Source organism: Triturus cristatus, chromosome 4_2 (genome assembly GCF_964204655.1).
Source record: "Triturus cristatus chromosome 4_2, aTriCri1.1, whole genome shotgun sequence".
NCBI classification, from domain to species: Eukaryota; Metazoa; Chordata; class Amphibia; order Caudata; family Salamandridae; genus Triturus; species Triturus cristatus.
Window position 1 is genome coordinate 164050178 of NC_140586.1, and position 144179 is coordinate 164194356.

Below are 144179 nucleotides of genomic sequence, written 5' to 3' on the forward strand. Positions count from 1 at the left end.
GGAGTCAGACGACGCAAATATTGCAGTACTACACCCCGCTTGATACGGTCCCCCAACCCATTGACGTTCCATGACATAAGCCTCAACCCGTCCCCCCCCATCCCCCCCAATAGATCAAGGGTCCCCCAGCCTGCAGCACAGTTCCCAAATGTGGACAAAAATCAGTACCTCGCCCTGTAAACAAAAAACACACAGCAAAACAAACCCTCCTCCCCCCCAACCCCACCCCAGGACCAACTCCCCCCACCCTGCACCCCTGCGGGCCAAAAAACCCCCCCAACTTGCAGTGTGCCTGTCGCCCCACTAACCCCATTCTACGAAAAGAACCCCGAGGAGGTAAGGGACCCGTCCCCGCCCGCCCCCCTCACTGGTCCCGGTAAAACACAATATGCAAATGAAATAAGACCCGATTGTACTGTGCAAAAAGGCAAAATCAAGGACCAAAAGTCATTCTAAAGGGGACCCATCACCTGCGGTGCCCGCAGAGGGTCCGGGACGGCCACCTCCGTCCGGCAGAGAGTCCAGCCAGTCACTTGCAGCCACAGGAGAGTCAAAAAAGGCTGTCCGATCCCCATGTTCCACTCGGAGTTTTGCAGGGTAGAGCATCGAATACTTTAGGCCCAGCTCACGGAGACGACGCTTCACCCCTTGGAATCCCATCCGTTGTTTCTGGACCAGTTGCGTGAAGTCCGGGTAAAAATTGATGGTCGAGTTCTCATGGCGAACCGGGCCGTGGGTCCGTGAGGCCTGAAGAATAGCGTCGCGGTCCCTGTAGTAGAACAGTTTGGCCACGATAGGCCTCGGGGGGGCCCCCGGCCGTGGCCGACCGCCCGGAACTCGATGGGCCCGCTCCACGGCAAAGAACTTACTTAGGCCAGCCGAGGACAACTGTTTCAGGATAAGTTCCTCGACCACGAGGTCAACCGGGCGGCCGTCAGAGGACTCCGGTACACCTATGACGCGGATGTTGTTGCGTCGGGCCCGTCCCTCGAAGTCCTCAAGCCGCCGGGCCATATGGTCGTTAATCACCCTAATGTCTCCAAGCGCGGCCCGCAGATCCGACACATCCGCACCGAGGGTGGAGGTCCGTGCGTCGAGAGCCTGGACCTTCTCGTTAGTTTTGGAGAGGTCGGCCCGGATCAGGGTGACATCGATCGCGACAGTGTCAATCTTACGGGCCAGGGCCTCATATTGCGTCGCGATGGTTTCCCTGATGCCATCAATGGCGCCCATAATGTCCTGCAAGGATAGTTCCGTAGTGGCGGTCGCGCCTCCTTCCGCAGTATCCGAGGGGAGGCCAGCAGCGCCAGAGGGCCCCCTGCCCTGGGTGTAGCGGTCCATGTTATTGCTCTGGACTGCCCCCCCGCGGAGGGAAGCCTTGGTCTTGCGGCCCTCGGGACCCCCTTTGCCCCCCATGTGAACACGGTCACCCGAGGGGACCTCCAATCAAGAGGTGTAAGGCACCAGCAAGAAGACCACAAAGTGTCGGTATAGGGGGTCCGAGGCGATAGGCGCTCTAGTGGCAGATGAAAGAAAACCTCATGCAGAGGCCCAGGAAGCACCTCTCCACCCCGAGCGCACCTCCCTGCCGGTCTCCTGAAGTGCAAAACCGAAACCGAAAGTGGTGGATCGGCAGCTGGCACCGCGCTGAAGCCGCTGTTGTTCAATTGCAGCCCGGTCCCTCGGGTCACCTTCACCCCGGTCACCTCCGTCGGGTGGGTCCCAAAAGTTCCGACGACGACAACTCAGGATTTCCAGGTCCGATTTGAGTTTTGAAAAGAGATATACGCTCAGCTGGTCTTTATCTCCCAGATTCCATAAGCCAAGTCAGGATATTCTCAGGATAAATTCCGAGGAGCAGAGAGGGTCCGGGGAGCCCTGTGCTCACGCGACCATCTTGGATGCGCGCTAGGCTCCTCCTCTCTTCCAAGCTATTCTTGGTCCTTTACTTGCCCATATAAAAGAACTTAAGTCTCCTTGTAGATTCTTGAGCCAAAGCGTTTTAAAAGGTAGAGGTATTGCATCAAATAGAAAAGTAAGCTTTGGGAGAATTACCATTTTGATCAAGTTACATCTTCCGAAGATTGTTAATTGAAGGTGGGACCAAGATTTTAAAAGTTTAACAATTTCCTTCCGAACTTTGTCAAAATTAAGCTTTGCTATCTTATCAATGTCTTGTGGTATCATTACTCCCAAATATCTTATCTCGTCCTTCCCATGTGTCTCCTCTATATTCCAGGTCATAACTTCGGATTTTTCTTCATTAACCTCATAACCTGAGGCCTTCCCAAAATCCGTTGTTAAGGCCATTAAACGCGGCCAGGTTTCCCTAATGTTTGAAGAGAGGATCACTACATCATCTGCATAAAGCCCCAGTTTTTTCTCCCAACCAGCACACCTAAAAGGCTGAATTTCTAGATCATCTCTGATCTTCCTTGCCAGAGGCTCTATATATAAGTTGAAAAGCAAGGGCGATAGAGGGCACCCCTGCCTCGTTCCTCTTGAGATCTTTACTGGTTGAGACAAGGAGCCATTAATTAGAATTCGAGCCTGAGGAGCTTGATATAGACCAGCCAAAGCGTTGCTAAAATGTATACCTAAGTTCAGGGATGTAGTCACTTCCATCAGATATATCCAATTTACCCTGTCGAAAGCTTTGGTAGCATCTAAGGCCACCAGGGCTAAAGGCAGATTGTACGTAGATGCTAGGTCGATCGTGGCAATGAGTGAGAACTCAAGTCTTTCAAAAACCTCCCCCGAGTAAAGCCTTTTTGATCATCATGAGTTAAATCCACCATCAGCCCGTTTAACCTATCCGCCAGAATCTTCGTATATATCTTATAGTCACTGTTCAATAGGGAGATGGGACGATACGAGTCACATTCTTTTGAACATTTTCCGGGTTTCAATATTAGGGCTATCGTGGCTTCCATCCAGGAGGCTGGCATGACCTTATGTTCAATGTACAGATCATTAAACATTTTAGTTAAGATGGGAGCTAAGGTATCCGCCAAGATTTTATACACCTCTTGTGGGATGCCATCTGGCCCTGGAGCCTTCCCCTTCTTTAAATGTGCCATTATATTCCCCACTTCCTGAACTTTTATTTTACCATTTAGAAGATCCGCTTTTTCCCTTGGCAAGGAATTATCCATACCTGATCTTACCCATTTACTAAGGGTATCTTTAGATGGCTTAAGGTCTTCCTGATATACTTTATTGAAGTGATTATGGAAAGCTTGCTTAATCCCTTCACTGTCCTCAACTAGCCTGCCAGTTTGTACACAAATGATTCCCTCAACCCTATTTCTCAGTTGTTCTTTCTTTGCTTTCCAAGCTAGGAGTTTCCCACACCCTTCACTATATTCAAAATGTGCCATTTGACTAGCTTCCCATCTCTTTCTTACCCTTTCTTGAATTATCATGGACACATTAGCCTTCTGTTGTAGCAGTTCTTGGAGCATACTAATTCTCATCTGCTCGTCTATGCCAGGGTTTCTTAATTCTTTTTCTAAAGAACGGATCTTTTTCTCCTGCGTTGTTACTTCTTTATAATAATTTCTCCTTTTCTCAGCCCCCAAGGCCCCTAGCCTCCCCCTCAAAAACGCCTTATAAGCATCCCAAGTAATACCAGGGGCCGCTGATCCCCAGTTGATCTCAAAAAACTCTTCTGTTTCTTTTTTTAAAGTTTGTATCACCTCCTCCTCCAGTAAAATTGTGCGGTCTAAGGTCCATCTAGATTGAACCATAACCTCCCTGATCTCTAGTGTGAGCATTACTGCTGAGTGGTCTGACAAATGGGCACCTATATGCTCAATCTGCTGTACCTCATCTTTGATCTTACAATCCACCAAAAAGAAATCTATTCTGGACTGGTGTCTATACTTTTTGTTAAAGAAAGTGAAGTCCTTTTTCTCACCCGCTTTCCATCTCCAAATATCAAGCAAACCTAGATGTTCCATAATTTGTTTGATTAATCTAAACATATTAGGGTTGGTCAAAGCTTTACTACATATAGACCTATCTAATATTTTGTTCAACACTACATTAAAGTCGCCAGCCAGAATAATTGGATCAGATGAGTCTAGAAGCCTCTCCCAAAGATCTTGCAAGGGTATCACATCATCATGGTTTGGCCCATGATATCCTGCTATTGTATATAGTCTAGTTAAGATCTTAACTCTAGCAACTACCCATCTGCCTGCTTTATCCGATAAGAAGGAGTCTAAACTGAGTTGAGCCCCTTGCTTCAAAAGAATCACCACCCCTTTGGTCACTGCTGTTTGTGCTGTACATGCAAACTGTGCCACCCATTTCACAGTCTTAAACAACTCCACTGCCTCTTTCTCGGTTAGGTGCGTTTCCTGAAGTATAATAATATGGGCTGGAGAATCTTTCAGATACTGAAGTATTCTCGTCCTCCTACTTCTTACCCGTAGACCATTTACATTCCAGGACATTATTTTTATGTTACCAGCTTTCTTACTACCCATCTTCTAGTGCAATCCAATATTCCAATTTTATGAAACATTTAAAAGAGGTTGTAAAGGACTTATTTTTTTGAATTTTTTCCCCCTGCCCCCCACCCTGTGTATTCCCCTCCCATAGAGAACCCCCACCCCATATCCACAACGACCAGTTGGTCATCTGGATTTTCCCCCAGAGCGTGTATTACCCAAATTTGAAAAAGAGTATTTTCCATGTCATAGGAAGACCCTTATGAAGAGAGAGAAGGAGGAAGCTCCAGATTCTTATAGTGCTTTTTTTATTTATTTATATTTTTTTTTCTTTACCTCCCTCATTGTTTTACAGCTCCACCCTTGAGAAAAAAAGCTGTTACCTTCCCTTCCTTTCCTACTCTCCCTCTCTTTTCATCTTTTCATCACCATTCTTTCCCTTATGACTAGTGTATATATTTACTGGCCTAACCATGGAAAAAAAAACGTTTTTTAAAATTTTTATTTTTATTTTCTAGACACTTGAAAGTCATTTAAGAACTCGTCTACTTTTTCAGCAGAGTGGAAGATAAGCATTTTATTATTGATCATCACTTTTAAATAAGCAGGGAATCTTAACTGAACCACCGCTCCCAGACGTCTCAATTGATCCATCCTTTTACCTAACTCCCATTGTCTGTTTGAGGTAGCAGCTGAAACATCCGAACGGAATTCATACTTTTCTCCGTTTACTTCTACTGATTTCACGCTCAGTGCTTTAGAAAGTATTTTCTCCTTTAGGGAGAATGTTAAAAAGTTGATCAAAATTTTCCTAGGTTTTGTCCTATTTGTGTTTAACCTGAACGGGTCTCTATGTACACGCTGGATATCCTTACTTATTTCGTCTTCAGACTCATCCAGCTGTAGTTCTTTCTTGAGCAAGCGTACTACAAAGGTTTTTATATCCTCCCCCTCTCTACCTTCAGGAACCTTTAGAAGTTTTATGTTATTTTTCCTCTGAAAGTTTTCCAACCTCTCAACCCTCTCCAAGTACTCACCCTCAGAGGATTTTAACTTCATAATCTCAGTTGCATTTAAGCCTACTTGCTCCCTCATCTCCTTTACTTCCCCCTCCAACTGGGTCGTTCTGCTGCTGAGATCGTCTATCTTTTTTTCCAAGTTATCGCAAGCTTGTCTTATCTCTTTCTGGTTCTCTTCTGACGTCTTGAATCTAGATCTCATCTCCGCTGTGAGGGCTTTTAACAGCCCACTCAGCGTCGACTCCTCACTTAATGTCCCTCCTGACGCTCCTAGGGCTTCTAGGTCCTGAACCTGATCTTTGGGAGTTAATGGTTGCTGTATCTTATTTTGAGGCACAAGGGACTTCTGGGCGCTCATAGTTGTATCCTCCTCAAGAGGAGACTCTGCCAGGATTTGGTATCTGTTAGGGGAGATATTTTCACTCCAGTCGCTGATCTCTATAGGCAATTTATTATTTTCTGAGCTCTTCTTCTTTCCTACTGTCTTTTCACCTCTATCTCCCTTCTCTCCCTCCATTCTGCTCTCTGCTAGAAAAACTGTTTGAGGTATAGTTTTAAAAAAAGCCTTTAAGGAGGGAGCAACCCTTAAATCCTGCCTAGATTTTCCCTTTTGGGTGGTAATCTTCCTTTCTTTTATATTTTTCTTCGTTTTATTTTTGCCCTCCTCCCTCTCCACTTTTTCACCTCCCGGTGTTGATTTTTCTTCGTCTCCCTTACCCCCTCTCTCCCTCTTAATCTTTCTTAAGAGATATCGTGGCTGTGAATGTAAGCATATGGGCGGGATAGGAGGAGATATCTCACGTAGATTACTTAATACAGGGCTAAAATTACATGAAATCCCACTTTCACAAAGTGCCTCTTGCAGCTGGCCTTTATACACATCAGCCAACTCACCCGAATTACCGTCGATTGTATCCAAAACCGCCTCGGCATTCTTTGCATTCTTTGCAGCACCTCTCCCCGGCAGACCCTCCAGCCCACTGGCTCCGTGACCCCCCTTCCCCCGGAAGGAGATTCTAGCTGCCGCTCCTATTCCCCTCCGGAGCTCCAGGGCCGCCCTCCTCCACGGCCGCTCCGCTGCCTTCACTGCCCCTTCCACCCCGATATCGAAGCGCCAAACACCGGGACTTAGGAGACCTCGCTGCACAAACGAGACCCGGTGAGAGTTTGGAAAAAAAACGGAGAAAAGTACGAGATATCTTTTAACTAAATCCAAAGGATTAGAGCCAGAAGATGGTATATATGGGTCTCTGCATCGCTCTGCTTGCTATTTTAACCTACTACGACATGGGAAACATAGCTATCCTCGTTACGCTCCGGCGGCTCCTCCGCGACCTGCTAAGCGCTGGCCGCCATGTTCTCCCGTGTGGGGATTTCTATTGGCGTGTGGATTCGTGAAGCACCGCAATGGATTCCCAAAGGGTTCGAGCTTCTAGATATATAAATTTGTTTATCATTTAATATAAAAAAAAATACTGAACGAATTTACACCAAATAACAACAAGCATTGGCATAGCCAATAGGTCTCGCCTTTGGGACCTTATAAGTGTTTAGCCAGAGCTATTAACTTTGCCAATCAGCACTATATAATCTCATGAGATACTTCTTGCCAGGCTCGACCTAAAAATGGGATAACCAGGACATGTGCCACTCTTTGATTCTGTCACTCAAAAAACCCTTGCCGAAAGTGATGTATTTTGACTTGTTTGCAGCAGAATTACAGCACCGACAGTATTGACTTAGCCAGAAAAGGGGTTGTTGTTTATTTATTCCAATTAAAATTAATATTCCATACAATATACATGTGTATCATCTGTACAACACAAGTAAGGACCTGTTGCACCATGGAAAACTATGCTGGGTAGAGACAGATCATTCAGTCCTAGTTTTATTACCTTTCCATACTCATAAGCATATTGGGTTATTATACAAGATGCAGTTGAACATTGCAAACTGGATTGTATGAGATGCTCACAATCCAACATAAAACAACTTCAGTTTGCCACACAGTCATGACTCTTCGCCGAGATCACAAGACTGCAATTTGTATTTGACGTCTATAGGATGGTATGACATGTCCCTGAAACTTGCTATTTTGTTAATGCATATTTATGTGCACAGACGCACAATTCGTTTTTTGAATTATGGTGGCGTTTCCTGTAGATGTAATGCAATATAGTATACCCTTGGACAAAATGAAATAGAAATTGTGTTGCAGCAAAATGTGAAGTTTTTGGCCACAAATTAATAAATAAACATAATTCCCTAGCTCCCCAAGAAATAACCAGAAGGGGGCACCCGGATTTGAACCAGGGACCTTTAAATCTGCAATCCAAAGCCTTTCCACTAAACTATAGCCCCTGTTTATGAAGGTTTTTCCCTCTAGTGGTCATGACTGTTCATGCAGCAGTATTCTGTGCAGAGCTGATAAAGGATATATTCTCCTATGGCAAGCCCAGACAGTAGCCTGACATCAGTGTGTTGTTGACGCAAAGCCAAACTGCAACAAATCAACAAACTAGGAAGGAGAGTTGGTTGCGCCAAGGGTTCTACCTGGATAGCGGAAGTTGTGTGGTTTTGTAGTTGCGGTTGGTTTAAATTCCGCGAATATGTATTTTTTTGCATAAATGCCGGTCTCACTGTTTTTCATTCATAAATTCCTATCCTTCAATGTGAGTTAATGGGGTAATTAAGTTTGTAAGTTTTTTTGTAAATACCCGGCATTTTATTTATAAGTTGGAAGATTCGGCTGCAAGCCTTCCTTTTAGCAACATAGCGCCCGCTTCACAGCCACTGTGCTTCATGAAACATGAAGCATGGTAAGTCGGTGGCTGTGCTGATAAAAGGCACGTGTCCGCACATGCACCCACAGAAGTGCCCATTGCACTGGAACCAGTTAAAATTCAGCCTCTGATCAATATCCTGGCAAATATCTGCCTTGTAAAAAGGCAGATAGTATATTCCTGTTAAAGCCCTGTTTTGAAGTCGGAGGGAGCAGCGTGCACCTTTCTGTTAGCAACACGGCGCTAGCTTCACACCCGCTGCGCTTCATGAAACTTCACAAAATGCAGCAACACATGATAGAGCGCAATGTAAAGCCACTATGTCCGAACAGCATGAAAAGGTCACACTACATACAAGCGAAAACAAGAGGTCTGCACTTTTCAAACACTTGTGCTTGAGGCGGCATCCACCATGCGGGAGCGAGCAGCGGCGCGCAGGGGCCATCTCTTTTTAATTAACGTGGCCGCGCCGTTGCTCGCTCCCGCAAGGTGGATGCCGCCTCAAGCACGAGTGCTTGAAAAGTGCAGACCGATTCCTAAAGGCCCTCTCATAGTGCAGCGCATGCGTGCTGCCTAGGCAAGACCTAAAAAGGGCTCTTTCAAGACCACAAGCTACCTTTCTGCCAAATTTGGTGTAATTCTGTCCAGCGATTCGAGCTGTAGTCGTGCCTAAAATCTCTATGGGAATTAACATGGGAAACACTTTTTTTTTTACTCCACCTTTTTCTCAACCCTCACTTGATGACTCACCTTGAAACTTCCCATGCACAATAAGACACAACAGCGCAATTTTTGGGGAATTTGTCTTGAAGATTAATCAAACAGCTGTAAAGTTATAGGCAAGTCATAAAACACTTTTCCTATGGATACTAGGACCTAAGTATAACTACCCACTGGCGACCGCCAGTATGTAATATACACACGAACATATATAGATATATATGTATGTGTGAATATAAATCCAAAGATGCGGCACTCAGGGAAGAGATTTTTCAAAAGTGAATTTATTTGCCAAACAGCTCCACCAACGCGTTTCAGCCAACAAGGCCTTGGTCACGGTCAGTGAGTCCTTTCTCTATTGCACCTTATATACATCCACTAGATCGTAATGTTGCATTGTGGGTGATGTAGTGCATTTAAAAACCAAAAGTGTGTATAGATCCAGAAGGGTACTCCAATTCGACTGTTAAATAACAGGAAAAGAGAATTTCAACTGAGTTACGGTCTAGTACCAGACATTTCATATAAGTTTGAATTATAGTGCTGGTAGAAAAACGATAAGTGACATTACTATCATGATATCTGACAGTGTAGATTACATGCTCAAGTAATTGTATAGTACAATTATTATATAAGTGGCATAATTAATGTAAAATGCAAAGGTTTCAAAGTCCTATGTTTTCTAGGGCGGAAGTAGAAAAAGGAGGAACACAAACAAGAAGAGAAAGCAAGTTAGTTGAGAGAGTAGAGGTCCCAATCAGGTTCATCGGAGATCAACAACTTCATCATGCAACGGGACTTTATTCCAGGTGTACATAAAGTTCTTCGTCATTATTCATGCCTCGCGGGTTCTTCGTTTTGAGTTTAATTATGTAGCGTGATTCAAGTTGGCGAAGTTTCCTGATTCTATTGCCACCTCGCTCATTCACTGGGATGGTGTCAATCCCATAGTAACACATTGATCTCCAGTCCCCCTTCTGGCAGAGTATCATGTGTTTAGCAGTTGCGTAGGCGATGTCTTTATTTTTCACTGCTCGAATGTGTTCAAGAATACGCTTTTTTAGTGGGCAGATGGTGCTCCCCACATATTGCTGTCCACAGGTGCATTCAATGACGTAGATCACGAATTTGGTGTTGCAAGTTATTCTTGTCCTTATTGTTACAATGTTTCCGTTAGGCTCTGTAATAGTTCTTGTGTTTTTGCCAATCTTGCATGCCTTGCACGAATTGCATTTAGTAAACCCATTTTGTTTTTCCGTTAGCCAAGTTGTTTCTTCTTTTTGTACAAAATGGCTTTTGACAAGCATATCCCTGAGAGATTTGGTTTTCCTGTATGTAACAGTTGGTTTGGTGCCAACTAGTTTTCCTATGTCTGGATCTTTCATGATTAGGTGCCAATGTTTTCTGATTTTGCCCATGATGGTGCTGCTTTCTTTACTGTAGGTAGTTACAAATCTCGGTATTTGTTTTTCATCTTCAGGTATTGGTGTCATTTTGGGTATTAGGGTCTCTGCTCGGCTCTTTTTGTCAATTCTTTTTTTGTTTTTCTTGAGAGTGGGTTCTGAGTAACCTCTTTCTCTGAACCTTTCCATGGATTCGTGAATTTTGTCTTCGGCATCTTCTGGTTTAGAGCAGTTCCGTTTTAATCGCATAAATTCCCCATAGGGAATACTGTCCAGAAGGGGCTTGGGGTGGAAGCTGGTTCCGTGCAGGATACTGTTTGTTGCTGTTTCCTTTCTGTATAATGTAGAGTGAATCTGATCGTTCTCAATGTAGATCAGAGTGTCCAGGAAAGGGATTTCGGACCTGCTCATACTGTATGTAAAGGATAGGCCGATTTCATTGTTGTTCAGTTTCTCAAAATACTTTTTGAAATCTTCATCTGTGCCATTCCAAATTAAAAACAGATCGTCGATGTAACGAACCCATAAAACAGTCTTTTCTAGTTCTTCCTGGTTGTCAAGATTCCACGCAATAGTTTTCTCCCACCATCCCATGGTGATATTGGCGTAGTTTACAGAGAAGGAAATGCCCATGGCTGTTCCGCACATTTGTTTGAACAGTTCCTTATTGAAACAAAAAATGTTGTTCGTAAGACACATTTCGATCATGCTGAGAAGCATTTGAGTGTGTTTTTTTTCCGTGATTTTCCTTTGTCTCAAAAAGTAATTGCATGCTTCCAGACCCACCTCATGTCGTATAGATGTGTATAATGAAACCGCATCTATGGTGATTAGCAGAAACTGATTGTTCCAGGATATCCCATTCAAGACACGCAGGAAGTCTCCGGTGTCCCTAATGTAGGAGCTCATGCTGCGGGCTATTGGAGCAAGGAAGTGGTCCACATATTCTGATACGTTCTCAAACATAGAGTCACATGAGGACACGATCGGTCTGCCCGGTGGATGGTGTAGGGTTTTGTGGATTTTAGGCAGAAAGTATATAGTAGGAATAGTAGGGAATTCGTTCGTCATGAATTTCAATTCCTCTGCGCTAATTAGGTTTTCGTTGTGCCATTTGGTTAGTTTTTCATTAAGGTTCTTAATCATTGTGTTCATTGGATTAGTAGTAATCCTGTTGTAATTTGAGGTATTGTTCAATTGTCTGTATGCTTCGTTCAGGTAATCTTCAGTGTTTAGAAGTACTGTATTGCCGCCTTTATCCGCCGGTTTTATTATCAGATTTTTATTTTGCATCAGGTTTTTGATTGCTTCTCGTTCTTTTTTGCTCATGTTCTCTCTGTTTGCAACATTTCTGGTAGTTGTAATTTTATCCAGTTCTTCAATTACTGCCTCGCTAAATTGGTCGAAGCGATTTCCAGGTGGTAAGACAGGGCAATACTTTGATTTCTTCTTAAGTCCGCTGTCTGGTCTTTTGTCTGTTTCTATTGCCAGGTGTTCAAGAAGTTGTTCCTCAGTCATCTCATCATCATTTAGGTCAAATAAGAGATCAAAGATATTTTTTAAATCAGTTGCTTGGTCAATACTTAGCATGGGTTCCTGGTTTGGAGGAGATTCATCATTAGATATCTGTACGTTCATCATCTCTTTGGAGGCTTTGTTTGCGTGGATTTTAGCAAGTTTCAGTTTACGAATATATTTATACAGATCTATCCTCACTTGAGTATGGTCAAAATGACTTTCTGGGCAGAAAGATAATCCTTTGTTTAGTGCGGATTCTTCTTCAGGTGTGAGTACATGTTTAGAAAGGTTAATGATCAGGTTGACATTGTGTGTTTTTATTTTCGGTTCCGAAGCGAATATTGTCTTTTTCCGCTTGGCGCGTCTGGTTTTTCTAGTACTTGTGAGGGGTGTTCTCCCCTTCCTCGTCCGCGGTTTTGGTTTCTTCCGCGGCCTCTTCCTCGTGTCAAGGTCTGATCTACATGCATCAGCCGCATTTCCTCTAAAAAATTCGTTTTTGGGCCAGGTGTTACCAACACCTGGCCCAAAAACGAATTTTTTAGAGGAAATGCGGCTGATGCATGTAGATCAGACCTTGACACGAGGAAGAGGCCGCGGAAGAAACCAAAACCGCGGACGAGGAAGGGGAGAACACCCCTCACAAGTACTAGAAAAACCAGACGCGCCAAGCGGAAAAAGACAATATTCGCTTCGGAACCGAAAATAAAAACACACAATGTCAACCTGATCATTAACCTTTCTAAACATGTACTCACACCTGAAGAAGAATCCGCACTAAACAAAGGATTATCTTTCTGCCCAGAAAGTCATTTTGACCATACTCAAGTGAGGATAGATCTGTATAAATATATTCGTAAACTGAAACTTGCTAAAATCCACGCAAACAAAGCCTCCAAAGAGATGATGAACGTACAGATATCTAATGATGAATCTCCTCCAAACCAGGAACCCATGCTAAGTATTGACCAAGCAACTGATTTAAAAAATATCTTTGATCTCTTATTTGACCTAAATGATGATGAGATGACTGAGGAACAACTTCTTGAACACCTGGCAATAGAAACAGACAAAAGACCAGACAGCGGACTTAAGAAGAAATCAAAGTATTGCCCTGTCTTACCACCTGGAAATCGCTTCGACCAATTTAGCGAGGCAGTAATTGAAGAACTGGATAAAATTACAACTACCAGAAATGTTGCAAACAGAGAGAACATGAGCAAAAAAGAACGAGAAGCAATCAAAAACCTGATGCAAAATAAAAATCTGATAATAAAACCGGCGGATAAAGGCGGCAATACAGTACTTCTAAACACTGAAGATTACCTGAACGAAGCATACAGACAATTGAACAATACCTCAAATTACAACAGGATTACTACTAATCCAATGAACACAATGATTAAGAACCTTAATGAAAAACTAACCAAATGGCACAACGAAAACCTAATTAGCGCAGAGGAATTGAAATTCATGACGAACGAATTCCCTACTATTCCTACTATATACTTTCTGCCTAAAATCCACAAAACCCTACACCATCCACCGGGCAGACCGATCGTGTCCTCATGTGACTCTATGTTTGAGAACGTATCAGAATATGTGGACCACTTCCTTGCTCCAATAGCCCGCAGCATGAGCTCCTACATTAGGGACACCGGAGACTTCCTGCGTGTCTTGAATGGGATATCCTGGAACAATCAGTTTCTGCTAATCACCATAGATGCGGTTTCATTATACACATCTATACGACATGAGGTGGGTCTGGAAGCATGCAATTACTTTTTGAGACAAAGGAAAATCACGGAAAAAAAACACACTCAAATGCTTCTCAGCATGATCGAAATGTGTCTTACGAACAACATTTTTTGTTTCAATAAGGAACTGTTCAAACAAATGTGCGGAACAGCCATGGGCATTTCCTTCTCTGTAAACTACGCCAATATCACCATGGGATGGTGGGAGAAAACTATTGCGTGGAATCTTGACAACCAGGAAGAACTAGAAAAGACTGTTTTATGGGTTCGTTACATCGACGATCTGTTTTTAATTTGGAATGGCACAGATGAAGATTTCAAAAAGTATTTTGAGAAACTGAACAACAATGAAATCGGCCTATCCTTTACATACAGTATGAGCAGGTCCGAAATCCCTTTCCTGGACACTCTGATCTACATTGAGAACGATCAGATTCACTCTACATTATACAGAAAGGAAACAGCAACAAACAGTATCCTGCACGGAACCAGCTTCCACCCCAAGCCCCTTCTGGACAGTATTCCCTATGGGGAATTTATGCGATTAAAACGGAACTGCTCTAAACCAGAAGATGCCGAAGACAAAATTCACGAATCCATGGAAAGGTTCAGAGAAAGAGGTTACTCAGAACCCACTCTCAAGAAAAACAAAAAAAGAATTGACAAAAAGAGCCGAGCAGAGACCCTAATACCCAAAATGACACCAATACCTGAAGATGAAAAACAAATACCGAGATTTGTAACTACCTACAGTAAAGAAAGCAGCACCATCATGGGCAAAATCAGAAAACATTGGCACCTAATCATGAAAGATCCAGACATAGGAAAACTAGTTGGCACCAAACCAACTGTTACATACAGGAAAACCAAATCTCTCAGGGATATGCTTGTCAAAAGCCATTTTGTACAAAAAGAAGAAACAACTTGGCTAACGGAAAAACAAAATGGGTTTACTAAATGCAATTCGTGCAAGGCATGCAAGATTGGCAAAAACACAAGAACTATTACAGAGCCTAACGGAAACATTGTAACAATAAGGACAAGAATAACTTGCAACACCAAATTCGTGATCTACGTCATTGAATGCACCTGTGGACAGCAATATGTGGGGAGCACCATCTGCCCACTAAAAAAGCGTATTCTTGAACACATTCGAGCAGTGAAAAATAAAGACATCGCCTACGCAACTGCTAAACACATGATACTCTGCCAGAAGGGGGACTGGAGATCAATGTGTTACTATGGGATTGACACCATCCCAGTGAATGAGCGAGGTGGCAATAGAATCAGGAAACTTCGCCAACTTGAATCACGCTACATAATTAAACTCAAAACGAAGAACCCGCGAGGCATGAATAATGACGAAGAACTTTATGTACACCTGGAATAAAGTCCCGTTGCATGATGAAGTTGTTGATCTCCGATGAACCTGATTGGGACCTCTACTCTCTCAACTAACTTGCTTTCTCTTCTTGTTTGTGTTCCTCCTTTTTCTACTTCCGCCCTAGAAAACATAGGACTTTGAAACCTTTGCATTTTACATTAATTATGCCACTTATATAATAATTGTACTATACAATTACTTGAGCATGTAATCTACACTGTCAGATATCATGATAGTAATGTCACTTATCGTTTTTCTACCAGCACTATAATTCAAACTTATATGAAATGTCTGGTACTAGACCGTAACTCAGTTGAAATTCTCTTTTCCTGTTATTTAACAGTCGAATTGGAGTACCCTTCTGGATCTATACACACTTTTGGTTTTTAAATGCACTACATCACCCACAATGCAACATTACGATCTAGTGGATGTATATAAGGTGCAATAGAGAAAGGACTCACTGACCGTGACCAAGGCCTTGTTGGCTGAAACGCGTTGGTGGAGCTGTTTGGCAAATAAATTCACTTTTGAAAAATCTCTTCCCTGAGTGCCGCATCTTTGGATTTACGTTTGAATTTTGGGGCCTGGATCCGGCCCGTATGCAGAGCACCCGCTGCCAGTGTGCCCCGGAATTTTGGGTCCCTTTGTTTTGGCGTATGTGTGAATATATATACATATATGTATATATGCGTGGTAAAGGCAAATGCATGGTAAAATATTGCGTGGTAAAGACATATGGCATGGTAATGAACGCGTTGTAAAGGCATACGTGGTAATGGAATGTCTGTGCTATAGAGGAAATGAAACATGAAGAAATTACTCTATGGCAGACAACAGTAGAAAACAATATCAAAATATACGTGGTGAAAGAGCAGTGCTGGCCTAAAATCCATGCTGATGCCAGAGAAGTGAAGAGCTCACTTAAAAATAAAGTGCATGACCTGCAAGGTCTGAGTTTAAGGAAAACCCGTGTTTAAAAGCTTGAAGGTATCTATGGTCTTAGCACACAGGCACGTATTCTGTGTTCTCAGCAAATTAAGAATGTGACTTAAAGAACAGGAGCAGGAGATTTAATTAACCAAGAACACACAGAATCGGATAAGAGGTCTAGGGTGCAGAATCATAAAGCACACACGCAAATACACATGCATTCAAGAGTAGAGAATAGTTTGTTTGTTAAGCATTGTTAGAACTGCAATAAAGAATATGTAATAAATAGGTTAAGGTTTAGCATCACAGGTGACAAAATGTTTTTGAAAATCAATATGTAACTTCTAAGTAACTTAATGTTTGACTTTTTGTAACAAGAATTGTCTGACTAAGTATAAAAATGGCTGCCTCTGAAGCAGCAAGTCAAGACCAGCTGTTTACCTGCATTGAGATAGCTACTCTCCCTGCCGCAACAGTATAAAGCTGTGTTTGCCTTTCCAAAGAGGATTCTTTTCTTTTTTTCTTTATCTTAAGTTACCCAGCAACATGTGGTCCGTCATACATCTTTTAACTAAATGGGAGGTTACCTACTTGTTCTTGCTATGCAGGTTCGGAGCAGAAACAAGACTGAAAGACGGTGTGGCTGATGCATCAAGTCCACATGAGTTGAGAATCTTCACTGAGGGGGTTGGACGTTTGATCAGAAGAATTACTGTTTTTTCCTCTTTTGTGGATCGTGTTCCTGGATTCTTTTGGAGAAGATGGCCGATTTAGCCTATTGTTTTGTTCAGACTAATATTGTTGTGACTTTTTACCAGTATGTTTTTTGCAATATTACCCGTATATTTTCTCAAAGAAAGAGGAGGAGCTCTCCAGTGTGTGGCCTATTAATGGGGCTCTGTAGGCCATGATTTGTGATTTGTTTGGTGGGTAATGTAGTTTTATGTGTTTCATGTTTTTATTGGCTTCTGAAAAAGGTGTATTAAAAATAGAGAACCATAATCATTGCTACTGTGTCCTTAATAGATTTGAAAATTCTTGACGTGACCGCTTGAACATTTTTCATTAGTTGCCACCACATCAACAAAGATGTGGGAGCAGCAATTTTTGGACTCTGAGACTCAGTCCCCTGCCCTGGAAATAAGCAACATATAAGGGGTCCAGCAAGCAATGCCCTGCCCCCTAGGCCTGCTAATTACCTCACGTGTTACAGCACTCATTATATATTCTATGAGATCATTGATAACATCAGTGGCATCATTGATAACAACACTGTGCCTAGCGGGATTGCGAGTGATATTTACTTTGGGACATGAGTTACAGTTACTTGACATAACTATAACTGGTGAATTTCAGTGGTTTTGTTGTTTTAACTGACATTTTCAACTATAACGTCTCTTTAACCGTAGTATTTAAAAAAAACAAAGGTTAAAGTAGTGTTATAGCTTGGTGAACTTGTAGGGGACAGCGTTAACGTTTGGAACTAAAAAAAACAAAGAAATTCACAAATTCTAGTTGGCAGCGCTAACTCTAACTTGCGCACTTGCCATGCACTGCTTATGACCTCATAAATTACATCCCTCATTACATATTCTATGACATCATTTATCACATCACTGATGACATAATTGATGACATCATCCAGGGTTCTTTTGCACACATTGCTTGTAAAAGGGTATACCATCAGAGCTGTGAAAGTAAGTGCCAAATAGGTTAGAATAATATGAAGCATCATTACTGCTATCATACAATAAATCCCCATAAGTAAAGCAAGTATGTTTTATTTGCAACATTGACCCTATACCATGTACTTTGTGAGTAGCCGAGTTCATGTTGAATATGAACCACAGATGAAAGGGTAACCTATCCTGCACATGGTGTTCAATCTGTGTTCAGGGAAAACCAAGTTCCTCCAGGTACTCAAGCCCTGTTAAATAACTAAGCCCTATTACGGACACTCTTTACCTGTATTGAACCACTGACACTCACTGAACCCACATTGAGAAATGAAGTAGATATGAGAAGAAAAGTGGGTATTATTCACAGTGTTTACTCTATAGAGAGAGTTTACTCTGTACCACCCTATTTGCAGACAGTGAAACTCTCATGAGAAATACACCACAGAGTTTTAAAATGTATCTACTAAACACAGTGTTCACTCTATGCAAAACATGTCCAAAGAGCGATTATTCATTCAAAATAACCAAGGTCTAAAGGTGCTTAAGATCTTACTACCTGGAGCCTTCATGTTGAGGTCAAAACTTCTAGTTAGCTAATCTTCTTTAGCAAAACTAGCACATGTACATAGGTTAGTACCATCTGCACAGTATTCTATGTTAAGTAGAAATTGTCATGCTGATACGACTCTGTCTAATAACTCAAGGCTGCTCACAATACTTAGATTTATAACATATTCAATACCTCTACACAACTATGGTGCGTTAGGAGCTCATGCATTTAATAAACACTTATACTGATTAGCTGGACAAAGGCTGTATAAAATTAGGTAGAAAAGTAATATGGTATTTACCTGCCACTATGTAAACTATGAAACAAACTTACACACTCATTGGATGATGTCATCAGTAATGTCATCAAAGATGTCATTTGAGATGTCATGAGTGATGTCATAAATGATGCCATAGAACATGTCATGACTGATGTCATATGTGAGGTCAGAAGCAGTGTATGGCGGGGCTCAAGTTATAGTTAGCACTGCTAACTATAACTGGTGAATGTCTTTTTTTTAAATTACTTTAACCATTTTTTTTCAGTAAATTTCTAATAAGAAAAATAAATTAAAAAAACAGATCTTTCGATCAAACCTAACTATAATGTTACTTTAACCTTTGATTTTCAGTAAATTTCTATTTAAAAAAAAATAATCTAAAGTAATATTTAATTACCATACGTAAATCCAAACCTCTACTGCGCAAAGCTGAATGTAGCCAGGCCCTACTGCCAACCCCCACATGCAGCCAACCCCACACTGCACGGTGGGAGGTTGGCTACAGGGCCAGGGCCTGACCCAGAGGACTCCAACCCCAGGGTCTTTATTTTATTTTATTTTAAATGGGCCCACTCTTTTAAACAAAGGGGAGGGGGGTGCACGTGTGGCCACCTCCCTAGGCTGATTTGGACCTTGGAGACTCCATCCCCGGGGCCTGGCATGATTATCAGTGAAGGGGGGCACATGGGCTCCCTTCCCGAGAGGATTTATGCCGTAGGGAGCCTATGCCCCAGAGCCCAGCGTGATTATTAGGGGGAGGGGTATATGCAGCCTATCCCTCCAGGCCAATTTCATCCCCGGGGAACCCATCCTACGGGGCCCTCCCACTTTAAAGGTGGGTGCCCTGTTGCTCACCCAGGGCAGCAACCATATATTCACTGGGAACTAATGGGGGAGTCCCAAGGCCTCAGCCGGCTTCTTGCATAGTGCGGGAGCCGACATTGCTTCTGCCTGCAGGGAGCAGCTACTAATGCCCGACAGATAGAAAACTCCCGGCTGCAGTGAGTGAACTTGGTGTTTGCTCCCGTTTGGCAGGAGTTTTGAAAATGCTCCTGCCAAGCGAGAACAAACACAGGTTTCGCTGCCCATGCCACTGCAGCAGGGAAACCAATATGTCCTGGGGGTGGGCACCCCGGGACATAGAATCTTAGCCAGCCCCAGGAGGTGGGGTCCCCAGGCCATTAATGGCTTAGGGAGGGGGGCTTACCTCTCCATTTTGAAATTATTTGGCCTCAGCTGGGGGCCCCATGGGGTGTTTAGAGGCTCCCCATTTTACAAATTATCAGCCCCGGGGGTGGGCTCCCGGGGGATGTTATTGCTCAGGGAAGGGGCCACGTGGCTCCATTTCCCATACAAAGTACCTTTGGCCCTGGGGGTAAGCTCCCTGGGTCCTCTGGAGGCTCTGGTGGGGAGCTGCGTATCCCTCCTCCACATACACTGAATGTTCAGCCCTGGGGTTGGGCTCCCTGGGGCCTCTGATTGCTCGGCGATTGGTGGCGTGGTTCTAGTTAATAAATGCAGCCCAGTTGATATTTTTATTTTTCGATCCCGCAAACATTTTGCAGGATCGTGACATTTTTTGCCTTTTTTGGTCCCTCTGGGTCCCCGTCCATGGAGTCTTGGGGGTCAGGAAATACCTACCCTGCCACCTTATGCTATTTTGTGTTTTATTTCAGGACTAAGTCCCCGAGTCCTGTAATGTTGCTGGCTGCCACTCGCAGCACTCGCTCCAGCTGGAGTCTGACACCTGCGGGACCGAGATGGCTGAAGGGAAATAAAGCTCCCTGGGCCAATTCAGAACACTCAATTTTTAAACTGGTGCTCCCACGAGAGTCTCGAGTGTCTCGCAGGGACCAAACTGCCTGAATATACAATAATGTTTTACCCTGAATTTCTCAAAAACTAATGAAAAGATTTAAACCACATTCCAACAAGCATTTGCAATGCAATAGGTCTCGCATTTACGTGAGTTTAAGCTCGTGTTTCAGACGTCATGAGGGAAACGGCCAGCAAAGCAGCATCAGGCACCCTCGGTCCCAACGCCGTGAGGGGAACGGCTGAAGAGGTGAACTACCGGCCCCAGGCACCCCTGCGCCGGCACCGCCAACGATGAGAACATCCCGCGCTCGGAAGTGCGATAAGAGGTGCGACAGGCTCCCGCTGCGCGGGAAGCCCGTGTTTCAGACGACGTGAGGGAAACGACCAGCAAAGCAGCATCAGGCGCCCTCGGTCCCAATGTCGTGAGGGGAACGGCTGAAGAGGTGAACTACTGGCCCCAGGCACCCCTGCACCGCCAACGACGATCTTATCCTGCACCCGGAAGCGCGATAAGAGGTGCGGCGGGCTCCCACAGTGCAGGAAGCCCGTGTTTCAGACGCTGTGAGGGAAACGGCCAGCCAAGCAGCCTCAGGCGCCCTCGGTCCCAACGCCGTGAGGGGAACAGCTGAAGAGGTGAACTACCAGCCCAAGGCACCCCTGCACCGCCAACAACGAGCACATCCCGCGCCCAGAAGCGCGATAAGAGGTGCAGGGGGCTCCTGCAGCGCGGGACGAGCGCGGGCATGCCCAGGCCACGCCCGGGCAAAGTCCGGGCTAAGGGCGGGCCCATCTGCGCCCGTCGGCAACCAGAGGAGGCTGGTCTGGGCCATACCCCTTAGTTGTTTGATTCTGGATCCTGCAAATCGGGGCATCGGACGGAAACCAATCACCAAATTAAGGTACTTTTTAGCTATCTCATTAGCCCTGAGTAACACAGTATTTTATTGAGATACAACTCGGGAACATTAGGATTTTTAGATTTAGTGTTTTGCAAATGGGTAAAAGGAAAACAACCGCTTCACAAGGGGGGGCCTCGGGAGTCTGTATGGCTGGAAAAATTGATTCCTTTTTGACCAAAGCCGCACATGCAATTACACAGGAGATAGCCCTGACTGAAAGAAGGTTCTCATTAGAGTTCGGGTAATGTTCCCAGAACCACAATGACAAAGAGGAGGGGGGCAAAAGGGAAATTGGCAGATGCTGTGGGTCTCTCACAAGGCTCACTGAACGTAATGGCCTCCGTAGCACCATGTAAAACACTCCCCCCGGAAAATTGGACATGTTATCAAATATTCTAGCTGACAAAATAACAGAAGGGAATGAAGTGGCCACAGACCTACCTCCGCCCAAGAGAAAACAAACTGTTTGTAATAAGTCTTCGAGGAAATCCCCACGGATACAGACATGGACACAATCATCTTTACAATCGGGTCCAAATTTAGAACAGTCACTGGGCACTCTATTTGTAAAACTGGAGTCAATGACAAAGGCTCTCTTAGCTCCAATAATGTTAAAAGTAGAGAAAATTGAGGAACTAGTTTGTGATCAAATTGTCAATTGTCAATTGTAATGAATGTGCTATGTTAAAACTAACGGATGAAGGGGCGGCAAGCCCATCACAGAACCTGAACCTAACTCAATCTGGCCCATCTGGTCTATGTTTAAATGTAAATGTTCCAGGGACCGAGGGAATATTTAGTGGCCCTAGTCAGTCAAATATAACCGAGGTTATAGGATCTGCAGTTGAGAGCACAGAGGCTGCTCGGGTGAGCAGACCTCTGAACTCTGAGAGGGCTCATACATCTATACGTAGCCAATCCCAAAGTCAAAAAACAAAAGTATACTTGATTTACCCCCTGCATCTGCCCCTTTAGTAGCAGTTTTACTGGAGGTACCCCCTCTTTCTCAAGAAATTAGGGAACCTGCTCAGGACTTAAATATGTAAAGTGTCTCATTGGTGTAATAAAAATGTCATAAACGGCCTGAGTATATCATCTGACATTATTATCGCCTGAAGAGTAGGGTGGATCGGACGTCAAACAAAAAAGATAGGTACAGGAGACTGCATTGTTGTCAACTTTAGGGACCCGGTGAGCACGAAAAGGCTAATAGGCTGTGCATATCAGAGTAGTTCAAACTCCTCAATTAGAGTAGTCTCGCTACAACATTTTTATACTCCTAGCCAGTACAGATGCCCTACGCAAGGACCTTGGCAGATACCCCGAAATCCAGGCAGGCCGTTTAACAAAACTAATACAGACATTAATTTACCAATGAGCAATCGGTTCCTCCACTAGCTAGACTCCAGGACCTGGATGAAAATGACTGACTAAAACTAGAGGATAAAACATATCAGGGTACACCTCCAGTTAACCTGCCTCAAAATGCACATACAGTACCAATCTTGAATCATGTTGAACTAAATACTACATTCCCAGGAACTTCCCCCATTCTAACTCCCATCGCGGCTACTTATGAAAGGATTCTTTCATGGAACATAGCGGGAATAAGATCAAAAATAGGAAACCCGCTCTGGGAAAACCTTCTTTCTGTGTATCATTGCTCTCCAGGAAACTTGAGAAACAATTGACTGTTTTTATTTAGATGGTTTTATTTCATTTAATAAAAACGCTGTTCCATCGAATATGGGTAGAGCTAGAGGGGATTCACTCCTAATGTTTTCTTTGAAGCTCTCTTGTAGGACACGTTTGGTTTATTGTAAATCTTAAAATGTTTTGGCTGTAGCATTGTCTTTTAAAAATCGTGCCACCATGTTAGTGATACATTTTTATAATTCTTTTTTCTAGAGGGCATGAGCTAGAACATCTACATCATTTAAAGGAGTTTTTGGAATATTATGAGGAGACTAAACAATCCAACTATGAAGTTATAATCCTAGGGGATTTTAAAATTCATCAATGCTACTTAAATTATTTTATAATCCAGGATCAGAGGGAGTTCCCTTCTCCACCCAGTCATTTTGAGCATACATCCTTAGGTATTTTGCTTGAAGGCATCCTTGCTGTGAGAGCGGCCTCACGGCGTATGCCCTCCCGATCATCCAGCCAACCTGCAACCACCCCCAAGACACGGCATCTCCGACTCCGGCCGCCCCAGCCACACAGACCCGAGGGCCGTCCAGAGCCCCCGACAGACTCGACACCCTACCACGCATGTCCGACCGAGGGAGCAAGAACCCCCGAGCCAGACCAAGAGGCGCCAGCCCAGTCACACCTCGGGTCGCCTTCCCCCGGGAGGACTCGATCGGCCACCAGGCCCCTGGGAGCAGGCGCCTCGCCTGCCGAGCGTCTGGGGTCCCTCCCAGACCCACCTGAAAAGACCAAAGAAACGAGCGGCAGGAAATCCCGCCGAACCCCCTCAGTCACCCAAGGCCCCTCTCTGCGAGGACTCCGGACTTCAAAGGGCAGGGGGAGTATAATAAGGGGTGCCGGAGGAACGAATGGCAGAGAAGATCTGGAACCATCGAAGCCTGCTGACGCTGTCGCGGCTCCCGAATACCGAACCACCTGGGCCTGCTGAGTGACTCGCGGCCCCCAGCCATTGAACCATCTGAGCCCTGCTGACGAGATCGCGGCTCCCGAACTCCGAACCACCTGGGCCTGCTGAGTGACTCGCGGCCCCGACCCTCGAACCACCTGGGCCTGCTGAGTGACTCGCGGCCCCGACCCTCGAACCACCTGAGCCCTGCTGACGAGATTGCGGCTCCCGAACTCCGACTACCTGTGCCTGCTGAGTGACTCGCGGCTCTCCCCTCGAGGACGAATTGGCAAGAGATCGCCCAGAGAAACAACACCCTCCAGCTCGAGGATTGTGAGCTATCCGCAGGGTACTTTGCAGAGACACTACCATCAAAGACTGTCCCGCTACCCCCATTCCCCTACCACCGATTTGTAGTCTCTTGTGCCGCTGATGTACTACTTACACCTTGGATCATAAAGATCCCTTGAAACCTTCGATAAAAGAACCTATCGTCCTACAAAGAATACGTGTGGTGTCACTCTGTTCGTAGTGTAAGCTCAGGGTGTGCGCGCCTGGTTCGGCCTACTTGGGAGAGGTGGGTCAAAGGGGTGGGCAAGACGTGTATCGAACCCCCCTCCGGCGAACGCCTTTCCAACATTTGGTGGCAGACGACGGGATCCGAGCCGACACCGAAAGAGAGCGTGCAGTGAACGACTGACGCACTACCAAACAGAGATGGAAGGAGAAACCTCCCTGGGTGCCGCAGGTACCGAAATGAGCTCGACGTGCCGAGAGGATCAATTGGACTATTATACGCATAGAGAATTAAAACAATTTTGCAAAGACCTTGGAATCGCTACCACCGGATTAAGCACAAAAGAAGACGTCCAGAAAGTATTGAAGACCTGGGTCGAGACTGGGGCGCCCCCGACCCAAACGGAAGGAGACTCCGCCCATGAACCACAAAGCATCCCGGTGAGAAACAGCGGGCCAGAGGGGAACCTGTCCCCCGAGGAACTAGCAGATCGAGAGAGAGGCCGCAACCACGAACTCGAACTGGCCAAGCTGAAAATCGAGGGAGAAATAAAACTGGCCGAGAAAAAGTTAGCCGTCGAGCAGTTACGGCTACAAGGGGAACTCGAGGAAAAGAGACGCCAAAGAGAGCACGACGAAAAGAAACTCCAGCTGGAACATGAACGCAGCCTGAAAGAGATCGAGTTGAGGGCTAAAAGCGAAGAGTCACGACCTTCCGGGAATCTACCATCCGCTCCCTCCGTGGAAGCCAAAGTCCACATCCCCAAGGATGTGGTAAAGGAGTATTACAAAAACGACGATATCCAGCAGTGGTTTAAGGCCTACGAAGTCGCCATGACCTCTCACCGAGTCCCGCAGAAGGATTGGGGGGCTGGGCTATGGGGCCGGTTCTTAAGCGAAGGAAGAGATACCCTGCTGGATCTGCCCTCCACGGTCATGAACTCCTACAGCCACATGAAAGAAGCCCTCGTGGGCCGGTACGGACTCACCCCCGAGATGTACCGGCAACGGTTCCGAGATTGCAAAAAGATACCGGGCACCACATGGGTAGAATACGTGAACTTTTACAGCCGGGCCTTGGACGGGTGGATCAAGGGCAGCAAGGTCTCCACCTTCGAAGAGCTGTTTGATCTGATCGCCTGGGAACATTTAGCGGCCAATTGCTTTGTAGAACTGCGCCAACATCTCCTGGACAGTAAACTCACCGACCCTCGAAAGCTGGCCGCCGAGGCAGACCGTTGGGTGAACACCCGGGCCACCCGAGGCCCCGTGGGAGACTACGGTCGCCACAGTCAAGGACCCCCCCGCCAGAGGGGCGGAGGAAACCACGGCATACCGAGAGACTTCCCAGGGGGGCCCCCGCACAGCCCTCCCAGCAGCCCACCAGCGGCAGGTCCAGCCCCGTCCCCAGCCAGCATCGGAGCCCCGGGGCGGCTAGGGCCACGAACCAGGATCACCTGCTTCCGCTGCCAACAGCCCGGACACTACGCCAATGACCCCCAGTGTCCCCAGTATCAACGAACCGCAACGACCAACCCCCCGGCCCGGCAGATGGCTTCCGTGGCCCTAGGGGAGGAGATAGAGGACTCCGAGGAGTGAGAACCAGCTGCCATGGCCCTGGTCTCCCTTGGTGATCGAGAAATGGTCCCCGGGACACCCTTGCCCGCCAACACGAAGAAGTACCGACAGCAGATGACCATCAACGGCCACCGAGTCGAGGGCCTCCGCGATACCGGGGCAAGTGTCACCGCGGTCCACCGCAACCTAATCTCTGAAGACCAGATCCTACCCGGTGCCCTCTGTCCGGTCATATCCTCCGACAATTCCGAGAGCCTCTGCCAGATGGCTCTGGTGCCTTTCGAGTGGGGAGAAGTCTCCGGAGAATTGAAGGTAGCCGTCCGAACATCACAGCCCGTAGACTGCCTCCTGGGCAACGACCTTGAGAGTTCCCCGTGGGGGCAAGTGGAACGAAGAGCCCATCTCGAGATGATGGGCCTACCCGAATGGGTCTGCGCCACCACGCGCTCCATGACCGCGCGATTGCCCCTCTCCGAGGGCAGTGAGGCCCTCCCACCGAACACTGTCCCCGAGAACCGGGACACCCTACCAGAAACGGACAACCCTCCTTCGGAAGGAGAAGAAGACACTAACCCGGGAGAAGGGCCGGAACCTTCCGCCCCTGAGGCACTGACTGAGCTCGGAGAACTGCCCGAGATGGCCCAGTGGCGCTGTGAGGGAGGTCCCTCCCGTGAAGAGTTCTGCCAGGAACAGGCCACCTGTCCTTCCCTCGTGGGACTCCGACAACAAGCCGAAGCACAGACCGCCGGTGACCGGACCGGAACCCACTGGGTCTATTGGGACAATGGCCTCCTATACAGCGAACAAAAGTCAGCCGAGCTAGGCGCAGCCCGAGTACTGGTAGTACCCCTGCGCTTCCGAAGCCTCCTCCTGGGCCTGGCCCACGATGTACCCTTGGCAGGACACTTAGGCCAAGACAAAACATATCAGCGATTAGTAACCCACTTCTATTGGCCCAAGATGCGAGCAAATGTAGAGGTCCACTGTAAATCCTGCCTCACGTGCCAGGGCAGTGGGAAAAGTGGCGGAAAGCGCAAGGCTCCATTACAACCCTTTCCCGTTGTGAGTACCCCGTTTGAGCGGGTCGGCATCGACATCGTGGGACCCTTGGATCCGAAGACCGCCCAGGGCCACAGATTCATCCTCGTCCTGGTGGACCATGCCACCCGCTACCCCGAGGCCATTCCCCTCCGCACCGTGACGGCTCCCGTGGTGTGCCGGGCTCTCATGGGGATCTTCTCCCGTGTCGGATTCCCTCGCGAGGTTGTGAGTGATCGCGGCACTAACTTCATATCCCGCTACATGAAGTCCCTGTGGCAGCAGTGCGGAGTAACATATAAGTTCACGACCCCCTACCACCCCCAGGGCAACGGCCTGGTGGAACGCTTCAACCGAACCCTGAAGGGGATGATCCTGGGCCTCGAGGAGCCCCTGCGCCGAAGATGGGACGTCCTCCTCCCTTGCCTCCTGTTCGCGTACCGGGAAGTTCCCCAAAAGTCCCTGGGGTTCAGCCCATTCGAACTACTATACGGACACCCCGTCCGGGGGCCCCTGAGCCTGGTCAAAGAGGGCTGGGAGACAAGCCCCCGGGGGACCCCCCCTGATGTGTTCCGCTACATCCTGGCGCTCCGCAACCAGACCCGGAAGTTCAGAGAACTCGCAGAGGCTAACCTCGAGGCCAGCCAAGAAGAAATGAAGCGCTGGTATGACCAGAACGCAACTCTGGTCGAGTTCCAGCCGGGCCAGCAGGTTTGGGTCATGGCCCCGGTGAAACCCTGCGCCCTACAGGACAAATGGACTGGCCCCTTCAAGGTGATCGAGCGGAAGAGTCAGGTCACGTACCTGATCGATGTACAGTCCCCACGGAACCCCCTCCGGGTTCTCCACGTGAACCGTTGTTCTGCTCGATTTTCCCGGCCTTCTTGTGTTGAAAAGTGATTGAATGTGACTTCAGTCTCTTACCATTCAAGTCTAAGGGTTAGATTAGTGAATGGAGCCTATTTACTAGGCACTTCGACATGATCCTGTGCTCTTCTCCATAGATCAGGGCTTGCACACATAGCCTAGGGGATAGATTTGTTAGTATTAGGGATAACCTGTCCTGTAGTGAGGGTATTTCATGGAGCCGTGCTGAATTCAGGCCTGATAGGCCTCAAACGGGAGAGACTCCATCTTTCTTTCTGCTCCGGCAGCTTGGGATGCTTCTAGGTCAAATGTAATGTTTTAGTTATGAGGTGTTATTCGCTTGGAGAGAACCGGTTCAAGCCGGCCCTTATCGAAGGATTGTATTTTTCTTCATGCCGAAGACACTACATCAGGCCGGCCGGCTGGGAAAGTGTCCTTGGTACGGGGAGGTACAAGAATTTGGTGGGCGGCAGGTTACGGGCCGGAATTTTCCATGAGGAAACGCACCTCTATATTAGTGAAAGTCTGAGGCAGTTACATGTTCAGTCCGTAGGCGGCATCTAGCCGTTAGCAGTAAAGCTATTACTTATTCCAGGGAAGACAGACGCCATCTTGAAGGCGGAGAAGAACCGAGAGACAGATACTCTCCTAGCAGAATAGCCAGAGAGGAGAGAGTAGCCGATAAGGAAGAGGTCCCAGTGACTCGGAGAAGGGTGAAGAGAACAGCGCATAGTGGTGCAGACATGTATCCGTGACTGCGGAGGTGTGACTTCCAGGCGAGCCGAGGCACGGACGAGAAGGGAACCTAGATGACCACTGAGTGCAGGCTACACACTACTAAGGTGATGTCGACCCTTTCTTATTAGAGTGTACAACTTAATCTTTCACTTTTCTTTGCAGGTTATGTGTTATATTGTAATGTTATGTGATTGCGTATGTAATGAGTAATAAAGTACCCAGTTTGTAGTGAACCAACATGTGCTGCGTGTTCTTGTATGAGAGGGTAGCCTATTCTTCTAGTCAGCTGTGGCTACATGAACAGATGTTAACCCTGATCAGGTAAGTGGTAACTGAATAAGGGAAAGAGGAGCCCCTCGAACCAGAGAACAGGCTATGCTCGAACTGGCAGTCCTTGTGTGATCGGATGAATAGTGAGACTGATTCCCTTTTTGTATGTTATGGTGATCATAGGATGAACTGTTGTATGAGACTGCCGTCTGGGTAGAGAGGTCTGGATTCGTATGGGATCGCGAGGCCGCCACTTGTGATACTGTCGTATGGGCAGAGAGGTCTGGATTCGTATGGGATCGCGAGGCCGCCAATTGTGCTGAGACTGCCGTCTGGGTAGAGAGGTCTGGATTCGTATGGGATCGCGAGGCCGCCACTTGTGATACTGTCGTATGGGCAGAGAGGTCTGGATTCGTATGGGATCGCGAGGCCGCCGATTGTGCTGAGACTGCCGTCTGGGTAGAGAGGTCTGGATTCGTATGGGATCGCGAGGCCGCCACTTGTGATACTGTCGTATGGGCAGAGAGGTCTGGATTCGTATGGGATCGCGAGGCCGCCGATTGTGCTGAGACTGCCGTCTGGGTAGAGAGGTCTGGATTCGTATGGGATCGCGAGGCCGCCACTTGTGATACTGTCGTATGGGCAGAGAGGTCTGGATTCGTATGGGATCGCAAGGCCGCCGATTGTGCTGAGACTGCCGTCTGGGTAGAGAGGTCTGGATTCGTATGGGATCGCGAGGCCGCCACTTGTGATACTGTCGTATGGGCAGAGAGGTCTGGATTCGTATGGGATCGCGAGGCCGCCGATTGTGCTGAGACTACCGTCTGGGTAGAGAGGTCTGGATTCGTATGGGATCGCGAGGCCGCCACTTGTGATACTGTCGTATGGGCAGAGAGGTCTGGATTCGTATGGGATCGCGAGGCCGCCGATTGTGCTGAGACTGCCGTCTGGGTAGAGAGGTCTGGATCCGTATGGGATCGCGAGGCCACCGATTATAAGAGGTCGTGGTATGTATAGTAGGAATTCCCTGTCCTTAGGTGATAGATATATGTGGTTGCACTATTGTAAATAGGTTCTAGGGAGGGGGTAACGTTCTGGCTGGGTTAGTGAGGCTCTGATGAGCGGGTTCTATCTGATCCGAAAACCCAAGCAGAACAACCGTCTCAAGCCCCACTTTGTGAGAACGGAGTTGAGTTTGCTACTGGCCACCGATGATGGGGCGGAAGAAGACACTGAACCCCTGCCCGACCCCCTGTGCGCTAAAGAACTGGATGGATCCGTGGAGGGAGTGAAACTGTCTACCACCCTCACTCCCCAACAGTCCGACGACTGTCACCAGCTGCTCAGACAATTCGCAGACCTCTTCTCCCTCATCCCAAGAGTCACCGACTGGTGTGTCCACGACGTGGACACCGGCGACAGCCCACCTGTGAGACACCGAGCCTACCGGGTGCCTGACCGGGTCCGCACCTGCATCAAGACCGAAGTACAGAAGATGTTAACCCTTGGAGTGATCGAACCCTCCGATAGCCCCAGGGCCAGCCCGGTAGTCCTGGTCCCGAAAGTGGCCGCCCCTGGGGTCGCCCCCGAACTAAGATTCTGTGTGGACTACCGGGGGCTCAATGCGGTCACCCGAGTGGACGCTCATCCTATCCCCCGCGCCGATGAGCTCATCGACCGCCTTGGGGCCGCTCGTTTCCTCAGCACCTTCGACCTGACCTGCGATTACTGGCAGATTGCGCTCACGGAGGGAGCAAAAGAACGCTCCGCCTTCTCCACACCCGATGGACACTACCGCTTCAGGGTCATGCCGTTCGGGATGAAAAACGCCCCGGCCACCTTCCAGCGGTTGGTAAACAAGGTCCTGGCCGGACTCGAGGAGTTCAGCGCAGCGTACCTTGACGACATAGCCGTATTCAGCTCTCAATGGCACGAGCATCTCCAGCACCTCCGGCAAGTACTGCTGGCCCTGCGCCAAGCCGGCCTAACAGTGAAGGCCAGCAAATGCCAGCTCGGGCAAGGCTCCGTGGTCTACCTGGGGCATCAGGTGGGCAGCGGGCAGGTCGCCCCCCTCCAACCAAAGATCGACGCCATCAAGTCCTGGGAGCCCCCCACCACTCAGACGGAAGTCCGGGCCTTCCTGGGCCTCACAGGATACTACCGGAGGTTCATTAAAAACTATGGTAGCCTCGCAGGGCCTCTCACGGAGTTGACCTCCAAAAAGCTCCCGAAGAAGGTGCAGTGGACCCCCCCGTGCCAGCAGGCGTTCGACGCCTTGAAAACCGCCATGTGCACCGCCCCAGTACTCAAGGCCCCCGACTACTCCCAAGAGTTTGTGGTCCAGACCGACGCATCCGAACACGGCATCGGAGCCGTCCTCTCGCAGTTCAACGACAAGGGCATAGATCAACCCATAGCCTTCATCAGCCGAAGGCTGCTGCCTCGAGAACAGCGTTGGAGTACCATAGAACGAGAGACCTTCGCCGTAGTCTGGGCCCTCAAGAAACTACGGCCCTACTTGTTCGGAACCCACTTCCGAGTGCAGACGGACCACCGGCCCTTGCGGTGGCTGATGCAGATGAGGGGAGAGAACCCCAAGCTATTACGATGGTCAATCTCCCTCCAAGGGATGGACTTCACTGTCGAGCATCGCCCCGGGACGGATCATTCCAACGCCGACGGCCTGTCCCGGTTCTTCCGCTTCGGCGAGGAGAACCCCCCAGTGGATGGGTAGTTCTCCACGCCTTTCAGCTGGGGGGGACGCGTGTGAGACCGGCCTCACGGCGTATGCCCTCCCGATCATCCAGCCAACCTGCAACCACCCCCAAGTCACGGCATCTCCGACTCCGGCCGCCCCAGCCACACAGACCCGAGGGCCGGCCAGAGCCCCCGACAGACTCGACACCCTACCACGCATGTCCGACCGAGGGAGCGGGAACCCCCGAGCCAGACCAAGAGGCGCCAGCCCAGTCACACCTCGGGTCGCCTTCCCCCGGGAGGACTCGATCGGCCACCAGGCCCCTGGGGAGCAGGCGCCTCGCCTGCCGAGCGTCTGGGGTCCCTCCCAGACCCACCTGAAAAGACCAAAGAAACGAGCGGCAGGAAATCCCGCCGAACCCCCTCGGTCACCCAAGGCCCCTCTCTGCGAGGACTCCGGACTTCAAAGGGCAGGGGGAGTATAATAAGGGGTGCCGGAGGAACGAATGGCAGAGAAGATCTGGAACCATCGAAGCCTGCTGACGCTGTCGCGGCTCCCGAATACCGAACCACCTGGGCCTGCTGAGTGACTCGCGGCCCCCAGCCATTGAACCATCTGAGCCCTGCTGACGAGATCGCGGCTCCCGAACTCCGAACCACCTGGGCCTGCTGAGGGACTCGCGGCCCCGACCCTCGAACCACCTGGGCCTGCTGAGTGACTCGCGGCCCCGACCCTCGAACCACCTGTGCCTGCTGAGTGACTCGCGGCTCTCCCCTCGAGGACGAATTGGCAAGAGATCGCCCAGAGAAACAACACCCTCCAGCTCGAGGATTGTGAGCTATCCGCAGGGTACTTTGCAGAGACACTACCTTCAAAGACTGTCCCGCTACCCCCATTCCCCTACCACCGATTTGTAGTCTCTTGTGCCGCTGATGTACTACTTACACCTTGGATCATAAAGATCCCTTGAAACCTTCGATAAAAGAACCTATCGTCCTACAAAGAATACGTGTGGTGTCACTCTGTTCGTAGTGTAAGCTCAGGGTGTGCGCGCCTGGTTCGGCCTACTTGGGAGAGGTGGGTCAAAGGGGTGGGCAAGACGTGTATCGAACCCCCCTCCGGCGAACGCCTTTCCAACACTTGCAAACCAAAATCTATGTTGCCTTCAGCAAATAGATAGTTCAGCGCCAGTGCCAACTTACGCGGGGAATGGAAGGACAAGCACCATTGACTATACTGTCAGCTCCATTAGTTTTGTTTACTGAGGACCTAATTGTTACCTGGTCAGGCTGACATACAGGGGGTGGAGGTGACGGGGAGAGAGAAGGCAAGGACAGCAGGGGCGGGGGGTTACGGGGAGAGAAAAGGTATCGACAAAGGGAGGGAGGGCAGGGGGTAAAGAAGGCATGACAATGAGAAGGAGGGTGGTAAAGCAGGCACAGAAGCATGTCGTGCCTGCAGTAAGAGAAAGTGAATAAAGAAAATAATGCTCATAGTCTAAAGAACACGTACTGTGTAACAACCGAAGTAAAAGGGTCAGTCGCCATGGGAGGTGATAAATGAAGAGGAGGCGGTACTAAGGAGGGACTAAGAAGCCTATTTTCAAATCAGAAGCCAGCATTTAGGACAGACAATGACACAAACCAATGGCAAATATGGTCGGAGTGTAGGGGGGGCTTCTATTCGCTACTCCAAGACAACAAGTCTCGCAGAGCAGTGCAGGCTCAGGCTCAACCTAAAAAGCACAGTCTGCGGACCAAGATCTAGCTTTCTGCTGAATTCGGTGTAATTCTGTTCAGCAGTTTTTGCTGTAGCCTTGTCCAAATAAGCCCCTCTTTTCTCCACAGGTCCTTGCTTGATGGATCACCCTTTTCCAGGAAGCAGCTGAGCTGGATGAGCTTGTTTTTGAAAAGTTTTGTGAAGCTTCGTCAAACAGGGCAAATGCTATTAGCAAACCAATAAAAAATGACCTTGTATGAAACTAACTACTTAGTGGTGACTGCCACTAGGAAATAGTAATTGTATTTACATGGCGCTCACTTCACCTTGACAAGGCGCTGATGCTCCTTTCGGTGAGTAGCATGCTTCTTCAGAACCCAAAGGTGGATTAGTGGTGGATTAGTAGGGGGAAATATAAAATGTTATTCGGAGTTGTGGGAGTGGTAGACATGTGTGCCTGTTAGTTGGATGAGTAGGATAGAGGAGGGGAGAGTTTAGAAAAGGATTATTTGGGAGTTCATAGTAATAAAAGAGGTTTAGGATGAGTCAGAGAGCATGTTAGTTGGATAAATAGGATAAAGGATGGATAGAGGAGGGAAGAGTTTGGAAGGAGTTGTTTGGGAGTTTGTGGTAGTAAAAAACTTTTGGGATGAGTCAGGGAGTAGAGGTAGGGGATATTGTGGAAGAGGGCCTGCACAATGAAAAATGTGTTTACTCAGACATAGATTGCTTGATGTCTTTGCAAGTGTTAATGGTAATATGTCTTAATTGTAGCTTCTTTGCTGTTGTGGCTAAATTATATTTTTGATGCCAGGACAAAGAAATCTAAAGCAATATATCCCAGCTTTGGTGACTGCATTGTCCAGTCCAAGATTTATGTAAAGATGTGAAGGGTATTTAAGGGAAATGGAACATTGAAACTAAAACTGTTGATTGAAACTAAGCTGATTATAGAAAAGAGAGAAAGTAATATTCTTCTGAAAACCTACCCAAAGATTTGAATTGAGAAAGAGGTTGTTCCCCAATTTTTCTTACAATATCATTTTGATTCACAGACGAGCCAGAAAAAAATCTATACATGTATAAGGAGGAACATGGCTGCGAGCTAATCCTCTGCTGCGGGTTTTGGGAAGAGTCTCCTGTCTCCCCATGTACTGTGGTTCAAGAGGCAGTATTTTGAGGTTCCCTGGGACTCCCCTCACCTGTTTTTTGATGAAATAAAACATCTTATATTCTACCCCGGATTAGAGCATTTTGCAGATCGTAAAAACACAGAGTGGAGTGGATAGGCGTGGTTTCAGATGCCCGACCCCGCGCTGTGTCTGCAGCAGCAGCCCTGCGACGAGATTGCCATGCAATGTGGAGAGTCTCTTTTTGGGGGAGAGTGGTAGCGCTAGAACCAGAGCTCCCATGCTGTCACTCAAGGGGGAAAAGTTACAGTTAACCTCAGAGGAGGTTAATAGAGGTTGGTGAAGAAGCGTTAGGCAGTCTCTGGCATGATTGGGAGGGGCTGTTAAAACAAGACCATTTGCAAGGTTTGGCAAGAATAGAAGCTTCGGTGTGCTGTGAGTGACTTCACCGAGGGGGGTCTGGTTTTGGAATGGGAGAGCCTTTGCCAAAAGCAAATACTAGACCAATTGCAAGACCAGTATAAGGGAGATGGTATGTCTGGCAGGAGTGCAATACCCATTAGACTAAAAGGGCTTCAGCCCCCCCGTCATGTGTCTCAGGCCAGGCTGCTGCAGCTTGAGCTGCTATGGGCTCGGCTGGCAGTGTCTGGGGTCTTATCTCTGGCATGCCCAAGTTTTTCACCGGTCTTTAAAGACCATTTGCATATTTACATACCTTTGTAAACTGGTTACCGAGGCTTTGTTATGTTTTTCTGGTTCCAGTACTACCTGGGACCCGACACTGCCTATTCCTTACATTTGTATTTTTACATTTACTACCGTAGTGTGAGAATGCATTTCATGAAAAGTAATATAAAGTAGGGTTGCCAAAAGAAACATGCCAGCCATGTGTTGTTTAAAGAGCCTGAAGAAACCTCATATTGATACTAAATAGGATTATAATAAATAAAAAAAGTGTGTATTCATTTGTAATGTGACTTCTCTCTTTGTTCACTTTAATTATTAGTCATGGATCATTCAGGCAGTCCTTGAACACAATTGAAAGTGCTTTGTATTTATATTTGCTGTTTTAAGTATGCACAGATAAGTGCTGAAACTACGGCTTTAGGTGACTGCTTATTTTTGTACCGTCTGGGACATCAAAATAATAAGCTCGCAACCCTAATCATAAGACTGGAAGTTTGTTGCAGGATCAGCACATTATTTATTTCCTCACCCTCGATCCCTGATTAATGGCATAATACCAGGGCTTTAAGTGGGCCGGGTCCTGCCGGTGCTCAGCACCAGCAGTTTGTAAAAGCAGGCACAGAGACTCTCCATTTTCAGCCTCAGACTTGGACTGGAAAAAAATCTTAACTCTGCAGCAGTTCACTGTTTTGATGTAACTTTATTTTTTTGCAGTTCTGTATTGCTAAACCTGAAGTGCTTTACATGAGCACCAACAATGACATCTTCATTTATTTTTTGGTAGGCACGGACGATTAAGTGATTTGCCCAGAAACACAGGATGTTGAGCGGATGCTGTGACTCAAACCTGCTTTCTCTGCTCCAAAGTTGTCAAAAGTGTTGAACCCTGAAAAATAAGAAAACTTCTGTGCAAATGTTCAAGAACTATCTTTTGGTGGTGTTGGGCAATGTTCCCATTGGTAGTATGTAAAAACATTACGTGGGATTCTGGATTTATGTAAAAAGTGATGCCCATAATGTTGGTAACAGTACATTGTGTCATAATCAGTTGTGTCCCCTAACATTTCAATGCTTGAAAATGCAGCGGATTGTTCTAAATCAGACAACATATTTTTTACAGTTTCAAAATCCCAATCGTCAGAAAATGTACTAGAGGTAATGATATCATTTAAAGACAATTTAAATACATGAGGTATTTTCAAACGTTCAGTGGGACCAAATACTTCATATGACACTCTGTCCCAAACTATACCATCAGGAATTGGAACAGCTGTAATGTTCACGAAGGGCAGGTCTCTTTGTTCACGATGAGATAACGTATGAGGTTTCAGGACCAAGTTCATATTTGATACTGCAGAGCGTTCTGGTTCTGTCTTTTAGTTGTGTTTTGATGTTCTATTTCAACAGGAACTAGTTCCATTTTATTGTTAAGTCTAATATTTTGTATTGGTGACTCTTCTAATGTTAAGAGTCTTTCCATCTGAACTTCCTATATGGTAGCAAGAGGAGAACGTCGGCTACCCAGGAGCCCATGAGGCCTTCTATTCAGTATCGACCACACCGTGAGGTTTGATCAGATCGACGGAGACAAATCTCTTTTCTTTTTTGCCTGCAAGAGGCGGAAAAAGTACTGTTCTTGTTCCTTTGACAGCCAGGACAGGTACAGGCTTTCTGTATGATGGCTCAAATTCTTTCTTGTCCACAATCTTTTCTCAGACCAGATCCCCGACTTTTGGGATCCAGGCAGGTCTTGCCGTGACTGATTTGACTCCCCCAGTGGTGGTGTGTTTTACTTGCACATTGCTTTGTAGTGCCCAGAATTCATTGAGATCCTGTAAAATAGCTAAACATTTATTGATGTCAAAAGGTTTTTCATCCGCCACTGTGCTTTCATAGTCGAGATCAGGTACCCGCATTCTTGTCCCAAATAGGACTTCGTAAGGAGTGGCACCTCCAAGGGAACTCTTTCGCATATTGTTGAGCGCCCTCGGGACCCCATATAAGTAATTGACCCAACTACCACCCGAACCTAATACTCTTCCTGTTAAAGATTGCTTTAAGTCTCGGTTTCTCCTCTCCATGTCTGAATATCCCTCTGGATAGTACAGAGAGGAGTACCGCAGTGCAACACCCAAACTTCCCATAGATTCCTTGTAACCCCCAGAGTTAAATGAGGGGCCAAGGTCAGAATGTAATGTGCCAGCTGTGTAAGACTCGCAAATCTTTTATAACAGTTCGAGCGTCAGCCAAGCGCTGAGGTCAAACCCACAGGAATCTAGAGCATGAATCCACTGCCACCAAGATAAACTTGGAAGCCCCATCTGATTGGAGGGGGCCTCAGTGGTCCAAATAGACGTAAGCGAGTGGTCTGTCTGATATTAGTAATGGTGTCTGTGCTGGACCTGCCACGGTGGAACCGTTCATCTGCTGACAGATGTCGCACTTTAAGACAAAACTCTTCATCTGTTAAGTTAGTCCTGTCCACCAATAGCATTGTTTCAGTAAAGAAATCGTCGCGGTAATCCCTGTGTGTGCAGACCCTAGATACTCATGTGCAGCTAGTATTAAGCCAAATCTGCGATCCATGTTTGGTATTACTCTATCGCCCACTCCTATAATTTGAGCATGCAGAATATTATTTGCATCTAACTTGTAGGAGTACTTGAGTGGAAAACCTTTCGGCAAGACTGTGCTGTTTTTGCGTGAAGCAATAACAGCTATCATTGTGCTTCCGTCTATTCTCATTCTACAACGAGTGATTGCAGCTACGGCAGCAGTTTGTACAGCTCCTTTTGCGGCTTCCTCAGCCGATGAATTCCCTTCAACGTGAACGCCATCACGTTGATGACTCAGCGTGTTTATCATCTCAGCTCTTGGTAGTTCGTTTTTCAACTCAGCTACCTATTCCCATAGTAATTTATGCTTAATTTTGCAACCTTTTGAGTCTTTAAACCCGTTCTTACCCCAGTAGTGAACATATTAATTGTATTACTGGACACAGTAAAATGAATCGCACACAATCAGTGTGGGGAATTAACAATCTGCATTTATCAGTGCCAGTAAAAGGGCTTTTAATTCTGCCAGCTGCACTGTGCAGTCTTCTAGAGACTGTGTCTTCGTACTGCTAGGATGGAACTTGCCTTCCTGAATACGACCCTTCACAACTGCACATGCAGTGCTGTATTGTTGTTTACTATCTATGGCCGGCTGAGCAGATCTGGGGCCCAGGGTTATCAGGGGGTAGCTCCGGTCCCCAGGCCAATTTTATCCCCGGGGAACCTATCCTACAGGGCCCTCCAACTTTAAAGGTGGGTGCCCTGTTCCTCACCCAGGGCAGCCACCATATATTCGTTGGGGACTAATGGGGGAGTCCCAAGGCCCAAGCCGGCTTCTTGCATAGTGCGGGAGACGACATTGCTTCTGCCTGCAGGGAGCAGCTACCAATGCCCAACAGATAAAAAACTCTCGGCCGCAGGGAGTGAACTTGGTGTTTGCTCCTGCTTGGCAGGAGTTTTGAAAATGCTTGTGCCAAGCGAGAATAAACACAGGTTTTCCTGCCCATGCCACTGCAGCAGGGAAACCAATATGTCCTGGGGGTGGGTACCCCGGGACATAGAATCTTAGCCAGCCCCAGGAGGTGGGGTCCCCGGGCCATTAATGGCTTAGGGAGGGGGGCTCCCCTCTCCATTTTGAAATTACTTGGCCTCAGCTGGGGGCCCCATGGGGCCTTTAGAGGTTCCCCATTTTACAAATTATCAGCCCCGGGGGTGGTCTCCCGGGGGATGTTATTGCTCAGGGAAGGGGCCACGTGGCTCCATTTCCGATACAAATTACCTTTGGCCCTGGGGGTAAGCTCCCTGGGTCCTCTGGAGGCTCTGGTGAGGAGCTGCATATCCCTCCTCCCCATACACTGAATGTTCAGCCCTGGGGTTGGGCTCCCTGGGGCCTCTGATTGTTCGGCGAGTGGGGGTGTGGTTCTAGTTAATAAATGCAGCCCAGTCGATATTTTTCTTTTTCGATCCCGCAAACATTTTACAGGATCGTGATTTATTTTGCCTTTTTTGGTCCCTCTGGGTCCCCGCCCATTGAGCCTTGGGGATCAGGGAATACCTACCCTGCCACCTTACGCTATTTTGTGTTTTATTTCAGGACTAAGTCCCCGAGTCCTGTAATGTTGCTGGCTGCCACTCGCAGCACTCGCTCCAGCCGGAGTCTGACACCTGCGAGACCGAGATGGTTGAAGGGAAATAAAGCGCCCTGGGCCAATAAGAACACTCAATTTTTAAACTGGTACTCCCACGAGAGTCTCTCGCGGGGACCCAACTGCCTGCATATATAGAATAATATTTTACCCTGAATTTCTCAAAAACTAATGAACAGATTTACACCACATCCCAACAAGTATTTGAAATGCAATAGGTCTCGCATTTACGTGAGTTTAAGCTCGTGTTTCAGACGCCATGAGGGAAACTCCCAGCAAAGTAGCATCAGGTGCCCTAGGTCCCAATGCCGTTAGGGGAACGGCTGAAGAGGTGAACTACCGGCCCCAGGCACCCCTGCGCTGGCACCGCCAACGACAAGCACATCCCGCGCCCGGAAGTGCGATAAGAGGTGCGGCGAGCTCCCGCAGCGCCGGGAAGCCCGTGTTGCAGACGTCGTGAGGGAAACGGCCAGCAAAGCAGCATCAGGCGCCCTCGGTCCCGACGCCGTGAGGGGAACTCTGAAGAGGTGAACTACCGGCCCCAGGCACCCCTGCGCCGGCACCGCCAATGACGAGAACATCCCGTGCCCAGAAGCGCAATAAGAGATGCGGCGGGCTCCTGCAGTGCGGGAAGCCCGTGTTTCAGATGCCGTGAGGGAAACGGCCAGCAAAGCAGCATCAGGCACCCTCGATCCCAACGCCGTGAGGGGAACCGCTGAAGAGGTGAACTACCGGCCCAAGGCACCCCTGCGCCGGCACCGCCAACGACGAGCACATCCCGTGCCCGGAAGCGCGATAAGAGGTGCAGCAGGCTCCCGTAGCGCGGGACGAGCGAGGGCGTGCCCAGGCCGCCCCCGGGCAAAGCCCGGCTAAGGACGGGCCCATCTGTGTCTGTCGGCGACCGGAGGAGGCCGGGCTGGGCCAGACCCCTTAGTTGTTTGATTCTGGATCCTGCAAATCGTACTTGCGGCATCGGACGGAAGCCAATCACCAAATTAAATTACTTTTTAGCTATCTCATTAGCCCTGAGTAACACAGGGGCAGATTTATGTTCCCTGGCGCATCCCTGCAAATCAGCAGGGATGCGCCAGGAAAGATGCGTCACGAAAGTTTACCCTTGCGCCACAATAGATGCGCCGCATTTACAATGCAGCGCATCGTGGCGCAAGGATAAACAGATGCGTGACGAATCTGATGGCGGAAGGTTGGCGCATTGCTGGAGTTGCGTGGCAAGCGCGACGCACCTCCAGCAAGGCTCGGGGGTGCCCTATTGTTACAATGCTGCGTCAATCCTTCCGCCAGCTTCAAGCAGGCACAGGGTTTTGACGCAGCATGGCCGGAAAAGTGACTGAGTGAAATCTTGTAGATTTCACTCAGCCACTTTTCGGAGGCGTTCTTGCGCCGGAACGCCCCCCCCTGTGCAGGTACGCCCACATGTGGCGCAAGCTTTATAACGTGACGCATCTCCCTAGATACGTCACGTTATAAATGGGTCGCAACATGGCGCAGCGCTTACACCGCCGCTGCGTCACAAAAGTGACGCAATGGCGGCGTAAAAGTGGCGCAAGTCCATTATAAATCTGCCCCACAGTATTTTATTGAGATACAACACGGGGACATTAGGTTTTTTAGATTTAGTGTTTTGCAAATGGGTAAAAGGAAAACAACTGCTTCGCAAGGGGGGGCCTCGGGAGTCTGTATGGCTGGAAAAATGGATTCCTTTTTGACCAAAGCCACACATGCAATTACACATGAGATAGCCCTGACTGAAAGAAGGTTATCATTAGAGGTCGGAAAATGTTCCCAGAACCACACTGACAGAGAGGAGGGGGAACAAGGGAAATTGGCAGATGCTGTGGGTCTCTCACAAGGCTCACTGAACGTAATGGCCTCCGTAGCACCATGTCAAACACTCCCCCCGGACGAATTTGACATGTTATCAAATATTCTAGCTGACAAAATAACAGAGGGGAATGAAGTGGCCTCAGACCTACCTCCGCCCAAGAGAAAACAAACTGTTTGTGATAAGTGTTCGTGGAAATCCCCACAGATACAGACACGGACACAATCATCTTTACAATCGGGTCCAAATTTAGAACAGTCACTGGGCACTCTATTGGTAAAACTGGAGTCAATGACAAAGGCTCTCTTAGCTCCAATAATGTTAAAAGTAGAGAAAATTGGGAAACTAGTTTGTGATCAAATTGTCAATTGTAATAAATGTGGTATGTTAAAACTAACGGAGGAAGGAGCGGCAAGCCCATCACAGAACCTGAACCTAACTCAATCTGGCCCATCTGGTCTATGTTTAAATGTAAATGTTCCAGGGACCGAGGAAATATTTAGTGGCCCTAGACAGTCAAATGTAACCGAGGTAATAGGATCTGCAGTTGAGAGTGCAAAGGCTGCTCGGGTGAGCAGACCTCTTAACTCTGAGAGGGCTCATACATCTATACGTAGCCAATCCACTCACATTACTCCCAAAGTCATGAACCAAAGTATACTTGATTTACCCCCTGCATCTGCCCCTTTAGTTGCAGTTTTACTGGAGGTACCCCCTCTTTCTCAAGAAGTTAGGGAACCTGCTCAGGACTTAAATACATAAAGTGTCTCATTGGTGTAATAAAAATTTCATAAACGGCCTGAATATATCATCTGACATTATTATGGCCCGAAGAGTAGGGTGGATAGGACGTCAAACAAAAAAGATTGGTACAGGAGACTGCATTGTTGTCAGCTTTAGGGACCCGGTGAACACGAAGAGGCTAATAGGCTGTGCATATCTGAGTAGTTCAAACTCCTCAATTAGAGTAGTCTCGCTCCAACATTTTTATGCTCCTAGCCAGTACAGATGCCCTACGCAAGGACAATGGCAGATACCCCGAAATCCAGGCCGGCCGTTTAACAAAACTAATACAGACATTAATTTACCAATGAGCAATCGGTTCCAACCCCTAGCTAGACTCCAGAACCTGGATGAAAATGACTGACTAAAACTAGAGGATAAAACATATCAGGGTACACCTCCAGTTAACATGTCTCAAAATACACATACAGTACCAATCTTGAATCATGTTGAACTAAATACTACATCCCCAGGAATTTTCCCCCATTCTAACTCCCATCGCGGTTACTTATGAAAGGATTCTTTCATGGAACATAGCGGGAATAAGATCAAAAATAGGAAACCCGCTCTGGGAAAACTTTCTTTCTATGTATCATATCATTGCTCTCCAGGAAACTTGGCAAACAATTGACTGTTTTTATTTAGAAGGTTTTATTTCATTTAATAAAAACGCTGTTCCATCGAATATGGGTAGAGCTAGAGCGGGTTTACTCCTAATGTTTTCTTTGAAGCTCTCTTGTAGGACACGCTTGGTTTATTGTAAATCTTTAAATGTTTTGGCTGTAGAATTGTCTTTTAAAAATCGTGCCACCATGTTACGGATACATTTTTATAATTCTTTTTCTAGAGTGCATGAGCTAGAACATCTACATCATTTAAAGGAGTTTTTTTGAATATTATGAGGAGACTAAACAATCCTACTATGAAGTTATAATCCTAGGGGATTTTAATATTCATCAATGCAACTTAAATTATTTTATAATCCAGGATCAGGGTGAGTTCCCTTCTCCACCCAGTCATTTTGACCATACATCCTTAGGTATTTTGCTTGAAGGCATCCTTGCAAACCAAACTCTATGTTGCCTTCAGCAAATAGATAGTTCGGCGGCAGTGCCAACTAACGTGGGGAATGGAAGTACAAGCACCATTGACCATATTTTACTGTCAGCTCCATTAGTTTTGTTTACTGAGGACCTAATTGTTACCTTGTCAGGCTGGCATACAGGGGGTGGAAGTGACGGGGAGGGAGAATGCATGGACACTAGCAGGGGCGGGGGGTTACGGGGAGAGAAAAGGTATCGACAACGGGAGGGAGGGCAGGGGGCAAAGAAGGCATGACAATGGGAGGGAGGGTGGTAAAGCGGGCACCGAAGCACATCGTGCCTGCAGTAAGAGAAACTGAATAAAGAAAATAATGCTCATAGTCTAAAGAACACGTACTGTGTAACAACCGAAGTAAAAGGGTCAGTCGCCATGGGAGGTGATAAATAAAGAGGAGGCGGTACTAAGGAGGGACTAACAAGCTTATTTTCAAATCAGAAGCCAGCTTTTAGGACAGACAATGACACAAGCCAATGGCAAATATGGTCGGAGTGTGGGGGTCTTCTATTCGCTACTACACCACAACAAGTCTCGCAGAGCAGTGCATGCGTGCTGGCTCAGGCTCAACCTAAAAAGCACAGCCTGCGGACCAAGATCTAGCTTTCTACTTAATTCGGTGTAATTCTGTTCAGCAGTTTTTGCTGTAGCCTTGTCCAAATAAACCCCTCTTTTCTCCACAGGTCCTTGCTTGATGGATCACCCTTTTCTAGGAAGCAGCTGAGCTGGATGAGCCCTTGTATGAAACTAACTACTTAGTGGTGACTGCCACTAGGAAATAGTAATTGTATTTACATGGCGCTCACTACCCCTTGACAAGGTGCTGATGCTCCTTTCGTTGAGTAGCATGCTTTTTCACAACCCAAAGGTGGATTAGTGGTGGATTAGTAGGGGGAAATATAAAATGTTATTCAGAGTCGTGGGAGTGGTAGACATGTGTGCCTGTTAGTTGGATGAGTAGGATAGAGGAGGGGAGAGTTTAGAAAAGGATTAGTTGGGAGTATTGCATATGATCAGGTGTGTCACTGTAATGTTCTCTTTGTTGACTAATGAATAAATAAAGAGTAAAAAAAAAAAAAAAGATTAGTTGGGAGTTCATAGTAATAAAAGAGGTTTAGGATGAGTCAGAGAGCATGTTAGTTGGATAAATAGGATAAAGGATGGAAGGAGGAGGGAGGAGTTTGGAAGGAGTTGTTTGGGAGTTTGTGGTAGTAAAAAACTTTTGGGATGAGTCAGGAAGTAGAGGTAGGGGATATTGTGGAAGAGTGCCTGCACAATGAAAAATGTGTTTCCTCAGACATAGATTGCTTGATGTCTTTGCAAGAGTTAATGGTAATATGTCTTAATTGTAGCTTCTTTGCTGTTGTGGCAAAATTATATTTTTGATGCCAGGACAAAGAAATTTAAAGCAATATATCCCAGCTTTGGTGACTGCATTGTCCAGTCCAGGATTTATGTAAAGATGTGAAGGGTATTTGAGGGAAATGGAACGTTGAAACTAAAACTGTTGAGTGAACTAAGCTGACTATCCATTTGTGGATATAGAAAAGAAAGAAAGTAATGTTCTTCTGAAAACCTACCCAAAGATTTGAATTGAGAAAGTGGTTGTTCCCCAATTTTTCTTACAATATCATTTTGATTCACAGACGAGCCAGAACAAAACCTATACATGTATAAGGAGGAACATGGCAGTGGGCTAATCCTCTGCCGCGGATTTTGGGAAGAGTCTCCTGTCTCCCCATGTACTGTGGTTCAAGAAGAAGTATTTTGAGGTTCCCTGGGACTCCCCTCACCCGTTTTTTGCTGAAATAAAACATCTTACATTCTAACCCGTATTTGAGCATTTCGGCAGCAGCAGCCCTGCGACGAGATTGCCATGCAATATGGAGAGTCTCTTTTTGGGGAAGAGTGGTAGCGCTAGAACCAGAGCTCCCATGCTGTCACTCAAGGGGGAAAATTTACAGTTAACCTCAGAGGAGGTTAATAGAGGTTGGTGAAGAAGGTTAGGCAGTCTCTGGCATGATTGGGAGGGGCTGTTAAAACAGCACCATTTGCAAGGTTTGGCAAGAATAGAAACTTCGATGTGCCGTGAGTGACTTCACCGAGGGGGGTATGGTTTTGGAATGGGAGAGCCTTTGCCAAAAGCAAATACTGGACCAATTGCAAGACCAGTATAAGGGAGATGGTATGTCTGGCAGGAGCGCAACGCCCATTAGACTAAAAGGGCTTCAGCCCCCCCATCATGTGTCTCAGCCCGGGCTGCTGCAGCTTGAGCTGCTATGGGCTCGGCTGGGCAGTGTCTGGGGTCTTATCTTTGGCATGCCCAAGTTTTTCACAGGTCTTTAAAGAACATTTGCATATTTACATACCTTTGTAAACTGGTTACCGAGGCTTTGTTATTTTTTCTGGTTCCACAACCCCCTGGGACCCGACTTTGCCTATTCCTTACATTTATATTTTACATTTACTGCCATAGTGTGAGAATGCATTTCATGAAAAGTAATATAAAGTAGGGTTGCCAAAAGAAACATGCCAGCCATGTGTTGTTTAAAGAGCCTGAAAAAACCTCATCTTGATACTAAATAGGAATATAAATAAAAAAAGTATGTATTCATTTGTAATGTGACTTCATTCTTTGTTCTCTTTAATTATTAGTCATGGATCAATCAGGAAGTCCTAGAACACAATTAAAAGTGCTTTCTATTTATATTTGCTGTTTTAAGTATGCACAGATAAGTGCTGAAACTACGGCTTTAGGTGACTGCTTATTTTTGTACCGTCTGGGACATCAAAATAATAAGCTCGCAACCCTAATCATAAGACTGGAAGTTTGTTGCAGGATCAGCACATTATTTATTTCCTCACCCTCGATCCCTGATTAATGGCAGCACCAGCAGTTTGTAAAAGCAGGCGCAGAGACTCTCCATTTTCAGCCTCAGACCAGGACTGGAAAAAAACCTTAACTCTGCAGCAGTTCACTGTTTTGATGTAACTTTAATTTTTTGCAGTTCTGTATTGCTAAACCTGAAGTGCTTTACATGAGCACCAACAAGGACATCTTCATTTATTTTTTGATAGGCACGGACGATTAAGTGATTTGCCCAGAAATACAGGATGTTGAGCCGATGCTGTGACTCAAACCTGCTTTCTCTGCTCCAAAGTTGTCAAAAGTGTTGAACCCTGAAAAATAAGAAAACTTCTGTGCAAATGTTCAAGAACTATCTTTTGGTGGTGTTGGGCAATGTTCCCATTGGTAGTATGTAAAAACATTACGTGGGATACTGGATTTATGTAAAAAGTGATGACCATAATGTTGGTAACAATACATTGTGTCATAATCAGTTGTGTCCCCTAACATTTCAATGCTTGAAAATGCAGCGGATTGTTCTAAATCAGACAACATATTTTTTACAGGTTCAAAATCCCAATCGTCAGAAAATGTACTAGAGGTAATGATATCATTTAAAGACATTTTAAATACATGTGGTATTTTCAAAAGTTCAGTGGGACCAAATACTTCATATGAAACTCTGTCCCAAACTATACCATCAGGAATTGGAACAGCTTTAATGTTCACAAAGGTCAGGTCTCTTTGTTCACAATGAGATAACGTATGAGGTTTCAGGACCAAGTTCACATTTGATACTGCAGAGCATTCTGGGAGATAGTTTCCATTCATGAGTAAGCCAAAGATAGTCACTAGGCCAATCCAAAACAGAAAAAACAGTATTCCAGTTGCTTTCCAGAGCTGTAGCCATGATGAGACTAGGTAAGTCTTTTTCATAAAAATGTAGAAGTCATGAAGTTGTTGTTTACTGGAAACTGGGAGCAAGAGAGAAGGTATCAAAATCGATGAAGTAGCCAGATGCAGTTCGATCTATTTTTGATATCTCAACAGCTTTTGTTGAACTGGCGGATGTATCATGTGGAGGCATATTTATGTAGATATCGGTGGTAGGCCGAATTGATATTTGTCTTTTAGTTGTGTTTTGATGTTCTATTTCAACAGGAACTAGTTCCATTTTATTGTTGTTAAGTCTAATATTTTGTATTGGTGACTCTTCTAATGTTAAGAGTCTTTCCATCTGAACTTCCTATATGGTGGCAAGAGGAGAACGTCGGCTACCCAGGAGCCCATGAGGCCTTCTATTCAGTATCAGCCACATAGTAAAGTTTGATCAGATCGACGGAGACAAATCTCTTTTCCCCATCAGATTGTAGGAGGCCCCAGTGGTCCAAATAGACATAAGCGAGTGGTCTGTCTGATATTAGTAATGGTGTCTGTGCTGGACCCGCCATGGTGGAACCCTTCATCTGCTGACAGATGTCGTACTTTAAAACAAAATTCTTCGTCTGTTTAGTTAGTCCTGTCCACCAATAGCGTTGTTTCAGTAAAGAAACCGTCGCGGTAATCCCTGTGTGTGCAGAACCTAGATCCTCATGTGCAGCTAGTATTAAGCCAAATCTGCGATCCATATTTGGTATTACTGTATCCCCCACTCCTGGAATTTGAGCATGCGGAATGTTATTTGCATCTAGCTTGTAGGAGTACTTGAGTGGAAAACCTTTCGGCAAGGCTGTGCTGTTTTTGCGTGAAACAATGACAGCTATCAATGTGCTTCCATCTATTCTTGTTCTAGAACGAGTGATTACAGCTACGGCAGCAGTTCGTACAGCCCCTTTTGCGGCTTCATCAGCCAATGAATTCCCTTCAACGTGAACGCCATCACGTTGATGACTCAGCGTCTGTATCATCTGAGCTCTTGGTAGTTTGTTTTTCAACTCAGCTACCTATTCCCATAGTAATTTATGCTTAATTGTGCAACCTTTTGAGTCTTTAAACCCGTTCTGACCCCAGTAATGAAAATAATAATTGTATGACTGGACACAGTAAAATGAATCGCACACAATCAGTGTGGGGAATTAACGATCCGCATTTATCAGTGCCAGTAACAGGGCTTTTAATTCTGCCAGCTGCGCTGTGCGGTCTCCTTGAAACTGTGTCTTCGTACTGCTAGGATGGAACTTGCCTTCCTGAATACGACCCTTCACAATTGCACATGCGGTGCTGTATTGTTGTTTACTTCCTATGGCCGGCTGAGCAGATCCGTCAGTGTAAATAATATATTCATACTGATCTAGAGGCATTATTTAATTCGAGAGAGGATATTATTGTTCATATTGTAGGAATACTTGCTTTTTAAGTGTAGAGTCAAATTTGTAATCTACATCTGTTACAGTGAGAGAATTCACCCATTGTATCCATCTTGGATGTAAAGCTTTAGAATTTGGAACGCTTGCTTTTGTGACAGTCTCTAAGGCCGGTACAGGAGTTACGAAAAGTATTCGTTTCCCCTGAGCCAGTACTGTTTGTCTCACTACAGCAGTTTGTACTGCTGTCAGAATTGTTTGTGTGGAAGAAAAAAGCATTTCCACGATAGTGTACTAGTGTGATTTATATGCTATAGCTACTGTCTCGACCTTCATTGAAGGTTAGGTAAGTATACCTGGATTGACCCTCTATAACACGGATCACCAAATTTGTGGTGTTTACACGTGTGTGTAGGTGTTTTGAAGCTATCATGTCAGCTTGTAAGGAACAAAGAATATTTGTGTGTTCCTGTGCCGAATGCCTAACTGAAAAAATCAGGTCTCATTAGGTCGTAGAAAGGTTTCACTTTTTCTTCCTAATCTAAAATGTAAGTTCTGCCAAAATTTGAGAATCCCACTATGGATTGTAAGTTTTTCAATGATTTAAGAGGTTGGAGCAGCACACACGTTTCTAAAAGGTTAGCTGCCAGGCTTTTCCCTTCACTTGAAAGCTCATATCCCAAAAATAGCCAAAACAAATGTTGTACCATCTGTGACCAGTGATAGGGCCAGTTCTGGCTGGGAGTGTTACCCCCCCCCCCCCCGAAGTTCGGGTCTAGTTGCGCCCCTGATGTCTGGCCAGAAGAGTGTAAAGGCAGAGGGGACCCTAGGTAAAAATAGAGACCAAGTGAAATACCAGCTTAGACCAGGGTCTCATCCATAATCACACCCTGGTAGCTCAAATTAAAATCAAGGGGGCAATGAGCGGATGATTTCACAATCCACTAGCTACAAAAGTAGGACAGAGAGGGTTTCTGCCCTGACTAAGGTGGCTAGAGATATAAGTTTGGCACACAAGAAAGAGTGGTCAAAACTTACTCGCCCTGGTGAACCCCTTATGTCTAACGTACCCCAGAAACTGACTTGTTCCCTCCACTCCTTTTTTAGAGTATCTCAAAGAACTAACACGGCCAGTGGAAATTATAAATGCATTGCAGAGGTTCTTTCAGGAACTTTATAAGGAGGATTTAATATTAAACCGACAGAAGAACGGGAAATGGTTTGAGTCCATACACTTGCCGTGTCTCTTGGAGGAATCTAGGGTAGATTTGGTCCAAGAAACAACTGAGGAAGAGGTTAGAGAGGCCATTAAGAGTATTAGCGCCAGGAAAGCAGCAGCACTAGATGGGATACCAGGGGAGCTTTATCACTAGATGGGACACCATGGAGGCTTTATAAGATCAGATGTAAATAGGTTAGCCCAATTTGAATAACACTTTTCAATGATATATTACTCTCAGGACAGGTCCCCTCCACAGTCATGAAATAAGACAACCATAGCAATAATCTTGAAAGCCAAAAAAAATCCAAGAAAATGCAAATCATACTTCCCTACTTCTTCATTAAATACAGATTACAAGATTCTGGCAGGTATATTGGCAAAGAGGCTGGGTCAGGCTACCAGTAAGGTCATCCACCAGGACCAGCAAGGTTTTATGAAGGGGCATCCAATGCACAATCTAACTCGCTCATTGATGAGAACTGCCGACCTGGCCGTTGCTAGAGCTATCCCCTTAGTGATATTGACCTTTGATATAGTCAAATCAGTGATTGGGTGAACTGTTTAGTCTAAAAAGGCTTGGTATTCCTAAACTGTATGTAGAGACCCTGAGGGCACTATATTACAAGCCCTCAGCTAGAGTACTGATTAATGGGATCTTACCCCCTTCGACCATATGTACCAGCTCAGATTTGCCACTTTCAACCGTTGCTCTTCGTGTTGAAGACACTAGAGCCCCTGTGTCTCCTAATAATGCTCAAAATGAATTCTTGGCTTTGAATGACAGTAACCCGATTATCAATCTCTCTAACTATAACTTGTCGCATGAGGAAACCAACATCCTTGCTAAGGGGTTATCGTTTGTCCCCACTCAAAGAACTGATCCATTTATGGTTAAACTTGAACTCATTCAGTTTTTCAGAAAGATCAGATTAAAATATTTTTTTGCTCAAAGAGAACCTGGTATTCGGTCAACTGCCGCGACACCTTTTAAACCGATTTCTGTCTTTACACCTTCAATACAGAACATGAGTCAAAAAATTGTAGCTTTTGAGCAAATTGTGATGCAAGAGGTGTTGTCTACACTAGATAAACCTAGATTTGTTCCTTACAATATCTCTTTAGGAGAAAAATCGGCTCTTTTGTCTCTTAAGAACAATGAGCAGATAATTATTAAAGCTGCCGACAAAGGTGGCTCGATTGTAATACAAAATCGGATTGACTATATTAATGAGATCCAACGACAACTTGATGATCGTGATAGCTACCAACCTATCACAAAGGATCCAACATCTGAGATAAAGATCTTGATAGACTCTTTAGTGACACAAGGTCTTGAATTAGGCTTCCTGAGTACTTCAGAGTCTAAATTACTTTTGAAAATGAATCCTAGAATTCCCACAATTTATACTCTGCCAAAGGTTCACAAGAAACTTGAGAGTCCACCTGGACGCCCGATAGTATCGGGCTGCGGCTCCATATTGGAACTCCTCAATCAATATATTGATTATTTCTTACAATCTTTTGTGACAGAGACTAGATCTTTTGTTCGGGATTCTACACATATGATTCAGATTATAGAGGACCATCCTTTTGATAAGGAGAGACAACTTCTAGTAACTCTAGACGTGTCCTCTTTGTACACGAGCATCCCTCAACATGAAGCACTTGAGGTGGTGAAAGATGTACTCAATATAAGACCAACTCCCCACAGAGTCCCTACAGAATTTCTAATTGCTATGCTTGACATTGCGATGTCAAAAAATTATTTTGTCTTTCAGAATCAATATTTTTTCCAGTGTAAGGGCGTCGCTATAGGTGCTAGCTATGCGCCGTCCCTGGCGAATCTCTACATGGATAGGTTTGAATTTGATCATTTGTATGGTGACAACAATCCATATAGGGACAGCATCGATATATGGAAACGATATATCGATGACGTCTTCATGATTTGGACTGGCACAACTACGACATTGACGTCATTTTTCAAATGGTTGAATGAAAGATCTAATGATATAAAATTCACAATGAATGAAAGCAATGAGGTCATAAGTTTTCTGGACCTTAATGTGCAAACCATGGATGGTAGATTGTACACTGGGCTCTATAGAAAACCCATAGAGAGGAATGCTCTTTTAAGATACAACTCCAATCATCCTCGCAGCCTTCGTGACAATTTACCTTATGGGCAGTTTCTAAGACTGCGCCGTAATTGCACTCAGAGAACGGACTACTTTGCAGAAGCAACAGTCTTAACAGAAAGATTAAGGAGTAGAGGTTATCCTAGGACTCTTTTGAAACGTGCCAAAAAGAGAGCGTGGTACTGTCCACGAGAAGTCTTGTTGGAGACTAAGACAGTTGAAAAAAGTGAATGACAGAATAGTATGTGTTACTACTTTTAATCCAGCTAGCCAAGTAATTAAGAAAACAGTAGTCAAATATTGGAACTTGGTTGCTACAGAAATAGGAACCACTGATTTACCACTATTTGCCTTTAAACGTGGTAGGAGTATTAAGGACGCTGTAGTCAATGCTTATCTTCAAAGTCCCCCTGTACCAGATTTACGCTCACAACTTTCATTACCACCTATTTTGGGACATAAAAAATGTGGTAATTGTAAAGCTTGTTTGTCAACACTAGAAGGTCCTGATTTTGTTTATGGTACAAGGAGTTACAAGAGACCTGTATTCACGAACTGCAATAGTTGCAATGTAATTTACGCAATATATTGTCCCTGCGATAAAATCTATGTAGGACAAACAACGCAAAAGATAAAGTGCAGGATCCTACAACACATGAGCAGGACTAAATGTAAAACACAAGGTGCTCCGTTGGTGGATCATTTTCTAAGTTTTAACCATGCACCGGATAGTCCGAAATGGACAGTTGTGGAAAAAGTGCGTTTGCATCCGAGAGGAGGCAACGTAATTGCAATCCTTAACTATAAGGAATGCAGATGGATCCACTCTTTGGACTCTGTAAGGACAGGACTAAATGCAAATGAGGAGACGAATAAACAATTAGGCATATTAGGCTTTGGCTAGGATATTTAGACATTCTTTACAAACCAAAATTGGAGGTTGCTAGGTCCTTATAACTTATTGCCAACCCCCTAGGTTAATGGATGTTGCATATCTTTGTTAAGCAATAATGACCTGTCTGTCAATTGTGTCTTATTCATATACCTTGAAGATGAAATACACATACAAATGTTTTCCTCCTTAAAAACAACTTGTTCGTATATATTGTTTATGAAAAATGTAAATATCTTCGAAGGCTTTTCTTTTAATATGGTTGCTTTCAATGAAGCAAAAGAGGTGCTTAATGTGATGAATTGTTGGATTGAAGTTCTTCTATCTCATTGCTCATGAAACTACGGGCATCTCTTTAGTCCGTTGATGCAAATTTCAAAATAATGCCGTTGAGAAATACACAATATAAACTCCCAATGGGTAAATACAGTTGATGCATAATATATTGTTGGTATATACAAATGAAAGATTCTATCACTTTTGGTGGAATACAGTACAAATTAAATAAAAGACTACGCGATATTTTGATTTTATAAAGAATCGCCATGCCGCGTAAGTCCTGTTTCCATGTCTATTGACAACAATAGTGATAGTCCTGTCTCGATTTCTACCGGCAGCATTAATATAGCTGCTACACGCGCGTCCTTCGCGCTTGACGTTTCAAATGATTTGAACTCCTTTCGATGGATGGAAGCAATCGACTACCATCAGGTACGGGTTGTTTAAACACTCGCAATCTAGCCCTGTGTTAAGCGTCAAGCTAGTTAAAGGATTTGGTTAGATTGAATTTATATCTTAACGCGTATTGTTGTTTTTCGCCAAATGGATTGGTGGTTTGATAGCCGATTATCGGGCATTCCGGGAGCATATGGCCAGCTTCATTGTATTTTTTGCGAACGGGCTCCTTTGAAGTATGGGCCATGTAGAAAACTGTGCCATAGCAAGTATTCAGTACGCATTTTGTTATATAAAATGATTGTTCTCTAGTGTTTGATTAATTTCCTATTCGACCTGTTCCTAGAGCATATGGCCATTTATAATGTTTTCTTATTATCATACAGTAATCTATATCCTGATGCTGTAAATTGATGATAATTATGACTACTGGAGTTCTGTTCTTCTAGCATACAAAGAATGTTATGCTATGATCAATTGTGAGCCTTCGGACCTATTGATCGCTTTTTATTTATAATCCATTAGATGAGACGTTAGCCTATTGTAAACTGCACAACAATCTGTGATATCAGATATGTTTTGCTTATGTATTTTTTAGTGGAATTTGTGTCCTGGTGGCTGTGGCTATGTATGAAACCTCATACACAAAGTCCTAACTTTGAAGTCAGGTGAGCCATTAATTCGGGTTACTTCACACGCCAAATGATTTGATCTTTTAATTAACTGTTGTGAACACCACATTGATTATTTTTAATGGGTTTGCCTTTGTAGTAAATAAGAAAAAGTCTTGTTAATTAAAGCAAGAAAAAAAGAAAAAAGAGAAAGAAAAAAAGAAGAATTAATCCAGCAGATTAAGAGGCCCCCCCTTTTTCAGCCAGATTTCTTACGAGCCTGGTAAAAAATTTAAAAATTTAAAAATGAATATTTTATTTTTTATTGGTCTAATGGTTAAAATGCTTTTCAAGTTTTTTTGTTTCCGATGTATTCTTATTATCTTGCATATGTGTCCCCTGGCAGTTCCCCATTGATTGGATACAAGAGGCTACTGTAACACTATTGGGTACACCTGCTTAATCACCTATACCTTAGGTGAGTGCTTGGGATCAATTCCCCCCCCTTTTTTTTTTCTTTTTTTTTTTTCTCAAAAAATGTTATTTTTTTCTCAAAAAAAAGATTTTCTCAAAAAATGTTTTCCGTTCAAAAAATTCTTCTCACAGCATAGATACATATCTTTATATATATTCATTTATCTTGTTTAGGCTGATATACATTTCCTGTGTCCTGAAGAAGACCCAATACGACTATTCATAAATAGTGCTCGGTGTAGGGTCGAAACGTTGACGGCTTCCCAGTCCCTTATTAATCGGATCTCCTTGTTGGTTAAAAGATAGGATATGCGACTTACAAGGATTATTGTATATCCATGAGGAATTTAAGGACTTTCAAAATAAGATTATTTGTATATATTTTGTTTTATTTAGTAAATACGTGTATATATTGTAACTATTCACATTGTCACTTATTGCACTAAGTCACTCCATTCACTTTGTCACTGCGTCGTTTTTCCAAGTATTGTATATACAGCCTTTCTTTTTCCTTTGACTTTGCTTATTCTTGAAAGAATAGATACTTAACTTAAATATAAAGAATACATTTCTGTATCTAAATTGCATATCCTTGATTGATATTGATTATTTAATTGATTTGTATATGCTGTGAGTTTTGATTTATCGTTAACGAAATTATTTGTTTCCCTATGGAACCATTGTTTATATTATGTTAAGGTTTTATGAAGGGGCATCAAATGCACAATCTAACTCGCTCATTGATGAGAACTGCCGACCTGGCCGTTGCTAGAGCTATCCCCTTAGTGATATTGACCTTTGATATAGTCAAATCATTTGATTGGGTGAACTGTTTAGTCTAAAAAGGCTTGGTATTCCTAAGCTATATGTAGAGACCCTGAGGGCACTATATTACAAGACCTCAGCTAGAGTACTGATTAATGGGATCTTAACAGACAGCTTTTCTGTAAGTAGAGGAGCTCAGCAGTGGGACCCCCTTTCTAATGGCGGGCGGAGCTGGCATAGTGCCTCTAAGCGGTGCTCCACGGAGTTTGAAACACTCCTACGCAAGACATACAATATAGGGTTTTTCCATAGAAGGAGGACGGCAAGGAGCAGGAAGGAGAGCGGCCAGGCAGAGGAGGAAGCAATCATGCAGGTAAGTGCCTTCTTTTTTAAATTGTTATTCATTTGGGAGGGTGGAGGGGCTGGCTCACTCCTCTGCGCCACAGAGGGGAGATTTGCCTACATCTTGCGCATGCGCATGCGCATGACATACAACGTAGGAGTTTTTTCATAGCAGAAAGACAATGAGGAGGAGGAAGGAGAGCGGCCAGTCAGAGGAGGAGGCAGTCACGCAGGTAAGTGCCTCTTTTTTAAATTTTAATTAATTTGGGTGGGTGGAGGGGCTGGCTAACTCAGCTCCGCCACAGAGGGGAGTTTTGCCTAAACACCGCGTTCGCAATGGAGCGCGGAGTAGGCAAAAATCTGCAAACTCTGCTGGCGGAGCTGAGTTACCCGCCCGGGGTTACCCTTTTCACGTTTGGTGTTTAACTTTAACAATGAGCCTTTTGTTTTTTAACAGAGTTTTATATAGCGCAAACTTGACCTGGTATCGGGTATCAGAGCGCTTTATATAGCACTAGTTGCATTACATGAGGACTTTGCCCAGAATCACAGGCCTTTGGCCCAGAAGGTTAGAGAAGACCATGTCATTACCCCCTTTCAATCTCAGGGATACACAAAAAAATTGACTATATGACGATGATATGATATTAAACACACTAGTACCTTACTCTGCCCTGGATAGGTCTGTGAAGTTGACAAATGACTTAGGGATGTTTTCAGGATACTTTATTAACCAGGAAAAAACTGAAATAATGGTTTGGAATGTAGAGATGCAGAATATCCTAGTGAAAGGGGGGTGCGCTATTTACTTATCCTGGTGAACCATAAGCTAGATAGTATTACAGAAGCCAACTCAGTTCAGGTACATATAAAAAGAAAATCGCATTATATGAGGATGATCTTGTAATCTTTACGGCAGATCCGGTTCTAACTATTCCCAGGGTGGAAGTTTTAGTTAAAGAGATCGGGGCATTATCCAGTTATTCAGTAAACAACGCAAAAACCGGGATATTGTGTTGGAATGTCTCAGACTGTAAGGGAGATATTCAGAGAGAGATTAGATATCTTGGAATCAGTATCATCAGCTCATTGAAGGGAATTACCCAGCTTAATTTAGATAGGATAGCGAAATAAATCGACACATCACTCGCCACTTGGAAGAATCTCCCCCTGTCACTGTACAGGAGAGTAAATTTAATTAAAATGGTGTTATTACCTAAATTGACATATCTTTTCAATTGCATCCCTATGATGTTTCCCAAAGATATGATTGATGAGCTACAGAGGAAATTAGTTAGATTTGTGTGGGCATCCAAGGGAGCAAGGCACGCCTGGAAGAAACTGAGGCGCAAGTTGGAGAAAGGCGGGATGGCTTGCCCTAATTTACGACTATATTGTAAGGCGTTCCAGTTAAAAAACTGTAGAATCCTTTTAGGTAAACTGGGGCCCTTGGTATGGGGTGGCGTTTTGGAGGAAATGGTAAAGGAGTGGGGCTCTAAAGGGTTTCTCTACAAGTTTGGGGCAAGGAAATTCTTTTAAAAAGTTAGATTGAAGACGTTGAAGGCAGCACTTACTCTTTGGAAGACACTTGGAATGGGCTATTTTTCAGATTTCACCTGGGATTCACCAGGTACGCCAGAGTGCCTTCAAGATCGGTTAAGCATCCCATAAGGAGGGGGGAATTGAAATGTGGGGGGATCTCCTGACGATGCAGGGTGTGGTGCCATGGGAAATTCTGGTGGCAAAAACGGGTGATTTCCTCTCAAGATTCAAATACCTGCAGTTACTTTCTTGGGTGGAGGCTAAAAGACGGGATATTGGTGGAGCCTAGGAATTTGAATCAAAACTACAGAATGAGGCACTAGAAGAAAGGAAGTCACCGATTGGTATTGGACTCTGTTGCTCTCGGAAGATAAGAAGCTAAAACCCCCATATGAGATCTGGAAAGGAGCAATTCAGATGACGGAGCCACAGAGAACTTGGCAACTTTCATTAAAACTATTTTATAAGGTGGTTAAACCAGCTAACCTGAAGAGGAACCACTTCTTCACAATTAACAGGCTTTACTGGCCTCCTCAGAAACTCGCAAAGTTTGTATTAGCTCCAAGATTTTATAGATGCTGTATGCCAAGCGCCGACGATCTACATATGTTCTTTGAATGACCCAAATTACAGGGAGTATTGGCATACGGTTGAGAAAGTAATCAATGATATTTTGCAGGCCAATATAAAAATTAATTTAACATTGATACTGATAGGGCTGGAAGACCAGCCTGCTCAGCCCTTCTCTGTAAATAGGCGGGATATACTTTTCTATATGATCCTCCTTGCCAGGAGAGAGATCTGTAAGAGATGGACAGATACCATTCCACCTTGGGGTTTTGACTGGCTATTTGCAAAACCTGCGTGAAACCAGTAACCAGGTAACTGGATGGACTGGATCGCAGGGCTAGATGTTTAATTGCAAATTGCCTGAGGTGGAACAGGTCGGGTACCAGGCTTGACTTTGCAAACACTGGTGTTATGAGGACCAAAAAAGAAGCCAACTTAGGGAAAATCTCAGCACAAATCAACAAGACTCTTAGAAAATGACAGAATCAATCGCTTACGCTGTATGGTAGAGTCAATCTGATTAAAACGGGCAAATTCGCAGAATCGGCCTGTTTGCAAATGGTAAAAAGCCTTTTGGAATGTATCAACCAAAAAGGCATTCGCAAAATAGGCAATTGCAATTTTTGCAATTACTTATTTTGCGACTGCAGTTGGGGAATCGCAATTTGCAATTCCCTACATGCAATACAAGAAGCATTCTCAGAATGCGACTTTGCATTAAGGAATCGCAAATTACCACCAACTTCAAGTTGGTAGTAAATTGCAAATCCTTTGACAAATGCATAAAATTGCTCTTTTCTAATTGCCATGTGGCGCATACATATACCCTTAGTGCATTTGTGTGCGCCACATGAGTACACTTACCTTTTTTGGGGGTGTATCAAGGGGGCCTTATGTCCCCCTGGCACCCTTGCAATTGCATTCGCAATTTGCGCTTACCTATTTGGTAATTGCAAATTGCAAATGCCTTCCCATTCATTCCTATGGGCCTCTTGGACCATAGAAATGAATGGGAAGGCATTCCCTAATAGTGAATTGCAAATTGCGATTCACTATTAGGGAATATGTGGGAATCGCTATTTTTTTTGCAAAACCTACATACATTGCATTGTGCGATTCCAAAATAGCGAATCGGTAAAATTTGCTATTTTAGAATCGCAAAATGCAATGTTGACACATCTGGCCCTTAAACTTTTATTTGATGATAATAGCTAGCAATACTATCTGCAGAACATGGCTGAATTCTGATCCCCCTAAGTTGAAAGACTGGTTAATGCCAGTAAAGAGTGTACTTGATGGACTCAGAAAATTGAAGGTGTGAAAATAAAGTTGACTTATGGTCCCCGGTGATCGAATTGTTTCGAGACAGGCAAAGTGAGGTCCTACGATTAAGAACACTACTTGGGTGCTCTCTTTCCTTCCAGTGTGGATTATAGCAATACCCCAAGATCCTCTGTGGAAAAGAATGGCTCCGCTTACTCTGACCTGGTAGGTTAGGAAGTATATGGTTGGCTGTTGCTGACGAGAGGGTCAAGTGAATTTGGTGATGAGGTCTTAAGATAAATAATTCTTAAATTGTGTAATATCTCCTTCCCATCCCTATACAATGCATTTATCCCATGAACTAAGGGCAAAATCTAACTAGACGTTACCGTACACTTCTAGAGACCGGAAACCATTAGTAGAGAAACCTGTTTTAGAGTAGAGAATTTCTGCTCAGTTGTCTGCAGATTTTGTTTATACAATGGCTTACAGCTAAGACACAGCCAATTATTATTTAGATTACCAATTCTCTATTGTACTCGTCACAAAAAAAAATATTATTTAGATTATAGGGAAAGTAATGTAATTTTTATAACTTGGCTCTGTGTGTGTTCAGTGGAAGGTCTCTTTTTAGGCGCTAAAAGTGCATTTCTTTTTCAAATTAGAAAAAAGATTTGTAACCACTATGTTATTTTTCTCATATGCCTATGCAATCTCACTCACTTACACAAAACTTACGCTCACTTAATGATGTCACCAGTGATGTCAATTGAGATGTTATCAGTGATGTCACTGATCATGACATGAGTGATGTAATATGTGAGGTCATAAGCAGTACATTGTGGTGGCGTAAGTTATAGTTAGCTCAGGTATCTACAACTGCTGAACGTCCCCGTAACCTTTGTTTTTTTCAGTGAATGTTTACGTTTATTTCAAAATCTACTTCCTAACTATGATGTCCCTCTAACCTTTGGTTTTTTAAGTGAATTTCTATGGTTTTTTAACTGATAGTCGCATTTTCAGAGTGGTAGATAAAGGGGCGGGGCCTCCGACGAGCTCTCAGGAATTCAGCTTTGTGGGACTTACTGGAGGTAACAGTTCTGGTTCTTGACCCCCAAGGACCCTCAGCAATCAAGAGGACTTCATCCCCCAACCAGTATTGCATCAGGAGGTGCATTTGCAGAGTTCTGGAGAAAAGGGGTGGTGCCTTCGACGAGCTTACAGCAATCCAGCTGTGTGGGACTTACTGGGGGAAACAGGAGGGCCTATTGGCCCCCAAGGAGCCTCTGTAGCCAAGGGGACGTCAACCCCTAACCAGCAGTGTGCCAGGAGGCGCGTTTGAAGAGTGGTGGAGAAATGGGGCGTGCCCTCCGAAGACCTCTCAGCAATCCCGCTGTGTGGGAATCACTGGAGGTGACAGGAGGGCTTGTTGGCCCCCAAAGACCCTCAGCTTCCAAGGAGACTTCAACCCTTAACTAACAGTGTGCCAGAAGGCGAGTTTGCGGAGTAGTGGAGAAAGGGGGGTGTGGCCTCCGAAGATCTCTTAGCAATCCTGCTATGTGGGACTTACTTTAGGTGGGGCTTCTGGCAACTTGAACAGTTGGTTTTTTTTCTATTTTATTATTAGGTGCGGGGTGCCTGTGGTCCCTCCTTCCCTGGGCTGTTTTGGGCCCGGGGAGCCCATTCCCCAGGGCCTGGCCTTTTTTTCAATTAAAGGGAGGAGGGGCCTAGAGGCCCCCTCCCAGGCCGAGTCCGGCTTTGGGGACCCCGTCCTCTGGAGCCCGGGCTTTTAATTTTTTTAAACAGAAATAAGGGGAGGGGGCCATGCAGCCCCCCTCCCTGGCTGATTTTAGCCCCGGGGACCTCATCCCCTGGGGTCCGGACTCTATTCTGGGTGCCCTGGTCCCATCCAGGGCACCCACTCACCACTGATGGAGACCGCGGGAGAGCCTTAAGGCCCTCATGGATCCTGCCGGCTCCTGAGGGAGTCGTCATTGCTTTTCCACATAGGGAGCTGCTAAACAAGCAATTTTGCTCCACTTGTACCAAGTGAGAGTGTTTGCTATGGCTTGCTGGGAGCAGCCATAGCAATCAGCTATATCCCGGTGTTGGGCACCCCAGGACATAGCAGGTGCTGGCACTGGCGAGTGGCGGTCCCCAGGATCAATTATGAACCCCCTCCTTTCTTAGATTTTGCCCCAGTGAGGTGGTGGTCCCCAGGGCTGCGGGGGTCCGCGTGCCCCCCGCCACCCGCATTAATTGAAAGTAATGCCCCAGAGAGGTCCCAGCCCCGGGGAAAGTGTGGCGGTCCATGCCCCCGCATTAAGTAAAGCAATGAGGAGGTGGTGGTCCCGATGGCTGGAGGGGTCCGAGAGTCACCCCCATTTAAAAACTAAATAAGCCCCGGCAAGGTGGTGGTCATCAGGGCAGTGGTGGAGGCCATACAGGCCTCCCCAGCATTCAGATTGTAAGAAGCTTCTGGGAGGTGGTGGTCCCCGGGGCAATATTAAGCCCCAGGATGGAGGGGGCCGTGTGCCACCCCTCCCTTACTAAAAAAATGCCCCCAGGACCTGGCCCACTCAGGGGACAATTATTAATCAAGCGCTTCATTTGCTGAAGAACTTTCAGCAGGATCCATGGATCCTGCCAAATTCTTAAAAAAAAGATTTTTGGTCCCTGCGGGGTCCCTATCGAACCCCCACAAGAGGCCTAGGGGGTCAGGGCATTTCTACACTGGCCATTTTTCATTTTTTTCAATGTTTTTTTGGGACTCAGCTCAAGCTGAGTCCCAAGATTGCTGCCAACACTTCCTGGTTTGAAGTGTTGACAGCCAATCAGATTGCAGCACGAGATCAGGAGAGGTCACGTATCCTCCACATCCCTATATATATTGTTGGAAATGTCTTACATTACTCCACAACTACTGAACAGATCTACACCAATTTCAAACAGGGCACTTTCTGGACCAACAGCTACCTTTCTACCGAATTTGGTGTAATTCCGTTCAGCAGTTTGGGCTGTAGCCGTGTCTAAAGATCCAATGGAAATTTACATGGGGTAAATACCTTTTTGGACCCAGCCTATTTTTCGGCCCCCATTTGCAAGTGCAAGAAAGGGTTAAGAAATACTGACCATTTAGAAGTGGGTTAGGAAAAGTAAAATGTGAAAGGGATGGTCTGATTTGCTAACTTCACCACTACTGAGAGCAAAGTTGCCAAGGTACCCATTAATTGTTGCTATGCATTAGAGTGGTGTGCCATTTTTATGCTTAGTTTTTACATTCATACTGAGCCTAAAGTGTAAATGAGAGCTTTCTGTGTCCTCTCGATCTGTTTTGGCCTTGCCCTAAAAAAGGCTGGTTGGGCATTGTGTTATTGTATGGTTGGAAGGGGAACATGGGTTGTTGAAAAGGCGGTTGTTGGTAACCAAAGGGTCCCGGGGGCCACCATTGTAGGGGTGCCGGCCCGTAGAAAGCACCTCTGCCTCTCCTTGGACCTCTAGTGCGTCTACCTTGGCATCTGCCTCCCTGATTGTCATAGTTGGTCGTATCGGAATCAGATGAACCATCTTCACTGGCAGAGGTTGAGTAATTAGAGCCATAGCGTTTACCTCTTTAGTTAAACTGTGGAGGTTTGTAGGACTCGCTGGTGTAAGGGTAAACCCTCTCAAGAGAGAATTTGGCCAAGTCTTTCTTAAATTTGGTGATCTTGCTAGTTAAGACTGCATCTCTGTAGTCTTTGTTAGTTTTGTCTGTTTCTTTGGTCTGCTGATTGTAGACCGTTGTGACTATAGCAGATTTGATTTGTGATTCAAGGATCTGAATTTCAACTAATATTGAGTCTGCTATTCTTTTGGCTGTAGTGATAATTAAGATAAGCCAATCCCTCGTGCAGTGCCAGGCAATGAGGGACCAGTCTTTCAGGAAAGTCTTATCTTCAAGGAATAGTCTAGGGGCATTAGTTACAATCATGCCCGTTGGTGCACAGTCTGCTCTCACATATTCGGTCATGATTGCCCCATGAATGTAGGAGCTAGAGTGTGATCGTTTAAGGACTAGAAGTTTAGTCCATTCATCGTTCATAGTACTGCTAGTCGTAGGACCAGAATCTATTATGCTAGGTGTTGATAATATATCTGCAGCTATTGCCTCATCGAATGCCCAGCCCTGTCGTTCTGACATGTTGGTGTGTGTAGTGAGTTACTTTAATATGCCAATACTGGGAAGGACAGGAAGTGTGTAGTGGAGCGGAAAGGGGGCTCCAAAACAGTAGTGGAGCCACATATTAAAAGACCCGCGGCCGCACTAACGTATAAACAACAGGAATTAGGGGGGGTCAAAGGGAAAAAGTTTATAGACCAGCAAGATGCAGTTTCCCCATATACTAAGTAAACACAGAGGTCATCTCGGTTCTAAGAAGGTAGTGAACACAAAAGACCAAGGCAGGTGACTTGAATCCCCACAGGGATAATCCCGAAAGAAGACTGGAGCCCTCACTCACCAAGAGATGACATACTTCATCATCGGGTTTGTTCCTCCAGTGGAAAAACCTAGTTCCAAAGGGGGCTACAACCCCCTCACTAAGAGGGAGGAGTCCAGGGATTTTGTTCAGCGAGAATAAGGCTGTATGTACAAGGAGTAGTGTTCCTTATACTGTGAGTGAGGTAAAAGAGAGCAGTGCTAGAGAATCAGTGGTGAGAAAACTAGTGGTGAGAAAACTAGTGGTGAAGTTAAAACTGGCTTGTGAATACCAAAAAAGGCTTTACTGTGTAGGTTTCACTGTCAGGATTAAAAAAGTGCATAAGGTAGATGTACTGCTCGATTTTCCCGGCCCTATTGTGTTGACGGGTGATTAGGGTGACTTCAGTCTCTTACCATTCAAGCCTAAGGGTTAGAGTAGTGAATGAAGTCTATTTACTAGGCACTTCGACATGATCCTGTGTTCTTCCCCATAGATTAGGGCTTGCACACATATCCTAGGGGATAGATTCGTTAGTATTAGGGATAACCTGCCCTGTAGTGAGGGTATTTCATGGAGCCGTGCTGAATTCAGGCCTGGTAGGCCTCAAACGGGAGAGACTCCATCTTTCTTTCTGCTCCGGCAGCTTGAGATGCTTCTAGGTTAAAGGGGATGTTTTAGTTATGAGGTGTTATTCGCTTGGAGAGAACCGGTTCAGACCGGCCCTTATCGAAGGATTGTATTTTTCTTCATGCCGAAGACACTACATCAGGCCGGCCGGCTGGGAAAGTGTCCTTGGTACGGGGAAATACAAGAATCGGCGCGGTCGGGTTTCGACGCGAAAGGTGCGTCTGGTCGTGGCGAAAGCCGGACTGGATTGGAATCCTGATGAATGGGATGGTAATATCTGGAATTCGAGTGATTCTTATTCCTCGGGTGAGGAATCTGTCAAGCGCGAGTCCTCTCGCTCCGGCCGTGCTTGTACATCTGCTTCTTGGGCCTCTGATGGTGCACCCCGTGATTGCGCTCGTCCTTCGAGCGGGGTTGATGCTTCTTCCACTGATTGTTCCTCTACGTGTACTGGTCGAGCTCCTTGTGATGCTCATCCCGCAGTCTCGGCGCATCCAGTTTTTCGTCGGAAGTTGCAGCAGTCTCCCGCTGCTCCGCAGGGTGTTTCTTTAGACTCTTTAGAGGACTTTACTCAACAGGAAATTAGTGATATTTTGCAGCGATTTCGGCAGCGAGCTGGTGAGACCTTGCTCACATGGATGGTGCGCCTTTATGAACTGGGCGCTGCTGGCATTATGTTAGATAATGGCGATTGTTTGAAGTTTTGTTCCTTGAGTTCGGATTCTACTGTACAGGATCATTTTCGTAACTATAATGGTGGTGGTCAAATTTCTTTACTTCAATTGGCGACTGAGGGTTGTAATATAAAGTATCCTACTGAGTCTGATTGGCCTGTGAATGACAAACCGTGGTATACTTTGCGTGACGCTGCACAACGTCTCAAAGAGGAGGTGATGAAAACGGCAATTTTTCTGGGTACTGCTGACAGGCTGCTTGATGGTTCGTTGACATCTTCTGTGCGGAATCGTATTATTCGTTCTTCCCCTGTTGCTTATAAGCAGGTCATGATGACTTTATTGATTAATCAGACTGGTAACGTGTTATCTACGGTACTGGAATCGGTACGCCAACTCGGTGAGTTGGGTGAGTGGTTTAAACCTGAACGTCAGTCCCGGCCTGACACTCGTACTCCTGGTGACAATAAACTTACTAGACGTGATATCTTTTCTGGTCTTCTGGCCGATGGTGTGCGGAGGGAGGACATTGACGGTGAGACTACTGCTCGTTTGTGGGAGTTGTTTCGCAAACGTGGCTTGGATCGGAAGGAGGGTGCCCGGCGTGTTCGGATGACTGAGTGTGATCGTGGTGGTTCTGACGGTAGCGGTGATGACGACCACCGTGGGCGCTCTGTTCGTCGTGATGATCGACGTTATGTACGTGATATGTCCCCCCGTCGTGAGAGAGACAGAGAGAGAGAGAAGAGGATAGAGAGAGGGGAAAAAATGATTATGTTTACAGCAGACGTAGAGATGATAGGGATCAATCCCCTGAGTTGAGGAGGAGAGAGGATCGTCATAGTTTGGCCGATCGAAACCAGCAGTGCAATGCAGATGACACGAATCCATTTCGTACTGGGAATGGATATGAACAGGAGGTACCGATACCTAAGAAACGTGAGAGTCTTTATCCTGATTTATCCTGGTACACAGAATGCAGTAAGCATGACTAGGAAATAGGTCAAGCTCCAGTACACAGATGGGCTCACAGAGATAATAGACCCTATGTAGATATTGAAATTTATTGGAGACATCGTAATATCCAAAGGGCCCGAGCATTGGTGGATACAGGAGCGGAGGCCACTCTTATTCATGGAAAATCAAAGAAGTTTACAGGTCAGTCTTTTACAATTACTGGATTAGGTGGAAAGGAAACTCCTGCCGTTCAAACTTTACTTGAAATGAGAATAGGTAGAATCCCTAGAAAAGAATACTCTGTACTAGTGGTGCCACTCTTGGAATTCATAATTGGAATTGATATTTTGAAAGGAATGACTTTGCATTTAGATGATGGATGTTACCAATTTGGAACTACGCATTATATATCGTCCAGGCCTATACGGGTTGGTCGTTTACGAATGCCCCCCATAAAAGTTCCTCAGGCGACAAAAGTGGTTTGTCAGAAGCAGTATCGTATTCCAGGTGGTCATGAGGAGATTAGTACCACTATTCAGGAGTTGGTGGATGCAGGTGTTATAGCCCCAGTTACTTCTGCTTGGAATAATCCTGTTTGGCCTGTACGTAAGAGTGATAATTCTTGGCGTATGACTGTTGATTATCGAGAATTGAACAAACACACACCCTCTTTGACCGTTGCAGTACCGGATGTCATTACTCTAATTGAAAGAATCCAAAAACATCCAGGTACATGGTATGCGTCCATTGATATTGCTAATGCTTTCTTTTCGATTCCGATTGCCCCTGAGTGTCAGGAACAGTTCAGTTTTACGTGGAATGGGCGTCAGATGACGTTTAGAAGTCTTCCTCAGGGCTATGTGCATAGTCCTACGATATGTCACCGGCTGGTGGCAGAGCATTTGGCTGAGGTACCGGTTCATCCACAAATTCAGATGTGTCATTATATTGATGATGTTTTGATCCAAGGCGAAACACAAGAGGAAGTTCAGACCCAATTGGACAGAGTCATTGAGTGCCTGCGTGAGAAAGGTTGGGAAATCAATCCGGATAAATTACAAGGCCCGTCCCAGGCTGTAAAATTTTTGGGTATTAATTGGCATGAAGGGCACCGTGAAGTGATCCCTCAGGTTAAACAGAAAATTCTTGATATTGCAGTTCCGAGGAATAGGAAAGAAGCCCAAAGCTTCATTGGTTTATTTGGTTTTTGGCGTCAGCATATTCCTCATTTGAGTCAAATATTGGCCCCCTTGTACCGTGTCACTCGTAAAAAGAATGCATTTGAATGGGATAAACCACAGCAAGATGCGTTCAACCTAGCAAAAGAGGCAATTCCACATGCTTTGGATTTATGGCCCGTACGTGATGGTGAGGTGGATTTGAATGTGTCTGTACAGGGCCTTTATGCGAATTGGAGTTTGTGGCAGAAGCAAGGCAGGAGTAGAGTGCCGTTGGGTTTCTGGACCAAAAAGTTACCTGATGCTGGTGAGCGTTATACACCTTTTGAGAAACAGTTACTTGCATGTTATTGGGCTCTGGTGGATACCGAGCAACTGACTTTGGGTCATGATATAGTTTTGCGACCTGAAATTCCTATCATGCAGTGGGTTATGAGTTCGCCGAAAACTCACCGAATTGGACATGCTCAAGAGGCGAGTGTGATTAAATGGAAATGGTATATACAAGACAGGGCACGTGTGGGACAGAAAGGAGTTGCATCTTTACATGAGCAGGTGGCGCGAGCGCCATCGACTGAGACTGAGAGTGAATGTTCCGTACCTTTAGTACAGGAGTCTCCTGTCAAGTGGGGTAGACCTTTTGATGATTTGTCCGCAGAGGACAGAAACCATGTCTGGTTTACGGATGGTTCAGCACGGTTCATAGGGACGAAACGGCACTGGAAAGCGGTGTCCTATAATCCGATCACACAAAAACTGCTGAGCACAACTGGTGAAGGTAAGAGCAGTCAATTTGCTGAACTTTATGCTGTTTATCAAGTTCTGAAACAAGAGTTACCTGGCACATGTCATATTTTCACCGATTCTTGGTCTACTGCCAATGGACTGGCAGTTTGGTTACCGACTTGGCATTCCCATAATTGGGAATTGCATTCAAAACAATTGTGGGGAAAAGAATTATGGCAGGAGATTTGGGAGATGCTCCCACAGAGTACTGTTACAATCTTCCATGTGGATGCTCACACCCCGATAGATTCTCTTGACAAATTTTTTCATAACATTGCAGATGAGAAATCTAAAATTGCTGAGGCAGTGGTGGACAGGCAAGATTCTGATATTGCGGGATTGGCGAAATGGGCCCACCAGAAGGCAGGACATTTTGGAGAGAAAGCCACTAGCAGGTGGGCTGCTGATCGAGGAATTTATATTCCCCTAGACTTGATCAAGAATGTTATTTTACATTGTCCCATTTGTCAGCATATCAGACAGCGCAAAGTGCCCCAAATTGTTAAAGGTCATTTACATCGCGGGAAACTGCCCGCTCAAATTTGGCAGATTGATTACATCGGTCCACTTCCCATGAGTAGGAATTGTCAATATGTTTGCACTATTGTTGATACATACAGTGGCCTGTTGGTAGCCCTTCCCTGTAAGCAAGCTACCCAATTGAATACCATTAAAACATTGGAATTGATTATGATGTATTATGGTGTGCCATTCCAAATTCAATCTGATAATGCATCTCATTTTCGTGGAAGATTGGTACAGTAATTCTGTGTGGAAAACAATATTGACTGGGTATTTCATATCCCATACTATCCGCAGGCCTCGGGTCTTGTGGAGAGATTGAATGGTCTGCTGAAGGAGCAGCTGCGTAAATTGACAGATGACAAATATAAGAATTGGCGAGACTTTTTGCCCCAAGCGCTATTAATTTTGAATAATCGTCCTTTTCTAAATGCTGAATCTCCACTTATGCGTTTGTTCCCTCCGAATGTTAATGCTCAGCCAAATGAAATCAGAGAGACTGTGATGTACTGGGAAATTACTCCCGGAGCTTTGGCTCCATGTAGAGCGACCCCAGGGTCGGCAGGTTTAGACTTGCATGCCATGGATGACACCGTTATAAAAGGTAAAGATCGGGTCATCATCGCGACCGGTGTTGGTGTTCATATACCACCCGGGAATTTTGGATTAATCGCCCCTAGATCGGGGCTGGCTGTAAAAGGCATTCAGGTGCTTGGAGGGGTCATTGACCGTGATTATCAGGGAGAGATTAAGGTGCTCCTGCTGAATAGCAGTGAGGCTGACTTGCTGATCCATCGAACTGACCGAGTGGCTCAATTACTCATAATGCCTGTCTTCAGTGGTGGGATGGTAAAAGGCACTGCCCCAACTTTGCTAACTGTACGAGGCCAGAAAGGTTTTGGCTCCACAGATAACCCTGGGGCCAGGGTTTGGGTGCAGTCGCCTAAGAATCCCCCTGAACAAGCAGAGGTCATCGCCACCGGTCATGACAACACCATTTTAGTTATGAGACCAGGGAAAGATAGCTGGGAAGCGGTCCCGGCTGACAAATGTTACTTACGAGAATGAATAATGCCTGTATTTGATTCTCTTTCAGATCATTCTTTGGACTGTTGCTGCAGGATGTGTCGTCGTCGGACTATTTTCGGGTTGGTTCGACGAGAGAGGAGGAATCCCGTCAACCCGGGATGAGCTACGCACCCGAGTGTCGCGTTCCCTCGCTGCGTGGGATTCGTCATCGAACTTTTGGACCTTACTGGCGAAAAGGGTGACCGATGCCCCTCACTTTTGTTTGACGCCGATGAGATCTGTACACGACATCTTAGCGACCTGTCTGGTTGCTGTCCCTGCTTCGCTGGAAACTTTGACTAATATTTTCAACATTTCAAAGGCTCGCCCCAATGTTCTTCTGGGCGATTTTGCCACCCATGCGTATTGCCCCTTATGTACTGAACTACCAGACCAGATACCCCCCCGTCCAGTCCCAAATAGTTACCTATAATATCACACAAGGAGATATGTGTTTTTTCCTTACGTGTAATCCTAGTGCAATTTCTGAATGTCTGCGTCTAAAATTGAAAGGTGCTACTTCCTTTACCCTTCATGAGCGAACTTTGTGCTTTCAAAGGACACCGAAAACATGTGCTTCGGTCCAGAACAATATGACTTGCAAGAGTTTGGTAGTTACCCCTAGTCATTATCGCACGATGTTACTACCTGCCGGATGGCTTTTCTCATGTGGTAATACTTCCTGGCCATATGTCCCCGCAAATATTTCTGGTGGCCCTTGTGCCATTACGAGACTCAGTTTACTGATGTTCTCGTCACATCCGAATGCCAATTCTCGTGTGATTCGAGATACAGTGATGTTACAGGAGGATTGTGACTCATCTTTGCATTTATATTCCAAGTCTGAATACCTTAGCCTGGCTATTTCAATTATTGGTGTTCCTGCTTTGGCGGTTTATAATGCTAAATCTATTGAGAAAATGGCCTGCTGGATGGTAAAATCCATTAATCATACTTCTACAGTCCTGTCTGACATGCTGTTAGACGCCCAGGGTGAACGGAGAGCCATCTTGCAAAATCGAGCGGCCATTGATTATCTTTTGCTTAAACATGGACACTATTGTTCTGATTTTGAGGGTCTTTGTTGTTTTAACTTGTCTGATCATACACAATCCATTCGCGCTCACATTGACAAGCTACATGACTTGACGGAGGAAGTTAGAAAACACATTGACCAGGGCTGGTTTGACTGGCTCTTTAATTGGTTACCTGATTTGTATCTGTTACGTCAAATATTAGGAGGTATTCTGATTACCATCGCTATTTTGATTTCTATCTGTTGCTTTATTCAGTGTATTCCTTCACTACTTCAATTTTGCACATTTGGTACTAGACATAGATCAGTTAGCTTTGTCTCATATTATTCTTCCACAGATGTTAGTTCTGTTTAATGAATGTATAATAGACTGAAGTCAAGGGTGAAATGTACTGCTCGATTTTCCCGGCCCTATTGTGTTGACGGGTGATTAGGGTGACTTCAGTCTCTTACCATTCAAGCCTAAGGGTTAGAGTAGTGAATGAAGTCTATTTACTAGGCACTTCGACATGATCCTGTGTTCTTCCCCATAGATTAGGGCTTGCACACATATCCTAGGGGATAGATTCGTTAGTATTAGGGATAACCTGCCCTGTAGTGAGGGTATTTCATGGAGCCGTGCTGAATTCAGGCCTGGTAGGCCTCAAACGGGAGAGACTCCATCTTTCTTTCTGCTCCGGCAGCTTGAGATGCTTCTAGGTTAAAGGGGATGTTTTAGTTATGAGGTGTTATTCGCTTGGAGAGAACCGGTTCAGACCGGCCCTTATCGAAGGATTGTATTTTTCTTCATGCCGAAGACACTACATCAAGCCGGCCGGCTGGGAAAGTGTCCTTGGTACGGGGAGGTACAAGAATTTGGTGGGCGGCAGGTTACGGGCCGGAATTTTCCATGAGGAAATGCACCTCTATATTAGTGAAAGTCTGAGGCAGTTACGTGGCACTTACTTCAGTCCGTAGGCGGCATCTAACCGTTAGCAGTAAAGCTACTACTTATTCCAGGGAAGACAGATGACAAACTTGAAGGCGGAGAAAAACCGAGAGACAGATACTCTTCTAGCAGAATTGCCAGAGAGGAGAGAGTAGCCGATGAGGAAGAGGTCCCAGTGACTCGGAGAAGGGAGCCGTGACTACGGAGGTGTGACCTCCAGGCGAGCCGAGGCACAGACAAGAAGGGAACCTAGATGACCATTGAGTGCAGGCTACACACGACTAAGGTGATGTCGACCCCTTTCTTATTAGAGTGTACAACCTAATCTTTCACTTTTCTTTGCAGGTTATGTGTTACACAGTAATGTTATGTGATTGCGTATATAATGAATAATAAAGTATCCAGTTTGTAGTGAATCAACATGTGCTGCGTGTTCTTGTATAAGAGGGTAGCCTATTCTTTTAGTCAGCTGTGACTTGACATGAACAGATGTTAACCCTGATCAGGTAAGTGGTAACTGAATAAGGGAGAGAGGAGCCCCTCGAACCAGAGAACAGGTTGTGCTCAAACTGGCAGTTCTTGTGTGATCTGATAAATAGTAAAACTGATTCCCCTGTTGTATGTTATGGTAATCATAGGATGAACTTGTACTGAGGCTGCCGTCTGGGTAGGAAGTCCTGGGTCCGTCTGGGACCGCGAGGCTAAGGCTGCCGTCTGGGTAGGAAGTCCTGGGTCCGTCTGGGACCGCGAGGCTAAGGCTGCCGCCTGGGTAGGAAGTCCTGGGTCCGTCTGGGACCGCGAGGCTGAGGCTGCCGTCTGGGTAGGAAGTCCTGGGTCCGTCTGGGACCGCGAGGCTAAGGCTGCCGTCTGGGTAGGAAGTCCTGGGTCCGTCTGGGACCGCGAGGCTGAGGCTGCCGTCTGGGTAGGAAGTCCTGGGTCCGTCTGGGACCGCGAGGCTGAGGCTGCCGTCTGGGTAGGAAGTCCTGGGTCCGTCTGGGACCGCGAGGCTAAGGCTGCCGTCTGGGTAGGAAGTCCTGGGTCCGTCTGGGATCGCGAGGCCGCCACTTGTATTATAAGAGGTCTAGATACATTTATATATATATATATATATATATAGTAGGAATTCCCTGTCCTTAGGTGGTATATATATATATATCAGTGGTTACTTGTTGTGAATAGGCCCTAGGGAGAGGGTAACGTTCTGGCTGGGTTAGAGAGGCTCTGATGAGCGGGTTCTATCTGATCCGAAAACCCAAGCAGAACAGTAGAGTAGTGGAGATTCGACACTACTCTTCGCAATAGGTCGACATGTTTCAGCCCCTGGGATCTATACAAGGATCTGGGCTTTCTTCAGGACCGGGTGAAAGATAAAGCTACTGCTGTGGTGTGCTCAAATAAACAAAATAATAGTAATAATACTACACCGATAATCAAGGTGTTCAGTATTTATTGGGTCCATCTGAGGGAGATAAAAAAACAACAACTCCCCTGGTCAGAAAGGGTCACTTCAGGGTAGCTGCAGATATATTATCAACACCTAGCATAATAGATTCTGGTCCTACGACTAGCAGTACTATGAACGATGAATGGACTAAACTTCTAGACCTTAAACGATCACACTCTAGCACCTACATTCATGGGGCAATCATGACCGAATATTTGAGAGCAGACTGTGCACCAACGGGCCTGATTGTAACTATTGCCCCTAGACTATTCCTTGAAGATAAGACTTTCCTGAAAGACTGGTCCCTCATTGCCTGGCACTGCACGAGGGATTGGCTTATCTTAATTATCACTACAGCCAAAAGAATAGCAGACTCAATATTAGTTGAAATTCAGATCCTTGAATCACAAATCAAATCTGCTATAGTCACAACGGTCTACAATAAGCAGGCCAAAGAAACAGACAAAACTAACAAAGACTACAGAGATGCAGTCTTAACTAGCAAGATCACCAAATTTAAGAAAGACTTGGCCAAATTCTCTCTTGAGAGGGTTTACCCGTACACCAGCGAGTCCTACAAACCTCCACAGTTTAACCAAAGAGGTAAACGCTATGGCTCTAATTACTCAACCTCTGCCAGTGAAGATGGTTCATCTGATTCCGATACGACCAACTATGACAATCAGGGAGGCAGATACCAAGGTAGACGCAATAGAGGTCCAAGGAGAGGCAGAGGTTCTTTTTACGGGCCGGCACCCCTACAATGGTGGCCCCCGGGACCCTTTGGTTACCAACAACTGCCTTTTCAACAACCCATGTTCCCCTTCCAACCATACAATAACACAATGCCCAACCAGCCTTTTTTAGGGCAAGGCCAAAACAGATCGAGAGGACGCAGAAGAAATCAACAGGCCAATGTTCACTGGAGCCCCCCACCGGCCTCAAGGACACGGAGCAATCTGAAAACACCAACGGGACTAGGGACGAGCAGCGATCCTCAATAGTTGTGAATCTCAGTCAACGGGAGCTGACTGAGATCGAATATTCAGCATTGGAGAAAGGATTGGGCTTTGTTCCCACTGCCAGAGGTGATCCTTTCACTATAAGACAAGAATTGGCAGGTTTTTTCCGCAAAATTAGACTACAGGCCTTCTTCAAAGGCCACCCTGAACCAAGGGATGACGCTAACACCAACACTGGGCTCAGACTAAAGTCCACCTTTAATCCATCTAACCAGATGACTCCACCGGAGATTATCGCTTTTGAGAAAGCGGTCCTACATGACACAGAAACCATCATGAATACCAACACGAGACAATTTCAGAACCTCCCCAGAGCGGAACGGATGGCTTTACAGACATTAGCCAAAGAGGATTGCATCGTTATCAAACCCGCAGACAAAGGCGGAGCAACTGTCATCCATGACACTGAAGTCTATAATAGAGAATGTATACGCCAGCTTGAAGACAGACGATATTACCGTCCCCTCAAGATGGATCCCACGAAAAGGCTCACTACCACCATCAAGGACCTTGTCAACGAAGCCAAGGAAACTGGATGGATAACCAACCATGAGGCCACCTACCTGGTTACAGAACATCCGGTTACACCGTACTTTTACGTGTTACCCAAAATACACAAAGTAAGAATACCACCGCCCGGTAGACCCATTATTTCCGGGATAGGCTCCCAACTTGAACCCCTATCCACCTTTGTTGATGTGTTTCTCAAACCTATCGTACAGAAGATGCCAACATTTGTGCAAGACACTAAGGATCTACTACGCCTACTACAAAATATGCCGTTCAACCAAGAAGAAGAACTCTTGGTGTCTTTTGATGTAGAGTCGCTATACATGTGCATCCCTCAAGACAAGACACTGACTACCATCAGGTCTCTGCTAGAGGGCGAGCATCTAGACTCCATCACTCCGTTGGATTTTATCATGTCTTGTGCAACTATTGCAATGAAGGAGAATTTCTTCAAATTCGAAGATGGGTTGTTCCTACAAATATCAGGTACATCTATGGGCAGTGTTTTCGCCCCTAGCCTGGCGAACCTCTATGTACACCGGTTCGAACAAACTGAAGTGCTTCATCCAACTAATCCCTACAGAGATCACATAATAGTATGGAAGAGGTACATCGACGATATTTTTGTGGTCTGGCGAGGGACACCCGAGACCGTCGTGGATTTTCATAGCTGGCTGAATACAAGAAATGAATTTCTGCGCTTAACCTATGAGTTCTCACACACCAGTCTTCCATTCCTAGATGTGAGAATCTATCCTGATAATGGGATTTTGTCTACTGAACTGTACCGCAAGCCCATGGCAAGGAACTCACTATTGTCCTACCACATCTTTCATCCCAAAGCCCTTCGGGATAATCTGCCCTTTGGACAATTCTTACGTGTGAGGCGCAACTGCTCTAGTGTGGAGAAATATGAAGAACACGCTAGATCACTGTCCACACAACTGAAAGACAGGCAATATCCCCACAGCATCATACGCAAATGCAGGAAGAGAGCACTCAACAATCACAGAGAAGGGGAGGAGCCAAGATGGCGACCGGGACGGCAGCGTAGATTCCCGGCTCCGTGAACCTCCGCATCCCGCACGGCTATCCTGCATGAGATCCTTACTCTGATCCTTACTCTGCGCTACGAAATCGTGTTCGTGAACGAAAGTGGCAACCGATCATGTGACTCCGAGGTTTCTGACTGCCGTACAACCGGAGAAATCAGCGGTTGAACTTTGCGGCCCGTGCGGTCCCGAAGCCGGGACCTCGAGTGGACGCCTTGGCCGGGTGGCAGTTGAACAACAGCGGCCTGTGGTGACTGGGTGGAGTCGGTCCACCGAAGCGAAGCTCCCCTCGGCCTGTGTTCTGTTGCGGACTGATGACATGCCCGGGTGTACAATTCTCGGATTCTGTGGCGATTGCCCCTGCCTTTGACGTGAGCTGCCCGGACGCCGTCCCTGGCTCGCCCTGATCCTTAAGGGCTGCTCCCGGCCCCAGGATCCCTGTCTTCAGCGACGTGGACCTTGAGGTGTTGTTCCCGGGGTCCTGGCCCCAATACGAATCGGGCCTTCCCAGCGGCCATTTTGTCACGATGCAGCCTACCATCCTCTCCGCTGGGACGCAGCGAGACAGGGGGTGTGTGACTCTCGGGAGTGTGGCGGAGCGATCGGAGGGAGCTGCTCTGGGGTACGGCGACCTCCTGGAGGCCCTTGGTGCCCTTCATTACTCCTTGGCTCATGGCGCCGGGATCCTGGGGGGGAAGCTAGATGATGTGGTGACAGCGTTGGGACGGTGGCGGCATGCTGGTCCACAGGTACACAGTGGCTTTTTACACTGCACACAAGAGGAAGATGTTGCGGCCCCCCCCGCGATTAGTGTACAACCGGACACTCCGGACGATATGCTACCGTGTGGTCGGCTAACTGTGGACTTGATCTGTTCCGGAGGTATTGGACCTGAGCGGAAGGTGGTGGCCTTGTCCCGTGCGCGGTCTCCGGCGGCCCGGGGACAATTCCGGCAACGTGTGTCTCATTTGGCTGATTCAGCCTGTCTGGACCTTGTGTGCAGCGCAGATCCTGGGGCGGCACTGGAAAAGACACCCCTCCAGGAAGCGGTCTGTGCGGATGCTCAGAGACTTCCACCCCACCCGTGTGCGGCGCTTCCCGACTGTTTTTGGACACTCCTGTACCTTGGGACATCGGACATGGTGCTGGGTCGAGGGGCAGGCATGGGCAGAATCGCAAAAAGCGGTCAAGGCTGAGGCCGATCCTTCGGGGGTGGTCACCTAGTAGACAGGCGGACTCATGGTTGCGCGCTCTCGTGGTTATTCGCATAGTAGGTGTATAATGCTCCCCATCCCCCCCCCCCCCCCTTTTTTGATATGTCGACTTGGTGTTGCTAATTGCTTGCTGGGGGGAGATTTCACCGTGCGGGAGGGAGAAGCCGGGGGTATGTTTTTAAGGCCCTCCTCCAGTTTATTATATTCTTTCTGCCCCCCCGTCTGGGGGGGCTCTTTCTCACTCTCTTTTTTCCCTGTCTCTTCTATATTTCGGGTCTAGTTCCAGGGCGACAGGCACACTGCTGGGGGGTGGGGCCATACTCATTCGCAGAGGTGCAGGGTGGGGGGATGGGGGAGGGGACTCTGTAGTCTTTATCTCTTTTTCCATGGCCTCCTCTTTTTTTCTCTGTTCCTTTTTGCTTATTTTTTCTGGGATCAGTGCGATACACTACCCTGATTGTGAATCGTTTGCTCTTCATGTGTGCCACAGTCTCCGGGGGGGTTCGCTGGGCTTTAGGTACGGGGACCTGCAGGCGCAATTATTTTTGATATTTCTCCACATCCGTACTTTCCCGCGCCTGCGCCATTGTTTCAATGTATTGCTGCTTACTGTTTACGTCTCTTATCCTTGCCCCTTCTCGCTGTTGGGAAATTGTTTGGCACCTGATCCTACTGTTTTGTCTTATCATAAAATGAAAAACCCTTTCTCTCCTGGTGTCCTACCTGCGCGGCTCATTGGCCGGACTATATTGGATTGAAGACTTTGCTCTCCGAGGTGCCGCCTGTGTTGACATTTGCTTTTATTACCCTGCTTACTTAGCGGCCGGCCCCGGGGGGTTGTAGGCCCATACGTGTAAATGATTGAAACATCAATAAAGGTTTTTCAAAAAAAAAAAAAAACAATCACAGAGAAGCACTTATTGAGGTAGCACCACCTAGAGAAACACAACAGCGCTTGACATGTGTAAACACATTCTGTGGTTTCTCCAACCAAATCAAGAAAACCATCCTCAAACACTGGCGCATCTTGAACATCGGACCCACATCACTGCCATCGCCACCATTTGCTTTCAAACATATGGGGAACATAAAAGACATGCTGGTGCACACCAGACCCCAGCCCAAACAGACACAGCACCAGTTGTCCTTATGGGGCCTGCCTGCAGTTAAAGGGCATTTCCCATGTGATTATTGTGCCGCGTGCCCACAAACAAAACAGACTACAGAAATTGACATAGGCACCAACAGACCATGGTCTCTCATGAAACACACTAATTGCAATAGTGACAAACTGATCTACATGATCACATGCCCTTGCCTGATGCGGTACATAGGCATGACAACGAGAAAGGTGTAGACAAGAATTCTGGAACATAAAAGCAATGTGAGATGCAAGAAAAGTTCAACTAAGATGACCAATCACTTCATTACACAAGGACACACTGAGAATGACATTAGTTGGGTGGTACTAGAGAAACCAACTATTCCCCCTCATATCAGTGACATTCATCAATTCTTACTGATCAGAGAACAACGATGGGTACACAAACTACGTACTGATGCCAATGGACTGAATGATGACATACCCTGGCTTCTATTGTAGATGTATCATACTACTGATCTGTTACATCACAACATAAGATACAGCACACATGATTTCCAGTGGTTGATTCTCCTCTACCAATGCTTTGTATCCGCACCCTACTCTGAGGCGCACCACTCAATCATTTCCTCAAATTTGCACAAGGTTGTGCTTAATATAACATCTTTTGGAGATGATTCTATTGTAAATCTGTTTCTTGGGCTATGATTAGTGTCTTTGACACTGCACATGCGCAACACTACAGCAGAACCTTTTTTTGATTGTTTCTTTGATCGTTCACACTGTGAACTATCCCCCTTACTCCATCATTGCCATTTAATTTCATTCTATTTAATTTAATTTAATTTATTTTAATTTTTCTTCAGGCTTTGAATAAGTATGTCCTTCACTAAGCATGCTCACTCATCGCGCTATAAATAAGTGTCTCCTTCACTGAGCATGCCCACTCACCGCGCTATGAATAAGTGTCTCATTTACTGAGCATGCTCAGTCATGACAGGGCCTCATTCTTTAAGCCAGGCGATATACTTGGCCACCTCAGGGTCTTGACTGACACAGGTGGGAACAATTCACTGTCTTCCACTCACTATAAGCGCAGAGCTGGCCAGCCGTTCGGTACCTCCGGTCTCAACTCATTGACCGCCCCGGGGTACCGACGGACAGGTAAGCTTTGCGCTTGGAATTTAGATGCTCTCTCCTTACATTAATAGAGCTAACAGTTTCTCTATTTGTTTACCAAAATAATTATTATTTATAAAAAAAAAATCCTTTTTTTCAAATTTTAAAATTACTGAATCCTGTCCTGAGTTCTTCTTTTTATTCCATACTGTAGTTGTGACTAGGTGGGTGGTTGTGTTCATAGTAAACCATATGATCAGAGATCTGTCTGTACACTCTGACATCACACATTTTGTTTATTATAGAGCGGGGCTGAGTTGGATCCAGGTTGAGGTGAGGGTGTCATCCAAACTATTTGGGTAAGTGCGGGACCCATACTTTTGGGGTTAGCATTATTTATGTTTTATAAATATATTACCTGCATTACTAGAACTGTATATATGTAGTGACCCTTTCTGACCAGGGGAGTTGTTGTTTTTTATCTCCCTCAGATGGACCCAATAAATACTGAACACCTGGATTATCGGTGTAGTATTATTACTATTATTTTGTTTAATTTGAGCACACCACAGCAGTAGCTTTATCTTTCACCCGGTCCTGAAGAAAGCCCAGATCCTTGTATAGATCCCTGGGGCTGAAACATGTCGACCTATTGCGAAGAGTAGTGTCGAATCTCCACTACTCTACCTTATGCACTTTTTAAATCCTGACAGTGAAACCTACACAGTAAAGCCTTTTTTGGTATTCACTAGCCAGTTTTAACTTCACCACTAGTTTTCTCACCACTAGTTTTCTCACCACTGATTCTCTAGCACTGCTCTCTTTTACCTCACTCACAGTATAAGGAACACTACTCCTTGTACATACAGCCTCATCCTCGCTAAACAAAATCCCTGGACTCCTCCCTCTTATTGAGGGGGTTGTAGCCCCCTTTGGAACTAGGTTTTTGCACTGGAGGAACGAACCCGATGATGAAGCATGTCACCTCTTGGTGAGTGAGGGCTCCAGTCCTCGTTCGGGATTATCCCTGTGGGGATTCAATTCACCTGCCTTGGTCTTTTGTGTTCACTACCTTCTTAGACCCGAGATGACCTCTGTGTTTACTTAGAATATGGGGAATCTTCATCTTGCTGGTCTATAAACTTTTTCCCTTTGACCCCCCAATTCCTGTTGTTTATATGCAGTTTGATTGCCAGTTTCAGTTGGCATATTATACTGCTTACCACCCATACTGTGACTCACATACCTATTGACAAAAGCATAGAGGCACTCACCCACCCAGTCAGACTGAGATAGAAGCACTTACACATTCAGTCATCATCAATAATCTTTATTTGACCACATTAATGGCTATGAAAGCACAGTAAATAAATGCAATCTTCACAGTCACAGCAGAAATAAAAACATGCAATCACTTAAAAATCCTAAAAACACAGCAAAATGAAACACCACAATTTATAATTTAAGACCCATAATTCTTCCTTAACTTTATATCAGCGATAATATTGTTTTTTTTCTTTTCAAAAACCTTAATTAAACATTAAGGCATGTTACATGTTACAAATTCATTAAATTGACAGATAAGATTGACATTGCTACATGCATTGAATCAATGTGCAACCCGGCCCGTTGAAGCAGAAGGAAGATGTAAAGCCAAAGCGATGGTGTTGTGTAAAGGTAAATTTCTAGGCTCAAGGGGTCAGTCTATTTGGGGCCAGTTGTCATGATCAGTGGATCAGCAGGGTGGGAGTCGTCTGTGTGGTCATCAGGATTTGCCAGGCAGTGAAGGTGGGAGATGAGGGGGCCTCATATATCAGGAGGTCTGTTTGCCACAGGCATCAAATCCCAGATTTCCCCCAAGATCAATTGACAGTGGGCAGCGTCGGCCGGCCGACCAGCTTTTAATAAGCAGCGCTGGCCTGCGGCCCCAGTGAATTGCCACCCGGCATCTGGCCAGCACTAGCAGCATGGCGGTGAGCTTGCGGTTGGGGTCTGAGATGTCTTTGACGTGACCCAGCAAGCACAGGAGGGGGTCGGGAACAATACCCTCCGTGGTGATGTCGCTAATTGCAGAGCACACCTCCACCCAGAACCTAGAGACCCTGGGGCACAGCCATGCCAGGTGCATGAAGTCGGCACTAGGGGATGAGCAGCGCGTGCATCTATCGTTGTCTAGTAGTGGTAAAGTCGATGTAGGTATTTGAAGTGAATGAGCTTTAGTCGGTAATTTGGGGAAAGACGCTTGGCCTAGCTGCAGCAGTACTGCCAGTGCGCGGGGGAAAGGCCATTGTCCAAGTCCGCATCCCAAGCAACACGAGCGCGTTCCGCGTCCCTTGGAGAGGCGGCCAGCGTCAATGCGTACAATCTTGTAACAAGCTTACGCGGGGAAATGGAGGATTGAATATATTCAAGTGCGGCGCCAGGCTGGGGGGCGAGTGGGAATGTCGCATGAATGGCTTTGCATGTGGCCCAGATCTGATAATAAAGCAATTTGTCGAGTGGTGCGGCATCCTCAGGAATAGTAAAGCAGTTGTTATTGGGGTAGAGATCTGCATTAGTTCGGGCACCCAGGGCAGCAGCCCAGCTAACCATGCTAGCTGTCTGCGGTGGAGGGAATGAAGAGTTATTAGCGAGCTGCATGGAGGGTGCGAAAAGGTCCTTAGTGCAAGTGAACCGATGAATCCCGTCCCAGGCCCGGCGCACACATTCCACAGTGTCTCCCTCATTGCGGCAAAGACAGTGCGGTTTGCAGTGGCCAGGGTGAGGCCAGGTCTGTTTTGACCGCTACGTGGAGCTGAAAAGGCATTGGGTGGATCCAGAAGTGGAGAAAGCTAGCTTGGGCACACATTGTATAGAGCTTAAAGTCGGTGCACCCATACCACCACAGGCCAGTGGCAGTGTCAGGAGCTCATAGGCGATGCGAGGCTGGCGTCCAGCCCAGATCAATGTAATGATGGCTGACCATAACTTTTTAAAGAATTGTGATGAGAGTGGTATAGGGATGTTTAGGAATAAGTATAGAAATTTCGGGAGCACAACCATCTTCGCGATTGCGATACACCTGGCGAGTGAGAGGGGGAGTTTGTGCCTAGATTGTATTCTGGTTTCGAGCCAATCCAGGGTCCTACCGAAGTTAGACCTCCATAGCTCGTCCACATCCCTGCTCAGCTAGATGCCCAAGTATTTAGTAGGACCCGACTCCCAGATAAACGGATAGTCAGTCGAGAACAGATTGCTCCAGTTAACATGAACACCAGAGAGGCAGCCAAAACAGATCACCTCCCTCGTCATGGGGGCCAGGTTCTCTTGCGATGTAAATCGTGGCATCGTCAGTGTACATGGAGGTCACTAGGGCACGAGACGAGAATCCGATGCACCGGTTCATGTGAAGCTGATGCAAGCGCGCCGCCAGTGGCTCCATTGCAATGGCAAATAACATAGGGGATAGGGGACATCCCTGCCGGGTGCCTCTAGTAATCGGTATAGGGTCGGTGACTAGCCCATTAATCCTGATACGCGCTGTTGGGAGTGTGTATAGAAGTTGAATCTTCTGTACAAAGCCCAGGCTGAAACACAGTCTAGGAAGGAGATAGAATAGAAAGGGCCACTCGAGCGTATCAAAGGCCTTGGTGGCGTACAAGAGGGTGGCCATTGCAGGCAAAGCGGGGTTGATTTGGTGGATAACCGAAAAAATAGTATGCAGATTATGCAAGGTGGCACGGCCAGGGATAAACCTTGATTGATCAGGACGGGCTATTAGCGTCATAAGGGGAAAAGACGGTTGGCCAGCAATTTTGCATAGATTTTGTTATCGGTATAGATTAATGATAGGGGACAGTAGAGTCGCAGCATTCAGGGGAAATATCTGGCTTAAGGAGAAGAGAGATCATAGCCTCGCGAAGGGAGGGGGGAAGCCTGCCCAATTTTAGAAATTCGTTGTACATTTCGGCCAGGTGGGGAACGAGAAGGGGTGCGTACTCCTTATAAAACGCTGGGGTGAGCCCGTCGGATCTGGGGGCTTTATCACCCGGAAGGCCGTCTATAACCTTAGTGATCTCTTTGGGGGTGAATAACTCATCCAGGTATTCGCGGTGTCCGTTGCTGAGCCATAAGAGCTCAATCGAATCAAAGTACTGATCTAGGATTTCCCGGGATGCGGGGACGCCTGCTGTATATAGCTGGCCATAAAATGCGGAAATCCTGGCGATAATGTCAGTTGGGGAGGTGGTTCTACCAGCAACCTCGTCGCTAAGGGCAGTAATGTAAAAGGAGTCCTGCCACAGCGATCACCCTCTCCGTAATGGCGGGCATGTGCCTTCCTGCCAAGGAAAGCAACCTCTATGTCAGCTTCCTCATGGAACTCAGAAAGTTTAGCGCGGATGGAGGCTAGGGTGGCGGGATTGGGGTCCTGAGAGTGTTGCAAGTCTAGCGCTTTGATGTCCCTCTCCAGGCACTCCAAGATGCCTCTAATGGACTTTAGGACCCCTGCCTGTTTAGCAATGCACTCCCCCCGAATCATGGCATTAAAGGCTTTCCAGAGCGTTGAAGATGACTCCAGAGAGCCAATGTTGTGCTCAAAATAATCTGTGATGGCACCTCGAATCTCTTCACGGAACACAGAGTCTCAGAGCGAGTTTGGAGGCAGGCATCACGAGAACATGCGACGAAGGGTGTGTGGGAATCGCAGGTGCACCGGGCCGTGATCCGAGAGTGTGTGAGTAAAATGGTCTGCAGTGGGGGACCAAGATGCCACGTCATGAGTAGTGAGTCATACATCGATGCGAGACCAGGTGCCGCGCAAGCTGGAGGAACAGGTGCCTTCGCGTGTCTAAGTGTGCGTGTAGCGCCAGATGTCTACAAGAGAGTTGTCAGTCATTATGTAGTGTAGTGTGGCCGTGGCCTGAGGGTGTGAGACACGGTCCCGGTCAAGGGCAAGTGTAGGCGCAACGTTAAAGTCACCGCCCCAAATAAGAGAGTGGGGTCCCAGAGAGTAATATGCCAGATATGAGTGAAGAAGCTGGGGTCGCCAATGTTGGGACCGTATATTGAGGCAAGTATCAATGGGTGGTTGTAGAGGGTGCCAGCTAGGATCACGTAGCGTCCGTCAACATCAATAAAGGAGTGAGTGCCATGCCATGGGAGACCCATTCGGAAGAGGATAGCAACGCCGCATGTGTAATAAGAGTAAAGTGATGTAGGGGTCCCCCCAGTGACGGGAGCACAGCCTGGTTGGGGTGGCTGGAAGGAGGTGCAATTCCTGGAGAAAACAAACATCCACATTGCCATCCTTTAGGCCCCGAATATTCCATGTTAAAAAGGTGGTGTCAGCCATGCAACCGCCAGGGAGGAGAGGTGTTGTAGCGTTTGCGATCAAAGGGCCGGTGCAAAGAGTCAGCGTCAAGAACTTAGAGACAGTGTGTGATGGATGTGAGCAGGAACATGCCAAGAACAATACAAAATGACAACGGAACAATTTCCCAGAGTTCCAAACCCAAAACTTCCCGCTTCCCACTCCAATCCCCCAATTAGGTTGAGCGGCAGAACCCCCCCCCCCCCCACCCACCCTGGGAACCCAATTTGTAAGGGGGAAGCTAGAGGTGGTAATTATCCCTTCGGGGTAAGAGGGCTCAACCAATCCTCTCTTGTCATGTAGACAAGGTGGCCAAGCGTTGCAATCCTCAGAGGGAGGCAGGCGTAAGATAACACATGTAGCCATGTGCAGGCATCTAGCAATAGTAGAAGAGAGCAGGACATACAGAGATGGCTTTGGGACCCAAAGGAGCTAAAAGGAACATTTGCAGGGTAAAATATGGTCAGGCGCTGCGTAGAGAAGCAATAAACGGCAAAAACAAGGAATAAGGTGCAGCAGTTATTATAGCAAGCAGGATATACGAGGCATATGCCAAGTGCCAGGCGTAACCTTGAAAAAGGGCCAGGTGGCAACAAGATCAGTCATTGTCACTTAGATGGTTGCCTTCAGGGAGGGTGCAGCGGTTTCGCGGGGAAGACTTTTGTAGCTGTTGGCAACGTTGATGGTGGCCTTTGGATCGGTGAAGTATTTTGTTTTTTCCCCTGAGTCGATGCACAGCCTTGAGGGATACAGCATAGCATAGGTGATGTGGAGCTGCTGTAGGATACGCTTATTAAGGAGAAAGTCCCTGTGGGCAGCTTGGACAGATAGGGTGAAGTGCGGGTAGAAGGATAGGAGGTTGTCCTGATGATTGATCTCCCCCATCTCCCGGGCCCTGCGGAGGATGGAGTCAAGGTCGTGCTAGTTCAGCAGGTGAGCAATGATGGGACGTGCAGGGGCCCTGGGGTGGGGACTCGGACCAAGAGATCTGTGAGCCCGCTCAATGATGAAGTGGTCAGAAAGGACAGGGCTGAAAAGGTCGCGCAACAGGGACTCAAGATAGTCTTCCATCCTTTCAGTTGCAGTAGATTCCGTCAGGCCAACAAGTCGAATATTATTCCGTCAGGAGTGCACCTCTAAGTCCTTGTTTTTGGTGAATATGAGTTCAAGAATTTTGTCCTTCTTAAGGAGCTTCTGTGCGTCCTCAGCACTGGCATCCTCCGCATCCGAAACTCTAGACTTAAGCTGGGTAATGCGGGTGTCGTGGGTGTCCACCCTCTGTTTGACCTGGTCCAAGCGTGACGTGAGATGGTCTATCTTGGCATCAATGGATTTTAAACTTGATTGCACCTCTAGAAGAATGGTGTGGAGGCTGTTGTCTCGCTTTGCGGAAGGATTGGTCTGTGTGGATTGCTCTCTGGTGTCAGAGGGGGGTCACCCTCTTGCCCGCCACCTGTCCCGCAAAGTTGATCTTGGGCTGTCGCGCATCCGTTTCCCCCATGTTGGACTCTGGGTGCGGCAGGAGAAGGGGCCGTCAAAAGATGCCGGTGCGCAGTCGGTCAAGGCCCAGAGCCAAAGGGCAAAGCAAATCAATTGCGGCTCCAGGGGGAGCCATGTAGCAGTTCTGAACAGGGCGGAGCGTGCCGTAGGTAGGCGTGAGGAGAATGGAGGCTGGCAGGCGAGGTGCGGCGAGTGCCGGTGGGGAGCCAAGGAGTGTTGCTAGACCAGACAGTTGCGGCCGTTCAGGTGTGCCACCACCCGGTGCGTCACCGGCAATGCACTCAACAGGGAGAAGCAAGGAGGGTAGAGACCAGGTCCAAAGGCAACCAGCGTGAGAGCTGAGGGTGAGCAGGTAGGAGAAGGTGGGCAGGTGGCCAAGGGACTGTTCACCAGTGCTGACGGGCTGCAACAATAGCCATTCCCCAAGGGCAAGATTGTCTCCTTGTGGGGAAAGATGGCCGCCGGCGTTATTGGTGTTTGGCCCTCAATTCAAATAGCAGTCAGGGGGAGCGATCCACCTTAAGGGAGCGGAAGCATACACCGGGCAGCCAGCGGAAGGGAGCACAGGTCACACCAGATCGCACCTGAGATGCGCAATGCTCCGATCTGGCGCCGCCCCTGCTCCTCAGTCAAGGCCGTTCTCAGCGCGTGAGCGCCGCGATGATACAGCTGCAGGCAGGTCCGGGTGCGCTGCAGGGCCCAGGCAGAGAGGCAGATGAGGCCGCCCCCTCGCTGGTAGCTGTGGCCTCAACAGGCCTGGGCAGGGCAGGGCAGGCAGGCGAACCTGAATCAGGCAGGCATCTGGGCAGGGCCGCCATTGGGCCCGAGGTGGCTCCGGTCACGGAGACAGGATTGTTGCAGCCAGCCAGCCAGCGAGCTTCAGCCGCCCCCTGAAGGCAGTTTGTCCACCACCGCAGGAGGGCACCAGGCGCCAGGCCGGGCCGGCCTCCGAGATAGTGAGAGGCCCCACTCTTCCCCTGCGGTACCCCAGGCAACCGCAGACGAGGGGATCTCCAAGGTAGAAGCGGCACCAGGCAGGACTCGGGGCAGCCACCAGGGGCACTCCCAGGCAGCAACAGCTAGGGAGGCCACAGCAGATCGGGCCCAGCTGGCCAATATGGCGGATCTTTGGCGCAAGCTCGAGCGGGGAGTCAGAGCACATGAATGTTGCGGCAGAAAGTTCTTTTTTGGCTCCCCGTGGTAATGATTAACGGTGCCTGCAGTGGTGGTGGGAGGCCAAGAATCTCCCTCTGATGGGGGATGATGACGGATTTATCTGGCTCGGCTGGCAGAGCTCGCTCAGCGCCAGCCATCTTGCTGCTGGCGAGACCACACCCCCAGTGATAATATAGTTAAGTACCGAAAACCATATTTTGGTGTAGCTAAAGATTGTAGGTGTCCCAGATCTTCTTTTTGTGATGTAAAGTTCTTGAGCAAAAGAAATGGACGTAAAAACAGAGCTCTTAGCGAACGGTACAAAGTGCAAAATAGCATAAAGTGCACTGCAGATTGGGGGGAAGTGGCATCACATGGGCAACGAGAAGGAAAGGCAACCCAGGAACCAGCCAAAGGGAAAGCAATTTCATGATGAACCATATTTTATCTTAACCTTGTCAGATAAAATCTGTGATGAAGACGGGCCGGTGCTGGGGAGGGACTGGCAGGCCTATGTACGAATCGGAGGCCGAAGTTTGCGGGGGGCAATGGCATAGGTTAGTGGCGGGTGGGGGCAGAGAGTGGGCAGGGCTGCCACTGCATGACCTAATACAGCATGCACAACACTTGAAAACCAGAGTTTATCTAATACATCTGTAATCTACATATACTTCTTATTTTCTTTATGCATCCATATACCTTCCATGTACTTTGATCTATATATTTATTACTTTTCTCCTAAAAAAGCATATTCAATGCACTACCCTATTTCTCATCCTGTACTTCTACCAATATCTTTAATCTACATATAACTACCTCCTTTATGAATCTTTATAGTTTCCATGTACTTACGGATCTATATATTTATTACCTATTTCTCACCCTATCCCTCTATCAATATATCCTCTACATCCACTCCCATTTATCCCAAACCCCACACCACTAATATGATCCCCAAAATACCCCTTTCTAGACTCTCCCCTACTCTACCCCTCCTTGCATCATCTGACTCTTTTACTATACCGATCCCCTAAAAACAACCCTTTCTAAACTCTTCCCTCTGACTTTTCCCCTCCACATCCCTTTTTACTCATCCCAAGCCTCCTCCTACTGTTCTGACCTCCAAAACATAAATAAAGTCTAAATCCTTCACTCATCGATCCCTCCACTATCCTTTTCAATCAAAATAACAGACTAACATGTCCACATCTCAAAATTTCATATTTCACTATTCTAATTCACCATTAATCCTTTATGGGTTCAAGAGTAGCGTGCTACTCGCCCAAAAAGTGCTTCAACACCCCATCAGGGTTAATAAGCGCTATATAAATGCTAACTTTTTTCTCTCTTCTATCCCTCCGCTATCCTTCTCACTCCAAATAACTGACTAATATCCACCACTCAAATTACTTTCATATTTCACTATACTAATTCACCACTAATCCTTTATGGGTTTCCGGAGTAGCGTGCTACTTGCCACAAAAGTGCTTCAACACCCCATCAGCGATAACAAGCGCTATATAAATATAAACCTTTTTTTACTGTTCTATCCTTCCGAATCCAAATGACTAACTAACCTATCCACCACTCAAATTACTTTCATATTTCACTATACTAATTCAACACTAATCCATTATGGGTCCCAGTGTAGCGTGCTACTCGCCGAAAAAGTGCTGTGACGCCTCGTCAGGGGTAGTAAGGGCTATATAAATGCAATCACAATACAGTACAATACGCCAGGTTAAATAAGATGTAATACCTGGAGCATTAAAATTTTGCATATAGCTTTCAATTCTGATCTCCTCCCTGTATGAAGCAACGGTCTTTTTATTCCTATCTTTAGTTTGAGGGTCAAAACCTTCGGGAGAGTCAAAAGGGCACAGAAACCTAGATTGTAGAAGCTGTTTTAACATAAGCCAATCATGGAATTGCAGTCATGTTGTTGAGATTTAAGCAATCCTTCAAAATCGCCCTCAGAAGACCGCATTACGTGTGCTCATTAACGTCACCCATAGTAGTAAAGGAGCTATACCAACAAAATCCTCCAAAAATCCCATTTCCCCTAAGTATGTGATAAAACTTGGGCCAGTTTTGGGTATCACTAGCAGTCTACACCATTTTTTTTTTCTACTGCCTGTAACTTACCTGGAGCAGCACATTCCCACACTCCAGCACCATATACACCTGTCAGGATGTCAGATTGAGATACCACTTGCCTGAATCAAGCGACCAGCAGAGGTGATGTATGAGGCTATTTAACCCATTTCTCCCTTATTTTATCTCTGGCAAGTGAGTAAAGCACAGCTTGCACAAAAGACACCACGTACGGGAAAAGGGAAAAAAGGATAAAACAACAAAAGAAGAGGTTGCTGTGGGGGTAACAGGCAAGCGTCGTCCACAGGTGGAGGGAAGACAGAGTCCTATTCGCTTTCAGAAAGGCAGTCTGGTAAATGTGTCTTGTAGTAAGTCAATAATAAAGACACATGAACAAGCACTGTATGCTTTGAACCCAGTAGCATAGTATGTGCTGACTATGAAAACATGCTTACATTCACCTCACACCTCAATCATTAATTGTCGAAAATAAAATAACCCTTATATAGATTGTCAAGCACCTGACAATCCGAGGGAAGAGTTTAAAAAGGCTTGAGTGGGTGATTGGGCGCAATTTTGATACCACGCTGGAGGTTTTCTGGGAGATGCAGTCCCTACCCTAAAAGGATTCATTCATGCCGAATTTGATCCTCAGTCATACAAAGGCAAACATAAGGTACTTGTAGGATGTATTTGTGTGTACCTACTCTGTTTGTTTACCCCTTTTCCGTGGCATTCGTACAGGGTCATGACAGAACCCCCCTCAAGGAACGTCGTCCTGGCGGTCTTCCAGGTTTGGAGGGATACCGTGTATGGAAACGGCTAAGAAGAACTGGACAATGTAGGTTATGCCTTGGTTCACATGTTCTATCCTCTGGTGCAAAGCCCTTCCAATCTACCAGATTATGTACTTGCCCCCTCACTACTTTAGAATCTAGGATATATTTAACTTCATATTCTTCCTCCCCCTCTATGCCTATGGGTAGTGGTTTGGGCGGAAGTCGGGTCTGGGCATTACAGGGACGTAGCAGGGATACATGTAATACCAGATGGATATGCCAGGAAGAAGGGAGAGATAACCTCATAGCCACCGGATTACCCACCTTTTCAATCAAGTAAGGGCCAATGAACTTGGGTTTTAGTCTAGTGTTCCCCTTTAACCGTAAATTCTTTGTGCTCAACCATACCTTGTCCCCCACTTTATAGGAAGGTTCTCTTGTGCGTTTTTTGTCTGCCTGGTGTTTTTTTTACTTCTTGAGCTTTAGCCATGTGTAATTTTGCGTTTTGGACTACGGCACGTAGATGAGCGTGGTGTTCCTAGATGGAAGGATATTTGGACTGAATTGGCTATTCAAAAGGTAACATGTTGGGATGGTGTCCGTTCAAGCAGTAGAAAGGGGAACAACCCAGGGTGGAGTGTTCGGCATTGTTGTAAGCGAATTCTGCCATCCACAACAGCGTACTCCATTCTTCCTCATGCTGTTACGTGAAACATCTTAGGATATTGTTCCAAAGATTGGATAAGACGTTCTGTTCTCCCATCCGTCTGTGGATGGAAACTGGTGGAAAGGCGAGCATCTACCTTCATGGTTTCACACAACGATCGCCAAAAGCGTGAGGTGAATTGGGAACCCATGTCGGTTATTAGTACGGCTTGTATTCCATGAGCATGAACCACATGTTGTAGGAAGGTCTGAGCGAACTCCACTGAGGTAGGTAATTTTTTCATTAAAACAAAGTGTCCCATTTTGGTCAGATGATCAATGACCACAAGTATGGTGTTATTTCCATGACTTGGAGGCATGTCTACTATGAAGTCATGGAAACAGTATGCCATGGAGCAGGAGGTATGTGTATGGGTTGCAACAACATGGCTGGTTTTTGATGACTGGCCTTTCCCTGAGCACACGTTGCACACTTGGTCACATACTTGGTGGTATCCAATGGAAGTGATGGCCACCAGAATTGTCTTTTCATAGCCTGGATGGTTTTACGGATCCCTAAATGTCCTCCTAAGGTAGAATCATAAATCCGGCTTAATGTCTGGTGCTCTAGAGAACCCTCTGGAATGTACATCAACTAGTCCTGATATAATAGGTCGTTTTCCCATGTACGATGTTCAGGGTCTTCTTGTATCCAAGCATGTTGATCCACCTCTTTTATATGTTTCCTCAGGTTCTCCAGAACGTCACTGGTGGTAACCAGAGGGACACCTATCTCGGGAAAGAATGCCTTTTTAAGGATTCTTGGCGGTTCAATGGATGGTGTAGGGCTGCTATCAGAGGTGTAGCTTGGTCTAGAGAGGGCATCAGCCTTGCCATTTTGAGGGCCTGGTCTGTATTTAATGACGAAGTTGAAATTCGAAAAAAAGAGAGACCAGCGTAGTTGTTGAGGTGCTAGGGCTCTCGCTGTTTTTAAGAATAGCAGATTACTATGGTCGGTATAGATCTCAATCGTGTGTTGAGCACCTAGCAAATAATGCCTACATTCCTCACAAACCCTTTTTATGGCTAAGAGCTCCTTATCTGTGATGTTATAGTTGGTTTCACATGGAGTCAGTTTCGTAGAATAGTATGCCACAGGATGAAGTTGCCCTGTATCTGGATGTCTCTGGGACAGCACTCCTAATTCGTACTGTGAGGCATCGGTTTCTACCACAAACGGAAATCTAACATCTGGTTGCCGTAAGACAGAGGCCTGCGTGAAGAGGTCTTTTAACATCTGAAAGGCCTGTTCTGCTTCGATAGTGCATGCATACGGAACACCTTTTCGGAGCAAATGAGTTATGCGTTTTATGATCTTTATTAACCTTCTGTAAAAGTTGGCAAAGCCCAGAAAGCTCTGCAGGGCCTTCACACATGTAGGTGCCTCCCACTGCATAATGGGTCGGATTTTGTGATCATCCATCCTTAGCCCGCCAGTATTAATGACATATCCCAGGAATTCGATCTTAGAGACATGAAACAGGCATTTGTCTAATTTGGCAAATAGAGAGTTTTGTGCCAATCTATCCAATACTGCCTTCACATGAGACACATGTTCTTCCATAGATGAGGAATAAATAGGGATGTCGGCGATATATATAATACAGAAGACGTCCAAGGGCCCCCTTAATATGTCATCCATGAAGTACTGAAAATCACCTAGTATTCGAACAATCCAAATTTTGTACGAAGCGCCGTTTCCACTCATCTCCTTGTTTCACCCTAACCAAGTGGTAAGTTCTTCGGAGATCCAGTTTCATAAATACCTTGGCCCCTTTCAGTTGATCCAATAGCACTGGAATAAGGGGTAGCAAGTAACGGTTCTTAATTGTTACTCTGTTGACCACCCTGTAGTCGATGCAAGCCCCCAGATCCCCCTTCTTCAGCATCTATCAAGTCAAACTAGATTAGTTCATAATGGTTCCCCCCAATAGCATCATTATGGGTTGTGTGTGGTAGCGTACAGGCCCAGATGTCAATGCAGTTACATCCACCGCCTTCACAGGTTCTGGGATGTTCTTCCTATATCCGGGGCATACTTTTGGTCGATAAAGTTGCCTGTGACTCCCGAATTTAACAAGGTATGTACATCCTATTGTTCACCCTTTGGCAACCATATGGTCACAAATACATTCATGTGAACCACCGATGTCTGAAGAGTGTTAGCTACCCCTGTAGAGACCTCCACTTCTTTTGATCTCAAGTAAGGGATCTCATTCTTGCTCGAATACTTCAGTTTTCCGACTCCTCAGTCGAATGGACTGTCGCAGGAATCCTTCCTAGTGAGTTCTTCTCAGCGAGTCTGGTTCTGGTCTTGCATTCCTTGATGAAGTGCCCAGCTTTGCCACAATACATGCATAGCTTTTGCCTACGTCTTTTCTATTGCTCTTCCTGACTGAGTGGTCCCCTTATTCCATTAACTTGCTTAGGTTCCACTCCTTCGCTAAGACGTGGGTGTTTTTCCACAAAAGGTTTGGGACAGGGCATGAAATATGTTGCTTCTCTTCTAGATTTATCCCCTTTCCTCTCTTGGAGTCGATGATCTAACTGCACGGTCAGATCTATTAATTCATCACAGGACTGGGGCAGATAAACCACCTGAGCTAGAACGTCCTTTAACTCCCCCCGCAACCCCTGATAGAACAGCGAGGTTCTTTTTTCTTTTTTCTGTGGGCCAGTCCGTTTCCATAAAGAGTCTATTGAAAGTGGTAATGTATGTGAGCAGATCTTGTGAGCCTTGTTTCAGAGCAATCAGTTCTCTGTCTAATGATAGTAGATGTGCCTTCCTATCAAACAGCTTACGCATTTCCGTGCAAAAATCAGGGAATTGATACAGGATGGGATCATCCTTTTCTATCAACGGTATTGACCAGCTAGCAGCGTTCCCACCCAGATAAGACATAACAAATGCTGTTTTTTCCTGGTCGTTATTGAACCCAGTGGGTTTACACAACAAATACAACCGAAACTGACTAAGGACAATTCCAAATTTCTTTGGGTCCCCAAAGAAACGTTAAGGAGCTGCTAAGGGAATTTGCATGGGTTGAACCATTTGAATAGAGGTGGGCCCTCTGGGGGGCATGGTGTGATGGAAGGTGGAAAAGTACCTAGAATCCAGGGTTCCCCCACCCTGTGCCTGTACTGCGGGTCCTGTTTTTAGTAGCTGAGGTCAGCAAAGGAGGAGGTAGAGTCCATTCTTTAATATAAGACCCTCCTTTGTTGTTGGGTGTGCCCTTCCTAAACAATCCTGCTATCTCTCTCCATACTGACCCCAATTCATTATGTAACTCTAGGTTCCGATTGCGGAACGCATCGACTTCGATCCGCAATGTAGTCATAGTTTCTAGTATAGAGGTTAGCACGGTATTGGTATCCATTGCCCAGACTGTCAGGACTACGTGGACTTGACAATCTGTCAGGAAGTCAGATTGAGACACAACTAACCTGAATCAAGCGACCAGCACAGGTGATGTATGAGGCTATTTAACCCTTTTCTGCCTATGGTATCTCCCACGAGAGAGTAAAGCACAGCTCGCACAAAAGACACCACGCAGGAGAAAAGGGAAAAAAAGGATAAAACAACAAAAGAAGAGGCTGCTGTGGGGGTAACAGGCAAGTGTCGTCCACAGGTGGAGGGAAGACAGAGTCCTATTCGCTCTGAGAAAGGCAGCCTGGTAAATGTGTCCTGTAGTAAGACAAAAATAAAGACACATGTACAAGCACTGTATGCTTTCAACCCAGTAGCATAGTATGTGCTGACTATGAAAGCATGCTTACATTCACCACACACCACCATCATCAATTATTGAAAATAAACTAATCCTTATATAGAAGGAAAGGTATCAATCGCATACAAAAGAGCCAACTGGGATGAAGAGGAGAGTCACGGCAAGTATTGAATAAGGCACTGGGAAGTCTCTTCATGAAACCAAGAAGTAAAGTGAAAAGGATTCAATACGGTTTTATCCAATTGAAGCAAACAAGCACCAATGTATTTAGCTGTTGCGTGGCTCGAGGTTGCAGCTGGGCACGCCCTGTTTTTGACACAGAGCGTGACACGAACGAGGCTCCAATTACGGGGTTAATTGGGAGGTGTACTACCTGCCCAGGAGACAGGGAAATAGCGGAAGGGTTCTGCCCGTGGTGAACACTATGCGGGCAGAACGCCTGCTGCAAGACTTGCCAGAATCCCCCACAGCGTGAGGAATTCCAAAATATGTCGAAGAATACAGGAAGAGTCCCACCGGCACGCCGACGTCTATGCAACTGGGTTCAGCTGGCCGTGAGAAGCAAGGCAGGGAGAGGATGTGGTCTGACGGCTAGAGCTGCAGACTTTGGTGCTGGAAATCAAGGTTCGAGTGTTAGGGTCACATCCACATCCTGTGATTCTGGGCAAACCACTTAATCTCCCTGCGCCTACCAAAAAATCAAGCATTGGCAAAGCCAATAGGTCTCGCCTGTGGGACCTTATAAGTGTTTTTGCCAGAGACTAACACACAAGTAACGAGTAGCATACAAGCAGAAAGTCCACACATGGGAATGGTGGAGGATATGTCCAAAACAGGCAGGATGGGGGAGGGATATACCTAAAACAGTCAGTGGGATGTAGGGTTTTAGCCACAGCAGTGGGTGGGATGGAGGGTTTTAGCCACAGCAGTGGGAGGGATGGGGGCTAAAGCCACAGTAGAGGGTAGGGGGAGCAGATATAGCACACCTTGTTTGGGGGGGTGGGAAGGTGCCACCCTCTACCAATCTTGGGGGAAGAGATGTTGGAAACATCACCTCTCTGCTGTGAATGTGAGTCACAAAGGAGTATATGCAAAGGTAATATATTGTTTTGGCATTATCCCTTATGAGGGAAATTCTATTTTTCCAGCTGATCTGAATCAGCGTGGAGCATAAGTAAGTTCTAGACTACATATGACCTGAAACAAAGGCGGTGTGACTAAAACATGTCAAGTGTCTGAGAAAGCTATTATGCGAGTAAATAATGTAGATGGGATTTCTTGTACATCAGATAAGGAACGTGCGCCCGCACTTACACAGGTTAGCGCCAACCCAAGACAGACTGCTTGATGGTGGAGGGAGGGTAAATATAAAATACATGGGAAATTTTGCGACATGTGCCATTTCGTAACAGGGAGATTTTCACCAAAAGAAACGGTCGTGCATCCATGTTCTTCAAGGTAGCTGTGCGACCTCCGAATAGTCTGGAATTGTGCACCAGAGGTATGAAGGCGGATTGAACAACAAGGAACTTCGCCTGCCACTTGCAAATCATGGCCAAACTTGCCAGTATAAGCTGTTATATTCAAAGGAGGGCGGCAATCATAAGCTTCCCTCGTGACGGTCTTTTAAAACTTGGAACATCTGCTGCTATCACATTTGAATACTTGCGTTTGTAAAGTTCATTGCAAGCTGCAGCTTTTTTCCGTGAAAGAAATGAGCCAAACAGCTTCACGGACTCTAAACTCGTTACAATGGAAGTTAGTCAGATATTAAACTGCATTAGACACTACCAAGTAAAAGTCTCTGCATGGTCATCTGCTAGCCTGCGAGTGGTGTGCACGCACACGCGCGATATAAGGAAAAAAAGAAAAAGTGAAAGCGAGAGCAGTCTTCACTTTTCAAGCACTGCACTCGTGCGTGTGGCGCGTCGCTGCTCGCCCCCGCAAGGTGGATGCCGCCACAAGCACAAGTGCAGTGCTTGAAAAGTGAAGACCGATGGCTAAAGGTCCTCCTAGAGCAGCGCATGCGCACTGCCTAGGCGAGACCAAAAAGAAAAAAAAATGAATGTGTCCTTGTGTAACGTAACCTGTGCTTATGTAAAGGGCTCACACTCCAATACCTTCGGGTCGAGTTTGCGCTATAAAAATCTGCACAAAAAAAGGCTCGGTCTCTTGTGAGCAAGGGGTAGGCTCGTGCTCCTGAGCGAGACCGGAAGACCGCTGTGAGAGGATCATGCTCCTGCGAGCGAGTAAGTCTGTTTACTGAGCGAGGGCAAGGAAAGCATCTGAAAGCAGGCTCGATCTCCGAGCCTTAAGAATGTCGGCATAGGATAATCCAAATCTAACTCGTCAATCCGAGGGCGGACTTTATATAGGCTCGAGCGGGTGATTGGGCTGCAATTTTGATAGTAACGCTGTTGGTTTTCTGGGAGATGTAGTCCCTACCCTAAAATAATTTATTCATGCCGCATTTGATCCTCAGTTATACAAAGGCAAACAGAAGGTACTTGTAGGATGTATTTGTGTGCACCTACTCTGTTTGTTTCTCCCTTTTCTGTGGCATTCGTACAGGGTCATTGTAGTGTTGTGACACTAGAACAAACGACACTGACCCAAGGTATGTGGTGGTAGTGGAGATTCATTCTACACACGTCTGCCTTCTTCATTTCCCTTCCTCTTACTGCCGTTCCTAGCTCCTCCTGTTCCGATTCCCATCTCCCCTCCCACCTTTACTCTTGCTGCGCCGGTCCTAGTGTCCCTGCATATTCTACATTACATCTCCCCCTTCTTAAACAACTTGAGTTACCTGAGATGTGTCTTTTTATAACAGGATACACAAGAAAGAAAGAAACAACATAGTTACAGTTGTTCAATGAGGCGAACGGGTCTTCGATGGAGACGCTGTGGTCAGTAGGCTACCTCCTGAGTCGACTGCTCCCCTTTGCCAGGAGAGGTGGGGGGCCGGTGCTCACTTCCCATCACAGGTGCGTCCTCCTTCAATGCACTGTCAGGCACAGCCAACACTTCTGAGACAGTGGGTGTGCGTCTCTGGAAATGCACCACATTCCTTGTGATTCTCTTATCCTCTGAAGCAGCCGTAACAATAGTCCCCTTTCGTTTTGTCACCAACAGTGGGCGAGCATGATATCTACTGTCTGCGTTTCTTTGTTTTTCTTGCCGTACCAGTACCCAGTCTCCATCCTGAATGGACGACGGTTTAGCTTTCCGCCGACTGTCCGCGTATTCTTTCATCTTATCCTTTTTTAGTCTGTCTCTTGCAGCTAATTCTTCGTGATCAGAGTCTTGACGAGTACAACTAGTTATTTCTTCCCAGGCCGGTATTCTTGTGCATACCGTGTGACCCAACATCAAGGTTGCGGGACATCTGTCTGTGGTATTGTGTGGTGTGGTTCGATATCCTAGTAACACCTCATTTAATGCCACTTGAACATCACACTTTGAAAGTTCAGCTTGCTGGATGGTTTTTTTCAGAGTGGCCATAAATCTTTCTACCATCCCATTGGTCTGTGGCCACAGTGGAGGGATCTTCCTGTGTCTGAAATTGAGGTGATTGGCAAATGCAGCAAACTCTTGCCCATTGAATGTGAGCCATTATCTGTTTTCACCACCTTCGGTATACCCCACACTGCAAAGACTTCATCCAACATGGGTATGGTGGTGGCAGCTTTGGTTGATGATATGAGGTGCGCAATTGGAAAACGTGAGTATTCATCCATTACGACCAGAATGTATTTAGCAGATTGTAACGGGCCAAAGAAGTCTACTGCGACATGTTGCCAGACGCCTTCCGGCAAATCTGACATTTGTAGGGGTGCAGGTGGCTCCTTTCGACTTACTTGCTGACACTGCGGGCAGTCTTTCAGTGTGAGTTCAACCATCTGATCAAGGGTGGGGAACCAGACCCGCTCAGGCAGCACTCTCTTCGTGGCTACGATACCGCTGTGCCCGTCATGTGCTAAGTTGATAACTCCTTGGTGCAGCTGTTTCAGAATGATGATTCGTTTGTCTCGTAGCAAAAGACCATCTGAGGTAATGGACAATTCATCCTTCACATGTCGAAAAGAGGTCAGTTCATGACTCTCAACTTGTTTACTCTGTCCGGCCTCTTCCAGATGTCTCCAGCTGTTTGTCTGAATGGGGTGTTTCACATTTTGTAAGGTGACATCCTCATTGGTAGCTTCAAGGATGGCCTCCAGAGGAACTGCTGGTGGTTTTGCTGGAGCCACTACAAAGTGGATGTATTCCTCCACTAATGACGGATTTGATTTGGAAGTTGACATAGGATGTCGCGACATATAGTCAGCTGGCTTTGCAGCTTTTCCAGGTTTGTGGACGATAGTATAGGTATACTCTTGAAGACAGATGCCCCAGCACTCTATTCTGGGTGGCATTTTGACTCGGGGGTTTCCAAAAATGGTTAGCAGGGCCTGATGGTCCGTGATGAGTGTAAAGTGTTTTCCATAGATGAAAATTTGGAAATGTTCACAGGCCTAGACTATCGCCAAGCTTTCCTTTTCGGGCTGGTAGTATGCTCTCTCTGTGTCTGTTAGGCTCTGCCTGGCGTAAGCTACGATATATCGTTGATCACCATCTCTGTCATACTGAGCCAATATAGCTCCAAGTCCCACGTGACTGGCATCCACAGTGATTTCAGTTTTCCGCCGAAGGTTGAAATAAGCGAGATTATTGGCAGACTCAACAGAAGCTTTAATCAAGTGAAAGACTTGATCACATCTAGTGGTCCATTGGAATGGGTGGCCTTGTTCGGTCAATTTTCTCAGAGGGTAGCTGAGAGTGGCATAATCCTTGATATAACGTTCACAGTAGCTTGCCATGCCTAGAAACGAATGCACATCCCCAGTGTCTCAGGGCCTAGGGGTATCGTTCAACGCTGCGATCTTTTCAGGATCAAGTCTCATGCCTGCACCCGAGAAAATGTGTCCAAAGAACTTCAATGTGGATTTGTGACATTGACATTTGTCTTTATTTAATGTTAGGTTGGCGTCCAAGAGAGCATGACATCCCCGGTTCAGCGCCTTGTCATGTTCTTGTATCGTCGCCCCATACACGAGAATGTAGTTAAGAGTGTTGGGAATGTGGTAAATGACTCTTCTGATTGCTTCTTGAAAGATCTCAGCTGCAAATGAAACCCCAAAAGCTGAGCCATTTGTATCTGAACAGGCCTAGGTGAGTCGAGAACGTGGTGATATAGCTCGCTTTTTCGTGGAGTTCAAGCTGGTGATAGCCCTTATTGAGGTCTAGTTTGGAGAAGATTTGCGCCCCATTGAACGACATGATCATGTCACTGATATGAGGTCCCGGGTGTCTCTCCCTTTCAATGGCAGTATTGGGTGCTCTCATATCAACACAGAGACGTACTTTGCCATGTGAGTCCTTTTTCGGTACTACGACCACTGGAGAGACCCAAGGAGTGGGTCCTAATGTTCTCTCAATGATCCTGCAGTTCTTCCTCCACGGACTGCTGAAGATGAAATTGAATTTTCCTGTGATGTTGTGCTATGGGTGTCACACGTTCATTTATGTGCAATCGAACTTGAAAATGGGCCATCTTCCCGAGCCCGGTGAATAGTTTTGGAAACTTGTGAACTATGTCAGGTTCGTCATCAACTCGATACAATATTTCTACTAGTTGAAGTTGTTCCGCCGTGGGCAAGCTAAGAAGACAATCTGTTTCAGGACCGTTAATGACATGAATGCAAGCTGGAATGGTCCTGTCTTTGTATGTGAGATCAGTCTGAAATTGTCCTAGACAAGGGAGGGGTTCCTTTGACATCCATGTATATACTCACACGGCAGCTTTGTGCAGGTGCGGTTGTGGATTCATTTTATTGTATTCCTATTAAAATGTAGTTGAGGGATGCCCCACTGTCCAGTATAAACTTGGCCATGTGTTTGCCAATTTGAAGATGGAGTTGTGGGTATTTCTTTAGCCTGTCAGGATCCGCGACCATGCAGACATATTCATCACTGTCTTACGATACTGGTGAAGGCGACCTCGACTCTCGAGATTCTGATCGTCGCGATTTGTATGTGATGTGAGAGCGAAGGCTGGACCGTGATGAGCCAGTGGAAGGATCTCTGCGGTCCCACACTGCCTTGGAATGATGGCGAGTATTGGGTTGTCTTGATTGTCTGTGAGTGTCTTTGCGAGGGGCTCTGCAAACGTTCTCAAAGTAATTTTCCCTGCCACACTTCCTACATCTTTGACCAAATGCAGGGCATGTCTCAATGTGAGGGAAATCATACCCACAGCGATAACATTTAAGTAGGCGCTCCTGTCTTTTGTTAGTCCGACTGAGACTGCGATGACGACTTGGATGGTGAGAATCAACCTAATACCTCGATCGGCAGCGTAGGAGCAGCCCAGCGAGCACGCACAGTAGGTGGAGTAGGCACTAGGGACCTACTTGTTGGCAAATGCAGCCACCGGGGCCAGGACAGGCTCCAACACGCCTCAGAGGAACGCCTGAGGGCAGGACAGCAAAGCAGGAGATCAGCACAACCTGGATCCTGCGCAACCGGGGTGGGCTCCCGGGTTGTGTCTATACATGCAATCGGCAGACACGGCAGGAGGAACACGCGACCGGGGTGGACTCCCAGGTCGCGGCACAGCAAAGCAGCTCCAAGGCAACGGAACGCTCGACGTGGCACCACTGTCAACACGACGGTATGCAGCCAGGTTCAACAACCACCATCGTCGCCAGCTGTAGTGTCGTGTCAATAGAACAAACGACACTGGCCCAAGGTATGTGGTGGTAGTGGAGCCTTATTCCACACACGTCTGCCTTCTTCATTTCCCTTCCTCTTACTGCCGTTCCTAGCTCCTCCTGTTCTGCTTCCTTTCTCCCCTCCCACCTTTACTCTTACTGCGCCGGTCCTAGTGTCCCATCATATTCTACAACTTTACAGTCATGACATTACCAAAGGAAAAACCCTTGCTTTTATAAAGCTGGGTCATCTCCTTGATTGGTTTATAACCTATCCTTTTGGCGAATCCGAATATCATTTCACAGGATGCCCCCATCATTGCATTCTCTGATTAATTAACCTCTACCATGACCCATTAACATCAAGCAGGAGGCTTAAATAGTTAACAGAAAGAACTTTTTCTGTGGGTGTCCCTCTAATATCAAAACATTCTGTCTTATTACGTTTGGGACCACAAGTCCTTATAAATGAGTTTTGGTGATTCAAGATTTAGTTTTATCATAAACCCCTTTAAGAGGTTTTGGAGGCCCTTTCCGGTTAATGCTAAAAGAACGGTGTCATCCGCATATAAAAGTACCAGGACTGCACGGGTGCCGATTCGCAGAATATCTTTACTTGATGACCCTAAAAAAGGTATCTAGGGAGTCAATATAAAATAAAAATAGGAAAGGAGCTAAAATACACCCCTGCTGTACTTTTAGTAACACTTGTTGGTTTTGTGCAGTCCCTAGATTGTGTGTAAAGCACTGTTGTGGTTGTAACACCTGACAAGATCCAGCAAGAGGTGATCAACGCCGACCTGTTCCATTAGTTCCACAATTTCCTCCTGTCTACTAAGTCGAAGGCACAGGAGAGGTCAGGTCTATAAACGCCATGTGAAGGGCGGCTCTCCTGTCCTTGACATACTTCCTCCAGATGAGGGTAAGATTGAGAGCCTGCGCTACAGTTCTTAAAGTGGGTCAGAAACCATATTGAAATAGCAAAAATAAAGAGGTGGTCTCTGCCCAATCCTCAAATTTTTCCAAAACGGCTTGCCCAAGAATCTTTGATGTGCAATCTGTTAATGCGATTGGGCAGGAACATACTGGTAGGTTCTGGTCACCCTTTTTATAAATTGGTACTAGGTATCCTCTCTCCAGGAGTCAATTAGGCTACCCCTAACTGCTGCCCTTAAACCTTTAGTTAAAAGAGGAGCCCAAAAGTCTACGTTATGTTTAAAAAGATCTATTGGGACCCCCTCAGGACCTGGTGCCTTGACACTGGCTGCACTCTGGAGGGCCGTGGCGACGGACACTAAATCTATGAGATCTACTAGCCAATCCTCATTTATTTAAGGGGATCATGGCCTGACACCCTTTTCATGGGCATCCCCCTCACAATCCGAGTTAAAGATTAAGGTACTATGGTCAATCCAGTCCTGTTCACAAATATGACACTCAATGACAGTGGCTGGGCTATCCATAAAAAAGGCTGATTTACTGTTTCCCCCAAAACTCTGTTGTCTTTTAGACAGGCAGCTTTTTTAAATCCTCCCCAGCCTTGGTTCTGATTTCTTGCCTCCTATTCTCTAAGGTTGGCTTGTAATTATTTCTAGCTACCCTGATGTTGTCTATATTGTGCGGGGACTTCTTATTGGCCAGTTTTAAAACTTTAAGTGCAGTTGTACATTTAGGATTAAACCATGATTTGGCTGAGCGCTCTTTCTGTGGCTTGTTTGTATATAACTCAGAAGCCACAGTTCTACTAATAATAATAAAACTCTCCAGGACGCTTTCTGGGACCATATCTGGTGAAAGACAGCAGGTACTATTTAATAGCTACAGTAATCAGGTTACAAAAAAATTGCATGGTTCAACATTCCTCCAGTTCATTTGGACCCCTTCCCTTTATTTACAGTGTAACTGACAGGTATCTTATTTTTGGCTGGTGTCCCTGGGTAGAGATTAATTGCAAAGCATAAAAGGATAGGATTATGATCACTGTAGGGAAGAGGGCACACCTCATAGTGCATGAGGTTTCATGTGAGATTAGTTCAGTTGTCAGAAGCACAAAATCTATGGTGCCTCCCCTCTTACCTCTTCCTGTAAACATTGGGGGATTTGAGTTACCCTGGACATGGAGATCAGAGAAGAAAATCAGGTTGTGTGTCAAAGTTATCTGATTTAGTGCTTCACCATAAAGTGAATGTATATAAATGGTTAGTGTCAGCCCCCTGAACACTAGTAAATCCACACATATGGGTTCCCACTATGACTGCATTTAGTCACATGCCCATACAGCACTTATGTGTCCAGCAGTAACAGAGTCACTTGCATACACAGTTATATATCTCAACACTCAGTAATAGAGCCAATAAGTAATATATACAGGCAGCTACACACACACATATAGACAGCCACATACATACTAAGACAGCTAGTTATGTAGCTACATAGTCAATTACACATCCAGTGACACACCCAGAGAGGGACTGATATACTTAGTTAGATATGTACTGAAGTAGAAATACTTCTAATCACCCATGCAGACAAGTATTCATAAAAATATGTGTTGGGCCTGCTAATGCTGTGTGTGCAGTTTTCCTGCTAGTTTGAGTTGACTTTATAAACTCCTTTTTAAGCTTTAAACTCCCCTTGTACTACATATAAGTCACTTGTAAGGTAGGTAAGGCAACATTTATGGGGTACAAGTAAAAAGCTGAGAACAGAAAAAAAGGGGAAATGAAATGTTTCACTATGCTGTGATATATACTATAACAGCATAAGCAATGTGTACTGTTTTTATTCTGGAATTTTGTGATTGTAATACTAACTTATGTTTATGTTCTTTTTCTTTTTCAACAGTGTTTGGAGTGGTACATCTTTACAAGTTTCAGCATACTCGCTGTGTCACATAAATATTTTTACGATGCACCCTTGGAGAGGGTTTTGTCACAAAAAGCACTACACATGCTGTGCCACCACTTTCGTATGCCTGGAGGGAATGGTTAAAAACTTCCATGCAATTGATTGCCACTTTGCTCGGGGTTTCTGCTCCAAAGAAAAGGTGTTCAACAGGGCGTGGCAACTGATCTTCACTGCCAACAGATGCCATTTAATTGGCAAATGTTGGAAAAGGAAGCAAAATATTATTTAAAAGATAAAGAGAGCAGGTGTCTGTCAAATTCTTACTTACGATTCCGCAGGGACGATATGCAAGATGTGAGTTCCGAACCCACTGTACCCAAATGAGTCAAAGCACTAGTAGTAAAGTAGGGGAAGAAGGGAAGACAAGAAGAAAAAGTCAAGTTGTCCACGATGATTCTCACTCAAGGATAGGACTAGGCAGCTTGGAGAATGTCCGAAAAAGAGAGAGAGAAATTATATGAATGTGCAGAAAGAAACTATATTGCCATGATAGTATAGGTAAGGTTTCTCTCTCTCTAAAATACCTTAGTGATTCCCTTCTTCCGTTATACTCACAAACTGCTTGAGTGGAATCTGGCTATTATCTATGGACAGGATAAATTGGTAGTATGAGTGGGGTGATATGTAACAAAATAAAGTGACAAGAAAAAATAAAAGAAGAGCTCAGCAGCACCCACCTATGCATTACTGGAAATCTCTCATGACAACAGGAGATCTGTAGTGAACACAAATGTCCCTTAGCAACTTGCTAGTTCAACGTAGGAATATTGCACCAGAAAATCAAAATTATTACTCCTTACTTCACGAGACAGCAACACTGTACTCCTTTTATATCAGGGGAGGAAATAAGTCAACAAAAGGAAGAAACAGATCTCCATAGACGAGAGTATCCACTTTAGATAAGTATTTGTAACTTAATGCCTCTTCAATAGAAAGATTTAGCAGCGCATACATGCCGTTACCGTACTGCAGAATGACTGGTTAGTTGCTCTGTCCTTCTTTCACTGTTTTTTCTTTCAGGGCAGAAGAGTGTAGCTGGGCCTTGACGCTTGACTCAGGACCTGCGAGTGGAGACCCGACGAAGTGCTCAAATGAGAAAAGTTTTTTTCACAATCTTTATGATTGTTTTCGCCTTCCACTGTTCAAGGATGAAACTTTATACATGACCGAGTTACAGGAAAGAGACTTTGGGCCTCATGTAGGTAGCGTACCAGTTACCACTTCTTAAATACCGAGCCGTACCGACTCGGTATTTAAGAAGTGGTAACTCGTATGTAGGTAATGAGTCGGTAATTCTTACCGATTCGTTACTAGTCGGTGATTACCGAATCGGTATTTACCGATTCGGAAATGAGGCATACCTTCCCATTGATGGGAAGGTATGCCTCATTACCGAATCGGTAAATACCGATTCGGTAATGGGGGGAACACATACAAGGGTGGCAGGGTGTCACATTGACACCCTGTTGCACCCCTGTTTCGGCCATGTGTGCACATGTGGCACACATACATGCCCTAAGGGCATGTATGTATGCCACATTGCACACAGCTACGCGCGTAAAAATGCATTTACACATACATTCATTATTTACCACCAACTATAAGTTGGTGGTAAATACCGACTCATAAACACACACACACACTCCCCCTACATCTCGATTTTGCTTTCGGAATTTACCGAATCGGTAAAATTACCGATTCGGAAAAGTTACCGATTCGGTAACATTACCGATTCGGTATTATTACCGAATCGGTAATTTTACCGATTCGGTAAATTCCGAAAGCAAAATATGTCCCCCTACATACCAATGGCCAAAATACCGGTCGGTAACGGTATTATTACCGAAAATCGGCCGTTACCGACCGGTATTTGGCTTCCTACATGAGGCCCTTTGTGATTTCGGCATGTGAATTGAGGACGGATACGCAAATCAAAAAAGGGATACCACGAAGATTTTGAAAAACGTGAATTCCACCCGTGGCCGTTATGGGGAAAACAGATTTGAACATCGATATTGATGAGATAGAAATTTCACTGTGACTCCAGAAAGGGATACAATACAAAGGCATACGGAGGACATGTGTAGACAAATAGCGTATGGACAGTGGCCCCTATATATTTGAGGAGAAAATAGAAGGTGCTATTTGTTGGATACGGGCATATTGTTACGCAGGGTATTATTGTGGTTGCTGTTTTGTGCAATATTAGGAGGAATCTTACTCCAGTATCAGACTTGTACACAGAAATCCCAGGGTTTGAGAACCTTTGATGTGATAAGTGGCGGGTCCTGATGAAGGTGGCTTCTACTTTCTTTACGCCACCGAAACGCGTTGACCGAGTCCTCTTTGAATCCTACTATTTTATTAGTAGACCCTTTTAGGGTCACATAGACTGTAAACCAACTTAAATGCGTTAACTGGGATAGCTACATAGATTTATATATGGGATGTGTATGGTATGTGGATGTATGAATGAGTAGTATGAGTGATTTGTGTTCTATACCTGTGTTTTGTGTTAGAAATTTTTTTGGGATTAGAGATTTGTTGTCAATAATGGAAATGTATAATTTTGATAATGTTATAAATCAATAAAGATTAAAAAAAAGGATAATATTAAAACAAAATAAATAAAAGTAAATAAATAAATTGTAGTGGTAAATTGACTTCTTTGCTCAAAAGCCCATGTTTCTTTACATGTTTTAAATAGTAGTTTGAAAAATACAAGAAATAATATACAGGTCGTGAGGGAGCTTTATTTGTTGAAACTTTATACATTGCATTGATAATGGTCTACAAGTATAAAAGCTGAGAACAGTAAAAAAGTAAAAATGAAATGTTTTACTATCCTGTGAAATATTATTACAGCATAAGAAACGTCTAGTGTTTGGTTAATAGTATGACCTTATGCAGTGCAGAAACTTAAAGGTTGTCATGGAATTTTGCAAAAATAACACTAACTTATATTTATGTTCTTTATGTTTTTAAACAGATGAATGACATCATCTATTGGAATAAAGTAATTTCCTAGTTACTTCTTTCTGTGTAGTTCTACAAACTTACATTGTCAAGGTATATACCAAGGTACAGTGTCTTAGAGCCACTGAGGCATCAAGACACACACTGATAATGCCACTCATATACCCAGTCACCCACCCATTCACACACCCACTCACTCACCGACACACCCAGTAACACACCAAGTCAGTTACCAACACATATACTACCATATGCACTCACTCACCCATATAGGTACTCACACACACACTTACAGACATATACAGCCACTGACACAACCACTCACCTGTTTAGTTAATAACAGACTCACTCAGCCATACAGTCACTAACATATCCAGTCACTCAACAATGCAGCTACTAACATAGCCACTCACACGTGCATACAATCACTCACATACCCACTCAGTCACCTATACAGCTACTAACATGCACTCACACAACTGTACAGTTTACCACACCCACTCACTCACTCGTTCACTCATCCATAGTCACTGACAGACCTACTCACTCACCCATACAGTCACTAACACATGCAGTCAGTAACCCATACAGCCACCAACTCATACACCAATACATTCACTGACCCAACCACTCACTCTCCCATATAGCTACTAACACACACATACTCACTCACCCATACAAACATTCATGCATCCACTCACTCACACAAACAGCTACTCACGCACCTATTCACACATCTGTCCACTGATGCACCCATGCATATACTCAAACTCACAGTCATTCACAAACCCATGCATCCACTGACACACCTACTCACTCACCCAGATACCCACTCACTGAAATACTTACACAATCACTTACTCACTCATGTACCCACTTACTCACCAACACAGAAACTCAGTAATTCATACTCTTTTTTATAGATACACTCACATAGAGTTTTTATTTTTAGAAACCAAGAAAATTGGTTCCAGGGAGAACCTTTGTTTTGTTTTATTTTTCAGAACTATATTTTTAGTATGTTAATATTTTGTATTTTTTTGTTTTCAAAAAAATAAAATGCCAACTGGAAAAAATATTAACTGAAAAAACTCAAAACTGGGGCTCACAAGTGCAAATTAATGGGAATTATTTTTAGCATTTGTGGGAATAGTTGCCTCTAGAACTGCTGTAACTGATCCCCCCCCCCCGCCCCCACCGTTAGTACTTTTTTAAAGTCTAAACGAAATGTGCTTATTCTTCGGAGATCTGGGGAACTCTCTGGGAGACGCTGCTCAACTTCTGCAGGAACAGGCTCCCCTGGCATAAGCAGTCGCACCTGAAGTTGATGCATCTTCTTCAGCATGCTCTTTCTGGGCTCTGATCAAGTGCTTCTTATGGTATGTTTTCATATGAGTTGACATACTTGTTGTGCTGCAGGAGTATTATTTCCATGTACCCCTAGACAGGGTCTTCTTGCATAATGAGCACTTCACGTGCTTCGCCACTGTCTTCTTGTGCTCCTCAGGGTGTGCCTCCTGCTCTCCACTGCCACCAGATGGCATTTTATTTTTTAAATGTTTCCCAAAAAAGTGCAAAATGATATCCTAATATTGGAATTAGTAGATGATGCAACAAATGCTTTCAATCTGAACACTGCAAGTGTGAAGAAAAGAAAACTGGGTGAGGACTTCCTTTCTAGAATAATAAAAAGTGTCTTACCCGATAAAATCCCTTTATTTTTATAGTCATGTGATATTTGCAAATGCCAATGTTTCCACGAATGGCGACGTAGTCATGAAAACTGGAAATGGAATAAAACAGTGTTAAACCATACAATTACTTATGAAAATCTCACTTTTCATGTTATATCAGTGAATTACTGGCCTCAAACATTAATTACAATATGTGTATATATGTGTAGTTAACACTTTCTAAAAAACACAACGTTTTCGCAAATATTTGCGATACCAGAATATACATATCGCAAATTTTGTGACAAATGCGCGAATATTCAAAACAATTATTAGAAAAGCCTTCTGGGCACATCTGGTTTTTTATGCCAAAGAAAATGATACTGTGTTCTTGATTGCCAAGAAAAACAGGACATCTCCAGAAAACAAACAAGCACTTGCTTCATTTAGTTAGGAGAAAGTACATTTGTTTGATGGAGATTCGCCTCTTTGTAGTCTAGTTGGCTTCTCTATAGCAGGATTTATGTTATCACAGATTTCTGGATGAAGACACACAAGGAACAATAACATTGCCGAAATGCTAATAAAGGTAGCATGAGACATTTCCTCATGATCCATTATACAGCTATAGTGTAGAATACACACCTGGCATTTACCAAAAGAGATAGCACTTACTAATTAACCAGTATAAACTACTCTAGCTGTGTAGACATTTTGTGAAAAACTCTGGACTCTTGTTGGATACATGGGCAGGTGATGTTCCTTTCTGGCCCTGATGCTCACCTCACAGAAATTAAACCTCAACTGGAAGCACTTATAAATATAAACATAGTAGGTGCCCCAGTTGAAGCTCCAATTCTGTAAAGGACACATTATCCTGTCTTCTTGGGCTTGATGAAGGCAAATCAAATGTGTTTTTTCAATAATTCCACATTGAAAGATGATTTGAAATGCATTGTGGAGGTGAATGCATCGTTGATCTATTGGAGTGCAATCTATAGTGACTTTGATGAGTGGGTTCTTTCTTGTCCTTACCTGGTGAGAGCAGGCTCCATACTCTCCCTAAAATCACCGGAAGCACCGCCCGTTCTGCCCCGCCCCATCCACCTTAGTAGTATGCATTGGTCTTCCCACCTTTTGTCAGGATGATGGACAGCTTACCATAAAGGCCCCCCACAGCATTCACTGCTGATTTTGGTGAGTTGTGTTCTTGATGCTGTGGAATATCAGGAAATTTCCACCAAACAAAGAAGCACTTACTTCATATAGTTAAGAGGAAGTACCCTTGTTGTGTGGAGATTTACCTCTTTGTAGTCTTGTTGTCTTCTCTATAGAAGGATTCATATTATCACAGATTTTTGGATAAAGAAGCATGAGAAACAATCACATTACCAAAACTCACCCGAGGTCACTGGGCACACTTCCTCATGGTCCATTACACAGCTGTAGTGTAGAATATGCCGCAGATATTTACCCAACGAGGTAGCACTTACTAATTAACCAGTAGAAAGTACTCCAGTTGGGTAGACATTTTGTGTGAAGCTGTGGACTGCTTGTTGAATAAAGAGCCAAGTGAGGTTCCTTTCTGGCGCAGTCATTGACATAGCTACTAATACACCCATACAGATAATCAGACACCCACTCATATAGCCATTCTGCCACTCTCATATCTACTAATGGACCCAAACAGTCACTCACACACTCACTCACCGACCCAGACAGCCATTCACTCAAACCCCCCTCACCTAACCATAAAGCCACTCACACACCCACTCACAGACCCATACAGCCTCTCACACACCCACTCCTTGACTTATACAGCCACTCACACACACACTCTTAAAGGTTACAGTTTACAGTTAGGAAATACAATTTTAAAAATCTTTGAAATTTACTAAAAAAGCTAAAGGTTACAGGAACATTTTAGTTAGGGAATAACATTACAAAACCATAGAAATTCACTGAAAAAAAACAAAGGTTACAGGGACATTATAGTTAGGAAATAGGATTATAAAAACCTTATAAATTCACTGAAAAAAGGGAACAGGAATGTTACAGTTAGGCTCAGACTTCACTCGTACAAAACCAGTGAAATTCAGCAGTTATAGTTACCTGAGCTAACTATAACTTATGCCCCAACTTATGCCTCCGCAATGCACTACTTATGATCTCACACATTACATTACTCATGACAAGGTCAGTGACATGCCTGATGACACCACTGATGATACCTCAAATGACATCACTGATGATATCATCCACCAAACCAATCACACATCTACTCACACAACCACTCATTCACCCACGCACATACCCATACAACCACCCACATACCCATACAAGTACTCACATAACCACTCAATCATTCAATGAGGCACTAATATACCCACTCAATACAGCTACTTATACAACCAGTCACTCACCCATACAGCCACTCACACAGCCACACACACACCCATATAACCACTCATACACTCACTCACACACCCACACAATCACTTACATCCCCTTTCACACATCCATACAAGCACTCACACATCCTCCCACTCTCCAATACAGCCACTCACACATCAACTCACTTAAACAAATACCCACTCAAACAGTCACTCACTCACCTATACAGCCACCCACTCACCTATACAGCCACTTACACACCTAGTCACTCACTCATTCAGCCATTCAGGTGCCTACTCACTCACCCATACAGTCACTCACACACCCACTCACCAACAGGGCTTCATCCCACAACAGGTAGTGTGCCAAGAGGCACATTTGCAAAGTGGTGGAGAAAGGGGGTGAGCCTCGGATGAGCTCTCAGCAATACCGCTGTGTGGGACTTACTGAAGGTAACAGGAGGGGTCCTTGGCTCCCAAGGGCCCTCAGCATTAAAGAGGACTTTATCCTTCAACAAGTAGTGCACTAGGAGGCACGTTTGCAGAGTGGTGGAGAAAGATGGCGGGCCTCCCAGAAGCTCTCAGCAATCCCGCTATGTGGGACTTACAGGAGGTAACAGGAGAGACTTGGCCCCCAAGGACCCTCAGCAACAAAGGGAACTTAATGCCCCAACCAGTAGTGTGCCAGGAGGTTTGTTTGCAGAGTGGTGGAGAAAGGGGATGGGGTCTTGGATGACCTCTCAGCAATTCCGCTGTGTGGGACTTACTGGAGGTAACAGGAGGGGTCCTTGGCTCCCATGGGCCCTTAGCATCATAGGGGACTTCATCCCCCAACAAGTATTGTGCCAGGAGGAGCGTTTGCAGAGTGGTGGTGAAAGGGGGAGAGCCTCGGATGAGCCCTCAGCAATCCCGCTGCGTGGGACTTACTGGACGTAACAGGAGGGGTTCTTGGCTCACAAGGAACCTCAGCATCTAATGGGACTTCATCCACCAACCAGTAGTGCACTAGGAGGCACGTTTGCAGAGAAAGGGGGCGGGCCTCCCAGAAGCTCTCAGCAATCCCACTATATGGGACTTACTGGAAGTAACGGGAGGGACTTGGCCCCCAAGGACCCTCAGCAGCCAAGGGGACTTAATGCCCCAACCAGTAGTGTGCCAGGAGGTTCGTTTGCAGAGTGGTGGAGAAAGGGGATGGGGCCTTGGATGACCTTTCTGCAATCCCACTGTATGGGACTTACTGGAGGTAAGAGGAGGGGTTGTTGGCCTCCAAGGACCCTCACCAGCCAAGGGGACTTCATCCGCCAAAAAGTTGTGTGCCAGGAGGCCACTTTGTGAGTGGTGAAGAAAGGGGGCGGGGCCTCCGGTGACTTCCCCCAGGCCTGCATTCTTTTTTAATTTGTAAAATTATTTTTCCTATGGGGAGGGGGGCCCTCTTTCCCTGGCTGATTTTTGCCGAAGGGGCCCCCTCCCCGGGGCCCAGCCTTTTCTGATATTTTGTCTTATTATTAGGGGAAGGGGCGGATTTCGACCCCGGGGACCCCATCAACTAAGGCCTGGCCATAACACTATGGGGAGGGGAGGGGAGCCGCGCAGCTCCCCTCTCCAGGCCGATTTGGCTCCCAGGGACCCCATTCCCCGGGGCCTAGTTTCTCTATTCTGAGTGTCCTTAGGGCACCCAGTGACCCGTGTAGGGGACCGTGGGAGTAGCCTCAAAGCCCCCGCTGTTCTTGCCGGCATTGCGCCTCCTGCAGCAGCTGACATTGCTGACAGACAGGGGGCTGCTAAAAGGCAGCACACTGTCTGTCAGAGCAATGTTTTCATCTGATTTCTGTGCGCATATTTGTGTGCAGAGACACAGATGAAAACTCTGCTTTCTGCAAGCTGGAGTTGTTTGACAGCTCAGGCTTGCAGAAAGAGAAGTTATGTTTTCTTTTACTTTTGCTTGGCCAAGGAAAAGCAAACGGGTACCTCCCAAGGGTGGGCACCTCAGGAGCTAGCAGGAGCTGGCCCTGGGGGGTGGCAGTGCCCAGGGCTATCCATGGCTCCATGAGGAGGGTAGTGTGGCCCACCTTCATCATAGAAGTTATCCCCGGGGTGGTAGTGACCCCCGGGGCTGGGGGACCACGACAAACCCCCTATATTAATGTATTCCAGGCTCTGGAGTTGGCGGTCCTTGGGCCTGTGGGAGGGCCGTGTGGCCCCTTCTCATTTTTCATAAATTGACATGGGGAGGTGGTGGTCCCATGGGCTCTGGGGGAGCATATAGGCCCCCCGCATTCATTTTAGAATCAGCCCCAGGGAGGTGGTGGTCCCTGGGGCAGCAGGGGAGATGGTATGGGCCACCCGCATTACTTTGATCTCTAGCCCCGGGGAGGTTCCGGTCACAGGCACTGCGAGGGAGGCCGTACGTCCACTGCATATATTTTAAGTTTAGTCCCGGGGAACTGGCAGTCCCTTGGGCTCTGGGGGGCCACGTAGGCCCCCGCATTAGTTCATTATCATTTGCCCCGGGGAGGTGGTGGTCCCCTGGACGCAGGCGGACCAACGGGCCCGCACTGATACATATTTAGGTGCACCAGGAAGGTGAAGGTCCCCAGGGGGGCCACGCAAGCCTCCCCTCATTAGTATAAACATTTGCCCCTTGGTTGGTGCCCGTGCCCGAAGCGAGGGGGGTGCCGTGTGGGCAACCCCGCATATATAAAAACCAATGCCCTGGAATGGTGGCAGTCCCCCAGGCTTTTATTAGCCCTAGGAGGGGGGCCCCGTGTGCCCTCCTCCTATTTCATTGGTATGCCCTCGGTTTCTGGCCCACTCGGGTTAATTAAAAACAAGCACCAGAACCTTGCTTCTTTTTTTTATTTTTACCACGAATTTGCGAATATCAAGATATTGCGGTCATTTCTTTAAAAAATCCTTTTTTGTCCTGTCGGGGTCCCTTTGGGACCCCAGGACCACTTTATGGGGTCAAGATTTTCCTATTCTGCCCAATATCTTTTTTTTATATTCTGTTTTGGGACTTGGCTGAAGCTGAGCCCCAAGATGGCTGCAAACACTTTCTGGTTGAAGTGTTGGCAGCCAATCAGAGCTCTGCATTTCCCTGCATGAGCTCGTTATTTTTCACGAAGTCATCGCAGCCACAGATAGCACTAACTGTATTTTCTTAAATTTCTCAGCAACTACTGAACTGATTTACACCAAATAACAAAAAACACAATTTGCTTAGCAGAATCTACCTTTCTGCCAAACGTGTTATCATTCCATCCAGCAGATCGAGCTGTAGAAGTGTTTAAAGGTCCTATGGGGATTACCATGGGAAAATGCACCATTTTTTACCTACCTTAAGGGTGTCTGCAACCTCCAAGTGACCACTTCCTGTGGGAAGGGGCACTACCATGACCCGAATTGGCTACTTTTCCCTCAGACTAAGATGGAAGGAAATGAAAAGTGGGGGCCACATCGCCTGCCCCACCTTAGGGGTGGTGCTGGCTGCATGGGGACCCACCACCTGATTTACCTAATTTCCCCACCTATCCTCCTGCCAAATGTGGAGTAGGAAAGTGTGGTTGGCATACTCCACTAGCTAGAGCTGCCTGGGTTGCATTTCAAAGGCAGCATCTCCTTTGAAGCTTCCCACCTTAGAAGGCCATCCTGTCCTGGGGTAGATGTGAAGCACCTCTTCTCAGAGCAGGCTTTGTTCCTGGCCTCTGAGAGTGCCATGAGGCCAGAAACATGTCTGGTGGTGGCAGGCTGACTAAGACCAGTCAGAGACCACACCAGTGCTTGGTAGGTTTTCAGGGAACACTCTAAAGGGTCTCCTGTCTGCATTTATTAATAAATCTAACACTGGCATCAGTGAGGATTTATTAAGACAAGATGTTTAGTACCAAACATCTCAGGGTGCAGTGAAGCCACCATGGAGCTAGGAATCTTGTAATGACAAGTATCCTGCCGATGTTATCTCAATGGATGCCCTGTGCACTTACAATATCTAAGAATGGACTTGATATTGTAGGGTCATATCTGCTCATGCAGATATATTCACACACTGGATATATATATAGTGTACCCTACCTTAGGGCTGTACAGCCTGCAGTAGGGGTGACTTACCTATACCTCATGCAGTGTATGGGGGCATGGCACACAGGGCTGTGTGCCATGTCCACTCTTTGGTTTTTTCTGTACCAAGACACGCAGTCTGCAATGACAGTTTGCATGGTCTTGGTGAGGTTTTCCTCGGGTTGCATAATTGGTGCAGCAGCCCCAGTGGACCCTCTTCAGTTCCGAAGCCCAAGGTACCAGGGATACTATTTACGGGGTACTTCCAGGGGTGGCTGAAGTTGTGCCAAATATAGTACAGTTTTTAGGGAAAGAACACTGGTACTGGGAACTTAATTAGCAGGGATCCAGTACACCTCAGTCAAAGTTGCATTAAAAAGTAGGCAAGAAGTGTGTGGGCGTATTGCAACAGACACCCAGTTTCTAACACAGACCCACTCAGAAACTTATGCACCCACTCACAGACCTACTCAGAGACTCACACACCCACTCTCAGACCCACTCAGAGACCCAGTCAGACTCTTATACGCCCACATAGAGATTCACTCAGACTGTCAAACACCCACTCACAGACCCACTCAGAGACTAATGCACCCACTCACAGACACACTCAGAGACTCACAACCCACTCACAGACCCACCCAGACACTCATACATCCATTCACAGACCCACACAGCTACTCAGACACCCACTCACAGACCCACCCACAGACCCACACAGGCCCTCACCCACCTACTCACAGACCTACACAGGTACTCACACACCCACTCACAAACCCACACAGATACTCACACACCCACTCACAGACCCATACTTTGATTCACACATCTACTCAAAGACACATACAGCCACTCACAGACCCACATAGACAATCACATACTCACACACCCATATAGACACTCAAACCCACTCTATGACATATATAGACACTGCAGGGGTGGAGACTATTGGGACATTGTTCAATGATGGGACACTGATGGACCACGAAGCATTTATAAGAGAAACAGGGGTGCCTAACACGTTGTATATGACACATGCCGCTCTGCTGCATTACTATAGAAAAGAGTGGTTCTGTCGGGAAGGTCAACTGATTTTACATGGTATTAGATACGTTTAAGGTAAATATGTCCTAATCGTATTTCCAAGAAACACACCAAAGAGGACAACTTGATTATGCAAAAAAATGAATTACTTTACTTCGTGTTCATACACATGCAAATCAAGGAAATGGCTGTCTATGACATAATACACATACGGCGAAAAAACTACGGTGTACAATTAGTGACTGGTAGTGATACGTGACACAGTGCTGTATAAAGATGACATAAATTACATATACATAAAACAGGGGGATATTTATCTTTCAAGTCCAAGACTAAATGCATAAACCCCAACAATGGTTGCGATTTCCTGTTCAAGTCAGGGGAATTGCGTGGACTAATCGGGACAGTAACATCGACGTTTCGACCCTTAACGATTGTGCAGCTTATTAGGCATCAGAGGCGGGTCTTCATCAGGACAGAGGGAGAGGTAGACAGACAAAAAATGGGATCCTAATGAGTTGGCATCCAACTTTGAAGCGATTTTCGTAGAGGTGTCAGGCGACACCTCAGACTCACATTAGTTAATTGTGGTTTGGACATAAACTGGAATTATTCTTTACCAGACTGTGGAAACAATTTAAAGGCAGTCGCCGAGGCGATTTAAAAGCATTGAAATGGACATCCTTATCCGTCAGTGCCAGCTTAGTAATGCACTCCTTCTATGTGAGTCAAAAATTGCTTCAAAGTTGGATGCCAACTCATTAGGGTCCCATTTTTTCGGCTGTCTACCCCCCCCCGTCCAGATGAAGACCCGCTTCTGATGCCTAATAAGCTGCACAATCGTTAAGGGTAGGAAAAAAACATATTACATAATTGATAATAATTTAAGTAAATTATTAAATATTTATCATTAATTTACTTTCCACCCTGTGCCCCTATAAACTCCACAATCCGCTGCTAAAACAGAACTTAAAAAATACATTAATTATATAATTTACAAAATTAACAATCAAATAATTTAAAATGTATTATTAATTAATTAAAACATTTATTTACGTCTCACCCTGTACCCCTACGAACCCCACAACCTGCACCCAAAGGATAACTTAAAGAAATTAATTAATCATACAATTTACATAATTATCAATTAAATAATGAATAATTATAAACAGAATTATTAATTAACTATAATTAATTTACTCACCACCCGATACCCCTACAAACCTCTCAACCCGCACCTAAAACTTAACTTAAAAAATAAATTAATTACACAATTTAATTAATTACCAATTAAATAATTAATAATAATTACAAAATAGTTATTAATTCATTATAACTAAACTACTTCCCACCCTATACCCCTACAAAACCCCCAACCTGTTTTGACACTAAAAATTACAATAAACAATTATATTAAAAACAACTACAAATGTACAAACTATATTAAAAAACAATAACAATAATTATACAAACAATTTATAACATATACAATTAAAAAATATACTAAAATACATAAAAATAATTAAAAGGCGATATTATTAACAACTTTCTTTTTGTAAACGATATTAACATAGACATTTTGGCATGGATATTACTTACCTTAGAAAATCGATATTCTTGTCAGCAGTATTCCTTCATCACAATATTTGTTGATCACAATATTAAAAACTCGATATTTCTGCATCTCGATCTTTTTAACTCAATATTTTGTCCGAATATCAGTAATTTTGAATGGTAACTAACCGGTTCGTTTAACAGATTTTGTCCTGCAATGTATTTTGAACTACTTGGAATGCTTATTGATTTTTAGGTCTCGCCTGAACCAGCGCATCCGCTGGTCTGGCGAGACTTTTAGTAAGGGCTTCAGAAAATGCTACCATGGCCGGGCAACAGCTTGCGTGCATGTGCGCGAGCGCGAGCTTACGAGCAGAGGTGCCATATGGCTTTCCTCTTCATGCTCATTAAGCGCATCGCTCACCGCGCTTGATCGCGATCACTTTCGCTTTGCTGTTCTCAGTGAGCCAGTATTTTCACGGCCGCGTTACTTTTACGGCTGTGCGCCTTCTCCTCGTGTTATCTATGCCTCTCCTCCTGTTATCCCTGGCGCGAGCGGCACCCCGTTTCTTCTTGTCTTTCTATTCTCCATCCTCTTTGGTTCTCTGTATCTCTCCTAACCTGCGATCTTCCCTCTCTCTCACCTTTATCCCACCCCCTGCACTTTCTTCCTGCACATCGTCTTTCATAACATTTTAGTGTCTCTCCTCTGCTTTGTGAACCTTTTCCCTCTTCACCACGCCCCTCCCCTTTACCTCCTTTTTGCACTTCTTATCTTACTTTTCTTTCATGGCTCCGTTGTGATCCCTTCTTCCTCCCTCATTTTCGTCCACCTCTCCTCCCCTTCCTCTTGCTACACACCTCTTTCCTATTGATCCCTGTCTTCCCTTCAACCCCGCCTCACCCCATGCTTCTCTACATCTGTCGTTCATTCCCCTCCAGCATCAGATTTCCTTGAGCTCCTTTTTTTCCACCTGTTCTCCTTTTTGCCGCTTCCCCTTCCAACTTCTCCCCATTTCACCCACTCACTTAGCCCCCCTCTCTTTCGCCTCCTCGACCCTACCAGTTTCCCTGCTGCTGACCCGCTCTCATCTCGCCCTGTACCCCCTTCTTGTGGCCTCTCTGCACACCCGGCCTCTTCCTTCTAGTCACATATGCTCCCTCTGGCATCTCTTTTTCTTCGTTCCTCGATATCTCTCCAAGGCCTTTTACTCACCCACTTCCTTCTTCCCCCATACCTCATTTACCCACCTGGTCACTGTCTCACTCCCTGTCTGCATCGGTTTCATCCTCAGTCACTTTCTCTCGCGTCTCCTCTTTTCACAAGCCCCATCCCTGTCTGTCTCTCTCTCTCACTCCCTAATGCCTTCTTTTTCTAATATATTTACATCTCTCTTACTCACCTGGCTCCGCTCTTTACTTCGTTTTGCTACCTCCTCTCCCCACTCCTTTACACCCTTCTCACCTTTATCCCTCCCTGTTCTGCCTTCCCCCTGTCACACCTGTCTCCTGTTTCTCTTCCACTCTCTGCTACATTCACCCCACCCCACCCCACCTTGAAACCCTCCTGCTCGCCCCTTTTCAACAGAGCCCCCTTTTGAATCTCTCTGCGCCCTCCCTCCTTTCGCGCGCGCCCACTCTCACCCCCTTCTCACCTTCTGTCCCTTCTATCCCTCCACACTTCCCCCCCTTTTACCTGTATCCCTCGCTGTGCACCCCCTGCCCCATCCTCTTGCTACCAACAGAAGTTGCTGCCCTCATAAGGGCCCCTCTGATTTTAGCCCTGTGCGGCCGCCCCTCGGGCTCCCGCCAGCTCGGATCAGCTAATTCCCTAGTGAGACCTGCAGAGAATGAATTTGGAGCCAGTGTTTGAAAAGGACACGTCTCCTTGGTAAACACGCTGGCTGTGATGAGAAGCTTCCAGCCCCATCCGTGTCTGGCCGGCGCGGCTCTGATGAGAACGGGTCCACGCTGTATGCAGAGCATGTTCTCGCTAATACCGAGCCTGCTGCTGTTTAGAGGCCTCGGCACAAATCATAATATATTCTGAGGCCCCAGACACCGCCACGCGCGGGACGAGACAGCCGCTGATTACGATACCGTGTGTAAAGGGAGCACTGATGCAGTCACACCTTGATACAGACACTCAAGGACTGCCAAAGGGACTCTTTTCCTCAGACCCTGTGATTTGACAGCACCGGTGCTTGTGCTATAAAATCTATGCATAGGTTTTGAAGCTAGCATTTTGTGTTTTTTCCTGTCAGCTGACGCATTTGAAATCATTAGTTGGTGGCGGAGACTGGAGCTACTGTGTTTTCTCTTTCCCATAAAACTTTATTTTTAAACTTCGAAACAGGCGCTTGTGACTTGGGGCCCAGCATAATTGTTTGTATAGGGGTCCGTAAAAACTGCTGACAGGCCTGGTGCTGCTAGACGCTCCTCATGCTCTGCCTTGCACCCTTCTACCCCTCTGCCTTGCACCCTTCTACTCCTCTGCCTTGCACCCTTCTCCCCCTCTGCCTTGCACCCTTCTCACCTTGCACCCTTCTCCACCTTGCACCCTTCTCCCCCTCCGCCTTGCACCCTTCTCCCCCTCTGCCTTTCACCCTTCTCCACATCTGCCTTGCACCCTTCTCCCCTTCCACCTTGCACCCTTCTCCCCTAACACCTTGCACCCTTCTCCACCTTGCACCCTTCTCCCCCTCTGCCTTGCACCCTTCTCCCCCTCCACCTTGCGCCCTTCTCCCCCTCCGCCTTTCACCCTTCTCTCCTCCGCCTTGCACCCTTCTCCTCCTCTGCCTTGCACCCTTCTCCCTTTCCACCTTGCACCCTTCTCCCCTTCCGCCTTGCACCCTTCTCCCCTTCCGCCTTGCACTCTTCTCCCCTTCCGCCTTCCACCCTTCTCCACCTTGAAACCATCTCCCCCTCTGCCTTGCACCCTTCTCTGCCTTGCACCCTTCTCCCCTCTGCCTTGCACCCTTCTCCCCTCCCCCTTGCAGTCTTCTCCCCCTCGCACCCTTCTGCCCCTCCGACTTGCACACTTCTCTACCTTGCACCCTTCTCCCCTCCGCCTTTTATCCTTCTCCCCTCTGCCTTGCACCCTTCTCGCCCTCCCCCTTGCACACTTCTCCCCCTCCGCCTTGTACCCTTCTCCACCTGCACCTTGCACCCTTCTCCACCTCCACCTTGCACCCTTCTCCCCTCTGCCTTGCACCCTTCTCCCCTCCGCCTTGCACCCTTCTCCCCTCCGCCTTGCATCCAAGCATTGGCATAGCCAATAGGTCTTGCTTATGGGACCTTATAAGTATTTAGTTAAGCAGCACAATATCCTTGGTACAATAACACAAACTGTTGCATGGCTAAACACTTATAAGGTCCCAAATGCGAGACCTATTGGCTATGCCAATGCTTGTTTATTATTTGTTTTAGTTATTGTCCTTTTATGGTAATTTTATTTGCTGAATAAAGCTTAAAGACAAAGAGAACGAAAGCTGTGCAGGTAAAGCCAAAGCACTGGAAGATGATCCCCCGCATGCGGCCTCATATAAAGTATCTCCCCAGTCCAGAGTACTAGACTGCTTCCCCTAATATAATGCGGTTATGTTGGTGGTGACAGCTGTATATGCCTCAGTGCATTAGCTTAAAGACCATCAATTGTACATCTGTGGATCTGCGTGCACAACACAAATCTGCATGTGTTCTAATTATTTGTCTGTAGAAACCCAAAATGGTGTGATGAGGTATTTAACTGAAAAAAAACAAATGACTCTATCATTGGAGCAAACACAGAAAGTTATCCACACTAAGCAAAAATATCTGAGGGGTTAGTTTTCTGTTCTGTCAAATACAGCACATCAGTGGTTAGACTAACAATATTTTGGTCCTGGCATCCACACCACGACACTAAACTGCTAATGTAAGACATTCAAAGCTGCTCTCATTGTGATGAGGCACTGTAGACTCCTCTGTAGGGTATGACCAGTAAACAAAGCCACCAGCACAATGGGCCCCAGGCAACTTAGATAATAGGAACTACATCCAGGTCAAGGACAGGTGACTTGGTTGCCATAGTGATGGACAGGCCACGTTGGTTACTTATAATCTCTTACTTTCACAATTGAACTGTAGCCTCCAGGCCTAGCCCTGGCTTGCTGTTGAATCTGCAAAAAGAAGAAGCCATCAGAATTGCTGTATGTAACTCGAGTGTAACAGCAACCTTGTTGTATTCTTCTTGTTCTTATTCGTGAGCAGAAGAATGATGATGGATTTAACCCTGATCTAATAGTGACTGTGGGTGAGTGTCTGAAAAGTTTCAGCGCTCTGTCCATCATCTCCTTGTGTTTGCTTTGTTCACCCTAAGTTGGAAGGGTATGCACAGACGTGGGTCCCTTGCTCACTTTAACACTGGATTCAAGCTAGCCTGGCTGATGAGGGGTGCTACCCCGAAACCGGACCCAGGATGCTTTTTACCAGTCCAGGGAAGACCTGGCTTGGCAGTTTGGGTAGGACTGTTCCCATGAGGGACAGGATCAAGACTGATTTGCAGGTGGCTAGGTCTGAACTGGGGTGGCGAAGTGAGCTAAAGAACGAATGATGATGGATTCAACCCAGATCTGTGACTGGGGGTGAGTGCCTGACAGGTTACAGCGCTCCGTCAATCATGTCCTTGTGTTTGCTTTGTTCGCCCTAAGTTGGCAGGGTATGCCCTGACGTGGGTCCCGTGATTTGTTAGCCCTGAATTGCGCCATGGGGACCCAGAGTCACACAAAACATAAACAGCCCCTGAGCACTGCCCATCATTCGGGTACGTGTCTTCTGGCTTCTTTTCAGCTGTGGCGCAGTTCTGCATGGTCGCAATCATAGTGAAATGATCTAAGCAGAATATGTTTTACCCCAGAGTCGCTGGGGAAATCAAAGACCTAAGCAAGTATGTAGGAAAGCGCCCCTTTTTGATGGTTACCCCCCACTTTTTTCCTATCTGATGCACATTGACTGAATGTGCACTGGGTCCCTGCTAATCAGGTTCCTAGTGCATGTGTAATGCGAGTCGCAAATAAGGAATGTGTAGGAATCGCAAAAATTATTGCGATTCCTACCTACATAGCATTTTGCCAGTCCTTAATAGCGATTCCCGAAAAATCGCTATTAAGGACTCGCTAAACTGCTTTTACCTACATCTAGTTCTATGTGTTGTTTTGCAGACAAAACCTAAGAGTCGACATGGCACACATCCTTGTGTGCCAAACCCACAAACACTGCCTGTGGCATAGGTAATTCACTCCTCTAGCAGGCCTTGCCGGCCTAAGGCAGGGTGCACTATACCACAGGTGAGGGCATAGCTGCATGAGCAATATGCCCCTACAGTGTTTAAGTCCATTCTTAGACATTGTAAGTGCAGTGAAGCCACATGGGCTGGAAGGTTGTCATTTCGAACTCCACAGCTCCATGATAACTTTACTGAATGCAAAGAAGTTTGGTATCAATCTTATCAGTATAATAAACCCAAACTGATGCTAGTGTTGGATTTATTGCAAAATGAACGCAGAGGGCATCTTAGAGATGCCCCCTGAGGAGTGACCAGCTCCCCTGTGTCCAGCTGACTGGTCTAAACCAGCCTGCCACTCACAGACATGTTTCTGACCCCTTGATGTGGAAGCCCTTGTGCTCTCGTGGGTTAAGGACAAAGGCTGTTTGCGGTGGAGGTGCTTCACACCTACCCCCAAGCAGAAACAGCATTCAGGGCGGTGAGCCTCAAAGGCTTCCTGCCCTTTAAAATGCTAGCTAGTGCCTCTCCAGCTAGTGGAGATGCCCTCCCCCCTGACCAAGCCCCACTTTTGGTAGCAAGGTTGGCGGAAAATTAGTAGTCAGGAGAGGTGTGGCCCCTCTCTGCCAGGACCACCCCTAAGGTGCCCTGGGCTGAGGTGACCCCCTCCTTAGAAACTCCTCCACCTAGAATGGAAGGATTTTAATTGGGAATGCCCCCTTCCCAAAGAGAGGGGACAAATTAAGGGTGTAGTCACCCTAAAAGGCAAGTAGCCTATTGGCTACCATCTTCCAGTACCGTAACACCCCTAAATTCAGTATTTAGGGGCACCTCTGAACCTTGATCATCAGATTCCTGCGCCCTGTGCAGCCGAGCCTGAAGAAAACTACGGATTTGGCACCAGCCCTACTGGCCTGTCTCCTACTCAAAAACCCTGTGAAAAAAAACGACGTCTGTACGTTGGACAGCGACTTTCAAATCCAGAGGAAGACTGCTCATGCTTCAACAAAAACCAAATCTTCCGAGGCCATGGCCCTGTCCTGAATAATCCAACTATAAGAACTCCGGATCCAACTGGAACTGCGATCCCTGCTCACTCTGCACCCGAGGCCCATGGCTGAGTCTAAGCTGCTAACGTGTCCAATGAAGTCTCCCCTGCGATCCTGACCTCAAATCCAGCATTAGCCGACCTCTCCTGGACTCCACAAAGACGCCTAAGCCTCATCTTGAAGGGTCCCCCTGACTGCAACCGGCTCCGGTAAATAAAATCCGACAACAAAGGGCATCCCTGCATCCGCAGCCTCCTTCCGATCTTGGGGAGCCCAGCCAATGGTGCCCAGCCCTCCTCTGACATCTCAATTTATCTGCCCAGCTGGTGGTCACCTTCATACAGCCTCCTGGTCCGAGTCTGCAGCCTCTTTGTGCGACCAAGATTCCCCATTGAATAGCATTGGGCACCCGCCGCTGATTTGCACCCTGCACCCGGCCGCCTCTGCCCTACTGGTGGTGTAAGGCCGGGGCTACCTTGTGGTCCCTCTGTGCTTGCTTGGGGCCGGTGCCCTGGAACCGCGGATACTTACCTGCAAACCGCACCTCTTGTGGGTACCCCCAGTCTCCATTGACTAACATTGGGCCTAGTGACCTCTGCACATGGCTGCGCCAGTGCCGCTAGTGGTGAAGTACCAACCTTGATCTGACCCTTGCCAGTGTTGATCCAAACCCTCAAAGATTAACTGCATATAAACGTCCATAGGATTGGTTTACATGTCTATCTTTTGCATTTGCTATGTTTGCTACTGTTTGATTGACATTGCCAATGTATTTTTATACTACTGTAACGTATTTGACTGCCTTTACATGATGCGCACAGTAATGTTCTATCATGGAACATAGCAGGCCTGGCAGACAAGTTCCAGGATCCTTTATGGCTACAGTTTGTTAGGCAATATTTAGTAATTTGCCTTCAAGAGACCTGGTTGGTGGACTGTAACTTGTTTTTGGAGGGTTTTAAAGCTTATTTTGTTCCTGCTTCCCCATCACCCAGTGGTAGAGCCAAAGGAGGTTTGGTTATTTATATCTCCCTGGCCGTCGATTGCCAGGTACAAATTTGTCTTCCTTTTAGCCAGGGCCTTCAGGCCATCATTCTTAAGAAGGGGAACAATACAATGGCCCTGATCAATTTTTATAACTCACCGAACAGCAAAAAGGGGGAAGGTAACATCATACAGCTAAGTCACTATCTAAGGAAGTTATGTGATCTCAGCTTACACCCCTTGATGGTGCTGGGATACTTCAATACTCATCCCTGTGGCGACCCAAGGATCACAAATATGTCCGACATGGGATGCCACAGAATGAGGGGGTTTCATTTTGACCATTCAAAACAGGGGGATGAATTAAACAATCTAGTCAATGAATTTGACTTACTGACACTAATGTCCCTCTCTGCCACAAATTGTAAAACCCCGACTCCTACCTTCAAAGGGAGAGGTACCGGATCTTTTATAGACCATATTTTAATTTCTTCTTCCTCTCAGTCCCTTTTTCAGAGGTTTACCATCAAGGACAGTGGTTATAGTGATCACAATCCCCTTTGTGTATACCTCTGTGGTGTATTTTTATCCAGCAAATCCAGGGGAAGGGTACTGGGAACCATGAGACCTATAGACGGTGGGCGCCACCTTAAATGGTCCCAGATTGACCCAGATGCTTTCCACAGGAAGGTGAGAAACTCATGTGCAGCTGAACTTGCTCTTTATGTCCAACCGGAGAGTCTACCAAGGGATGTTCTTTGTGCTTTCAGAGATATTTCGCGCAAAGCAGGGGAACTTTTGAGGGCTCCAGCCTGTAAGGTATCTAATTCAAACCCAAGATGGTTCGATTCCTCTTGCTCCCAGGCAGCAATTAAGCTAAAGGAGGCCCTGAAAGTTGTTCCAAGAAACCCCCCATACATACGGGCATGTCGTACAGGATACAAGCAGGCTCTAGCTACCCGTAAGAGAGCTCTGAAGGAGGAGGCATGGAGGGAGTTACTAGAGTCTAGCACATTAAGGAATGGCACACGGTTTTGGGGCATCGTCACCAGACCCCTGTTTTCCGAAGACACAGGCAACATCTTAGATTCCCACATCACGGAAGAGGAATGGGTGGCCCACTTTTCATCTATGTTTAAGGGTTCCATGGGTTACCACGACCAGTTACCCCGGGCAACAAACACTGACCATTTGTTTTTTGAGTTAACAGCGGTAGAGGCGGGAATAGGGGGCCTAACCAGTAACAAAGCTCCTGGACCGGACGGAATTCCGCCGGACCTTTACAAATCGGATCCATCTTTCTGGGCCCGATCCTGGCGGCTGTATTGAATGCAGCGGCCAGGGATGGTAGCCCCGAATCCTGGGCCATCTCTACCATCGTGCCAGTGTTCAAAAAGGGGGATCGAAATAGTATGCACTGCTATCGACCTATCTCTCTCATTGACTCTGTAGTTAAGGTGGTGGGAGGGGTACTATTGCAAAGACTATCTTTATGGGCAGAGGAGCATAATATCCTTGCCGACACCCAATATGGGTTTCGTGCGGGGAGGTCGACGGTGGCCCAATGTTTAAACCTTTACCTGATCCTTGGCAAGTACACGTTGGCCCGCCCAGGTACGATCTACATGGCCTTCATGGACCTATCTTCCGCGTTTGACTGTGTAAACCAGGTCAAATTGTGGCAGTCCATGAGGGCCATGGGGGTGGAGGCCTCTATTGTGGACTTTCTAATGGATCTGCATAGGGATACCAAGGCAAATATTAGATATGCACAGGATCTCCGGGTTTCCAAGGAATTTAATATTGAAAGAGGGGTGAGGCAGGGCTGTATTCTTGCCCCCTTCCTGTTTAACCTATACATCAATGATCTTGAAGGAGCCCTGGTAGCCACAGGGGCGGATTTCCCACGTGTAGGTCATCGGGGTCTTCCCGTCCTCCTATTTGCGGATGACGCCGTCCTGATAGCGAGAACTGCTAGAGGACTCCAATCTTTACTAGACGCTTTCCTGAAGTTTATGGGGTCCCGTGACTTAGCGATTAATAATAATAAATCCTATGTCTTGCAGGTAGGGGTTCGTCCCACGAAAAAGTATTCTTTTTCTGTAGGTTCTGCGAAGGTCCCCACAACATCAGTTTTTTCATACCTGGGGGTCCTGTTGGATGATCGCTTGAAGTGGGGGCCCCTTATTCTAAGGAAAAAGGGGGAGCTTATCCGAATTACTGCTGCCATTTTCAACTTTGCTGCTAAGATGGGGAAGCGCCCAATTGCAGCCTTGTTGAAAATCTATCAGGCTAAGGGAGTGCATGTTACGGTAGTGAAGTCTGGGGGTATACCACAACTGATGCGCTGCAGGTGGCAGAGAATAACTTCTTAAAGCGCCTATTGGGAATGCCAACCTGTTTATCTAACCTTATAGCTCGTGAAGAACTGGGGGCCCCATTTTTAGCTGATATTATTGCCTTGCGTCCCCTAGTGTTCTGGCTTAAGTGCTGGTCAAACAAGGAGCTAAAGCTCACCCAGCAGATCCTAACAGACTGTATGACCCTGGAACAAATTTCCAGAATTCCATGGTTGCAGTATGTTAGAGGTTGCTTCACGGAGTTGGGGCGCCCGGATCTTTTCTCAAAACCGTCAACTATAACAAAAAAGGATGTGGACCTGGTTAAGAAAGCATTTATTTGCACCAGGAAGCTAGAAAGAGATGAACAGGAATTATGTGAACCAAGTGTCTGTAAATTTCTGACCCTAAAAACCCATCCATTGGCTGAGCCATACCTTTTGCGAACATTGACCACCTATGAGCGGTTTTTACTGTCCAGGTTTCGTCTAGATTTTTTTCATCTTTTAATTGCCGTCCAGAAAGGGTGCAGCAGAGGACAGGTGTTAGCACCCTGTGGTTGTGACAACCTGTCTCCACAGGACCTGCTACACTTTATGTTCCTCTGTAAATTCTATGAAGTACCTCGGAGACATTTTTTACTCCCCCTCTTAAAGAGGCTTAATTTTAACCAGGTTCGCCCAGCACTTTTGTATTTACAGCTGTTGAAACCAGACTGTATAATCTTTATTGTAGGCTATCTGAAATCCTTGGTGAGAACCAGGGCCTGCCTGGAATATTAGTTATTTCAGGGGGAGGAGGTACTCATAGTTTTAAGGTATACCTCTTATGTGTTCCCTATTTTTAGCACAGAAACGTACTTATTGTACCTGCCATATTTTATTTGTAATCTTTTATGGCTATGGACTGTAAATTATTTTAATGTATTTTTTATTTATTTATTTAATTATGTATTTTTTTTTCTCTTCCTCCTAAAAATTTTTTATGGGATGTGTATATACATTGTGACTTTTATGGTTTTCACATTGTAAAACCGAATACAGTTTTATGAAATGAAATGACTGCCTTTACAATTAGTACCTACTGCATTTAAAAAGTATTACTATTCTTAAAATTGTTACTTACCTGCAAGTGAGTTCCTCTTGGTTCTAAAATAAAATAACAAAGTAATATCTTTGTATACAAAACAATTGGTCTTGGATTCAGTCTATGAGTGCATGCAATCATTTCTTGCCTGACTGTGTACAACAAAAGCTTAACACAGCCTTCTGATAAGCCTAACTGCTCGACCTCACTACCACAAATAGAGTTTTTAGCATTAACTAGTTAAGCCACTGTAAGCCTCTGGGGATCCACTGGACTCTGTGCACACTATACCTTAGTTTGGTATAGTATATTCAGAGCCAGCTTCCTCAATGTGGCAGCAGGATAGCCAGCACAGGCTCAGACTAATGAAGACTGTATCATTGATGTCTGAGCTGGTGGCATCTGAGCACAAGTTGCCATCCACCACTGACAAGTGGCACTGCAGAAACTCTCAGTCCTCAGGGAAGGGCAACACGTGCGGCCTGTCCACCACCCTTCAAGTTGGTTTATCATGGTTGCAGAAACCAAGTATATGGTAATACAGTGAGCATCAGTCACTGTATTCAGCATACATAGACTGACCTTACCTAGGCTACCTTGATGTTTTTCGTTGTCCCACTTCCCATCGTTCCTTTTCTCCCTTTTCGTCCAGTGAAGGGAGTCATGAGAAAAGCACAGACAGAGAAAGCATTTTATTCTTTATAAAGAACACTGATGGAAGGTATGGATGACTGGCAGCACTTTGAACAAGGGTCAGGTGGCAGTGCTGCCAACCCTAGCAATGAGGTGCACCCATCACAACATACAGCAGCAACATTTAAAGTTAGGAATTTGTAGCTGTTACACAAACATGGCAACATTTTAAAACTGTAAAGAGAGACTATTTGATACTTTGGTTTAACAAATTAGAAGTTTCCCACCTGAATTGGGTATGATGGCATGTATGCCTTTAAAGGGAGTCCCTTGAACTGTGGCCACCTCAGACGTTTCAATGGACGTTATGTGATGATATTAAAAAAAGAGGAAAGACGGTAGGTAGCCCCCCATTTCACAGCATTAATAAAAAAAAATTCCTAGCAAGCGTGAAGAAAAGTTTCAGTTCTATTAAGGAACTGTGCAGGCAAACATTATTCTTAGTCTTTCTTTAATGTCAACTAACAGCAGCCAATACAAATCAAAACAACATCACCCAATGGGCATGTGTTACAAAGTTACACAACACATGGTATCCAAATAACATACATAGTCCCATAAAACACACTTGAAACTGAATCGCCTCCTCTTTTGTTGCTTGTGAATCAGGAGTACAACATTCCAGATGTGTTCCCCGCCTCAACATAGACATCTCTGAAATGGGTTTAAAGTAAAATGTTTTGAAGGTGGAGTCTGAAGAATAGTCTGCTGACTTTAACCCCTTCGCTGCCAGGCCTTTTCCCCCTCCTGTGCCTAGCCTTTTTTTTGGCTATTTGGGGTAGTGCGCGATGAGGCCCCTGTAACTTTTTGACCACATAAGGTATCCACGCCAAATTTGCGTCCTTTTCTTCCAACATCATGGGGATTCTAAAGGTACTCAGGGTTTGTGGATTCCCCTGGAGGGGTCACAGAAATGAGCCAAAATACACCAACATTTTGTTTTTTTCCGGAAAAATGGGAAAAACGGGCTGCAAATGAAAGCATCTGGGTTTTTCCCTGCAAATGTTATCAAAAAAGGGTTTGTGGGGTTGAAATCAACATTTTCCCAGCTTTTCGGGGATACCAGACTTTTGTCAGAACCCCAACTTTTTTTACACAGTTTTGGCATTTTTCTGGGACATAGCCTATTTTTGCTATTTTTTGTGCTTTTGACCTCCTTCCAGTTAATGGTAGAAATGGGTACAAAAGCAATAATGGATCCTGGAAAGCTATACATTTTAGAGAAGTAGACAAAATTCTGAATTCAGCAAGGGGTCATTTGTGTAGATCCATCAAGGTTTCTTTATAGAAACTAACAGTTAAATATAGGATAAATTGAAAATTAGTTGAAAACAACAGCCTTTTGGGTCAACGTTTTCACCTGTAACTTCTTCTAATTATGACAGCTCTTTGAAAGCAATATACCATTACATCCGCTGGACATTACTGGTTGTGGGGATATATAGGACTTGTAGGATCACCAAGAACCCGACGAACCCAGGGCCAAAAACTGAGCTGCAACTTGCAATGGTTTTTTATTATGTACCGGGTATATAGTAATTATTCTGTAAAAATGTGTACATGGAAAAATCGGTATGAAAGACACCTATGTATTTCTGAAATGGGAACAAAATATAGAGTTTAGAAACAGTAGATATTTGCACATTTCTGAAATTGGGAAAACTCATACTAGCATGAGAAATATCAGTCATTTTTTAGAAAGACTTCTTTTTTACACAATATCTTTCATTTGGAAGGCAGAAATGCATCGAAAGTCAATAGATAATAACAGTTCCTTTACAAACCTGAATTACCCTAAGTCTCCCGATAAAAATGGTACCTCACTTGAAACGGCGCAAAACGCAATGTGGTCACAACTCAATATCGCAGTGAAAAATTACCCTTTTTTGGCAAAATGTCTAGCTGTAGTTTTTGAACCCTAGCTCTGCGGGCAACTTGGGAAACCTAGCAAACCTATACATTTTTGAAAACTAGACACCCAGGGGAATCCAGGATGGGGTGACTTGACTGCCTCCCACTAGGGTCTGTTACCCAGAATCCCTTGCAAACCTCAAAAACTGTCTGTCAAAAAAAACACAGTTTCCCCACATTTCTGTGGTGGAAAGTTCCGGAATCTGCGTGGATCCACAAATTTCCACCCAACCCACGTTCCCCAATTTCTTACGAGAAAAACGGTACCTCACTTGTGTGGGTCGGCCTAGTGCCCGCGACAGGAAACGGCGCAAAACGCAACGTGGTCACACCTCAATTTCGCAGTGAAAAATGACCCTTTTTTGGCAAAATGTCTAGCTGTAGTTTTTGAACCCTAGCTCTGCGGGCACCTTGGGAAATCTAGCAAACCTATACATTTTTGAAAACTAGACACCCAGGGGAATCCAGGATGGGGTGGACTTGACTGCCTCCCACCAGGGTCTGTTACCCAGAATCCATTGCAAACCTATAAGATTGTCAAAAAACCACATTTTCCCCACATTTCTGTCGTGGAAAGTTCCGGAATCTGCGTGGATCCACAAATTTCCACCCACCACGCGTTCCCCAAAGTCTTACGAGAAAAACGGTACCTCACTTGTGTGGGTCGGCCTAGTGCCCGCGACAGGAAACGGCGCAAAACGCAACGTGGTCACACCTCAATTTCGCAGTGAAAAATGACCCTTTTTTGGCAAAATGTCTAGCTGTAGTTTTTGAACCCTAGCTCTGCGGGCACCTTGGGAAACCTAGCAAACCTATACATTTTTGAAACCTAGACACTCAGGGGAATCCAGGATGGGGTGACTTGACTGCCTCCCACCAGGGTCTGCTACCCAGAATCCCTTGCAAACCTAAACAATTGTCAAAAAAAACACATTTTCCCCACATTTCTGTGGTGGAAAGTTCCGGAATCTGCGTGGATCCACAAATTTCCATCCACCACGCGTTCCCCAAAGTCTTACGAGAAAAACGGTACCTCACTTGTGTGGGTCGGCCTAGTGCCCGCGACAGGAAACGGCGCAAAACGCAACGTGGTCACACCTCAATTTCCCTGTGAAAAATGACCCTTTTTTGGCAAAATGTCTAGCTGTAGTTTTTGAACCCTAGCTCTGCGGGCACCTTGGGAAACCTAGCAAACCTATACATTTCTGAAAACTAGACACCGGGGGGCTTCCAGGGAGATATGGCTTGCGTGGATCCCCCAAGGTTTCCTTACCCAGAATCCCCTGCAAACCTCAATTTTAGCTGAAAAAATCTAATTTTTCACACATTTTTGTGTGGGAAAGTTGTGGCATCACCGGGCTCACTCAAATTTCCCACCACCCAGCGTTCCCCCGGGTCTGGTTGGATTTGGCACGAGGGTGAGTGATGGTTCAGTATATTAAATTTTATTAACAGGAGATTTCACAAAAATGAAATGCACTGTCAATATTTAAATGGAGAAAAAACTGAACCAATGACTCGCATCTCGTGAGCTGTAAAGCCACGGCAAGGCACCAACCGCTTTACAGGCCATTCACACACCTTTCATACGTGATACACACAAGACCATTCACACCACCAGGCACAAAACCAACATATCACAAAATTCACAAAAAGGGACACGGTAAACCCTGCTTCGGGAAGACAAAAAAATAAAAATTTTACTGCACAGCCATCTAATCCTAAAGCACATACACATACTGGTTGGATTTGGCATGAGGGTGAGTAATGGTTCAGTATATACAATTGTATTAGCAAGTCATTTCACAAAAATGAAACGCACTATTAATAATTGAAAGGACGAGAAACTGAACCATTGACTCACAGCTCGTGAGCTATAAAGCCACGACAAGGCACCAACCTCTTTACAGGCCATTCATACACATTTCATACATGTGACACATACAAAACATTCACGCCGCCAGCCGCGGGCCCATCACATTACAACACTCACACCAGCAGACAGCGCCATTCAAGGGCCCATCACTTCCACACACCCACATTCCTGACACAGCAACTACATAAACTGATGGATTGCGTGGAGTGGCGCCCAGCTAGCAGTGTGTGTAGTGACCAGCAGCAAGTCACTACTCACACACCGCCAGCCGAGCGCCAGTCCACACACACTGCCAGCCAAGCGCCAGTGCACGCACACCGCCAGTCCACGCACACCGCCAGCCAAGTACCAGTCCACGCACACCGCTAGCCAAGCACCATTTCACGCACACTGCCAACCAAGTGCCAGTCCACACACACCGCCATCACATTTAGGATTTTTTTAGACAAAAATAAAAACACAAACAAATCGCAAATAGATACAAATCTACAAACACAAAATCAGAAACTAAATACATTGCACTAACAACAACCTTGAAACAGAATCAAATTTTACGAAGAATACAGACCGGGCAGTTCACTTTACCACTCATGAATGCTCACAAAAATTATTTTGCGTGTGGTATGCTCTAAAACAAGCAGGGACACACAGCCCAGGTTTAGAAGGACAGTCGGGGCAGTACATACGAATCTCCTTCCGCGTACCTCTTCGCCAACAGACTCTACATCTCCTACAGGGAAAATCTTTTGAGGGTGTGGGAGGAATGAGATCAGGAAAGTGGCGATCTCTCAATCTAGCAACATCCTCCACCACTCCAAATCTAGGAACACTTGCCTGTTCCACAACAACAAGGCTAGCTATCACAGAGTGCTGAAACTGAAGAAATGTCAACTTTGACGCAGGAGAACACTCCTTGAACACAATAAAAGCATTGAAATTTGCTAATTCGAAGAAATGGATGGCCAACTTCTTAAACCATACATAAGCCTTCCGAATAGCAGAGTAAGGTTCCAACCTCTGATCTACTTTGTCAACATCACGCATGTGCTTATTGTAGTCTAGAATGCACACAGGTTTGCGCACTTCAGCAACCTGACCCCAAACAGCCACAGGTGAAGTACTCTCATCATGGATGGTAGTCAGCATGTACACATCCCTCCTGTCCACAAATGTTACAGCTAGTAGTTCATCACTACGCAAGGAACTGCACTGCCCCCTCTGAAGTTGTTTGCAAACAAGCTCTTTTGGATAACCTTTACGGTTAGAGCGGATTGTGCCACATGCAAAAGTGTCCACTTTATACAATTCCTTAAATAATTGCACAGCAGTATAGAAGTTATCAAGGTACAAATGGTGGCCTCTGTTAAACAGTCTTCTAGCAAGATCCCACACAATTTTCTCTGAAACTCCAAAAGTGGACGGACAACCTGGGGGGTCAATAGTAGAATCTCTACCAGTGTACACACGAAAATTAAAAACATATCCTGTCCTACTCTCAGACAACATATACAGCTTAATTCCTTAGCGTGCCCTCTTGCTAGAGATGTACTGCCTAAAAACCAAACGGCCCTTGAACAAGACCAAAGACTCATCAATAGATATTTCTTTCCCTGGAGTATAGATCTCAGAAAATCGATCTACAAAGTGATCAAGAACGGGCCGGATCTTAAAACGACGGTCACTGTCAGGGTGATCTCGTGGCAACGCCATAGAATTATCAACAAAATGCAGCATACGTAGCAAAAGTAAATACCGATTACGAGTCATAACTGCAGGAAATATGGCAGTTGCCGACAAGGGGCTAGTAGACCAATATGAAGCCATGGTTGGCTTCCTTAACACACCCATCAATAAAGTCAAACCCCAAAACTTCTTAATCTCTTCCAGATATGTGGGAGTCCACCGTGTAGCTCTAGACTGGGGCCTAAGTTTGTCACTGTTGTCCCTCAAAAACTGTTCAGCATACAAATTCGTCTGCTCAACAATCTCACCCAAAAATACATCATCCATAAACAACTGAAAAAACTGCATAGGCAAAAAGTGTTCACAATCCACTGTACACCCTGCATCACCGCTAAAGGCAGGCAACACCGGCTGCACCATGTTTGGATCAACCCAATGTCCAGCACTTCCAGTAGGAAGCCTAGCAGCCTCAGACTGCAATCCAGATGCCTCTTGCACCATCGGCACAGCAGTTTCCTTCTCTAAGACAGGCACTTCATCCGCACTGAGAGTTGCTTCATCCACACCAAGAGTACCTTCATCTGCACTGAGAGTACCTTCATCATCCGATGATTCCATGTGGAGAGAAAACTCACTGCCAGAATCTTCCCCTCCCTCCTCTCCCTCAGACGCACTGTCAGTCTCATAATCATGCTCAGAGGAAGATTCAAGAAGCATACCAACCACCTGTTGAGCAGTCATTCTACGGCTAGCCATAATGCTTACTAAAAAAGGTAACTTGTCAAACAAGTCAACAACAACAAACACTTTGTAAAATAAGTAATAAACAAAAAGCACCTTTATCAAAAACACATATATACTCCAAAACAATACCACTCACTTGCCAGAGGCAGCTAAACTACTCACCACCACCTACTCTGCACAGACACAGTATGGATCAACAATATCCCACTAAAAAAGAAAGAGAAAAGAAACTACACATAAGACTATTGAAAACACATCGCAAAGAATTTCATGCTCAAACCACTAACTAAATATGCTGCCATTATGACATCACTTACAAAAAAATTCATTCAAACATTACAATATTACTTATTTGGAGTAAATACAACAACAACAAAAATTCTTACTAAAACAATGCAACTACACAAAACTGCAGAACAACCACTGTCGAAACCGGAAACAGGAATCAAAAGCTTTAGACTAGTGTGGTAAATATTTCGTTACCGGTACTATTTTTTATGCGGTAAAGTCTATTTAAGAATAACTCAGTAAATATAAGAGGCAGAATCCGTGGTATTAGAGGTTTTAAAAGGCTTTATTCCTATACAAAGGAATACAATTCGAATTGTAGGCATTCTATTCCATCACCACGAAAGTTCAGGAAGGAAGGGCATATTTTATTGACAAATAGGCAGTTTTATAGAAAATACATTACAGTGAAACAGATGCAAGAGGCGTAACAGCTGATAATACAGATAAACTGTGCATACGTAGCTAATAGAGGCGTATACATGGGCGTAATTTAATAAACGTCATCATTCATGATGTCACAAGTGGGTGGATCCATAAGAGAATCCTGCAATGTCAACAGAAATATTTGGCAGAGATGCGCGCGCAGCCGCATGACGTGTGATTGACGTGCAACTAGAGGGTGAAGGGGACTTGACATTTAGCTCTACATGTGGAGACAGAAGTCTGGGGTTATGTCAACCTAATCCCAAATCATATCTAATATCCTATGTTTAAAGAACAGTGATATCCAAAAAGAGAGGTCTCTTAGGATAGAATCTTATTCTATACTGACTATACTGACTGTTAGTGCGTGTACAAGCGTCTAAGTGTCTACACTAGATGCGAGGGGGTAGGAATATTCCATGGCAACGGGGCTATGAATTACTTGCATGAGGGCAGCGAGGCCTGGCCCTTTGCACGGTAGCTGGAGGAATGTTTACCTAAACTGCTAGACAGGAATGTATCGGATGAGGAGCGGAGGAGATAATCTTGAAGGTGAAATACAGTTTTTGGCAGGCGACGGGCTGGATCAGGCACCGTTAGCCGCGCAGGGAGTCATAACTGCAGGAAATATGGCAGTTGCCGACAAGGGGCTAGTAGACCAATATGAAGCCATGGTTGGCTTCCTTAACACACCCATCAATAAAGTCAAACCCCAAAACTTCTTAATCTCTTCCAGATATGTGGGAGTCCACCGTGTAGCTCTAGACTGGGGCCTAAGTTTGTCACTGTTGTCCCTCAAAAACTGTTCAGCATACAAATTCGTCTGCTCAACAATCTCACCCAAAAATACATCATCCATAAACAACTGAAAAAACTGCATAGGCAAAAAGTGTTCACAATCCACTGTACACCCTGCATCACCGCTAAAGGCAGGCAACACCGGCTGCACCATGTTTGGATCAACCCAATGTCCAGCACTTCCAGTAGGAAGCCTAGCAGCCTCAGACTGCAATCCAGATGCCTCTTGCACCATCGGCACAGCAGTTTCCTTCTCTAAGACAGGCACTTCATCCGCACTGAGAGTTGCTTCATCCACACCAAGAGTACCTTCATCTGCACTGAGAGTACCTTCATCATCCGATGATTCCATGTGGAGAGAAAACTCACTGCCAGAATCTTCCCCTCCCTCCTCTCCCTCAGACGCACTGTCAGTCTCATAATCATGCTCAGAGGAAGATTCAAGAAGCATACCAACCACCTGTTGAGCAGTCATTCTACGGCTAGCCATAATGCTTACTAAAAAAGGTAACTTGTCAAACAAGTCAACAACAACAAACACTTTGTAAAATAAGTAATAAACAAAAAGCACCTTTATCAAAAACACATATATACTCCAAAACAATACCACTCACTTGCCAGAGGCAGCTAAACTACTCACCACCACCTACTCTGCACAGACACAGTATGGATCAACAATATCCCACTAAAAAAGAAAGAGAAAAGAAACTACACATAAGACTATTGAAAACACATCGCAAAGAATTTCATGCTCAAACCACTAACTAAATATGCTGCCATTATGACATCACTTACAAAAAAATTCATTCAAACATTACAATATTACTTATTTGGAGTAAATACAACAACAACAAAAATTCTTACTAAAACAATGCAACTACACAAAACTGCAGAACAACCACTGTCGAAACCGGAAACAGGAATCAAAAGCTTTAGACTAGAATAAAAAGGAGAAAAAAACATTAATGTCACATACGCATATAATGCTCTAGACCATCACGTACTGCGCAAAATTTATTGCTTGAACCTCCCACTTTCAAGAAGGAAAGATCGATGGCCCAATCCTTTACAGGCAACGCGGCGAGAATCTGGAACTCAGCCTCAGCTCCGGACCACCCCCTCTTCCCAGTCCTTCAAAACTGACCTCAAAGTTCTCCTCCTGCAAAGACACTTCCAAACTTAATTCATGCCCTCTCTATTGTCTGAAGGAAGTCTTTACATTATAGGAAATTCTGATCTCCATGCCTATAGAAGTGCCTTTCCTGTGTGTTCCTGTGTTTTGAGTGTCTGCCATTTATTGCACTTTTATACCTCTACTTGTACTTTGTACTCTTTTGTAACTTGCACACATCATTTTTCCTCTTGTAACGTATTGTTTGCTACCTCTTGTATTTTGTTTGCTTTTGATACATGCACAATTACCACCATTGCCTCATGTAATGTAACGTTTGCTCTTGTTTTCTGAGTGTCTGCCATTTATTGCAGTATTTTACCTCTACTTGTATTTTGTACTCTTCTGTAACATGCACACATCACTTTTTCTTCTTGTAATGTATCTTCTGCTACCTCTTTGATTTTGTTTGCACTTTAAAATATTTAAAAAATAATGTGGCCATAAGGGGAGCGACCCTTGCCTAAGGCGCCGCTCCCACAAACAACTCCAAACCTAAAAAACGAGAAAAAAAACCCTGGCGCTAGTGGCCATTCCTGCTGCACGATCGAACGATCGTGCAGCAGGAATGCATAAAAGAGACATCGGGGGCAGAGGCGTAGCTAGAGCTTGAGGCGCCCGGGGCTATCTCTCAGATTGCCGCCCCTGTGGAGGGGGGGTTGCTGGGGAAAAAGGATGGCGACCACTTGAAAGAGGTCCGAGAGACACGTAGTATCGCCGCTAATAGTTACCTCGATCATGCAAGTTTAATGCACATACATGACACGGTCCAAGGCTACACAGTTGAATACACCGGTGACTGGGGCAGTACAAAAGAGAACACACAGACTGCATGATCTATCTGGGGACTCAGTGCACTTTGTGATCTGCATGGTACATGTTCTTTGCAGCAGGCACATTAACCCTCTGTGCTACCTTTCCAGGAGTCAACCCTTCCACTAGACAAAACTCCATATCTCTCTAGGAAGAACATTAATCACCAAAGTTATCATTACATTTTTATTGTGTCAGAAAACTGCTGGAGGCCAGGAAGGAGGCAGCAAGTTTTTTCAAACCATAATATACTTGCAAAACACTACGCACCCACCCGAAATAGGTACCCAGTGAGGTCACACCGTTCGCATCTCTCTAACCTGCTCAAGGTTCATGTGAACTCAGTGACAGAGTCACAGCGACTGGATCACTGTTGCTCTAGGGTGTCCTGCTTCGTAGGCCTGCCCGCAAGACTGGAGATGGATTGTGGTGGACAGGCCTTCAAGGTTAACCCACAATAGACACCACTAGGGTACACCTGCTTGTGCTAAGACATCAAGCCTTCTAAAGTCTAGTGGGGCCTTCTACGGTCTAGCAGGGGAATGTGCTCCCTCAGTAGAGTGGTCTGGTGGACTGGTCATGAAGGCTGAACCTGGTTCCCCAGTTCCAAATTCGACAGCTCTGGCCATAGTGCCACATCCTCTCCCCCACTGAACACCATACTTCCCCACTGAGAGAAACTCGCACTGCCTTCAGCCATAACCTAATTGTGCCCGCTATAAACACTTGGGTGTGGCTCAAAACAAATTATGCACTTGATAAGAGTAATATGCTGCCTAAAAAAAAAGTAAAAGCAACCACTCATAGGGAATGCAAGATTAAGTAAAGCATGTGAAATGTAAGCAGAAACATGGTTACCTTAATGATCTCTCACTCACTATTCAAAAATCAGCGAGTGGTTTCACCTGAAAAGTTATGGACATGACTAGAGGGCCCTGAAGGGAACCGTTTCAATGTCCATTGCTTATATCCTTACAAAACGTAAGCAGTATGGTATAAAAAGACCACATCCATAAACACAGAGCCATGGTACACATTGTGTTTTCCAATCCACCCATCAACCAGGTATTGCAGTACCTTCATGGTACACTTTCCCACCTGGGAACCACAATGCTGTTCAAAGAAAGACGAGAAAACGAAAGTAGCGCTTCACTGGCAAACTCTGTAAAGTGAGGCTGATGTATTTGGATGTAAATAAAACCAATCTGGCCACTTTGCAACCCCTGTCTTGTTTTATTTAGTTATGTATCTATTTTTCATATTTAAAACCTTGTATTTCTCTCCATCCTGCTGCACTTTGGAATAGAAAAATGTGAGAAAAAGGGCATTTCTCGCAAGTGTGTTTCTTTTTTGGATCCATTTCACAGGAAGACACTGAAATAAAGCAGAACTAAACCGAGCCGAGCGTAATCTGAATGCCTTTGTCCTCCCCCAACATTGTGCCCACACTGCCCCACCCTACCTAAGTCACCGATCGCGGAAATACCCCCACCCCAGCCCCAAAACTCACCTTTCCTCTCCGACGCGCAGGAAGCAAATGGCTTCCTGCGCGACGGAGAACAAAGGGGAAACCTCCAATGATGTCAGCGCGGCTCGCGCGCTGACATCATTGATGACGCGTGGGTGGGGGGCGGGGGGAGGCAGGGGAAGGTCTTCCCCTGCCTTCCCAGTAAAAAAAAAAAGGATCGACCACTCACGGGGGGAGCGCCAGCGCTACCCCCGTGGGTGGGTGTCATGACGTGCTGGACTCGCCATGGGCACAGCGCGACTGTGCTCCATGACGAGTCCAGCACGTCATGGGCACAGAAGGGGTTAAAGTGTCCTCCAATCTAGCCCTAACAGTAAGGGCTTCTGAGGACATGGCACTTCTGGTGGAAGACTGAAGTATTGGTAGCCGCCTCCTGCAGCACCCATCTGGTTAATGGAAATATATCAATGTGAGACCGGCCTCACGGCGTAGGCCCTCCCGATCATCCAGCCAACCTGCAACCACCCCAAGACACGGCATCTCCGACTCCGGCCGCCCCAGCCACGCAGACCCGAGGGCCGGCCAGAGCCCCCGCCAGACTCAACACCCTATCACGCATGTCCGACCAAGGGAGCGGGAATTCCCCGAGCCAGACCAAGAGGCGCCAGCCCAGTCACACCTCGGATCGCCTTCCCCCGGGAGGGCTCGATCGGCCACCAGGCCCCTGTGGCGCAGGCGCCTCGCCTGCCGAGCGTCTGGGGTCCCTCCCAGACCCACCTGAAAAGACCAAAGGAACGAGCGGCAGGAAATCCCGCCGCCCCCTCAGTCACCAAAGGCCCCTCTCTGCGAGGACTCCGGACTTCAAAGGGCAGGGGGAGTATAATAGGGGGTGCCGGAGGGACGAATGGTAGAGAAGACCTGGAACCACCGGAGCCCTGCTGACGCTGTCGCGGCTCCCGAACACCGAACCACCTGGGCCTGCTGAGTGACTCGCGGCCTCCAGCCATTGCACCATCTGAGCCCTGCTGACGCGGTCGCGGCTCCCGACTCCGAACCACCTGTGCCTGCTGAGTGACTCGCGGCCCCTGACCATTGAACCACCTGAGCCCTGCTGACGAGGTCGCGGCTCCCGAACTCCGAACTGCCTGTGCCTGCTGAGTGACTCGCGGCTCTCCCCTCGAGGAAGAATTGGCAAGAGATCGCCAAGAGAACCAACACCCTTCAGCTCGAGGATTGTGAGCTGTCCGCAGGGTACTTCGCAGAGACACGATATTCACAGACTGTCACGCTACCCCCATTCCCCTACCATCGATTTGTAGTCTCTTGTGGCACTGATGTACTACTTGCAACTTGGATCATAAAGATCCCTTGAACCCTTCGAAAAAAGAACCTATCGTCTTACGAAGAAATACGTGTGGTGTCCCTCTGTTCGTAGATTAAGCTCAGGGTGTGCGCGCCTGGTTCGGCCTACTTGGGAGAGGTGGGTCAAAGGGGTGGGCAAGACGTGTATCGAACCCCCCTCCGGCGAACGCCTTTCCAACATTTGGTGGCAGACGACGGGATCCGAGCCGACACCGAAAGAGAGCGTGCAGTGAACGAACGACTGACGCACTACCAAACAGAGATGGAAGGAGAAACCTCCCTGGGTGCCGCAGGTACCGAAATGAGCTCGACGTTCCGAGAGGATCAATTGGACTATTATACGCATAGAGAATTAAAACAATTTTGCAAAGACCTTGGAATCGCTACCACCGGCTTAAGCACAAAGGAAGACTTCCAGAAAGTATTGAAGACCTGGGTCGAGACAGGGGCGTCCCCGACCCAAACAGAAGGAGATTCCGCCCAGGAACCACGAAGCATCCCGGTGAGAAACAGCGGGCCAGAGGGGAACCTGTCCCCCGAAGAACTAGCAGACCGAGAGAGAGGCCGCAACCACGAACTTGAACTGGCCAAGCTGAAAATCGAGGGAGAAATAAAAACTGGCCGAGAAAAAGTTAGCCGTTGAGCAGTTACGGCTACAAGGGGAACTCGAGGAAAAGAGACGCCAAAGAGAGCACGAAGAAAAGAAACTCCAGCTGGAACATGAACGCAGCCTAAAAGAGATCGAGTTGAGGGCTAAAAGTGAAGAGTCACGACCCTCCGGGAGTCTACCATCCGCTTCCACCGTAGAAACCAAAGTCCACATCCCCAAGGGTGTGGTAAAGGAGTATTACAAAAACGACGATATCCAGCAGTGGTTTAAGGCCTACGAAGTCGCCATGACCTCTCACCGAGTCCCGCAGAAGGATTGGGGGGCTGGGCTATGGGGCCGGTTTCTAAACGAAGGAAGAGATACCCTGCTGGATCTGCCCTCCACGGTCATGAACTCCTACAGCCACATGAAAGAGGCCCTCGTGGGCCGATATGGACTTACCCCCGAAATGTACCGGCAACGGTTCCGAGATTGCAAAAAGATACCGGGCACCACATGGGTAGAATACGTGAACTTTTACAGCCGGGCCCTGGACGGATGGGTCAAGGGCAGCAAGGTCTCCACCTTCGAAGAGCTGTTTGATCTGATAGCCTGGGAACATTTAGCGGCCAATTGCTTTGTAGAACTGCGCCAACATCTCCTGGACAGTAAACTCACCGACCCTCGAAAGCTGGCCGCCGAGGCTGACCGTTGGGTGAACACCCGGGCCACCCGAGGCCCCGTGGGGGACTACGGTCGCCACAGTCAAGGACCCCCCCGCCAGAGGGGCGGAGGAAACCAAGGCCGACCGAGAGACTTCCCAGGGGGGCCTCCGCACAGCCCTCCCAGCAGCCCATCGGCGGCAGGTCCAGCCCCGTCCCCAGCCAGCACCGGAGCCCCGGGCGGCTAGGGCCACGAACCAGGACCACCTGCTTCCGCTGCCAGCAGCCTGGACACTACGCCAATGACCCCCAGTGTCCCCTGTATCAACGACCCGCAACGACCAACCCTCCGGCCCGGCAGATGGCCTCCGTGGCCCTAGGGGAAGAGATAGAGGACTCCGAAGAGTGGGAACCAGCTGCCATGGCCCTGGTCTCCCTTGGGGATCGAGAAATGGTCCCCGGAACACCCTTGCCCGCCAACACGAAGAAGTACCGACAGCAGGTGACCATCAACGGCCACCGAGTCGAGGGCCTACGCGATACCGGGGCAAGTGTCACCGCGGTCCACCGCAACCTAATCTCTGAAGACCAGATCCTACCCGATGCCCTCTGTCCGGTCATATCCTCCGACAATTCCGAGAGCCTCTGCCAGATGTCTCTGGTGCCTTTCGAGTGGGGAGGAGTCTCCGGAGAATTGAAGGTAGCCGTCCGAACATCACAGCCCGTAAACTGCCTCCTGGGCAACGACCTTGAGAGTTTCCCGTGGGGGCAAGTAGAACGAAGAGCCCATCTCGAGATGATGGGCCTACCCGAATGGGTCTGCGCCACCACGCGCTCCATGACCGCACGAATGCCTCTCTCCGAGGGCGTTGAGGCCCTCCCACGGAACACTGTCCCCGAGAAACGGGACACCCTACCAGAAACGGACAACCCTCCTCCGGAAGGAGAAGAAGACACTAACCCGGGCGAGGGATCGGAACCTTCCGCCCCTGAGGCACTGACTGAGCTCGGAGAACTGCCCGAGATGGCCCAGTGGCGCTGTGAGGGAGGTCCCTCCCGTGAAGAGTTCTGCCAAGAACAGGCCACCTGCCCTTCCCTCGTGGGACTCCGACAACAAGCCGAAGCCCAGACCGCCGGTGACTGGTCCGGAACCCACTGGGTGTATTGGGACAATGGCCTCCTATACAGCGAACAAAAGTCAGCCGAGCTAGGCACAGCCCGAGTACTGGTAGTACCCCTGCGCTTCCGAAGCCTCCTCCTGGGCCTGGCCCACGATGTACCCTTGGCAGGACACTTAGGACAAGACAAAACATATCAGCGATTAGTTACCCACTTCTATTGGCCCAAGATGCGAGCAAATGTAGAGGGCCACTGTAAATCCTGCCTCACGTGCCAGGGCAGTGGGAAAAGTGGCGGAAAGCGCAAGGCTCCATTACAACCCTTTCCCGTTGTGAGTACCCCGTTTGAGCGGGTTGGCATCGACATCGTGGGACCCCTGGATCCGAAGACCACCCAGGGCCAGATTTATCCTCGTCCTGGTGGACCATGCCACCCGCTACCCCGAGGCCATTCCCCTCCGCACCGTGACGGCTCCAGTGGTGGGCCGGGCTCTCATGGGGATCTTCTCCCGTGTAGGATTCCCTCTTGAGGTTGTGAGTGATCGCGGCACTAACTTCATATCCCGCTACATGAAGTCCCTGTGGCAGCAGTGCGGAGTAACATATAAGTTCACGACCCCCTACCACCCCCAGGGCAACGGCCTGGTGGAACGCTTTAACAGAACCCTGAAAGGGATGATCCTGGGCCTCGAAGAACCCCTGCGCCGAAGATGGGACGTCCTCCTCCCTTGCCTCCTGTTCGCGTACCGGGAAGTTCCCCAAAAGTCCCTGGGGTTCAGCCCATTCGAACTACTATACGGACACCCCGTCCGGGGGCCCCTGAGCCTGGTCAAAGAGGGCTGGGAGACAAGCCCCCGGGGGACCCCCCCTGATGTGTTCCGCTACAT